This window comes from Thunnus thynnus, chromosome 21, assembly GCF_963924715.1.
Source record: "Thunnus thynnus chromosome 21, fThuThy2.1, whole genome shotgun sequence".
NCBI classification, from domain to species: domain Eukaryota; kingdom Metazoa; phylum Chordata; class Actinopteri; order Scombriformes; family Scombridae; genus Thunnus; species Thunnus thynnus.
Genome location: NC_089537.1, coordinates 24,667,025 through 24,810,959, shown reverse-complemented (window position 1 = coordinate 24,810,959; position 143,935 = coordinate 24,667,025). Strand labels below are relative to the sequence as shown.

Genomic DNA, 143,935 nt, shown 5'->3' with positions numbered 1-143,935 from the left:
TCCTGGGACAGAGTTTACTACAGATTCTTGGCAGTATCCAAACAGTGCTTGATCGGATTCTAACAGAGGCTTTTCCTTGCCAATTTTTATCATAAGGCTTGCTGCCGTGGAAAGGTTCACTCATTGTTGCAAAGCTGATTTTTGCCAGTACTGTCCCACCTCAGAGGTGCTCCAATTGACGACTTATAATAATATAATTATACTTATATAATTTTAACTTTCCTGTGTATGTAAAGGAAAAGGCTGTTTTCTAATAATAGGGGTTGTGACACAACCAACATTTCATTTTTAGTATTTGTTAATACAGTCAAAGTACACATTTTTAACATTTGTATGCAGTTGCACCACCTGTAAGATGCTAAGATGTTTAATTTCCATGGCCTCTGTGACCCATGCCTGTAGTGGGGGCAATTCCCACACAGTCAGCCGGTTTTGTTCTTGTAAGACTGGACCACCCATGTGAAATGAGAGTGACAGCATTGTCTCTGCACAGCTGGATTCCTTCAATATTCTTCTTCCTGAGACATATCAAGGCATTTCATATAGAAGGACATGATTACACCCAATATGCAAACTTCAGTTTCACCAACTAAAAGGATGACTTTTATAAAGATGAATATCTGTCAGAATAATTTATGTCACAATTACATGGTTATCATTTGCCCTACTGATTGGTTGCAGAATGTCAAGAAGGCTTATTATTAGTATGCACCGGTCAGAGACAGACGCCAAGACGAAGAAGGAAACACAAATGAAAGAAAGTTGGTGTGCTGCAGACTGTGATGGACAGTGAGTAATTACTGTCATCCTGAAGTCATTTTAGTTTCTGTCTCATTCATACATTACCTGAATGAACCTGCTCTAACCAGCTTGAGTGAGGCTGTGAGAGTTCAGATAAGGCCCACATCCTTTCTTTGGCATCAGCAACCAATGACACTGGTATGTTGCGACCTAGTAAGTTAGTTAGTTAGTGTTAGTACATTTCTAATTGAGGACTGATAATAAATGTGCGAGGGACTCCGGGGTAACATCTAGGAAACTAAAGGCCTCTCTTGCAGTGGCTGCAGTAAATGTCAATAGTGTGCATGGCAGAGTTGCAAGGAAAAACCCATTACTCTCCAAAAAGAACATTGCTGCCGTCTACAGTTCGCTAAAGACCACATGGATAAGCCAGAAGGTGATTGGAACAATGTTCTGAGGATGGATGAGACCAAAATCTGACTTTTTGGCTTGAATGAGAAGCATTATGTTTGGTAATGAGCAAACACTGCATTCCAACGTAAGAAACATGGAAACATGAAACTATCCGTGAAACCTGGTGGTGGTAGTATCATGGTTTGGGCTGCTTTGCTGCCTCTGAACCAGGACAGCTTGCAATCATTGATGGAGTTATGAGTTCTGAGTTGTACCAGCAAATTCTACAGGAAAATGTCAAGGTATCCGTCTGTGAACTGAAGCTCAACAGAAAGAAGGTCATTGCAGTAAGACAACAACCCTAAACACACAAGTCATTCTACCAAAGAATGGTTATAGCAGAAGAAAGATAATGTTTTGGAATGACTGAGTCACAGTCCTGACCTTGATCCTATAGAAATGCTTCGGAAGGACCTGAAGCATGTGGTTCATGCAAAGAAGCCCACCAACATCCCTGAGTTGAGACTGTTCTGTAAGGACGAATGGGCTAAAATTCCACCAAGCTGATGTGCAGGGCTGATAAACAGTTACTGAAAACGTTTGGCTGAAATTATTGCTGCAAAAGGGGGTCACACCAGTTACTGAAAGCAAGGGTTCAAATACTTTTGCCTCACACAAATAGGTAGGATTGGATAATGAACTCTCCTAGTTTTTTCTCAGAGTCTAGACTTTTTTCTGTATATATTTTTGTGATACATATAATATCAACAGTCCCGCATGAGGGTTAGACATGATTTGTACGCTGTGCCAGAGACCTCAGTGTTCTCATTTATTTTGCTGTATAATAGAAAGCAATGAAAGTTGATGACTCAATGGACCTTCTTCTCCCTTATTAGCAGTCTCATTACTCATGTGTCCTCTTTGCTGTTTCACATTGTGCTGCTGCCACAATTCACCTTCCCTATTGGATCATTAAGGCTTCATCATATGACCACCCTTCCTCTCCCTCTGCTCTCCCTCTCCCTCTGTCATTCAGTCATTCCTGTCTTTCCTCTCTCCTCTACCCACCTGTGTGCCCAGTCTCCACTGAGGTGACTGGGCAAGGCAGCAGCCTGCCCTTCCATGAGCGTTAATGGGACCAGCATCACCATCTGTCCCATCAGGACCCGTTTGTGCCTCCTGGACACCATCTGTTGCCAACACATCCTTCACCATCACAGAGACAGGGAGGATGGAGGGGAGGACGGAGATATGAGAGGAAATGTGGGAAATGAAGAGAGGGAAGGAGACATAAAAAAAGGAGAGTGAAAATCTGGATAAAGCAGCTCAAAACTGTAGACATTTCTCATTCTGTGGAGGACTATGTGATCCTTCCATTTAACTAGCTACAACAGACACTACATATATTACAACATACTATTCTTCTTAATCGTTTATGTTCATACGACCTAACCGGACTAAATAATTCACTCAACTCCCACATCACACTGTAGGTCTGATTACAGCACATATATTACTCATATTCTATTCTTCCAAGAGGCCTCCAGCATCCCAAAATGTGGAATTCCCAATCTAAAAAGTCAGCAAATTCAGTACACAGATAATTGCTCATTTCCAGTTTTGGCAGCAGAGATATTATCATTGCTTGTAAATGTATGTAAAACAACCCACCTGCAAAGCAGAACAGCACATTTTTATTTCCATTTTATTTATTGTTACACAGTGTTGTAAGTGGATCACTGTGTAATTCTTGCATAGTTTTGGTTTCTTAAGACAAGATGGACTGCAGTAGGTACACTCAGTGTTACTCTTCATCATTAAAATAACCCACAGATGAAGATGTTTGTTGCAATACCATCAGTATGTGTACCCATCGACTTAAAGGAACAGTTACATTTTCACACAACCTACAAGGACCCATAGATTGAAGTTACCTCATCTATAAACCAAACTGAACCTGTTCACATGAGACCAAATAAATCCTACCGATGTAAACACATCAGATGCAGACAATTTGTAAATTTTACATATTTACGATTTCTCCTGTAAAATGCAGCACATTATATAATCTAAACAGATATATTAGATATTAGAAAGCACAACTTTGTTAGAATCAACTAATTTTAGAATCAATTTCTCATGGGGCTTTTACAGGTGCATGTTCATTACAAAGACAGGGAAGGTTTTTTCCACAGCTGAGCAGCAGACTATTTGCAAAATGCAGACAGTGTCACAGTAAGCAGTAGACTGTGTGCTTCATCACTAGAGCCAAAACAAAAAATATTTGCTTGTGTTTGATTATTCTTCAAATGTTTACATCCACACTTCAAAACTTGTCAGTTTATGTTCAAAAATGAACATTTTTTCCTACAGACAGCAATCTACTGAATCTTAACCGCACTGAAACACATCTCTATTCAAAGCCCACTGAAAGCTTTCCTGCTGCATTTCTATGACTCGTTCCCGTAGATACACTGTAGTATGTTATAAATAATATAAATACCAACAGTGTGTCAAAGCACAGAGAACCAAATATTTCTCTGATATCATCTTCAAACATAAATAAATAAATAAATACAAGTACTCAACCCTGCAGTTACAAACTGTCATGAAGCAACACCTGATACCTGTGAATATTTCCTTAGATCCGTCAGTTCCTAATAATTACTGACTAATCTCAAAGCTCTCATTTTTATGCACAATTCTTGAAATAGCAGTTTTCTCTCAATTCATCTCCTTCTTTGATAAATTCAGCATACTGGACAAATTTCAGTCAGGTTTTAGGAGGCTTCATAGCACAGAGGCCGCTCTGCTGAGGGTGACAAATGATTTGTTCTTGTCTTTAGATTTGGGAAATTAAACTATTTTAATTCTTTTAGATCTCTCAAGTATTTTCAGTTGTTAGCCCTAAACTGTGTCATAGATGGTCACTAACAATTAGATCTCCCCCCTCCACTGATATCTTTAAAACCCATCTAATGCTGTTTGTGTTGCGATTTTATCAAGGTATTCTGTGCTTTTATTTATTTACTTATATCCTCTTATTTATCTCTGTGTTTTTGTTTGATCGTGATCAACAATCAAATGATCCCATAATTTAATTTCTCTGTAAAGCACTTTGGTCAAAGTTTGTTGTTTTTAAATGTACTCTTGACTATAAAGCTACAAATCTTACTGTATTCACACAATATACACATTTCTTACACTATGAAAAGTGATTTAACTTCATAGACTGACATAAAAAGATCATCATGTATTGCCTGTTGTGAGTGTTTTTATCTCAGTGTGTTCCAACTGACACTGGTTGTTGTGTTAGTGTGTGAAGAAGAAGAGGAAGGACTTTATTGATCCCCATGGGGAAACTGATCCTCTGCATTAGACCCATCCTATACACACACACTAGGAGCAGTGGGCAGCCGCAGTGCGGGGGGGGAATCAACTCCAGTTCTTTTGCCAGTGCCTTGGTCAGGAGCACAAACCTTAACATACATGTCTTTGATGGTGGGAGGAAACCAGAGCACCCAGTGGAGGCCAACGCAAACCACACAGAAAGGACTTTGGACGGACAGGGTTCAAACTCAGGACCTTCTTGCTGTGAGGCAATAGTGCTAACCACTGAGCCACTGTGCTGCCTTCTGCTGGAAGGATTTGCATTTGTGTGTAAAATGAACTGCTGTGCCCTGAAGTGTGTATTGAACCCATAGACTGTAAAAAAAATATGGACGTAGCCTCTGTGACGTCACCCATTGGTTTCTGAAGAGTGGTTTTGAAGCTCAAAGTGGGTGGCTCCAGCCGTGGCCACCTTGGCAGTGCCTGACTCCACATGTGTTTACATTCTTTCATTCACATAGAGCAGGTCTGCAGTGGAGATGGAGTGAAGATTAATGAGCCTTTCTTGATGTTGTCTTCACTATCAGCTTCACTGGAATTGGAAACTTGTAAGAGAAAACACTAAACAACCAAAGGTGAGCGATCACAGTTCTTACTGTTTCCAAATCCTCTGTAGCCGTGACATATAGTTACAATTTTGAGGAGGAATATGTCAGCTATGGTGTAGCTACAGCAGCTATGTGCATAGGTTCTATTTCTACACTGTAACCCCTTAATGCACAACTATAAATCTGCCTTTAAACACCCTGAGAGTGGTCATTGTAGACACTTGAAAAGGGGGTAGTGTCACATGGCAACTAAGCAGTTGAACCCAACTGAAACACAGACAGGCCAGAGACAGGGCTGGAATGAGACGGTAATTTCAGAACAGCAGGGTTAGTTAGCCAGGTGAGGCCCAGGGAATAGTTCACAGCAGAGGCAGGCAGAGATCCCAAAGGTGAAGTATGGAGCTTGGTGGGTCCAGGTTAGGACAATGCAGCAGACGAGATGGCGCGAGGTCCAGGAGACAGGAAGAGAGCCACTGGAGAAGTGACAATTTGAGACACAGAATTAGATGTGGAAGGAGTGTCAGGGGAGACAGCAGGAGTAGATGTAATAGGTATTTTGTTAGCCTCAGATGATTATCTGATTCCAACCTGGCAACTTTCAGCTCTGTCAGCCCCTGTTAAGGTTGAAGAAAGGGCAAAAAAAGAACCTGATCACATTTTTCCTTGTTTATGTTTAAACCCAGAGAAGACCACCCAAACCTACAGCTTTAATTATGAATCATCATAGCACCTACACAAAGGCACTATTTGCTGTAACATATAAATATCTCATGTAGTACTGTTGCAGAGACTGTACAATTACAGACCAACACAATGGTCATGCTGCAAGATCATTCTGTAAACCTACCACCTAATAAGCAACATATCCAGTGTCATGACCTGGCTCAAAGGAAGGACAAAATGTGGAGACCACACGTGACTCTTTAAAGTACAATACATTTATTTAAGAAAGATGTATGTAGTTGTAGTTAGCTCATCAGTAATGTGTGTAGTGTATCAACCCATATGTCAGCCATCACTTCTGGTGAGCCACTCCCCATATCCCAGCAACCAAACCAAACAGGAAATTTGGTCCTTGAGTCCTAGGGACCATCACAACAGGCAATCATCAAACTAAAGTTCCCATGCAGAGCTCCATTAAAGCTTCAGAAGACACCACAGTGCAGGTTGTAAGCACTATCAAAGCTATAAAGATCGGATTAAGACGTAAGCTCACAAATTACTGGTGGAGTGAGGCAAAAACACTTTTCATACACACATAGGGGAAAATGCAGTCAGAAAATCAACTCTCTACAGTATTTTTAAAAGGGCCACAGAAGCCAGTAATTAAGGTAACTTATGCACACAACCTAATACCAGAAATAACAAAATGTGAGGTAGAGCGTTACATCAGGAAGTCCAGATTAAAAATAATGCTTTAATGCTGTAGATTACAGCCCAAAAATTACAGTGTGATTATTTTGTACAAATAGGGTACCAACCGAAAACCCACTGTGTACCTACTGGTCGATACGAGGAAAGAAGAACAGGAAATAAACAGGTGACAAATCTGTGTTTAGGATGGACCTAGAAATAAATTACACTGTAAATACTTTTTAAATTATCAGGTATATACCAAATAATACAGGGAAAATATAATACATATTTTCTGCACCTTTTTTGAGGCAAAAGGTTTTTTGATGAGGGGCATAGAACTCTGGGGTTCCTTATGGGACCTTTATAGGAGAGGATTTTTGAGAGCGTATAACTATGAGTTCACAAAATTAAATTCTCCATTTGTCTTTGCAGTCATATTTGGCAATTTGGCAAGTCCACTTCCTATCTGTCTGAATGCCATTGGACAGACCCCAAGAAGGTCAGTGTATTTAGAGGTCAAAAACTTGGCGGCAAGTCAGGGTGCTGCTTTCACTTGCATGTTGTGGAGGAGAGCAAATCTGTGATATCATCAGTGTTGGACAGTATAACTATTACTTTATAACATATTAATGTGTTTTACTTTTTTCAGTAACAGTAGTGTAAGGAATTACAACATTAAATTCGGTAATTACATTACAGTTACTAATTGTCTAACAGGTAATAACTGGACTTGTTTGCCGTCTTAAATGGAGGGTTGATATCAGTCTGGTCTTTGTGCGTTCAGTGTGGTTAGCCACCACCAAAAAAAGAGAACTCCAGGTAACTCAAAAGTTGTGTCTTCATAGCTGGCTTGCTAACGTTAGTCGCTGTTGAGTTGGAAGCTATGAGAACAAAGCAGCTTCACTAAGAGGACGGGACTTCATGCAGTCACTGTGGCTAACATTAAGCTAGCTGTTGATGGTCAGTAAATACCTCTTAACTGTTGGCTGGCTGCTTGTTAAACCACAACATGTCTTTTTCTTTTTCTTCATGTGTTAAAAACACAATATGCATCATGTGGTGGAGACTATATAGTTTAAAGGGGACATTTTATGCTTTGTGTGGTTTGCTGTTATTTATAAGTTCCAAAACTTGAGGTTGACATATGTAGAAATGGGCTTCAACCTGCTCTGGACGCTCCGTTTACAACTATTTCTTCTACCTTGCTGCAATACAGGAAAAACTACATGCCGCTGTCCGATCGGTAGCCTTGGTTGCTAAGGATGTTGCAAAGGTTTTTCCATGTGTTGTTTGTATCGTCCACTCATATTTCAGATCGGATTCCGACTCAAACATGTACAGATATATTTGAGAAGTTGACATTTCAAGTAAAGAACAAGAAAAAATAGTAAAATCCTACTTCTATTGTTTGTTTACGTAGCCACCAGAAGTCAGCCGAGATGTGGGTATAATATTGGGATAACCAATAAGAAGAGAGTGGGCTGATCGGGACGGGGCCTTAAAGAGACAGGTATAACAGCATGTCTCTGCAAAAATCCGCATTGTCAGTATTATTTGTGACACCACCACAAAATGACAAAACTGCAAACAGCTGGGAAAATGACTTTATTGGCTGTTCTGTATAGTTGTGGTAATGTAGCCAATAGCTTATATTTTTTCAGAATGAATGTTCAAGCAGATACAAAGTTTGTATACTTTGATTTTTTTAACACAACTTTTATAACTTTCAGGGCCAAACAATTAATATCTTGAACATGAACCAAACTGTTTTACTAAGATAAACAATATAAAAACAACTTCAGGATCTAAGTAAAAGAATAAAAAGTCCCAGTGTTTTATCAAATGTATGTCAAAGGTGGAAGAAATAAAAGACAGAGCTCAGACAAACACATTCAATACATTACTGAATGAGTACAGTTTTGCATTTTGCCAAAGAATTTGAACATGAACCAGACATTTTTCCATGAGGTAAGTCTGTGCTTGTTGAATTAATATCTCTGTTTTATCTCAATGTATTCAATATCTTTGCCTACACTGACATTTTACCAAAATAAACATGTAAAAATAACTACAGGATCTAAGTTAAAAAAAAAACAAATTACCAGTGTTTTATCAAAAACATGTCAAAGATGGAAGAAACAAAGACAGAGCTCAGACAAACACATTGAAGTACATTGCTCTATGCAAGATTTTGCATACATTCGAGTCAAGTCAATTTTATTTATATAGCACCAAATCACAACAGAAGTTATCTCAGGGCACTTTACATATACAGCCAGTCTATGTGGTTTGTCCAAGTAGTGTTGCCGTACGTAGCTATACAAGATGGTGGACCCACTCAACCAATTATATTTAGGGATACAATGGTGACTGGGTCCGCCCACTTACTGCCAAAAAGAAAAAACACTCACGAGTGAGCAGGTGAAAGTTTTGTGAGCAGGAGAGCAGTGATAGTAGCGCTCAGGGATAACAGTCAAACGTTCCTTCAGATTCTGCATGGCTCAGTGCATGGTTTCCTCCTTGCAGGCTAAAATATTGCTCACGTGAGCAGAGATATTCTGTATGCGAGTGCTGTGAAAGTGCTCACAAAAATAATATGTGTGGATCTCATTTGCGCTCATGGATTTTGGCAGAGATACGCCGTCATAGACAGGAGCTAAAACAGCCTGTATCAGACAGAGGCTGAACTGAGGGGCTGTGTAAAGGGCCAGTATAAGATAAATCAGGAGTTTCTTTAAAACTTTAAGTCATGCAAAGATATTCCAGTAGAGCCCAGATTAAAAATATTGACCTGGAAACGTGCAGAATATGTCCCCCTTTAAAGGTACTTTTGCTAATGGCTGAGTAGGAAACTATAGTTATGAGTAATGTAACTAATTACTTTTGCTTTTGAGTAATTAGTAAAGTAATGCAATTACTTTTTCAATGATTAATATATAAGTAAGTAAGTAAGTAAACTTAATTTATAAAGCGCCTTTCAAAACCAGAGTTACAAGGTGCTTTACAATGCAAATAAAAACGAGAGAAAAATAAAATAGAATAAAAATAATAGTGAATAAAAAGTGTAACAACACATAATATCAATGTAAAAACAATAAAAGCATAATAACTACACAGAAGTCAGATACAACACTAAAAACAGTGAAAGCAATACAGAGAGTAATCAGATATTAAGCAATAAAGTGCTTATGAAACAGGTGAGTTTTTAAGAGCTTCTTAAAACTGTTGACTGACTCTGCATTTTCTATTACTAGAGGAAGACAGTTCCAGAGGGTGGGGGCCACAACCGTGAAAGCACGGTCACCCTTGGTCTTAAACCTAGATTTTGGCACAGCCAGAAGGCACTGATCAGTAGACTTCATGTAATGTGTAAGTCGTTACATTTTTCAAGCAGCTTGTCCAACACTGGTCTCCAATGAAAACAATGGCCTTCATCTGTTCAATGGAAAAGTCTGTTAAATCCTCTCAACCAACAAATCAAGAAACAAAGATTTACCTGTTGCAAAGCAGGGTTAATTAAGCGTTACATGTTTTCGTTGAAAAGACCTCTGGCCATTTCTGCAGTAGGCTTAATTAAACTGAATTAATTTAAAACTAATTGGCTGAGGCAAAATCACCTTCTGATCCAAGTAATCCAAAAATATGGCATGGAAAAACACTCTTCTGCCACTAAATTAAGTTAGAAGACTGTTGCTCACAAAAAAAGGAAAGATAAATTTTGTAAGGCACTGCAAGCTAAAGGCAGTTCATAAAGCATAGCTCAAACTGCAGTCTGTTAGGAGTGTGCCAGCAAAAGCAAATGAACTGCTTCACTAAGTTAGTGTTGACCCATAAAGTAGATGTACAGGTGTACAGGCCATTGATAGAGGAGGCATGTGGCACATGTTAGAGGTAACTTTTCTGATGTGCTGTAGATACTCTACTTCCATGATGGGATCTCTAAACACAAAGCACCACCTATGGCTTTCAGAAGGAATGAAACTGAAGTGTACTCATACAGCTAAGGGTTAAGTCCTGGATGTCATTGCCAGTACATTAACACTAACAGCTAATATGATGGCTTTTCAGCTACTTTAAAGAGTAAAATTTTAAAAACTAAAAATGTTTAACCTGAAAAAGCACCTCTGTGTTGCCTTATCCTTCCATATATTACATAAATGTGGCAGATATTTGCTGCTTGGCTACTTTCCATGCTTAAAAGAAATCATTATGAGAAGATGGCAAAAATGTGCTGCCTGGCTTTAGTTTAGTTTAGTTGGCACAATGATATAAGGAAGATATAAAATGGACATAAATTTCAGAAAATGGTATTTGCTGAGAAATCCTAAAGGCCTGGTGAGAATGTAGAGTCAACAGGGGAGGAAGTATGAGAGTTTTTGTCAGTGTGGTTACAGTCAAATGAAAAACATCCAGGCAGAGAACAATCACTAAAGTTATCTTAATGAAATGACTGATGTGGTCCTGGTTGAAAACATAGAACCACAAAGTCTCTGCTGCCTGCTGTGACAAAAACTTAGACAATGACCGACAACTGCTGGGTGACTTTATTGCATCTTGTTTGCCGGAAACAGGGTTCATGAGAATGATGAGTTCAACCATACAGATAATGGGCTCTAGGTCACATACAACCAGCAAGAAGTCAAACTAAAACAGTGAGTGGCTAAAATTCTCTGTAGAGCTACAAAGTGGGTCATAATTCAGTTGGTTATGATAGATGAGTCCTTTAATATTACAAAAAAACATTTGTCTCAATGTTACCATAAAGAATATTGATTAATGTAGCTTTAACATTGTCTATAGGTGGACTCTGGATCTGGACCAAATAACAGTTTAATCCGGAACGAAATTTAATTGCAACTTGACCCAGACTGGTTCTGAGTGATCCATAACTATCACATCACCTCAGCTGTCATCATTGAGCCGCCCACTGGTTGCCATAGTTAGTAAGGGTTTTTTTGGAATGTAGGCACTCTTGATAAAGTAAAATGGCTTGTTCAAACTAGCTGATATAAAAAAGAGCAGTGAAAAACCTGCATTTATGGATGAGTGGACTGAGAAATTCGCATTAATTTTGCTTGGGGGAAGTACGAGTCCGTCGTCCTTGATTTGCAATGAAACAGTGGCCATAATGAAGAGTGGGACTGCAAAACACGCAGGTAAGAACCAGAAAACTGAACCAGTTGAAGCTGTGATATCAAGACTTTAGCAGAATAATTGTAAAATCAAGCATTTTCAACAATAAATGCAATGAAGAACTCACACAGCAGCAGACTCATTAATGAACACTTTCACAGTGTCTCCGCTGGGCTGTCGCACCTTTTTATGCTCAACTTTAAGGACTTGGTTACACAACAAAGGTGTAACATCTCCCATTAACACAGAAATGCTGCTCATGTACAGAGTTCTGGAGTTTTTGTACTGAACTTTGATGCAGTGGAAATTTATTAAGTGGCCCTCTGAGTACCCCTGTTCTAAGCTCTCAAAGCCCATGTCCTCCCCTTTTACTTTTGACAGTATCCCTTCCAAAGAAAACTTTCAAAAAATACTTTCATCTGCACTCATGATTAGTACTTTGAGGGCCAAATCCACAAAAGGATTGCAAGGCTTTTGTGGCTGCTAAACCTATGCAAATGAGACAAAAAGACAGCGTGTAATTCACAAAGCATTCAAAGGGTGAAATGCAATCCAAGTGCTGCCAAGCAAATAGCGTTGTGGTGTGCCCATTGCATTTGCATGCATGTAAATTAGGTAATATTCATACATTCGGTGCAAAATTGGCCCCTTCTATGCTAATAAGCCTTGTTGCCAAAACAAGCACCCCATAACACCTGTTGTTTGTACACCTTATGTAAAAGTACAGATTAAACAAACGAGACACTGTATGACATGTTAATTAGTGGACCATGACTGGCGTCTTAAAATCGGATTTTATATGAGCACAGAAAAACTTTCCACATTCAGCAGATGAACGTGAAAACAGACGTCATTCTGCACAGTGAAGCTCAAACATCCAACTGTAGGAACAAGAAGACAAACATATTTTTGAGAGGAGGGGACTTTAAGTAAACTCTCTTGTACTAATGTACTAGTGCATACTTAACCTAATATCTTGTGGACAACTATTACAGTAATATATATTCAATATACTACAAAAAGCTGTTATATTTTAAATATATATTTTAAATATGTAAATTACCTATGTAAATTACCATATGTATATATTAAGTAAAAATAAGTGGATTTAAATACAATTATTTATAGCTTAATGGCATTTAGGTACAGAAATCATAGCATACATTTGAAAGCAATCAAAATATATTTTTACATATATGTATTTATGGTGTGATTTGAGTAGTTTGAAGCTTTATTTACAGTATGTACAAAGCAAGAAAAACAAAATGAATTTGAAAGAAATTACAACTTCATGGTGTCTCAGTTTATCATGTATATCATAAGTTATTTTAAATGTGTATCATGCAATAAATATAAACAATGGGGGACCAAAACAACATATTTGAAGTAAAGAAATCATAGCATATTTTGAGTAAACTGAAAATATGTTGTTGGTATTAGTAGTACTGTATATATCAATACATACTGTATGAATATGTAAATTGTGCTATATCTGTAGTGTATTTACAAATTAAAGGAAAAACTGGTCCAGGTCTGAATGCTTGAGGGGATCTGGTGGTTCTGTTATGCTGTGGGGGGGCATTTTGCTGGTATGGTTTGGGTTCACGTGTCCCCTTAGAGTGAAGGGTCACTGCTAATCAATACAAAGTTGTTCTGAGTGATCACCTTTATCCTATGATGAAACATTTCTATCTTGATGGGACTGGTCTCTTCCAGGATGACAATGCCCCAATTCACAGGACACGAGGGATCACTGAATGGTTTGATGAGTATGAAAATGATGTGAATTATATGTTATGGCCTTCACAGTCACCAGATCTCAACGTAATTGAACACCTATGGGAGATTTTAGGACACTTTATGTTGTTTTTTCCTTTAATTTGTCACCCATCATTTACATGCACTTTGTTGTCTTGCCAAATAAAAGGGTTTAATACTTTCATCAACAAGAAATTACGTTCAAAATTGCATTATTTTGCTATTTAACCCGCGCAACATTAGTTTAGAGCATGTGATTGAATGTGATGCAGTGTCAGTGTTTGTGTGTCTCCACATGTGGCTACAAAATTCAACCTTCTTTTGACAGAATTTGATCACAACAAGTGATAAATTCTTTCCTGCCTTCACTATAAACAGCGCTGTGACCTTTTGTATTTACAAGGCCCTTGCCTTTAGGTGGCCATCTATTAATATGAACTGATTAGTCACTGCCGGATGTAAATAATGGAAGCCAGAAATAAACATCACTGTTTGTTCTTGCAAACAGCCGTTCACAGGTTATTGCAGTAAAGGAAATTATTGTCTGGTGAGTAATAAAACAAAACTCCTGGCAACAAAACATCCTTTCAGACACGTCAGGGGGAAGTCCCCAAGGCTACATATGTATGTTTTTCTCCAGCCTGTTGTTACTATATATAAACCTCATTAATTTAATTGTTCATGTCATGTGGATAGTACTGTGGCATGCTTTCCTTCCTAAAACTAAATTCCCATGTGTTTGAATATGGACATAAGTCTGTGTACTATATTTACCCCACTGATTGATAAAAACTGTATATCTCCACTTTTGTGGTTTTAAAAAAAGCCCTTTTAAGACATGGACAGACATGTAACTTGCTAGCTGGCAAGCTTATATGAGGCTTCAGCAGTCCGAGTTAGTCATATCAAGTGGATATCTGACACATTTACAGTCTTTTTAGCATCAAATTCCCTCTTTGTGTTTCCTCGGACAGTGTTTCTCTGTTGAGCTGTGGTGGAAGTATAGTAACAAAAAGAGGAACTTTGACACTAAAAGGACTGTAACATTGAAAGATATCTACTTGATTTGACTCATTTGGATGCTGAAGCTTCATATTAGCTTCAGATAAACTTTTAAATACATTTTTGCACAGAAGGAGGACTGTGGATTTTGTCCTCATCACTTCCATTGTAAGGTCATTATGAAGGGATCTTCTAATGGTCAGTATGAACAGGAGGAATGATTACAGCAAGAAAAACATGTTTCACTTTTCATTTGGGCCTCTGATTGTTGTTTTAAGACAGATTTGAAAAATTGTGAACCCTTGAGGACTTTATTCAGACGTGACAGGACATGTTAGGCTGTTATGACTCATAGCAGCTATGTGTCACAGAGACACATAGCTGTGATGTACAATGTTTTGCATTCCACATTCTTCTGATAAACTTTCATTGAAAGCTCGGATGAGATAAAATAAGGCTGAAATCCCAAAGGGTCAAGTGGGTAAGACACGATCTGACTATCTCGCTGCAGGAAGGGTGGAGGGCCTTCCTCTTATCAGCCTCCCACAAGACTTGTCTCTGTTGCAAGCAAAACAAAACCTTGCTGCTGGATATTCTCATTAACAACAAGGATCCTTTCACCTCTTGTTTAATTGCTCTCAGATTTAAATGGAACACACTGTACTGCCACTTTCTGGGCCAGATAGACAAAGATTTTTCCACTTTCAGATAACAGCATGTTTAATAGCAGCTCAACTCCCACCGCTGGGGTCTTTTCATGTGCACAGCTGTCTCCCACAGACTGGCCACCAGTAGCTCTGTGATTGTAATAATTAGCTGAGGTTTGAAATAAAGAGAAGAACTGCTCATTGAGAAAGATGTCACAAACTCCCTGTTAATCACAGGGAAGCTGTTACTTTAAACTCTGACAGAGGCACTGTAATAACTAAAGAAAAATGTAATGAAAATGAGTTAGAATAAAGAATGCGGTGTCTACTGTCATGGTAACAGCTGCTCCATCCACTGTCGTGTTCTTCTTTTCTGTCTCTAGCTCATCTGATTAATATGTGTGCTGTCTGTGTCATCCATGCTAACCTCTCCTGTCATTCCAGACCTCCGCACCTGTCCGTCAGCCATCACTATTTAATTTCTCACTTTATCTCATCAGCTGACCCAGTTACCTGCCCACCCAGCTGCTCCTCACTCCCAATTAGAATCAGTGTACTGTACAGAGAACAAATATTATTCACTTTAGCTTGAGTATTGATTTAGTTCAACCTGTTCTCATAGCATCCCCCTTGCCTTTTCATTTCTTTTTTTTTTTCTTCCCATTACCGCTGCTCTCTCATTATGGTTCTCTTACAGACCAGCTTCCTTGTGGAATAATTTGTCTTTTAATATTTGTGTTACTCCAGATGTAAAATTCATCTTGTGCAGGGTCATGTGAGGCTCCAGTCTATTGCAGCACACATTGGTTGAGAGGCAGAGTACAGCCTGGAAACCGGGACCCACTTACTGTGAGGAGACAGAGCTTTCATGTCAGTCAAATGTAACATACATCGACTGCGTCATGTAGCATTGCATGATTTGAAGTGATACCTGTAGTCAAGGTAATGTACAGTAACAGGGATGTGCTGTTTGTCTGGGGAGTTGAGGTGCAACAACACTGGGAAGTCAGACAGTGGTGTATCCTGATGTGATGACACATTTCAACCCGGGATAGAGACCATACTCCTGACAAAAATGACAGAATCGTTTTAGTAAGTGCCCCAAAATGACATATGTTCACGTTCAGGTGACAGCGCCTCCTAGCAACTGTGTTAATTATCACGGAAGCAAAGGAAAATTGGGTGATATTTGTTAAGGTTCTGTGTCCTTAGCTGCCATTCTCCACCAGTCCTCCAGAGGCCCTCGGACTTTTCTCCCTTTTTGTTTGGACTGGACTGGGAGGGAGGAAGCTGTTTTGAGTTGTATCTTTAAAGAAGTCTGGCGTGATATCATTTAAGTTGCCTTTTTTAGATACACTGTCTTCATTGTGTTTTTGGTTTTTTGGTTTTTTGGTTTTCTGTTTGTCGGGTGTTTTTCCTTCTGTGTTCATATACTCCTCCTCAGCCTGCTTTTCCCTTCACACTTGCCCTGCATTCAGTCTCATTAGCCTCGTCCTGCTCTCTGTGTCTTCCCCAGCTAATCAGCTCCCAGCCTGCCCTTGTGTCTTGCCACCTGTTCCTTGTAGTTTCATTAGTTCAATTTGTATTTAAGCCCTGGTTTTCAGTTCAGTTTTTTAGGATCATTTGTTCAGTTTGTTCTGTATTCTGTTTCTGGTTCAATCTGACCTGCCAGCTTTGTTTTTGCCTGCACAAGCCTTTAATAAATAAGGTTCCTCATCCTCACTCAGCCTGCATTTGGGTCCACCTGCTCTGTTCCACCTAACAGATATTACCATAGAGCAACAATGGGAAGTCAGGGTGGATGGATTGTACATTTTGAGTTCCAGTTTTTTCATTTTTCATTTTACAATGATTCTATATATCTAAATTTGTAATTTGTAACGTGTTAACATATATGCACATTCACTGTACACTGTCATTTGTAACATAGTAACAGTATTCTGCCATCTGTGAGTGAGAAAGTTCAATCTTGACTGTTTGACAATAAAATCTTAACTCAAGGTACATTTACTGGTTTTTTTCAAGAGCTTTCAGTTATGTATATCAGGTTCTTCATCAGTAGATAAAGCTCAGTTTCTCAGGTATCATTATGTAACTTTACTATGGAAATTCAGCCACATGATTACAGGCGGTGAGGGATGGTTGGTGGAAAGTTCCAGTAAAAGCTAGTCTGGACCTTGAGTTAATATTTTTGTCAGATTTTTTAAAATTGTTTTGTCTTTTCTCTTCTGTTTTTGTTTATTTTGATGTTACATGTTTTCACATTTTTTTAACCGTTTGACTTGAAATTTTAGAGTACAATATATAAATCCATCTCATTCATACATCTAGTTTCATGTTGAAATCTGATACATATTTACACATTTTTATGTATTTATAACACATTTACTTATTCTTCTACACCTCTTTTCATATTTTGTTTTCATATTGTTACTGAAACCTACATAGTTGAGTTCCTTTAATGTGCACACTTCCTCACCACTTAAACACATCCAAACACATACAGAACTCACACAGCGTGACAGCAAAGCAGATTTGGATGAAACAACAAACCAGTGTGCGATGAGTGACTTCAAAGTAACTGATAACTTATTAAAATTTCATTGATGCACACTGTAGCTCAGCACACTGCAGTGGCATGCGGATATCTTAACTTGAGCGTTGCTCTTGAGGCCCGAGCCGCCAAAAACAAACTTTTTACATCAAAGACAGATATTAAATATTTTAGTATCATGTTGGTTTTTGGAAAGTTTCAAGGACCTCCTCTCATATAAAAAGCATGAAAGATATGTTTTGTATTAATCTTGGGCTCCATGGTGTGAAATAGATGATTTCAACATAATCAATGGAAAAAGAGCATAAACGATAAATGAACTGATACGATGATTCTTCCTGCTATTCCTGTCACTTTCTGCTGTGTGTGATGAATGGAAGAAAGTTTATTTTTTATTATTTATAAGTCATCTCAGACAAGAACAGGCTAGTCTGTCAATAAGTTCATGTTCTCTGGTGTCCCTGCTGTGAGTCTTGTACAGGTTTTAATAACATTTGACACATGATATATAAGAAATCTAGTTATTCATATCATGGTATGTTTTAACATTATCCAGGTTTCTGATGGTCTGTGCTGCAGTGTTTTTGTCTCTGTCATTTCTGCATGGAGATGCAGGTGTTGTCAGAGTCATGTTTTCACTTATGGATGTCCTTACCACATTTTATGATCCAGTATTTATTTTAATTCTATAGTCAATGCGAAAATACAACCTACATCACAACTTTTATTATATTCAGGATTGTTTTCATTCTCATCATGAACAAAAACACTGAGGCTTTCAAGCAGCAGCAGTGTGTTAGGGGTGTGGTTCATCTGCAGAATGTAGTTGAAATAGACACAAAACAAACATGTGAAACTCAAAGCAGCTCTGCTCATGTTGCTCACTTATTGCTGCTGCTTATCAGATCATTAACTGAGACTATTGGCTGCAGCTTATGTATTTTGTGGCTTATTTTGTGGCAGTCAGTGTTTTGGAGCAAAATTTATTTGACAGCTGTCATTTCCAGAGTAACTAAGTACATTTACCCAAGTATTGTACTTAAGTACAATTTTGAGATACTTGTACCTTACTTGAGTATTTCTATTTGATGCTACGTTATACTTTATACCACTCCATTACATTTCAGAGGGAAATGTTGTACTTTCTACCCCACTACATTTATTTGAGCTTTAGTTATTTTTCAGATGAAGGTTTGACACAATGGATAATATATCAAGCTTTTAAAATACAACACATTAAACGTTAAAGATGAAACCAGTGGTTTCCAACCTTTTTGGCTTTTGAAGTCTTACAAAAAGCAGTGTGTAGTCGGGGTCACATTTCACATGTCTATGAGTTGTTAACAGCTCCACCAAATAGTGATTTTTCCCTCTAAACTTCTCACATGCTTTCATTTCAATAAATGTTCAAATGATGCAATATTTCAGCAAAAATCAAAGATTAGAGAAAAAGTCCAAAAACTGAAAACAGATTTGTGTGTCAGAACTTTGTTTTTTCTTCTTTCCTCTCCCATTAATCATCTCATGACCCCTCAGATTTATCTGGTGACCCTTTGGAGGGGCCCAACCCCTAGGTTGGGAACCACAGGACTAAACTAGCTAACTGTATATAAAGTAGTGTAAACTAGCTCCACCTCCAGCAGCTACAACAGTAACATGCTGCTCTAACACTGATGCTTCACTATTAATAATCTAATGATGTCATATATAATAATATATCAGTCAGAGGGACCAAACCAACTACATCAAGCTCATAATACTTATGTACTTTTACCTAAGTGGGATTTTTCATGCAGGACTTTTACTTGTAATGGAGTATTTTTACATTGCTGTATTGGTACTTTTACTTAAGTAAAGGATTTGAGTACTTCTTCCACCATTGGACTGACCCTGATCTTTATGCTGTGAATCAGCTCAGAACATTCTTGCTTTCATTTTCATTTCAGGGTACGACGGTGTATTAGGGCCATTGTAGATTTAAAAAAGAAAAATTACAGAGACGAGGGAGGGGGAGGTAATATTCAGAGAAAAAACTCAGAATTTCCAAAATTAAAGTCGTAAGTTCATGAGAAAAAGTCTTGGATATTCGCTGAGGTTATAAAGTCATAAATTTGTGAGAAAAAACTCAGAAATTCTCAGAGATTAAAGTCACAGATTTACAATAAAAAACTTAATAATAGTGTTTTTTGTTTGTTTGTTTGTTTGTTTGTTTTTTGTCAAGGAACCGCATCGCTTCACTTTGCGAGGTTGGATCAACCTCATTACACCACAAACTCCGCTGCTTGCCGTGTATTATGCCTGCAGCGGATGAGCTAATCAAATTATACTTTTCAATCGGATTTAGCAATAAGGAAATACTCGTGATTTTAGCCCAGGATCATCATATTATCATAAGCATCCTGACTTTGAAGAGACTTTGCTGTGAATTGGGCCTATTCAGAAGAAAACAACATACTGATTTGGATGAGGTGATAGCTATTGCTCATCAGGAACTACAATGTAATGGACAGATGCAAGAATATTGCTGGTTACATCTAGAGGCAATTCAAATGGGACTTGTGGTACAGCAGGACACAATACGACAGATCATCAAATTAATCAAGTTGTGGAGTTTTGAAGAATGCAGCATCTTAGGCAGCACAACACTATAGGGCCTACTGCTCTTTGGGACATGGACTCCTATGATAAACTGAGGCCATATGGTATAGGGATTAATGGATGCATCAATGGTTTCAGTTGTTTTTTTGTATGGATGGAAGCTTACACAACAAAAAACGACCCTGAGGTTGTAGCTGACTATTATATTCAATGCATCAGGTGCTTGGGTGGGTGTCCAGAGAGGATTTGTGCAGACATTGGCACTGAAAACAGACATGTCACCAACATGCAAGTGTTTCTGAGTAGAAACCACACCAACACTTTTGCCAAAGACAACAGTTTTATTCATGGATGCAGTGCAGGCAATCAACACATTGAATCCTAGTTGGGAATACAAAGCATTCAGTTGTGGATGAACATGTTCAAAGCCCTCTAAGAGAATGGCCATTTCTCTGGAAACTTTTTGGATAAAAGCCTAATCCAGTTCTGCTTCCTCAACCTTGTTCAGTTAACACATAATACACACTCACACACACACACACACACACACACACACACACACACACACACACACACACACACACATACACACAACCCCTAAACCACAGTTTCATATATGGTACCTTCTTTGCTTACAGTACCTTAATCCCGGATAGGTCCACACTAAATATTAGTCTGACCAGCCCTAGCCTACGGGCAAAGTCAAGCGCAATGTTTAAGTACCCTATGGTCTGATCTATAAGTGAGTGGAGATAATGCAATACCCAATATAGGCTATACACCCCCTCAAGAGTAATAGTGGTTGTCCTGTAATGTATATTCTTGCAGAAAGAAGATCAGACCCAGGCCAGGCCAAGATGTGTATGGAGGTTGTCCAGTCCTCATGTACACAATTGGCTGTGTGCAAGGACGAGTGCACATCCAAGTCAGCTCCTTTGTGATGAGACTGTTTTTGAGCTCTGTGTACTACTAATGCAGGAGAATGGATGGGATATTCCTACAGATGCATTTGATGCTGCAGAACTATACACCTCACTTAGAACAGTGATGTAAAATATCTAAAGACAGGCTTTAGTCATCCCCATTTATCAGCTACTCTGTTGCGTTCATATTATTACATAGTATTACTGGTGGCTTAATGTATAATAATGTATACAGGCATATCAGTGCAGTTAAAGCCTATTCAACAGTTCCTTTTCACTGAACTGTGCTGAATCCTGATATATTCACTGAGACAAAGTAACAATGGTTATGAAATCATTGGAATGTTCTGAATGTATATTAGAGACGCTATAAGAGATGTGAAAGCAAATCGTGGATATAATAGTCAGTGTTGGGGAGTAGTTAACTATGTGTAGTTCTATTAGTTTAACTACATTTTGCAGTAGCTTTTTCAGTAGTCAACAACTGCATCCCCTCCTTAAAAGACACCCATGCTTGAGTGAGGTTTTGCCTACCCTAGTCACTAAATCAAACACACCCACACTTCACTCAGTGTCAGTTCAGATGTTGCTCCATGTAACTATGAGATTCCAGACTCAGATTGTGATAATTGTCCATAATGTAGGTTAGATGTAGTTGAACTACTTATTTAAAGTAGTTTTAGTTTGACAAAATAATTTTTTGAAGGTAGTACAATGCAATGCTAGGTAGTTTTAGTGTGATTTGCCAAGGTTTGGACATATTGGCCATAAAGATGTCTGCCATCAGCCCACTACAATGGAGCTCAATTGGCCTTCTTTTGTGATGCTCAAAGCACCAAAAAATTACATTTGGAAAACTCAACAGCAATGTCTCTTTCCAGAAATCATGATGCAGTTACTCAAGATAATCCACAGACCTTGTTGTGAACAGTTTCATTAAGAACTATTATGGTGGGTGTACTTCAGTAGAAAATAATGCAACAAACTGGCAAATCACAAACAAAACTATCTGGATGGATAGATAGCTCTCCAGGTAAGAGGAAAATATGGTTTGGAGGGGGTGAACTGCTCCTTTAAACAATGCATGAAACCATTAAGATTGATATATAAAAGTATATTTAAAAAATAAATTAAATAAAAGACTGTTTTAGGAAGAGAAAAACTTTTAATTGCTTCAAAGTACATAGGGACCCTAAATGTTTCAAATGGTACGTCCTTAGAGATAACAGCTCTGTCAATTATTTTCAGTAAAAACAACTTTTTTTGAGTGTCAAGGTTATCATTTGGTTTGTCTAAAAGAAAAATGTATGTTATGTGTTTTGTGCAACAAATGATAAAATAAATTTAAAAAATCAAATTAAATGTAAATAAATAGAATTATCTTTGCATAAAACAATCAAGTTTGGGAATGCCACGTCTGCCCTCCTCTCTCCTCATTTAATTATCATTTTACATTTTAAATTTGCTTTTTCAATTTCCTTTTTCTTTTTAAGTTTGATTATGGCCTGATTATTCCTAGAAGTGTAGTAAAATAATAATCTTTTTAATTTTCTGTCTTTTAATTTTCTATTTGGACTTTTAATTTTAATTCTGAACAAAAATATCTTCCATAGTGTTAAACTAGTAGCCGACCTCCGGGCAAAGTCAAATGTATGTCCAAAAAACTGTTGAGCACGAGCTACACAATGTCCATAATCCAGATATTGCTGTCAAACACTGCATTGAAATCAGACCATAAGTCTGGTAAGTTCTCATAGCAGTCAGCTACTTCCAGAACCCCACCACAGGAAGTGACGTGATCACAGCAGAACTGAGATTCTGTTTTCAAACATCAAATTCACAAGAGGGACTATTGGGCACACATGGAAAACCGTAGGAACTTGCTAAGTTTTTCTTCATCCAACTCCCTGAAGTACCTTTTAAGGTGGTTCTCTACCTTCCTTTGCTTTGGCGTCATCATCACAGGGAACTGAAGGAATTCCTGTACTTTCTTAGGTGTTGGTTTGAGGTTGCCATACATCTTGACAAGCTCATCATGGTTAAGGGTGATTTGGCTGCATCACCTTCCTCCAGCAATTTACCACATACACTTTGCATAAGCTGTTTGTGTGCAATCTCCATCAGGAGCTCTCTGAGTGTCTCAGCTGCAACTCTCATTCAACATTCATAGTTGCCATGGACCTCCAGTAGCTCATCAGTATCAACAGAGGAAAAATCGAGAGCCTTCTGGGGGATGACATAATCTTGGCAATTCACAAACTGCTTGACGGTTTAAAGTACGTCACTGCACACTGCTCAACACAAGATCTCCTCCACAAGAGGGAGAGCCAGCTTGATTGGTGGGTATTGACATGTTTGATAACCTTTAAGAGGAATTCTGCCAATGGCCTTCCAAGTGTCACTGCTGAAGTAATGCCTGATGAAAGGGACTTTCATTGTTGTTCCTAATGTACAACGATCATAAAATTCTTGCCAGAAAGAACTATACACTTCTCTCACAACACCTGAGCCAGTGCCATTTTCCTCTGTATTATCAAGAAGTAGTCGTTTTATAATCAAGGGCTGTGTCAGCACTGCTGGATCCAAGAATCTATTGATCATTTCATTCAGGCAGTTGCTATGGTGTATGGATTCTATCTTCGGAGGTCTTGACATGGATAGTGGCTGTTGTGAGGGTGCATCACTGGATGCATGTGACATGGTGGGTGGCTATTGAAGGGGTGCTTCACTGGACACATGTGACATGGAGGTTGGCTGTTGTGGGTGTGCATCACTGGACACACGGGTAGATATTGTCGCATTACCTCAACATCACATGGCTCTGTGTCATTATCGTGACTTGCATGTTCACTGCCGCCTAGACCAAATTTAACTTCATACTCAGATGCAGAAGATGTAAGGTCAGTGTTTGGAATATTGTGTAGCATTATATCTTCTACAGTATAGTAGCAATCAATGATGTGAGCACCTGTGATACCATGGGAGTCAATGACTGATATTGACAGGTTGTCCAGTGAGCCACGTTCCATGCCATTGTTTAAGGAGTCATCATCTTCATCTAGCAGGAAATTAACCAACATCATCTTCACTCTCTTGCACTATATCATCAGAATCCAGCTGCGGATTATCTCGATCATGATCGTCATCATCATCATTTATCTCTTCTACATCATCAGTGTCTTCTGCTTCCGTATCATCTGTGGCACTATCATTTTGTAACTTCTCCTTGGGGCAAGTAGCAATATAGAAGCCTAACCTGGCCATACAGAGACGGAGTGTCATAGATAAAACCAGTAGTTACATCCTCAAGGACTGGGTTGTGTTTGTAATCCCACACTTCGAAGTGGAAGTGTGTTAGATGGCCTTTGGTTGACATTCCTTTTGGGAGGAAGAAATTCTTTCCTTCTTCAAGGACAGTATCCATGCCGCATTCTACTCCAACATCTACTGTCATTGTGACCCTCTTTATTTTGCTCTCATTTGCTTTACTTGTTCATTCCCACTGTGCAGCCACCCTATTTTAATTTTGCAATGACTTGCTCTCCCTCTCTTCTTTGCAGGGGTTGGAGATTCATTGTTTGGCACTTGATCTTTAGTTTTATTAGTATCAGCTTCCTTTCCCATCTGGAGCTTTGCCCGGAACTTTAGGAAAAGGCCCATCTTTTGTTTCTGAAGTGGTGTTTGATTTTTGTAGAGGTTCATCAATGCCAGTCGATCCCCTTATGAGGAAATGTATTTGGCCAGATCCCCATCTTCCGTAAGAGGGATGACATCTTTGTCAATCTGTTGAATGAGTGCAACAAGTTTAATCCTTTTTTGTCTTCCTTTAAAGGTGGAAGGGGGAGGGGGGGGGTGCGTATCAAGAATGTACAATCACAGTGCATTCTTGATACGCACTTCCCTATACTGCTAATGTTTTATTGTTACTCTAAATGAACACTGATATTTCACAAACAATCTTTAAACTAGGGCTTTACGTATGGTCTACTGTTAGCTTATGGTACAGTATTTATTATAACCCCAAACAACAGTGCCCAAATATTTCCCATACTTTAATACTGTTTTCTTACCATAACTACTGGTTGGTGGCATAAATAAGCTAGACAAAGATAAGCTAGCCATGGTGACAAGGAGAAAAAAATATGACTTCAAAAGCTGTCAGTCATTAAATTTGCTTTAATGGGTTACTGGTAATGTTCATACTGGTTTAATTACCTTTTTCTGCTGAGCAAGAGGTTTGTGTGAAAGGAATTAAAAGGCCTGACCCAAGTAGGTTATAAGCGAAATCCTATAGACCAGTTGTGTTTCAGTTAAACTGTAACCTAAAAATCATAAAAGCTATCACACCAACAATATACTCAGGCTTTGATTTTATTTTATTTCCCTCACTTTTACCGTTTTCTTTTGGCTACTTTGGCTTGCAATTGTGCAACTTAGCCTAAATGGATGATAATGATCAAAGTGGAAAAGAAACATAGGAAAACATGCACACACATACAATTCCCAGCCAGCGTCAGCCAGGAAAAAAAATATTTTGGATATTTGTTGAACGTAGCCTAATAGGGCAAGTTTTCTGATGGCTTGTGAATGGGATAAACGGGAAATAGGGTTTACCAGAATTATATAATCTCAAATCTGTATATTCTTGCACCTGAGTGTTTGAGCATCTATACAACTTTTCTCTCTGTTTTGTGCATTTGTTGAAAGTTCTTGGTAAGACACTGATGCTAATATCTTCTTCATATTTTTGGCAATTGATCAGGCTATCACAGGCCTAGTGTTTCTGATTTCATAAGCCTACCAAATAAATATCATAGGCCACAAATGCCCTAAAGAAATCAACTTCGACTTTCAGTTGTGGCCTAACCTAATTAAATTCATGGGAAATTATCACATCAACAATACATTCACACTGGATTTTTCTGCTTAGGACAGGGAGATCAGAGAGAGACATACAGAGACACACAGAGAGATTTTCAGCACTACAGACAGCATCAGATTGCGCTCACATGAGAGAGAAACCAAGCAGGCCGCCTGTGAACTAGCAATAAAAGGATTATTGTGCAGTGGACTATCGTGAAGGTGGTGCTGAAAATGAGCAATCTGCTTGCTGTGGTATAAAGGCTATGATTAGCCTACCCACTTCTTTGAAGCCTAATAAGATGTTTAGCCTACTCAACAAATCAATTTATATTGGACATCAGAAGCTGGAAATAAATAAAATTGGATATTATTACCATAAATCATGGCTAAACTCATCAAAGCAGTTTCAGTCCTCTGGCCTGGTGGGGAATTGGTCTCAATTGGACAAGCTAGCTTGGATAAGCACCAGTTGACTATAGGCCTAATGGTCTCATTAAGTTACTGATAAAGATATTTCTAACCTTTATTACTATAAGCAAGCCTACTAATGGACTATATTACTTAGCAAAGCATGATGACTGACTAGAAGTGGCAAGTGGTAATGGGGCAAGTGTTTTATGCCAAGTAAATCCCAGTCAAAGGATTATTTTAGCACCCCATGTCTACCAGAGAGGAAAAGATAGTTAATAGCATATGCTGAAACCTGTTACATTAATGATGCAATTACATGGTGGAAGGGGACAGTGATTTCACTACCCCACCCCTCCCCTAATGTTGAACATGGCCTCCCCCTGCTTCATTATAATCTTACAACAACAATTCACTTTACCCTTGGACCTACCAACTTCATTAATTTCACTAAAGGTAAACTTACCTGATGCAGCCATGTTCCATACTGTTTTACCTCCTCACTAACATGTGCATGTGGCATTCCCATTTACCAGCGATATCTGTGGTGTGATGAGGTTGATCCAACCTTGCAAAGTGAAGTGATGTGTTTCCTTGACAAAAAAAAAATCTGAGTTTATTTTTCTTCTTATTTTTATTTTTTAAATCAAATCCTTTGCATTTGATTGGACTGCTAAAAAAGTGGGCAAGGCTTAGAGTTTAGCGTGATATGGAGCTGCAGAGAGAAACAGAGCTACAGAGGACTGTTGGCTCCACACACACCTCCCTCACCCGTTGTTAGTTCAGGAGGAGGATGAGGGAGAGATGAATGAACTAGACCTCAGCAGCCACACTGTTTAGAAATGAAAACCTTTTTGCCCACTGATATCCAAACACACATCTCCTCCTATCTCTCTCCATATTGCTCTGTTAGCTACTACAACCCACAAATGGTGAAGTGTGGTTTTGTATGACCAACGTGGATAGCTACTCACCCAAAGTCACATTTGTTTGGATGAACTTTTGTAAACGCCCTTGAGTGCAGGATGAGTCGTCCAACATCTGAAATCAATTTACAGGAAGAGAAGAGACAGGGATTCTGATGTAAAATACTCTGATACAGAATATTTGACATATATTTGGCATATAACAAGAGATACATGAACAATTAACACAGGGACACAGGATTAAAACTGGGAAAATGTATTTTTCATGTCATGGGGCCTTTAATCAAACTTCTATGTTAGGTTTATCAAACTTAAAATGACAAGTCCTGTCAGCTGGTATATTTTTGTTCACTCTGAAAGTTTAAACCTCAGAAATTAGTTAAAGAACACAAGTTAACAGAACTCTCTCTCCTTGTAATAAATCACAGCTAAAGATTGTAAGTTTTCAGCATTTGTTACATTAAATGTTGATCATTTGTATTTCTACGTCTGAACAATTTGAAATCCTAATTTATGTCGAATGATATAAATTAGCATTTATACAGTGTATCATTTTATATTATCGTGACTTGAGACACACCTGTGCACATACATACACAGTGGTATTCTAGTAATGAGTCTTATCCTGTTTTTTTGTTTTTTAACCTTCATTTATTCAGGGGAATTTCACTGAGAGCAATCACATGATCACATTCACACTGTTACACATTCACACCTTGAAGCTGCCCAGTACAATCACAGTCTGATCTGCTGCCACTGAGCAGCTCCACTGGAGCAGTTGGGTAGCACTTGCTCAAGGGCACCTCAGTGGTGGTAATGAGGGAGGGGCAAGCGCTACTTCCTCACGTTCCCCATTCAGATTTATCCTGCCGGTCCAGAGGATTGAGCTGGCAACCCTACGATCACAAGCTTGCTTCTCTAACCTTTGGGCCAACACTGCCCAAAAGACTGATCATATTCAGGTTATGATGTTCGCATGGAACATAAGTAACCCAGTTATTCATACAACCGTGTGAGTGAGTCACAAAATAAGCAGCAGCCAGCAATTTCAGTTAATGATATGACAGCAAGCATCAGCATCAGGTGTTCAGTGCAGTGTGATCTGTGGCTTCATTTAACCAAGTGTCAGAATACTAATTAACTTACACATGTCAAACTCACTTAAGCATTCATAAGACATAAAGCCACATGTGAATATATATGAATATTCATGCCCTGCTATGTCATTCACTGAAGAGCGTGTGTTGGAATCACAGCAGCTCTCTTTAGTTTGCATATTTCCCCCTTCCCTTCTCACTGTCAAATACCTTTTACATTACAGCGATGGCCTCTCATTTGAAACCATGCATAATGTAAATGGATATATCTTCCACTGTAGGCAGACAGATTACCCCCACTGCAGTCTCATCTGCTAGAAGAGGTGTCAGGCATAATATGCCACTTTTAGCTTTAGAGGAAAATGACATCTGGATAATATCCTTCCTCTGTCCCCTCTGCCCTCCATCCACAGACTCTTAATATTCATCTTTAAAATCAGCGCACAGACTCCTCAGTGTGTCGTTTTACGCATTTTTTTTTTCACAGCCCACGGGGCTTCAAAGATTTTTAAAGCTCCCACCTTCCAGCGAGGTTATTAGTCATGAGGAGAAGTATGGAAGATGATTCCATATATCAGTTGCTCTTCAAAGCAAGTAACTGCAGAGCCAGCATACAATGAACATGATCTGATAGGCAAGGGCCTTGCCAGGAAATTAATGCTGTGCCATAAAAAGGTGTTAAACGCTCGGCCTGAGGGCTACTTTGGTACAGGACCCCTTGCTGCTTGGTAGAATGTTACACAACAGTATTAGTTTGTATTAAACACTGCAGGGACTAATGCATATGATTAGATCTGTGGTTAAAGAAACAAGACCTGTAAACAGCTATAAAGCAATAAAGGGCAGCGATAGGGCAAAAGCTGTGGGGCTCGCAGCTAATTTCATGGCAATCTTAGATTCTGATATTTCTTGTGCACTGGTGGGAACACAGACGTCACGGCAGCGCTAAAGAAAAGGTCAACAATTCATCCTCTGGAGACCATGAATCTGCAAATTTTGTGGAAATTCAAACATTAGTTTTCCAAATCAATGATTTCCAAAGTGGGTGCTGCAGGACAGCCCACGAGTGCTGCAAGTCTTTTATTTCCATTTCTATTGTACATTTTTAATAATGAATTGCCATGTAAAAATATGCAAGAGCAACATTACAGACAAGTCACGCTCTCTTTGACTTCTCCCTGCAGCAGTGGACTCTACAACAGCAGGCTCACATGTCTAAAGGCAATCTGGCTGTAGGTGTAGAGAACCAATCCTCTGGACTGACTGACTCCTGAGACTATGACCTGAAGGCCAGGGTCACGTGACTGACGGGTGTAGCTGTGTTAATCTTTTGATAAGAATTAGTGTCAAAAGTTATGTTGGTTGTCTTTTTACTACACAAGCTGTGCTCTGGCTCTAGATATCAAATATCAAATCTCGGATAAGAGATGCACACATTAAAGGGTCTTGTGAAAAATTCAGTGGTATGATGTAAATGTGAATAGAATTGGAATACGAATAATATAACTGTAGCAAAGAACTTTAATACAGACTGTCTGGCATGTAGCTTACATAAGGAATCTTTAAATCTGCTTTTCAAACTCTGATTGAAAATCTGATTGGCTAGAAGTTTGCATCAATATTCAGGAAGGGTATAATGTCATATATTGATAGGAGGAGGGCCCCTATACTCTTTATAATCATTGTTTTTAGATTTGAAAATGCTTGCATTGATTTAAATCACAGTGATAAGGTAATGGAGGTGAAAGAGTGAACAAATATGGCAGGTGGATTAAGAAGTGTTTTACAGATTTTTCAAGAAAGGCGAGAGGCAAGCTGAAAAGTGATACTGATGACTTTGGCTGTCACGTGAACCTCAGCAGGCAGGTCCTTGCGTTCCCTCTATTCTCCCCAATAAACTGACACATAAATCCACTCTTGCGCACATTTTAACAGCTCTCTGTGGTGCAGCCTGCATCTCTAGGGTCATTTAGTTGTTGGTGTAGCTGATGTAGTTGTGCAATTTTCTCATTCTGACAGAAAAATGTCCAAAAGCAGATTTATGACAAAACAAATTTTATTCCAGCCACTGGAATGACGTTTAATGCCATAATATGTCAGGTATCCAAAACATCACTGCTAAATCAGTCCCATTTTGGTGTCAGTGCTGCATAATTGACAGGTCAATTTTTTTCAGAGCTTCCATTTCACACTGACAATCATTCATTCATTCCTTTGTGGAGGTAAGAATGTGACCACAATCACAGAGGTTCCCCACAGCACACAGACCAGTTAGCATACTGTATATTTACACACACATGTACGTAGCTATGACTGAAAACAACAACTTAAGGAAGGCATTAATTAAATTAACATACAAGTCAGAACATTACCACACAAAGTTAATGCTATCTAAGGGGATGAATTTTTGAAGGACATACATGGGATGTCATATCCAAACAGTACATACATACAGTATCATTAGATATCATATATTATGTGCTGTAGACACATGAGGTGATATACTAATGATGAATATAATTAAAGCATGATATGGCCCAATCATGTACAATACATGCTTCTAGTGTTGTGGTGGTGATATCAGTGAGTGAAAACCTACCTGCAGGTATCTAAAGCAGGGCTGTCAAGTATAAATCCAGCTTACAGTAAGTCATACACACACAGACTGAGTGTGTGTGTGCGTGACTGAGCAGAGTGATGTGTATAATACAATGAGAACAGAAAAATAATAAAAGAACAGAACGATTTTTCAATGAGAATTGCGCCATATATTTAACTTTACCTTTGCGATTTTAAAAATGTGAATAATACTGTATGATGTGAGTAAATATTAGCATTCAAGATAAAGTCACATTACTCATATCACTCCTGAGTGTTAAGGTCCCACAACTGTTCGATTTCCTGCTCAGCAGAAGAATACTCTCAGTTACAGTGGTGAGGAGGATATGTCATTTGTTTCTCGCAGCGGTGGGGTTGAGACGGCGTCAGAGGCTTTTGTAGGGTCAGGTCTGAGTCTAAAATAAAAGCAGAGGAGTGGTATTACTGGCACAGCTCCATCCACACCACCAGATATCAGGGTGGAGTCTGAGAAGGATCCCTGGACAGAGCACAGTCCGTTCCCTTTAGTTAGACGCTGCATGATAGCCACGCTGTGTGTGTGTGTGTGTGTGTGTGTGTGTGTGTGTGTGTGTGTGTGTGTGTGTGTGTGTGGGTGTGTCACTGGGATCTAATATTGGCTGTATTTAAGGTTTCATCTTAGGACAAAAACATCAAATTGCACTTGATATTTTAAGCCTTTAATGCATAGTGGTCACTACAGTGGACAGCTATTCAAAAGCCGTTTTCTTAGATATGCATGGGTTTTGATGGTATAGTTGCACATCAGCCACCACAGTGGACTATAGTGTGTCATCCCAAGTTTAAAAAAAATGAAGTTCAAATATTTTTTTTCATGCCTAAAGGGGAATAAAAACACTTGGGAAAAAATCCTGACTGAGGTTATCATAATTCATGCATGAAAGGGTTAATGTAATAAGTAACGCTTATCTAACCATAAACACACATAAATACATATGACATGATGTTGTGAGATACCAACTCATGCCTTTATAATACAGACTGCAGTAAAGGGAAGGCAGTTTCTGAGAGGACAGAGGGGACAAACTATTTATAAGGTCAGAATGATCTATTCATCTGACTGTAAAACAATTTCATAATTTATTCCCATAATGCATTTTCACTACTTTTAATCACATGGATTGAACAGCCTGGAGGCACTGATAATATGACCCATTGAGACCAAGATCTGTATTCCACAAAAGTTGCATCTATTTTTTCTGTTGAAACATTCCTTTATTTTGAGATAAAGTGGCTTTTTCTGGATTCGATTCGAAGTGGAAGTCTGCTCCATCAACAGAATACAATCCAACTGAATCAAAAATCAAACAAAATTCTATTTATCCCAGCAATATGTAACACAAAGAGTTTACTTTTAGTTCAATATTTCAATTATTCAACACAATCTCAGTTATTTGTCTGTTTTTTAAAGGAAAATTTCTTAATGTCTCCCTCCACTCAAAAATATGTTTTTCTTCTTGTTCCTACAGTTGAATGTTTTATTCACCGTGCAGAATGATGTATGTGCAGAGTTTGTTTTTACATTCATCTGCTGAAAGTGGAAAGTTTCTCTGTGCTCATTGAAAATCTGATTTTTAGGGGTGGGCCTATGAGAGTGATTTGTGACATCACAAGTAGTTTGGAAGTCAGTCCTGGTCCAATATTCAACTTTAACAAGTGTAATGTGGAGACGTGAAGCCTCCAGTGCACAAACACTGAGAATGGACTTCACAGTGAAGGAGGAGACATCTTGTGTCCAGTAGTTAAATTTCTGAAAAGAAATATATTTGCATATTCATACAGTATATAACAAAACTGAGTACACCCCTGTGCAATATCACTAAAATGTTAAATGATTCAACATTGTATCATCTTACTATAATTGTAGTATTTTTAGGGTGTAGTGTAGGGTATTTGATCTTATTTGTAATTAAAAACAGGTTAGACTAAATTGACAATACGGGCCTCAATGTGCAACCTCAATTCAACAAAAGAGATTACACCCATGACTTCCAATTAAGACTAATTGCCTGAACAACTTATAAAAGAACCTTTGATCACAACTTTCTCAATTTTGGCCTGGGTTGTGTCTCATGCAACATGGCTCCATATGGTTAGGAACTGTCTGAACAAGTAAGAAACCAGATTTCATAAAGATGGGAGAGGGTAGAAGATCATCAGTAGGCTACTGAACAGAAGACAAAACACAGTTGTAGCAGTGGTTAGGAGGTAGAGGATGACCCGTACTACCAATAACTGAAGGTGCAGTGGCTGTCCTCGAAAATGACAGCGCACACAATTCACTATTGACTCGGCTCAGACAGTGCGAAGGGCATTCCATGAAGTCAATGGCAAAAAACTGAAAGATTAAACTTTGCCAAAGGACATGAAAACTAGCCTGATGAATACTGATGGCACATTCTTTGTTCAGATGAAACCAGAATAAATTAGTATGGGTCAGATGGGGTCTAGCATGTTTTGGCATGGACCTGGCCAGGACTACCACAGTGACTGCATAGTGCTGACTGTGAAACATGGAGGTGGAAGTGTGCTGATACAGGGCTGCATGAGTGCAAAAGGTGTAGGGGAGATGACATTTATAGATGGCACTATGAATGTTTATATACCCAAATACTGAATGAAAAGATGACTCCCAGTCTCAAGAAGGTTGACAGGAGAGGAATTTTCCAACATGACAATGATCCCAAACACGCTGCAAAAATCACACGTATTTTTAATGAAGAAAAAAAGTGAAAACTATGACCTAGTCCTAGTCCTAGTCCCTAGACCTGAATCCAACAGAACACCTTTGGAGTATTTCAAAGAAGAAGATAGAGCAACACGACCCCTCCAACAAAGAGCAGCTGAAAGGAATAATCTATGAAGAATGACAGAACATCTCTCCACAGATTTGTTCTAGACTGGTATCATCCCTGCCCAGGAGAATCCAATCTGGTAACTGAATGGTTTGATGAGTATGAAAATGATGTGAATCATATGTTATGGCCTTCACAGTCACCAGATCTCAACCCAATTGATCACCTATGGGAGATTTTGGACTGACGTGTTAGACAGCGCTCTTCACCACCTCTTCATCTGGGGTTGACTCAGAACAACTTTGTATTGATTTGCAGTGACTCTTCCCCCTAAGGCGACAACCATGCCAGCAAAATGCCCCCCACAGCATAACAGAGCCACCAGATCCCCTCACTGTAGGGGTCAAGCATTCAGACCTGTACCGGTTTTTCCTTTAATTTATCACCCATCAATATATATATATATATATATATATATATATATATATATATATATATATATATATATATATATATATATATAGGACAAACATTTAATTGCTTGTAGATGCATTCATGAATCAACATCAAATCCCTTGCCTTTGATTTTGAACTTCTTCAGCTTTTATCATCTCTCCATCATTTCAGTGTATGTATTATTTTTTCATTGGACATGCCTATGTTTCCAGCCTGAGAACGTAGTGAATCATACATGATGTCATGTTGAAGACTGATGGTAGCACAAGAAAGGCAGCTCCAGGCTTGGTCCTGTACAGGAACTGATCTAAGGACCTTAAATACACATGGAAAAGGCAAGGCACTTGATTAAATGTGTAGTGACATCTCATGAAAGTAGATCTGTTGAGGAGTCAGTTGTCTCAGTCAGCTGTATATGATATATATAGAGAGTGACAATCTAAGTAAGGAGCTAGCATAAAAAATGTAGGCCACCATCTTATTTTAGGGTATTAGCATGCAAAATATTTCTTTTAATATATTTCTGGGACAATTTTCACCATTATTGGTCAGCAACCGTTGAGAGATGAAAGGAAACAAGGGGAGAGAGAGATGGGGAATGACATGCAAGATGCGACAAAGGTCAGCTGCCAGAATCGAACCACAGGCTACTGGGGCATGCCAAGCTAAATGTTTCTATTTAGCACTGAACACAATGCACAGCTGGGGCTGATGGGAATGTCAGTCGTTATGGGTATTTGGTTATAAGCCAAAGTATTGGACAAGTGAAAATGTTGACCTGATGATGGTGCTTGAGGAAAGTCAGAGGATCCTCAAAGCTATTACAATTCATCCTGAGAGAAATATGAATGTCTGTACCAAATTTCATAGAAATCCGTCCGATAGTTGTTGAGATATTTCACTCAAAACCACAAATTTCAACGTCATAATTATGTCACGAGATCAACAAAGTAATTAAGATTCATCCTTTGGTGACTCTGAATGTCTGGACCAAATTTTGCACCAATCCATTCAGTAGATGTTTAGATATCACTGAGTAAGCGCAAACTTTTACTTGCTGGTGGCACAGGAGGGGAAGTTGTGTGTCTCTGGAAACCATGGATGTCTTTACCAAATTTCATGGAAATCTAATAGTTGTTGAGATATTTCAGCGTGTACCAAAGTGGTGGACAACCCAAGTGACCGACATTACCATCACTAAAGCCATACTACTGCATGAATTCATACCAGATGTGAGACTATTACATAGTATAATGGTGCACACAGCGGACTATCGCTCCTGAACCTTATTGTAAAATATTTTTTCCTTCCCCATAGAGCCTCCATACTTTATAGTGTTACCAATTCTGGGGCTAAAAATCTAACATGTCCCTGAGGGAAGGCCATGACGTCATTAAAATCAAAAGGGTTATCCTCTGAGAAGCATGAATGAGCTCAGCAAAGGTCATGGTGGACCTATTATATTATAAGGCATATTGTGTGCAGGACATTTTGCCCTCTGGGTGACATTAAAATCCAAAATGAAAAGGGTTCATCCTCTGTGAGGAATAGAACAATGGTTTGTGTTCATCTCTTGTGTACATTATTTTACAAAAATATTGGAATCCTCTGGGGATCAGCTTCTGGGGAATATCCACAGCACATTTCATGGCAATCAGTGCAGGATTTACAGCAAAGACATTTATCTTATAGTGAATCAAAGTATTGGACAGACGGATGAATGGAGCTTTTCTTGTAGCCAGCAACCAGTGGCCTATAGAGAAACTGCAGCTGAAGGCACCAACATTCACTTCAGCATTCAGCTTTGGTGGTTGCTGCTTGCCTCCTCTCTGCATGTCCTCCCTGTTCTCCTTAAGCCCTGTATCATTACTCGTTTAACTAGTCTTCATCCTCTGTGACACACCAGCTCCATATGTCACATAAGAGAACACTTGCAGAGCAGGGAGCAGGATTACACTTGAAATGGAAACTCTACAGAGCTTTAGTCATCTGTGCTCTCTCCTGTCCTCCTCAATGATGAAGAGACCTTTGACCTTCCCACTCCAGACAGAACCAAGGAGTGGGTGAAGATTTATTTACTTAGGGCATACTTACCTCCCCCACTGAATCCCCAAATATTGATTTTGTTCTGAAAAAAAAAACAACTACCCTTTTCTTCTTTGCTTGTGCCTATATTTTTGCAACATCATTCTGCACTCAAAGGAACATCCTCACTGACCTTTGCACCGCTTACTATTGGTTGCTTGTAATTTTGTGATTAAAAATCTTTTTTATACTGCTCCACACAGTGCAAGTCATTCTGGATGAATGCGTCTGCTAAATGCCAAAATTGTAAATGCAAATGACACAGGTACAAGCACAGAAATATGAACAGCATTTGATTACTGCTAAGAGCAGGCGGTGTCTTTGTGTGTGTGTGTGTGTATGTGTGTGTGTGTGAGAGTGCACGTCAGGAGGATGGGGTGTCAGAGGTCCTTCTCCATTTAATAACATCTGTTCACGTGAATATAATATTTGGGATTTTAAATAGGATCCTACATATTTGGACAATATACATCACATGATCCATCTATCTACAGTTGATGTTGTTCCATTCATTTGATTAGTTTCGTATAATTTTTGTTCTCCATCTTTTAGGGACAACTACAATAAATATGCATGAGAGTGTACCAGCCTGTGTGTGTGTGTGTGTGTGTGTGTGTGAGTATGTGTGTGTGTGTGTGTGTGTGTGCGTGTGTGCGTGTGCGTGTGAGGCTGTGCAGGGCTCAGTTGGACATCAAATAATAGGCCATCATCAATCTCTGTCACACTCTCCAGGGACTAGGGAGGGTGTGTGTGAGTGAGTGTGTGCGATGGGATTGGTGGTGGAGGGGGGGCAGAGGCCAGGTCAAGTATGTGTGTGTGTGTGTGTGTGTGTGTGTGTGTGTGTGAGTGTGTGTGTGTGTGTGTGTGTGTGTGTGTGTGTGTGTGTGTGTGTGTCCTCTCAAGAGATGGAGTAATTGTGAATGAGACAAAGGGTTATAGGCTTTAGAACAATGTAAGAGGGGCATGTTTGTGTGTGTGTGTGTGTGTGTGTGTGTGTGTGTGTGTAAGTTGCTGTGATTGTGTGGGGCATCTGTCTTTTTGTGTGTATGTGTGTGTGTGTGTGTGTGTGTGTGTTTGTGTGTGAAAGACTAACATATGGGCGATGCACACAGTTCTAGCCACAGCATGTCATTGAGGATATCTTATCTCGGGAGTAGGAAAAATGTCATCTCTATTTGCTGATGTTATTATTATGATATGTTGCCTCAGTCAGAGCCACTGTGACATATTCTTTCTCTTTGACAAAATCACGAGTGTCACCTTCCTCTCTGTCTGAGCTAATTTTTCCTCAAAGATGTACTTTTCTGTGGAGAAATTCTATTTAAAGTTAGTCTGTATAACAGCTGTATGAGGAAATCATACCAAGTGCATTTAGCCTTTGGCTATGCTGAAGTTTTCCTACATTAAGGGTGAAATGCAGTAAATCTCTATGATGTAAATTTATAGCAGACAAATAGCAAAAAATATGAAAATTTTCTGTAAAGGTTGTTTTTTATTATTAGTTTTGGTATAAAGGTGGTTATTAAAAGGTCATTCTAGAACGTGTTATTCATAAAAAAACTGATTATGGAAATTGGGAAAGTAAGATAAATTAATACTTTGTCATTATAGTGAATAGCAACAGTGTTTGTTTACAGCAGTGGTAGAGTGGCTCTAGTGGGGCGGGGTGTGGCAGGTATCTCCGCCAATCAGCTTCGCTCTTCCTCCGAACTCGCACTGGCTAGGCGGGACTTGCAGCTCTGTCAGCCAATCAGCGCCTACCTTCCTCAGCGCAGGGAGAAGTTAGCAGTCGGCTGCCAGTCTGGTCCGTAGCCACGATGGATGCAATACCATGCTTTCTGCTCGTCCTCCTGTTCGGGACAAGGATACAAGAAAACACCGGTAAGTTCCCTTTAATAGGCAACGTGGAGTTGTGGTTTGTGTTTCTTGCGTGTTTCTCGAAAGTTACACTTATGGGTCCGGCTGGTTCCGTTAGAAAAGCTCTTTGTTCAAGAAGCCCGAAGAAGCAGAGTGTGTGTAACTAAGATGGCGCAGGGTCGGCGGCCAGCCTGCTGTTGCCTGTCTGAGGAATGTTTATTGTCTGAGGGGAAAAAAGAAGCAGGGAGGTAAAAGTCACATTAGGATCAAAGCTGGCCTCTCCTCGGCCAGGTTTTGGCAACAGTTTTTGGATTTCTGCTTCGCCAACAAAGAGCACAAAGAGTCCGTCCGGAGGATCAGTCCTCAGTTTTTCGCAAATACAAAGTTGGCAGCATCACTGTGAGTGGATGTTTGCTTTTTGTCAAGCCCTGGTTGTTCATTGACTCTGTGGTTGGAGCATGTCCCCTCGCAGGTTTTTTTTGGAGCACATAGTTGAACTTTATGTTGCCTCAGGGCTGAGTGTCTTCTTCCAGTTTTCAGTTATCTCTCGGTGCAACATTGTCTCGCCTTAGCCTATGTTTTTAACTTGGTAACTATTCTCTCATTCCAGGTGATATGACAGTCTCGTTCTTGCTTGGTGTTTTTGGTAGATGTTTGTACATAAATTCCTGACTTCTTATCGAGCTTTTTTGTCCCTCCTGGTAGCAACATTTAGTTTCTGTCCTCTCTGCCTTCTTGTCTAATTGGGTAATAAACTGTTTTAAGTGTTGCAGGGAAGTTTAACTTGCTATTGTCTGACAGATAACGTTAACGTGACATATCTACTTTGCATACTCACGTTAGCTGCTGGTGTTAAACCACAACAGTTTCGACATTTTTTCGTTTTCCTGTCTAGCTGTTCTTAAGTAACGGTTTGAGAAATGACAGTGTTTCTTGTGGTAGGTGGTGACATTGGTCTTACTAGTTTAGATAAGCAGCACAGATGGATTTTTGCCCCGCAGACACCACGGTTTAACAGCTTGCTGTCAAATGATGAGAAACAATCTCTTCAGTAGGCTACTTCAGTTCATCCTTCCAGTTTAACAGTATACAGCGTATCCGGGGACGCCAAACTCCGTTCAAAAATGTACCAATTTAATGATGTTTTGCACTGTTGAAGGCTTTAACGATTCGTTGAGCTCGGCGCACAAATTCCTCAGCAGCACATCATTTCATAAATACACTCGATGTTTGAATTTTGCTGGTATAATTTCAGCGGATGAAGGCTGCGGTTGAAATGTTGAAGGAAGACCGACTTGCAGTCTTTCATTCATGCCGAATGGACTGGAGTCTCACAAAGACGTGTCCTCAAATGGTGTGTAATGGGCTGTTTATGGTTCCCGATAAGCACTATCGAATTAACCTGCCAGATTTGTGAATTGGATTCGGCATTTACAGCCCCTCATTAGAGAATGACACTGATACACAGCCACCGCTGCTGTTACCGTGTGTTACACACTGCCTCTCATTATGCTGTGATTTCTATTTCAATTTTGCAACGGAAGTGTGGTCCTTTTTTTTCTTTGTTTCGGTAGCCAGCATGTGATAGCAAAAGGAGAAGGCCTTTCTAATAGGAACACACAGCAGATAGTGTGTTGTTTCCTATTGAGTGGCACACTCACGCGTTTCCTTTGTGTGACATTCCTTTGTGTGGAGAGTGAGAGAGAGAGAGAGAGAGAGAGCCTCATCATGAGTGGAGGAGCATGCTTTTCAAATAGCATACATAAAGATCTCATCAGAAACTCCCAATGCCAAAAGCACGGTCATGTCCTCATATACCCCATTGCTGCCTCAGATGCAGGCTGCTTATTAAATTGATATGTTGGCTCAGGGACACACAGGAGGGAAGGGAATTCCACTTTCTTTGTCCGGCAATAGGATTGTCATGGCGTGGGTCCACGGCCGGAGAAGCTGCATCATTTACATCAGAAAAGAATCGAATATTTTTGATGCAGATAATCTGATGAGCAGATTAGGGCAAAAAAAAAAAAAGATTAGTCCTCCAATGCACATTTCAGTGCGAGTGACATGAATTTCCAGGTTGTTTATTACATTTGATATACATCCACAAAAGTGCAGATGCGAATGTAATAATAGAGCACCTTTACAGACACCTTCATGTGGCACGTTGCTGTTTAGTGTCCAGCACCACACCCCTGCGGTTCACAGAAGCATACAGGATTGCACTCACTCGCACACAAAAACATCCACACACATCTGAACGCTGGCAGCGGGCTAAATTAGGTGGTGTCACTATCGCTCTCCTCATTCTACCAGCCTCAGTCATCCTCCCGCCTAATAGGCTCTGTCCTCGTGCTCTGTCACTCGCTTCTCCCTCTCCCTCCCTCAGCGCTCCCGCCCTTCAGTTTCATTTGTCTGCTCCAAGCCTTGTGCTTCTCCCCCAGCCCCCTTTAGGCATAGTAAGTAAATGGGCTGCGTTTAGCTGGAGAGGTTGGTATAGAGTGTTGTGTCAGCACTCTGAGTCAAATGCAAGGCACTGTCAAGGGAGATTCCAAATCAATCCTGTCTGTCTCTGACATCTGAGGATGTAGCAGATCAGCTTTGGATGTTATCTCAGCTCTTCTTGCTCCATGGTTGCTACTGGTCATGAAATTCCTGAAATATCTTGGGATTTATACCACAGTGTGTCTTACTTTCATACAATGTACTAATAATGCAAAGAATACTCTGTGTACTAAGGAGGATGTTACAATGTTTTGGCAGTTTGAATGCAAGAAATGAACAGGAAATGACACAAGGTGTGTGCTGACAGACATTAGGCAAACTGCGTCATTACAATACTTTTTCTCATTTTCGAATGTGATTGCTTCACTGAAATCAAATACAATATTTTTCAAGGATTTTAGTCACACGTAGTACAGTTTTATTTGCTTGATTTGAGCAATATCACTGTGGCTGTCTTACCTGTTTTCACTATGTTTCAGCTGTGGGCAGCTTCTTTTTATTCACCAAGTGTGTTCACATGGTCACTAGTATTCCAGTGACTGCTTGTTTTTGGAGTATCTCTGTTATGTGGGTTTGGTGTAAATACCATATCCTGGTTTCAAAAACCTGGATATGGTACCCCATTTTTTGAGAAACATGGACATGCTAGCAAGGATGCTCCCACAGAATCCAGGATACTGTGGCATGTAAAACACGTCATCCAAATTTCTGAGCTGTCTTTTCTGTGTGTTGAGGTGTGTTGTCAACTCCAGTTAGTTAATCAGTAAAACCAAAAATATACTGGTAAATTCTGCAATGATGATTAACACGCTGAAATAAAGGCCCAGTAAAAATTTGGGGATGTGGACCATAAACTGTGTTCTCACTTTTGTTTTCTAATAGCAGCCGGTCAGACAGCCAGAGTCTAAACTGCGTTCATCCTCAACTGTTGAGGTAATTCAGTCGGTACAGAAATGTTCAGGAATTAAAGATACTGTTATGATCAGACAATGAAAAACCAGCTGTCTCATGTTCCCTGTAAACATTATACATCAATGAGTACACACAATGTACTCACTGTGTGTTGTGTGTGTGTGTGGAACCACACACCAGCCTTTTCCCACCTTACAGTCTACTGGCTGTATGAGAATAACAAAGTGAGGGGGAGGTGGAGTGCTCCGCTGTGTTATTAACGTCATGTCTCCAGCAGTGGAGAGCAGCCTCTCTGCTGCTCCGTTAGTTCAGGGGAAAGACATCACTGTTTAAGATGCTGAGCGGGTGCCGGGTTGTTGAGGTGAAACAGACTGAGCACCGAGTTATTTTCTTTACGTCAGAGTTGGTTTCGGTTGTTTAATGCTGCAGTGTGTGTTGGTCAGCTGGTCTAGTTTGTTACTACTGATTGCTGCTCTGCTCCGTTAACGTTAGTCTCTTAGTGACGATATAGAAAGTATTCACAATATACTTCATGGTAATTATTTGGTCATTAAATTAATAATTTGAAGATGAATTACAAGGTAACTGTAGCGTGTGGATGCTGTGAACTGTCCGGGTGTTGCACTGCCCTCACAGTTGACTTCTGCCTTTTTGGTTCTGTCAACATCACATGCAGGAATTTTCAACAAAGGCTATAGCCAGTAATACAAAGGCAGCTTGTCTTTGAGTTAGATAGGCAGGGAAAAAACCCTGAAGATTGACAGCGATTTAAGACTTGATATTTGCAAAACAGCCTAATGATCATCATGCACAAATGTGACCGCCTGAAATTTTAACTGACACACTCGCACACAACATGATCACATATGTGACCATTTCGGTCACAGTCTGGAGCCTTGTACTGATTTATTTATTTATTTATTTATTGACTGGGACAGTGTGCAGTTTGAAACATTAAAGATGCACTGCACCAGAGTTAGCTTGAAGCTAATTTGCATCTGTAGTCCCTGAGAAAAAAAACATACAACAGCACAACAACAAACAGTAAAAAGCAAAAAAAAAAACCCAAAAAACACATCATACAAAATACAAAGCTACACACAGCACAGCACATACACCCACAATGTCAATTAGAAATAATGTAAACGAAACTCAGCTGTGTGACTCAGTGGTCTTTAGTACATGTTTCAGTCTGGTCTTGAATGTATTGATAGAACTACAGTTCTTCATATCATCAGGTAGGGCTTTCCACTGAGTTGTGGCTTTCACAGAGAAAGCTGACAGCCCAAATGCAGTGTGATGAAATGGTATGGTACAATCTTGTATAGAGGATATTCTGCAGGATCTAATAGAACTTACTCCAAACAGGGTTAGAATTAGTCTGAAGTAAGCAACTTATGGAATATTATTTCATTCAAAAAGGTATACTTGAAAACAGGGTTTAGTATCTGTAACCTTAGTTTTGTAAACTTTTACATTTCTGTTTGTAACTGTGATGCAAGCTTGCATATACATACTTCAAGGCTGAACATTTCAGTGTCTGCAGCCTGCAAACTCTGTTTTGCAATTCTGTGCATTCAGTTACTGGCCTGCAAGCCTGTATTCATGACCTGTGAGACAAAAACACTCACACGGGAGTGTGTGTGCATACACAAAGACATTTGACATGTTTACTGCATGTTTCATGTGTTGCAGTTCTGTACATTGAACTTTGTATGAAGGAGGGGATGGGACCTTCAACTTTTGACCAGTCAGCTTTGTTGGAGCCGAGCAGAATCCAATTGGTCAGGCTGTTCAGGCAGTTGGTGATTTGTTCATTTTCAACCGGGGGAATGGCCCAATGGGAGCACCCCCCTGCTCCCACACGACCAACCAACATACACACCCATTGTACACCTCCCAGAGGACATTGTTGCAGTATGCTTTAACTATAATTATGACATTTCTAATTCTACAATTCCATTTAATCCAGTTATCTGGAGAGGGGGTGGGCAGGTTAACGAGGGGGATGCATTTTGGTCATTTTGCTAACAAGGGGGATAGCATCCTTCATCAAATCACCTACTGATCATAAGACAGTCAACAGTTATCCAGCTGCTAGCTAGAAGATCCCACTGGGCCACACGCAACAGGTAAAACCACCTATTCAAAATCTACTGTATTAGCCTAGTGGTATTCAGATAAACCCCAGAACGAATGACATCTATGAATAAAGATTATATTGGCAATGTAATGTTAGCATGGTGTTAGCATTTGCTTACTAGCTGAGAGTGCGGCAACAAACGCATTAAAGATCACTCATTACAGAAATAAAAGAGCATTAATAGTGAAACGTAGTGCCCACACAATCCCAGCTGAGTGTTTTTGGTTTTCTCACAGGTCATGACTGCAGGCTTGCAGGCCTGTAACTGAATGCACAAGCTTGCACTTAAGTTTGCAGGCTGCAGACACCCAAATGTTCAGCCTGCAAGTATGTATGTGCAAGCCTGCATCACAGACTTTAAACTTTCAAACATAAATGTTCAAGTTTACAAAACTAAGGTTACAGACACAAAGCCCTGTTTTCAAGTACACCTTTTGGAATGATATATTATTTCATAGCAGCCGGGGTCACGGCTTGGAAACTGGAATGAATGCAGTGGAATTGAATTGAAAATTGAATGCTCCAGGGATATTACTGAACACTGAGATTGCAATAAATTGTTGCATATTCTGTAATAAAAGTGGTCTGTAGCAAAGTGTAGTTGAGTGTTCACCCCTTAAGAAAATCTGCAACAAACCAGGAAGTATTTTTCATTAAGGCAGAATTCATGAGATTTTTCATCATAACCACAACAGCAGCTCTGCTTCCCTTTTTTGTAGGGTTCAATAGATCCATGATGGTGTTTTTATCTTGATACTGATACTGTAAAAATTCCACTGAGAATGCAAAGAGTTTAGTGCATACTTTCATCTCTACCATGTTCCCCCCCCCCCCCCTCCCTCCCCAGCTGCTGGGGGCCGTTTTTTGTGTCTGTTGTGTGTTTCTATGAAATGCTTGTGTAGCATTGTTTTTCTGGGTGCTGTGTGCTGCCGCTGTCAGTACTAGCAGTGGAGGAATGCCAGGCATGCGGGTGACCCTGGACGCCCGTTGTCCCGGCCCAAGGAACCACAACTAATTTGAGAGGTTGTAGCGGTGCCAGCGGCCATCTGATTCAAAGGCACCAATGCGTTAATGAATGGCCCCCCACCCTGCTCTCCTTCATGGGGAGGCCGGGGGATCACAAGCTCTACTGCTGATTGTATGTTTGTGAGAGGCGAGAGTTATGCTTGTTCATGTAGGAATCAGAATGACTTGCAGATCCAAGTATTAGTAGTTAATCTCTGTAGATTGGTTGTTCTTTTTACTTTACTTACAAATGTCTACATTTACTTTCAGAAGTCCTGGCTATTTTAAAAGCAGAGATGAGCTGTATTTCTTTCCACAAAGAAACTAGTATATACCATCTTTGCTGTGTGTATTAAATGCTCCATTACCCCAAAGTAAAAGAGCGCCCCCCCTCCCCTCCCCTTTCTCCTCCTCAGTGAGGTGATGTATTGTTTTATTTGTGTCAGAATGAGGTGTTTTGAATGAAACACAGAGATGAGGCAGCAGCAAGAAATGTCTTTGGAGTGTTTCTTCTCTATTTGGCTTTGCATCACAGAACAGAGCCTGCATCTGAAACATGAGGACCCCCAGCCAAACATCCTCCACCAAGCTGGACCACACTATATTACCATTAAGCAGTTATGATTCAAAATTCAGCAATTTGCAGGTTCAAACCTTTTTGAAGGAACAGAAGGAAGCAGCTCCATCAGCCAAAATTAAAGCAGCAAAGAGCGGGTTTCAGGTTTGACAAAGCAGAGCACTTCAGCTAGTTTCATTCTGTTGAAAGGAATGAGACCAAGCACATACTTGTTTCATGATTACAGTGCATGCAGCCTTTCAATAACCGTGCCCTCAAAGTTCTGTCATTTGTCCCTCCCTCATCGGATGTGAATGAAACTCGGTGTGTATGATCAGGAGATATGGGCAGGATGTCTCTAGTGAGTTTAATCAGGGTTGCAAAGGCATCTTGAGTTATGAGAAAATATGTGTTAGGCTACGCCCACTTGCACCAATCGGTATGACACTTCATATTTTGGTTAATACTTGCCCCCAGAGCATGCACACCAATTTTGGTGAAATTCTGTCCACCAGGTTGTCGGATACATGTTTGTGGCATTTGTGGTGCCCCCTGTGGGTCAGACTCAAAATGTTTTGGTAGACTTATTCCCAATCACAGACTGAAGTTATGTACCAACATTTATGATGACTGGACAAATGGTTAATGAGTTATGGTTAATTTCCTGCTAAGGCCCACCCTTTGTGAAGATATTTTGGTTGATGGTGGCCATATTTTTTGGCCGATCTTGCTCATTTATAGTATAATTGTGTATCTCAGTCCCCCAAGGCTGTACCCCAAATTTGGTTTTGATAAAACCAAAATTCAAAAAGTATATCTAACATTACTGTTTTTCAGTTTATGCAAATTGGCAAAAAATCCATCATGGCAGACTTTTCTGGTGTAGTAGGCTGTTTTGTAGAACACACTGAGGTAGACTTGTGTGTGAAATTTCAAGTCAGTCTGACTCACAGTGTGAGGGGCGTGGTCTTTCCAAAATTGCATTTTTCAGCCTTAGTTACAGCGCCAACTCATATTTCTTGGGAAGCATTTGCTTATCATTTCCAGTTATTGGGCCAAGTTTCATGGTTTTATCTCATTCCAGTTCATGGCAATTTGAGCTGTGGCAGAATAAAAAAAAAATAAAAAAAACCCGGCAAGAAGTCAATATCACAATAGAGTTCTATGAGTGTGTCTGGTTAGTTACATCTTGTTGTTTTTCATTTACGTTAAGCTAATGTTGTGAGTTAAGCCAGCCAACATGGTAACGTTTCATCTGTTCGTAGATAGTAACGTAGCTTGTAGGCTATCAAAGACAAACAGAAATCCAGCTAATCCACTTAATTCTAGGGCTGTGTGATATGACCAAAATCTCCTATCCAGATAACTACATATCCCAATATAACACATTTTCTGTAAATTCATAACATAAATAAACATAGTCTCTATTGCGTTTTTCTATCATTTATGGTCGCTGTCTCGCTGCTTTTCTCCTCTTCTCTGCTCTCTCTCAGCGCAGGTGGGGCTGAGCCCTGTGTGTGTGTGTGTGTGTGTGTGTGTGTGTGTGTGTGTGTGTGTGTGTGTGCGTGCGTGCGTGCGTGCGTGCAGTGCAGCAGATTAGAGACAGACAGCGGTGGAGAGTCGGAACGTTGACAACAGTTAGATTCCTTACGTTACTGTAAGTGCAATGAAAGCTTCGCGAGTAAAAAGCCAAAAGAGTAATTGATTAATGTAACCTGCACAAAAGACGGACAAATGATGAAATGTGATTTGACGTGATTTGCGACACAACGAAATAAACAACAGACCATAATATTAAACAACAGACATTTTTCTATCGTCACATGACATATATCGTCATATCACACAGCCCTACTTAATACAGCGTATAAACACAGAAGTAGTGGGATATGCCAGTGTGTCGTTGCTGTGGAAATGCTCATTTGTGTCTGTGAACATTGCTCTGATGTTAACGGACCAGTTTTAGAAGGTTTTACGATCAGACATCCTGGGATTCTTTAGAAAGTTGCGACCAGTCTCATGCCAACCATTGATCTAAACTGGCCTTAAGAAGCTGCCTTGTGTCCCTCCACATCTCTTGACAGCAAGTCCTGAACCGCGAGCAGCATCACGCCACCAAACTATCGTTGTCAGAGCTGGACTTGAACATTACTCAGTTGACGTCACTCAGCACATCCTGCAGTGAGTCTCTGATAGGACAGTCTAGCGCCTGGCCTCTTCCTGTATTATTTTTGTTTATGTACCAGTGTGAGGAAGACGTCAGTGATCTGACAGTTTTAGTGTGATGTGTTTTTCCCACATCAGTTCAGTGTCTGCGGTTTTAACATCTTTGGTGGCAGACAGGAAGTTGCTGTGTGTGTTTCTGCAAAAGCTCCGATGTACCAGTCTCTACATAGTCTCTGATAGGACCTCTCTCATCAAAAGCTTCACACTTTCATCGACAAAAGACTTTTCTATCTTGCCATAGGCAGCAATGTTAGTTTTTAGGTGTAATTTTAGCTAAACTTGGCTGGAAAATCCCCAGTTCAGTTGTTCCAGTCCTCTGAGCTTAAATGCATTAGTTATTTCATAATTGGTTAATCTATCCATCCAGTCATCCGTTCTTTTTCTGCTGCACTGCCCTCGCAGCTGAGTTCTGCCTTTTTCGTTCCATCAACATCAAGATATTAACTAACATTTAGAAAATCAATTTTTGACATTTGTGAATTGATTCAGAATCTCAGATAGGAAGAGATAAGAATCAAGGTTCTTATGGCAATCGATACACTTACAATACACCAGCCTCAAAGATAAGGTAGAGTTTAGGCCTCACATGGATCGCTGAGCAGTTCTTTTGTTTTCACCAGGCTATCACACTGAATGTAATTGTGTTCTCTGTTTTCCTCCTTCCTCTTGTTTTTTCCCTCCAATCACCTGTTCCATGTCGAATCAGCAGTGGAGGCAGTTGTGAGAAAGAGCTCACTGAGTGGTTTTACAGTCTAGAAACACAGTTATGTGTGGTTTCCCTTTATTTTTCATCTGTTTTCTTCGACAAGAGGGAAACCACAAGCTGACAGTGGCTGGTAGAGCAAAGCAAAACAAAGCTCTGCAACCTTTAATCAGCCCTGTTCTCACTTTGTATTCTGAACATCTAACAAGAAACTTTCTACAATGCATCTGATTATAAATCCAGACTACAGGAGCTGCAGTGTTGGGTCAGTCTGCCTTTATCTACGCTGGGTCATGATGTGTATTTGTGGAGGTCTTTCCATCCTGTCTTGATGCTGATTGGTCCTTCCAGTCTTTAGACAAGCAGTCAGATTTTCAGACTGATCAGAGAGGTTTGTTTTCTGTTGGCTGTTGATATGAATGGAGGTAATAAAACGGTTGCCTGGAGCAAACAGATCTTATCTCACAAGATCAGTGTTGTTGGACAGGATTTTAATACAGGTATGTATGTGTTGGAGACAGAGGAATTTATTAAGTGAGACAGATGGAGGCAATTATCCAGGTAAACTTTGGTCATTTTCACGAGGAAAACCAAATAAGCAGAGTGATCTAGTGCACAGGTGGTCTTATCTGTCAAAGCTGAGACTGAACACAACACATGAATGGATCTGTGGACACAACTTGTTAATCAAGTTGTTGTTTGGTCACATTTGAAGGTCTTTACGATGGTGCTAGCTGAAGGTCCATACATCCCCCCCCTCACAGTTCCCACAAAATTCTTATTTCATAACTGCATTTACTCCATGTGTTTGTGTTTTTGTGTCCCAGCACATCGACTGAAGGTGTAAAACACTGTAGGGAAGTCAAATTGAACAACAGACACATTATGAAACTGTTCACATGGGAGTTGTTTGTATGTAGAGCTGGAAGTGTAGCAGAGCAGCTTGTAATAAGCAGGCGTGTTGAAGACGTAGGACGGGGGGCCAGGCACCGGAGCAGCCAATCAGACAGTCAGCCGGTTCAGTCTGAGCTGTGAGTCAGCTGCTTCTAACAGCACTCCCCTCCCTGGCCTCCATTAACTTCCACTGGTGCTCTCCACCCCCGCCTCTTCCACTATCCCTGCTTCAGTCTCTGTGTATGTGTGTATGTGTGTGTGTGTGTGTTCGTTCTGGTAATCATCACATTGTGGGGACAACAGTCTGTTTATACAGTCACATCATAGAGACCTCTTGCTGAGTGGGGACAAAAAATCAGGTCTATAAGGGAAACTCTTTATAAATGAGACCAGGAGGGATTCTGAAGGTGCCTGTGTGGTTTTTAGCATTGGCCCATTACACATGTTTACCAGTCAGTGTCTGTGTGTGTGTGTGTGTGTGTGTGTGTGTGTGTGGGGAGGGGGGCGCTCGGTTGCGCCCCCTTAGTTTCTGGCTGGTAATGCCCTGACTGTTCCCCACACACACACATTACAAATATGGTTGGGTATCACCCACTTCCTGGTCCTTATCATGAAGGATTTCAGCAGCAACAAGCCATTTTCAGTGTTAAAGGTGGTGATTTATATTGTGGATGAGGGAAAAGATTATTTGTAGGAGATGCTAGCTGGGAGCTAAGAACTTGCGCAGAGGAGCTAAAGTGAAACACAAGATAAGCACATTTGTATGACAAACCAGTATAACTTGTGTTCAACCTTCAAATTAGGTTAATTAGCACTAATCAGTTTGCAGGATAGCTAGTCAAATTAACTACAGAGACTAAGCGCAGGCCTATCAAAATAAAAATGTTTCACTCTGTGTTTCCAACTAGCTAGTGTTAGTCACACTGTCATTCAGTTCAGTGTGAAGGAGATTATGCAGAGGACAAAAGACACTGTTAGAACGGTTGTCTAATTGATCTCTCTCAGAGGAGGTGTGGTGAAATTGATTCTGTTAATAATAGTGTAGCTTTTTTTGAATGTATGATTTTTATTTTGCTATGATGACTTCAGGATCAACATTTGTAGTAAGTTAAGTTCAGGTGAAATTCATTTATAGAGTACATATAAAAACACAGATTTTGACCAAAGTGCTTCACAGAGAAATGTAAAATATGACTAAATTATTCAGACAAACAAAAAAAAGTAACTTTAAATGAGAAAATGATTCAACTTTTTTTTGGGTATCACAGATAGATGTCCAATTTGAAAAAGCGGTACTCAAATCTTAACACTAAAATAGGAAACACTATTTTTGTGTGTGACTGCGGCTTCCGTTGGGAGGCTTTTAATTTGAAACCATGCAGGAAGTCAAGTGTACATTTAACATGAATGTAGTGAACTTTACCTTTTTACATCCCAAGTCTTTGTCAAAGTACAGCTGATGGAAAATGATGAAAACATAGTGCAGCGGGCAGCGAGGTGCTTAAAAGTGTTCAGTAAGTGTCTGATGTTTCTGTGAAATACACCAAATGAAATCCATCAGACTTGTATGTGTTATGAAGAAATGAATTCATGGAACCATATGGATTTGTCATAAGGATGCTAGCCAAACACAGTACGTCTACTGTGGATGAAAGTGAATAAACTAGTGTCAGCTAACTAAAGCAGGGAGTACATTTTTCTGTCACAATGACAAATTTAGTTTTAGTTTCATGTGCTTGTGATTTCAGTTCAGTGTTTTAACATCTTTGGTGGCAGACAGGAAGTTGCTGTCTGTATCTCTGTAAAAGTCAGACCTGTGGTTTTTGCTGCGTCTCCATCACTGTTTGCACTAGGTGACATTTCCTAGTGAGGGAGCCAGTGCGTTTACGTGCACTGAAGTATCCTGGTCACTGAAACAATGTTTTTCTTAATTGGGTCAGAGGATTGAGAGAAATCTGACTAACACAGCTCTCTTAGAAAGAGAAAGTGTTCTGACAGGGAAAGACTGGGTGACAGCTGTACAAGATGAATGGAAGGGTGCACAGGCTATCTGCAGGTCTGAAAGTCTTACATTTCATTCACAAAGGTCTTAAATATTTTCTCTAGCCTGCCATAGTCGATAATGTTAGTTATTGTGTGTGATTGTAGTTAAACCTGTCTGGAAAATCCCCAGTGCAGTTTCCAGACCTCTGAGCTTCAATGGATTAGTTATTTTTTAATTGGTTAATCTATCCATCCATTCATCTGTTCTTTTTCTGCTGCTTATCCACATCCAGGTCATGATTAATGAGTAATTAGTCATAATTAGTTATATAATTAGTTGTATTATTGGGAGTAATTGTAACATTCTACCAGGAAGTAATGGCAAAAATATGAAATTCATTCAAATAGACACTTATTTCACACTGCACTTGGTAAATAATTCTACATCTTATTATCCCTAATAGTTTTTATTAACATCTTTCATACTTCGACCATGAAACAGATATTAAATTGTAGTCCCTGTTGTATTAAAAATGTTTTTTAAAAGTCTTAAATTAACTGGAAGTCTGCAGAAACCTTGGTTGCATCCTTGCACCCAAAAGGATTAAATTCAAAGTCTTAAAAAGCTGATACAGAAGAAAAAGAGTCTGAATAACTTCCCAAGTCTTCCGCAGTCAAACAGTACGTACAAAAATTCAGACACATGCACAGTGTATACAGCAAGATCTCCCACTAGAGCCTGTGTTCTCATGGTGCTCAGTCCAAATCCTCTAGATAAAAAACAAAATCTCAAAGCTGCAGTGTAGTATCTCACCAATACACCAGGGGTGTGAATCTTTGGGAGTATTATGATTCACTTCAATTCTGATTCTTTGGAGATTCAGAATTGTAGGAGATAAAACCTGAGATTCTTATGTGAATCTTTTTTTTTTTTTTTTTTGGTGACCCACCCCTACAATACACTTACAATACACCAGCCTCAAAGATAAGGTAGAGTTCAGGCCTCACATGGATCGCTGAGCAGTTCTTTTGTTTTCACCAGGCTATCACACTGAATGTAATTGTGTTCTCTGTTTTCCTCCTTCCTCTTGTTTTTTCCCTCCAATCACCTGTTCCATGTCGAATCAGCAGTGGAGGCAGTTGTGAGAAAGAGCTCTCTGAGTGGTTTTACAGTCTAGAAACACAGTTATGTGTGGTTCCCCTTTATTTTTCATCTGTTTTCTTCGACAAGAGGGAAACCACAAGCTGACAGTGGCTGGTAGAGCAAAGCAAAACAAAGCTCTGCAACCTTTAATCAGCCCTGTTCTCACTTTGTATTCTGAACATCTAACAAGAAACTTTCTACAATGCATCTGATTATAAATCCAGACTACAGGAGCTGCAGTGTTGGGTCAGTCTGCCTTTATCTACGCTGGGTCATGATGTGTATTTGTGGAGGTCTTTCCATCCTGTCTTGATGCTGATTGGTCCTTCCAGTCTTTAGACAAGCAGTCAGATTTTCAGACTGATCAGAGAGGTTTGTTTTCTGTTGGCTGTTGATATGAATGGAGGTAATAAAACGGTTGCCTGGAGCAAACAGATCTTATCTCACAAGATCTGTGTTGTTGGACAGGATTTTAATACAGGTATGTATGTGTTGGAGACAGAGGAATTTATTAAGTGAGACAGATGGAGGCAATTATCCAGGTAAACTTTGGTCATTTTCACGAGGAAAACCAAATAAGCAGAGTGATCTAGTGCACAGGTGGTCTTATCTGTCAAAGCTGAGACTGAACACAACACATGAATGGATCTGTGGACACAACTTGTTAATCAAGTTGTTGTTTGGTCACATTTGAAGGTCTTTACGATGGTGCTAGCTGAAGGTCCGTACACCCCCCCCCTCACAGTTCCCACAAAATTCTTATTTCATAACTGCATTTACTCCATGTGTTTGTGTTTTTGTGTCCCAGCACATCGACTGAAGGTGTAACACACTGTAGGGAAGTCAAATTGAACAACAGACACATTATGAAACTGTTCACATGGGAGTTGTTTGTATGTAGAGCTGGAAGTGTAGCAGAGCAGCTTGTAATAAGCAGGCGTGTTGAAGACGTAGGACGGGGGGCCAGGCACCGGAGCAGCCAATCAGACAGTCAGCCGGTTCAGTCTGAGCTGTGAGTCAGCTGCTTCTAACAGCACTCCCCTCCCTGGCCTCCATTAACTTCCACTGGTGCTCTCCACCCCCGCCTCTTCCACTATCCCTGCTTCAGTCTCTGTGTGTGTGTGTGTGTATGTGTGTGACATAGTCATTGATATGAGACTGCCTTGCTGTTGAACTGTCCAGCTCAGACAGTTCAACAGTGTTTACAAGGACGGAGGAGTACTGGTGTGTTAAAGTTCAGGTGCAGTTGAATTTGTGAGGACTGGTGTAAATATATTCATTATCTTAATCAAGCAGAATGTTCTCAGTATGGTTAGTGTTTCCACCAGGGTTGAAATAGAATCTGATCAAAATAAATCAGATCAAAATATTGTTGAGATCACAGTGTGCTTTTAAAACCACACAACAGAAAAGGGTGAAAATTAAATTAAAAGTCATTTAGGGTCGTCGTCTTTCACCAGGCCTCAGTAAGCATAAACTGAAAAGGGAAGTCACACATTTGACGTCAGTGTAACCCACAAAATGTAACACCACATGACTGCTTGACAAACAGGCTGAATGTAAGAAGGAGAAGCAGGCAGGGAAGAATAAATGATTAATAACTAATTTTAAATCAAATGTGTTATTGAAAGTTGTGTTAATTACATTCCAAGAGTTTTGTCTGATTGAAATCATAACAGAACACAGTCCACCACATTCAGTATGAATTCTTTCAGTGTACCTGTAATTTGACATATGTTTGCCCTGTTATATATTGATATTGGGAGAAAATAACATGACTGAGCACACTAAGGTCTGGTAGAAAGAAAGTGCATCTTGATCGTATGAAAGCCCGGCACATGCCACACTAATCTGTCTCCATCCGTGTGGACCGTACAGAGGTATAAATGGAGCCTCTCTCTTTGTGGTACCATAACGATAAGTCGGAATATCTTTTTTCTGCCGAAGTGGATCAGGCATGCATGGAAGCAGAGCCTCATTGCAACAACAAGAGCCTGCCTTGCTCTGTCTGGCTGGCAGGCTTATTAGATGAGAAACGCTGCTTAGTAAAGTCATCTCTGTTAGCGGTGAAGAGGCAAAGGACATTTGGAAGATGATGATTATTTTGTTGGACTCCTTGATCAAGGGCTCTACCTTGAACTCTGTTTGTCAAAAACGACTGTGTGTGTTTATATGTGTGTGGGCTTGCAGTGTGTCTGGGTTGGAGCAGCTGCCAGGGTGCTAGCTGTCTAACCTTTAGATCAAACTGCTGCATATTTATAAGAGCAGCGGCTCAGACAGATGTACTGCCTGCCTCCCCTCCCATTCTCAATCTGTATAGCCATCTATACCTTCCTCTTTGTCTGGTTGGAACAAAAAGCTGCCTCTGCCTTATTTCATCTCTACGGATAAAACAGGCAGGTTGCATGGGACTAGTATTGTTTTCTGAAGGAATGGTTGCAGAAGCCGCAGCTGTTGGCAAATACTACTTATGTTCAAATGTTCAGCAAGTATAACAGAAAAACAACTACGACCAAGTGTGCTACGACCAGTTTCACCATTTTCACCAAACAATTTAGTATCATATACCTATATGGGTCAGAGAATTAGTGCACATTGAAGGACATACTATTATCAGATTCATCATCAGAGTGGCTCTGGTGATCATGTGCATGTCCTGCTTGTCTAGTTAATGCAGAATGGACTAAAAGTGTGGCATGTTGATTTTAGGCTTGCAACTGATGATTTTCATTATTGATTAATCTCTTATTTTCTTAATTAATTGATTCATTATTTTTGTCTATAAAATGTCAAATAATAGTAAAAATATCCGTCACACTTTCCTAAAGCACAAGGTGATGTCATCAAATTGTTTTCTTCACCAGTAGCACCGAATCCTGACAGTTGACAAGCTGGAGATAGGGAATGTTTGGCATTTTTACTTAAAAAATTGCTTCAACAATTCATGAATAGTCACTGATTATTTTTCAGTCTATCAGCTAATGGATTCTTTGACTAATGGTTGCAGCTGTAGTAGCTTTTCAGGCACTCTCTTCGCTCGGTTTCCTGTTGTGTTGCCCAGTGTCAAGGGCAGTGTCTTGTATCTGTTCTTCTGACCCTGTTATAGCGTGAACCGCAGTCTGGTTTACACCACATCGCCAAGCTTTGGCTCCAGCTTCGACCTGCAAGGACAAACAATTCAGCAAAGCAGATAACAGCCTTTCTGGTCTGCTCTGTGTTAGTGCAAGGGGGGAGGTTCATCTGGGTCCGGGGCAGTGGGCCCCTTTGTCCAACACACACACACACACACACACACACACACACACACAAAGAACACATCTGGTAGGGACAAAGGGCTGACCATAATGGAGCTGGCTGGGTGGATGGGGGGTGGGGTGGATAGGGCGGGTGGGGCCATGACCTATGGAAATGACTCTGGGAGCTGAAAGGTCCCACTGAAAAATGGGGAATCAACTCACACACACACACTCAGAATGATCTAAGGAACAGAGTGGGGGCAGGGCAACATGTGGCCACTAACACTTAGGCCTGTGTGTGTGTGTGTGTGTGTGTGTGTGTGTGTGTGTGTGTGTGTGTGTGTGTGTGTGTGTGTGTGTGTGTGTGTGTGTGTGTGTGTGTGTGTGTTGGTATTTTTTCATTCCTTCTTTCTTCTCTATCAATGTTTGACTTTAAGCATTAACAACATTGTGTTAAACATATCTGAGGTGTCTGTCTGTCTGCGTAGACTCATAGAATGGTAGGTAAGTGCATACATTTAAGATTTTAAAAGCCTACATTTGTTTAAATACAATTAAAAGAAAATAATTATATGTGTACTTAGCAGCCATGCCACCTTGTCAAAAAGACATGAATTGCACATGGCTGTGTTGGTTACCACTGTAGGCTCCTTTTGACAATTGCTGTGTTCAGAATGACAATAACAGTCAGAAACACAATTTCCTCATTAATGTCAATGACACAGCTGCATTAATAATGCAGGGTTGTCACCACAAAGAACAAAAAAAAAAGCAGAATAATCTAGTCAAGTTAAAAATGGTAAAACCTCTGCTGCACCTCTAACACCAACTCACTACATTGGCTGTTTAAATATGAATCTACCACGTAGAATACCTTGTAGTTTTTACAGTATTGTTTGTTGTTAATCTAACAATCGCTGAGACGGAGGAGAAAATGATTGGCGTCATAAGCGGTCAAATGTAGGGTCAGTCCACATCATGCTGGCTAGAAGTGCTGCTGGTTTAAAGATAATCAGGTGAACGTGTGTGTTTCTGTCCTGCACAAATGCTGTTTCCAGGCTTCTGGTAATGTGTCGCACTTAGTTATTGGGACGTCAATATAACTGATTTTAAAAGTAATTTGTCTGCCGGTGTTGCAAATATTTCTGTGATCTTATCAAAGGAAGAGTAGAATGGTAGAAACAAAACTGAAAAAAAAACAGTGAAATTTTTATTATTATTAATAATAATAATAGTGGCGCAATGCCATTCAGGAGAGCCAATCTTTTTGCAGAGATTGTGGTTGCCATAGAGATGAAAGAAATTAATTCAGTGCACGTCTGGGGTGAGGAGAGAGGTGTGATATGTTCATGTGACTGCAGATTCAACAAGGTGTTGCTTGTAGAGCAGATAATAGAATTCTTTAGGTGAATGAGATTGTTGATGGCAGAGGGCAGAGTATTCATGGCAGATGAGGCCCTGCACTCTCACCTCACTTTTATTAAAGACATCATTATGTTTTTGTCATTAGGACCTTTTTTATCAAAGATACTTATCAAATGATTGACATAGGACACAGACTATCAGTGCCTGGTGTCCCACTGCAGTCCTTCGACTATGCACTAACTACTAAACGATGAGGAAATATGTCTCACAGATGTTTTATTGATGTTTCTGTGTCTCTTTCTCATGTGTCCTGATTGTGAAAAAGCTGTCAGTTTGTGACATTAGTCTTTATTGGCAAAGACCTACTTAGCAGCAGCTTCATCTTCAGGCGAGATGTACTGCTTTTTAAAAGGTTTAGCCAGGTTCAGAGGCACCCTGGCTGTGGATGAAGTGAGGGTGTGATGTGAGGTGGGTGACAGTTCAGTTGGGACCGATGTTTAATTCAGGATGGGCATTTGAAATGTCTGACGGCACAGCCCAGGGAAAGCAAAGCACTGAACATTTTGATTCTCATTCGGAGTGCCTCATATCAAACTTGGGGTTTTATTTTTGTGGAGCTTGAAAACAAGACTTTGTTCCAAACTGGCACAGATGCCTCACCTTCCTCAGGGGTTTGTGTTTTTCTAAGTAGCTACTTGAAAACGTACCTTATTTGCTTTATTGAAAGGATATTACCCTCACACAGAGAGGTTTGAGACTAGTAACACTGTAAAGTGGACTCATAGTGAAATGATGCTAACTCCCTTCATCTCATCACAGTTTACTCTCTGTCCATGCCCCCTGACACTCAGTAGAAAGCTTAAACGAATCAATGCCTTCAAAGAGAGAAGACCTGTATTTGTAGGACATGGTTTGTTTTGACTGGTATCATGTGGGCCAAGTAGGTGAATCAAGAATGCACTGTGTCTGAATTGTGGCCCATTTGTCAGACACTTGAAAAAAGTAGACTTTTAAAGCTCTTTGTTTTGGAACAACCCAACCCGGACCTGCATTATACTGAATTAGCCGGTGTGCTATTGGAGGAGCAGAAAAGGTGGAGCTGTATTGTGAGAACACAGTGCTGATGGTGCACAGCGTTACCAGGCAGCGTTGGTGCATACTGGCTGCTAAATAGACAGTTGACTGTGAACTTCACTGCTTGTAGGGCTGGGTATGGCACCGACCGAATTGCTTCAATACTATCGAGTATCAAACAATGCCTTGTCATTTAGTACCAAATTTTGATGCGTAGCAGGAGTGAAGCTGTTGAGAACATCCAGCTGTAGCTTCTTAACATAAACACCAATGGAGGAGGCAGCAGCAGTAACAGGAGGTTGGACCAAAACAAATGTAATGAAATATCCAAGATGATGATATTGTCCATCCTTTGACATCAAAACAGTGGTGGTTATGGCTGAGAACATTGTCTTGTGATGCTCAGCTAACGTTAGCTGTGTTTTTATTTTCATTGTTACTGTCACAATGTCACATAGAGACTTCTTTGCTATGTTAGTGGCCGTTCACCAGCCACCCAACCACCGCTGTTTTGATGTCAAACGGCAATATCATCATCTTTGATATTTTAATACACCTTCATATTGCCGTAACTGCAGATTACGTGTTTTGCCTCAACTTGCTATGTTGTGAGCTGTTAACCCGGCTAGCATTAACAGACTATACAAAACAACTGCCAGGGGGCACACACTTGACCTTGTCATCAGTGACTCCGCCCCCATCAGTAAGCTATGGGTGTATGATCTGGGTGTGTCCAACCACAAGGTAGTCTCAATGGATTTGACATTCCTGTCACCCCCTACTACACCTGAGCTTCAAATGCCTTTTCAGAGCAGGAAAAGCATTGACCCGGCCATCATGATGGCCTCCAGCACATCACCTGCCCAGCTTCTGCATCAGTGGATGAACTAGTGGCACTCTACAATACATCTCCGAGCAGTGTCTTTGATCTTCATGCTCCTGTCAAGCTGCATGAGGTCAATTTTTCACACTCCCTAATTCACTCAAGAACTACGTAAAATAAAAACAGCTGGACATGTCCCGGACGACACTTCAGATGCTCTGGGCTCGCTGTCCATAAACATCAAAGGACTTACTCAAAGTCCCTTAAAGATGCTTGATCACAGTTCTACTCCAACCTAATTAATAACAATCCTGGCAACCCTAAGCATCTTTCTTTCCACCATAAATCATCTGTCTGGGAGCTGGCCATCTCTACTCCATTTTACTGGTGTCAGTCAGAGCCACATTGAGGAAAAGCTCAGTAAGATGAAACCCTGTACTCGTCCCCCGGACCCTGTTCCCACAGATCATACATCCCCATTCTCAGCCCCCTTCAAACTGGTAGTGCTCTATCTGCCAGAAGGTCTTGCCAGCTACAGACCTATCTTCATCCTCCCTTTCCTGTCCAAGGTGTTGGAGAAGGTGGTTGCTTCAGAGCTTCAGAAGCAACCACCATAAACACAACAACCTGTTTGAAAAATTTCAGCCAGGTTTCCTTCAGCACACAACACTTAAACAGCTCAGCTCAGGGTTGTGAATGACGTGCTGATGACAGCTGATGGCATCAGAATCCACTGTTACTAAAGAGGCTGTATTAAGACCATTTCTATGTCTTCTTGATGCCACGTCTACCCTTAGGACTGACAAATATCCAGATCACTCCTGAAACATCAAAACTAGAAACTACCTCCCACACCTAGCACTCTACTCCAGACACGCATACTGTATGTATGCTGGCAGCAGGGTAATAGCCTCTCAGAGTGCAATCCCAGCATCCACCAGACTAGCCGTGGAGCCCACACATTCACTGGGAGTGAGCAGACTTCATTCTGTTTCATTCACAGCCATTTCAGAAGATAATTCACTACAAACAAGTTTTCTTCACACAGAGGAAAGAAAACATCAACCATTTTAGTAGTAAATAGCTGAATCCTGCAGGGAAGAGAACAGTATTTCTCTCTGCAGGGTATTTTTCAACAACAGCAGCCTGAAAATCCCGCATCAAGTGCAGTTAAACTTTTTCACAATATTATTTGTTGTTATATTTGCTGGAGGCATTTATGTATTACTGAAACTGCCCCACGGGACACAGGCTGAGGGACACAAAGGCTCCCTAATACAAAGAACTTTTATTATCGTTTCTCAATAGAAAGTCAAATGGCTCAGCGCGAATCAGGGAACACAATTCCTTTTTCTCTATAAGCTCAAGTTTCTGTTATTACTACAAGGCTAGGCTGATGGAATTAATCTCAGTACGGATAGAATGGCTGTAACAATGCACCACATATAACACCAGTGCAAGCATAGAGGACATAAGTGCATAAAGAAGAAGAGTACACAGCTCCACATACCATACAATACAATTAGACCAACTTGAGTGTATTAATCAGCTACACAGCTTTGGGGAAGACGCTCCTTTTATTTACCTGTATCTACAGCCAGAGAGGAGACGTGGAAACAGATGGTGAGCTGGGTGGAGAGGGTCATCCATGATCTTGATTGCTGGTGAGATGCTGTGTGTGTGTGTGTGTGTGTGTGTGTGTATAGAGTTTGCAGCCCATGATCTTTGATGCTCTGGCGATAATTCTGTCCGTTTTCTTTATTGTGTGCTTAGATGTGTATCCGTACCAGACAGTAATCGATAATGACAGGACGCTCTGGGTTATGGCTGTGTAAAATTGAAGCGGTAGACCTTGCCTGACTCTGTTTTTTCTGAGTCGTCTCAGGAAGTAGAGTCTCTGTCGGGCTTTTTTTTTTTTTTTTCCATTCGATGGTTAGCGTTGAAGTCCCATTTCAGGTTGTTGCTGATGTGTGTGTGTGTGTGTGTGCCAAGAAACTTGAAGGGAGTCAGTTATTGTAATTGGCCGTCGATGTGGATAGGCGCTTTTATTGATTGTTTTGTTTTGAAGTCGATGGTCATTTCTGTAGTCTTTTTTTTCCTGTTCAGATCCAGGTCATTTTCCCTGCACCAGTTGACTGACTTCTCCAGCCTTTAGGCGTCTTCATCGTCTCTTGAGATCAGTCCTACCGTCGCCGTGGCGTCCACGTATTTCAGAATCCTGACGGAGTGTGATATCGATCTGAAATCACTGGTGAGGGAGGGGGGAAAAGAGCAACGGGGGACAGAAAGCGTCCCCGTGCTCTTCAAGGTGTCAAGCACCGAGCTGCGTCTGTTTTCCTCTACTGTGACACACAGCGCAGGACAAAACGTCGGGTCATTATCGAGCGGGTATCTTGTACTCTGATCCTTCATTTCAAAAAAGAATTTCAAGTCTCAAAGAGCTACAGAGCTTGCTTGCAGCTTGTTCACCATTATTCTTAAGTAATCATCGCCAGCATATTGATGATTAGAAATAGGCCTATATCAAACTTGTGTAAAGGTTTGGCTGAATGGAACAGGGAGGACTGGCCCTCCGTTTTCTTCTGCAGCACTTCATCCTCTCCTCTGTGCTGCATAAAGCCTGAGCACTGAATGCCAGATAATTCAATTACTGCCTTGGACGTTTCAAGGCTGTGTGAGTGTGTGTGTGCATTCACCAAGTATGTGTAACTTTATGTTTTTTGCGTAGGGGTTATAGAATTGAATTGCTATTGATTTGTGCAATGTGAAGCCATTGTTTGTTGCCGCTCTTTCCTTCCTGCCCTCCTGCCCTCAGCTGTGAGTCGATGTATTAGATTAAACTTTATCCTCTCTTTTCATTTGAAGCGTCTCCGGGGGCTTTCTCAATGCTGCGCTGTAGCCACTTAAAGCCCGGCCAAGGCAATCCATCTTTCTTTCCTTCACTTTTTCTCTTCTCCTCCTCAACAACATTACAATAATGGCTTATTCAGCCCTAATCTGATTGTCCAGGATGGCATCAGGTTCATTGAGAGGAATTACACATGTCCAGTGACTGCACATGACATGCCTCCATGGTGTATGTATGTGGATACGTTCAGAATGGTGAAATGAATTGAGACAGGTTGCAGCTCATACCTGACGTTAGACTGTGTCTGAACTGGATGCGGATCGGCCGTCAGAAATGTCAGGGTACAGGTTCCACATTATTGGAAAGTTCATTATTGTTTGACTTGCTGTGGTATGGCTTCCTAACTAAAATAGAAGTTATTTTATTGTTTGGCATATTTTTCCTTTTCCACTTGGGTAACTGCAGATGCCATGGCAGTGTACTAAAATGTTCCCAGCTCTCTCAAAGTAGTATGCCAATTAGTCTTGTGGTTCTGCCCTCACTGTGCCTGTACTATCTCTACTCCTCTCTCCACCTACTTATGTGATAACTGAATAAAACCACTGTCAGCCTTTCTGTTTCTATTTAGAATATTTAGAATAACACTTTGCTTTTCCATCAGTCAGACTACTGTGTAGTTGTTGGTGAAGAACATGGCAGTCAGCAGGGCAGAGGTATTTTAAGCATGTTTTTGGGCTTTATTTTAGCACTGCCTTGATGATTCCCTCCCCATCCCACAGGTAATAAATACACCATAATTAAAAAATAATCAAGGTTCAAATGATTTGATACTCCAGTGTGGAAAGATACAGAATATCAGTTTAGAGCTACGTGTGTTTACAGCAGAGAGCAGGACGGAGGACAGAAGTCTCACTCCGCTGTTAGAAAAATGAAAACCCAACATTAAACACTAAAATACAAAGTCAACGTGTTGACCTCTTCAATCTGAGTGAGAACAAAGAAAGAAGCAGCACATTCATAAACTGTCATGTTACAAAGTTACTCAGTAATTTTATTAACATATTTTCTTAGTTTGACAGTTTGCAATCTTGGCTGGGATTAAAGGGTTAACTTTAAGTTTGCACTGAATCACAGAGCAGTTATGTTGCAGTGCTCTCTGAAGCTTTCAAGCATGTTGCTCTGATGTCACAGCCAGTAATGTCCATCAGCTGGGAAATGAATTACCTACCGTGACATCAGTGATGGGAGCTTGACAGCACACTGTTACGAAATGACTATTCAGCCCTTAATACCACGAACCAATTATATAGGCTATGTTCTCCCCCTTCAGGATCTGGACATGTTTTATTTGTTGAGTTGATTACTCAGTTGAGTGTAATTTCCAGTGTTTCCCCTCAAATTGTACAGGCCTGCTGGGCCTCCAGACCAATGACAACCCCCACCAGGCCAAAGACATGTTTTTTTACAGATGTTCTGATACCATTTTTTCTACCACCTTTACCAGCTGTATACTACTAACCCTGTATGGATGGGATATGATTGCTATCTTTCGTGTTATGCGTCTCCCAAAAGTTCATAAGGTTGCTGGTGTTGAAACTGGCAACACTAGTACCGCTTCTCAAAACTAAAGCCTTGCATACTATACATGTTGCCTTTTCACTGGTGGGACTTTCCACTGCAAATATTGCCAAATTGCTGACATTTTGTCAAAGGCTAACGTTTTATTTACTGGAGATCAAGTCTTCTTTGTCACACTAAAACAGTTGTTGCTACACAGCTGGCTGTGTAGGCTGCTGTTTTGGAGCAACAAAGAAGAACTGATTTCTGGAAAAACTGCTGTTTTATCAGGGTGTGAAACTACTTTAATGTTTATTAATAAATTGCATGGTATCAGGTTGGTACATAGACTTGCGTACTGGCTGATAACTGATTTTAGAAGTATCTGAGGCATTTCCAATACTGGTATCACCACAACTCTATTTTTTCCTAAAGCCAAAAATTACGCCAAATATCCTGAAAAAGGTTAAGAAGCGTGTGCTCAATTGTGAAAAATGAGTAATCTGTGAGGTGAAAGCAGCTTTCTTTCTGACAGGCATGGTGGAGTCTGGTTTGGGCTACTTCTGTGTCAGACACATACACTCCTCACACAGGACGGGTTGTTTTTACTGATTCTATTGATTATTCCAGCAGTTAAACCCTGCTGTCACTGCTCCAAATGAAGAAAATCCCTCCAGACGACACCAAGTTCCCCAAACAAGCCAAACGCACTCCGACAAACAAACCTCCAAACTAGCTGTCTGGAGGGAAACTGACAACAAATACGGGAAATAACAAAACCAGATCTCCGTCTGGAAGCAGGTTAAATAACAGGCAGGAGCCCCGGTTAGAACTGATATCATAGAGTGAGCAGGAGCTGAGAAAAGAATCTCCGCGTGTCACCAACTCTTGGTGTGTTATTTACCTCATTTATGTGCACTCATTTAGTTTCAGCTCCGTGTGAGAGTCTGAATGTCTGAAATTGAGGCCAAAATATCTATGTTTTTTTTTTTTTTTTTTTAAAGGAACCCAACGTGAACCTCAGATCTGGATCAGTGCTCCAGTGTTTTGTCACCTGCTAGAGAGTTGAGGTTCCTCCTGACCACAGCCAGCCTGGAGGCTTTTATTTGCTATCACAGATTGTATTTCTTACATGTGTGGGACTTGCACAGAGATCACATATCTTTTCCATAATTACATCATTTCCTGTATTTCTTCATTTGGGGAGACAAGCAAACAAACTACTTGTGCAAGTTAAATGTCCTCAGAGTGGAGTTTGGGACAGTCTTTGGTTTGAAGCACACGAGTGGTCTGCTGCAGTGATTTCTGGAGTTGATGACGCTGGTGAAAAGTATAATATAGTAGAAAAGTAGAATCTGTTTTTTTATAGAAATAGCTGAGAGGTAAGAGTTGAGAACAGTGCAGTTCTACTCATTACCTAACTAGGCCTAAATCCTGTAAAGCATGGCCAGACTCCTCCCATCACTCCTACCTGACAGTCAGACTTGCTTACACTGTCCTATTTTGATACCTGACACACCTCTTGGTGTGGGAGACTTTTAGTAAACATGAAACCTGCCAAACTCTGCTTCTAAGAGCTGCTCACAAGACGGATCATGTAGGCTGTCGGCTTATGGATGGCTGGCCAGTAGTTTTTCAGAGAAAGGCTTGGAGTGTTTGCTTTTCTCCTGAGTGCACTAGTTTTAAGCAGCGCTTATAACGCCTGTGTGCACTAGGCTCTCAGTGTAGCTGGGAACTGTGTTTTTGCCTGAACATTATGGGCTATTGCATGCAGATTGATGGCAGAAAAATACAGTTTAAGTTTACACCACATTTCACACAAATGCTGGTTCACGTTAAAGGTCTGGAGATGTAAAGAGTTGTTTTGTGTAGAGAAGAAGAATAGTAGCACAGGAGGGAGCAGAGGCACCAGGAAGGCAACAAGCAGCATTGTTGTTAAAGTGTAGATGTGTAGAAGTATTTTCAGATATTCCTTACACAGGTTGGCTGTATGAAAGTCAGTCACTGTATCCCTCTTCATGCTTGTCTCTGGTGCACATTTACATCAGTGTTAACATTCATTGACTGAATGACTCATTAACCGACTGGCTTTTCTGCATTGTTAAAACATTATAAGTGATTTCCCTTTGTCCTATAAATCAAGATAAGCTGAGAGCCTGCTCTGTTTTTAAATTATATATCTGGCTTTACCAGTGGTCTCCAACCTGTTTTACAATGAGAGCCACTTGAAAAATGCAATCTGTAGACAGCTGCTGTGTTTTCCCTTGATTTTTATTAAAGACATGTTCTCACACTGCATATTCAGCTAGCAAGCACACATGCCATAGATTTGAATCAGTAACACACATCGCAATACCTTCCATATGACTGTAAGGGTAGTATAAATAAGGAATAGTTTCAAGTGTACATAGGGCTGTCGCAATATTGCTATACCCGTGCTATTGATTAGCCAACTGCAAGGGATGGCGAGCAACCGCCACAACCTCTATGTTCACGTTTCTCTGACAGGGGTTGGTGCTCGGTAGGTAAAACACATCTGTATGAATATTTTGTCTCAGTTTTATGTTTAAACTCTCTCGGGTCACCGCGTCATTTAACCTGCGAGGTGAAGTTCTCCACCAATCATACAATCTAAAGGCGTGTCCAGCCAGACTCCATTCATAAATCCCAGGTTTAAAGGGACTCGTTGTTTCCTGCCACAACACGATTTAAAGTGCTAATACCGCATATGACTGTATACTGCACTGTTGAGCCACCCTAAATCACTGCGACGGCCCTGTGTGTACACTTTACAAACTGTGTAGATCACACTCACTCCAGGAAGAACATTTTCAAAATCCAATGGCATTCCAGCCAAATTCCACCCTTGGGTGTGTGGGACTCAGTCAGCTCCGCTCCACATGTGAAACACTCTGGCAATAGGAAATAGAAGCTTTCCAGACAAGGATATCCTTACATTATTTTTTCAAGTGTGTCTTGGCATGCTTGGTGATATTGAGCACCAATGGCTATGAAGGAAGTCAGGGGGCAAGGGGAAGGAAATTCCTTTCACTTTATTTTCTTTCTTTTAATTCTTTCGCTTTTCTTTCGCCGTCCGTCTCTGCTGCTGCGCTGCATACACACGGAGGATGCAGCTCCGCCCACGCTGAGAAAGGGAAAGGTATCGTTATCGGGATATGAAATGACCTAATATTTGGTCCTATTGCCGAGCTCTGGATGGAAATATACTACGGCCATTCACATGCTCAATTAGGCTATGTCTCATAACTTGTTGCAGCAATTTTTTGGGTTGATACCATTTGTTATACAGATTTGGTGCAAAATTGAACCATTTTCAACCACTCAAGAATTGATTAAAATGGTGAAAAATCCATCTGAAATACCACATTAAGACACCGAGACCTTGAGGAACACCACTGAAAAATTCATGCTGTGATTTGGTAAAAACTTTTGACATTTGGAGATTTCTGTAAGAACTGCATTTTTCAGCGATCGGGTGGTGATATAGCTCAGAAATCCCCTACTGTCAATAAATCTAGGAAAGCCATAGATCCTCTGAACGCCCTCGGTCTCTAGTTTGTGGTTGTAAAGTTTCATGAGGCTGTGATTATCCTAGAGGTCACAATAGGTCATTTCATACAGTGAGGTCAAGTTTCACTAGAGTGAATGGTTACTACGGGGACTAACATCATCACACATGCAGTTGGATTCATTGAATCCACAACAGTCTCAGCTTTCTAGTCATAACCAGTTTATGCAATTCCAAGACTGTTCAAGGACCCCAGTATGCAGAAATGTTCATATACACCATTTTTGGAATAGGTGAAAATAACACATTTATACTGCTTGTAAAAAGCTGCATGGTTTTTGGGGAGACTCGTGGGTACCTATTGAACCTGTTTTCATTCACATATCTTCAGGTGTTCTTCTCTCTCCAAAATTCCATCTAACTCTGGAGCGCTGCTTAGCTCCCTGCCCATATCATCACTCTAGTTTGAAAAGTGAGGCTGCTACAGCCTCTGACAGACAGTAATGTCAGCTGGACGCAGGTGTCCTTGGGGTGTTTAAGAGGTTAACATGGTCTGTTAGTAGGCTGATGTTTGCAGCAGCAAGTTGATCTCAGGTCAGGGTTTTTTCCCTCTACTGACTCTCTGTCATAACATATTCCATTTGAAATTCTCTTTTACAAGTGTGTGTGTGTGTGTGTGTGTAACCCTCTGACAACAGTATGGGTTGGTTTCATCTCAAAGCCATCTCTGCCTTATTGCTGCGCTGTCTCCACCTGACACTGCCCACAATACAACAGACAGTTGTAACTAACACACTGTCACTAGATTTGAGCACAGCAATCACAGGTATTTGGTCAATAACTGTGCAGTAGCTGATACTCCAGCTACACATAGAACTAACTGACACATTGTTGGTTTTAGTCTTTTTAAGGGACTTACAAGTAAAATATAGAACAACACCAGCCTTATCCTTAAAGAAAATGTACAGCCCCTTGTTACAGCAACATTATTATTACAGAGCAACATTATCATTCATGTGGAGTCGTGTTTGTGTCCACCTGGTGAATCTAAGTCCAATATTCACTCTCTTTTAGCTGTTTTTCTACCAACTCCTGAGGGAAATATGTGTCTCTTTAGCTGCTAAATGCTCCACTATGTTCACCAGCTAGTCTACAGCTAACTGTGTCTGTCTGCCGTTTGATGCTGAGCAGATAGTGTACAGTGTTTTTTTTTTTTTTTAAAACAGCTGCCTGCAGCCAAAAACACTATGAAAGTGAACCAAAACAGTAAAACTGCAGCTAAACAATGAGCTGAAACTCACTATAAAGCTCCGTAAAGCCGCCGAGAGCCGCAGAGTCACTGATAATTCTCTGTAGGTTCATCACTACCAGCCAGATGTCTCACATTACACATTGTCATCTGACACATTTTTATTCTTAAAAAAAAATGTCACTTTGCAATCTTACAAGGTGAAACCTGTAACATTTCTTCATCACTTTCAACACGACACGAGTCTGGAGTGAATGCTGTTAAAGTGCTGTGAAGGCTGCAGCAGCACGAGGCAAAACACGCAGAGAGGAATCATCTCAACCCTCATCTCTTATGCACAAAGCCATGACTGGGGAAAAAAAAGCCGCAAATGAGACGATTTGAAGCTGTTCAGAACCTTTGCATATCAGATCACTAAAACTATTTATGTATTAATTCTATATTAAATATGTACTATGTATAAATGATGTAAAAGACACCTAGGTTCTGAGACGGTTGAAGACAGACTGATGATTACGGCGCTTTTGATTAACTGAGGATTTATCTGTGGTTCTGTTCCCAGTTTGAAATAATTGCAGGAGTACATGACGAAGCCTAACATGAAGGATCTAAAGCAGCGGTTGTGAGCTCTGGGAAAAGCAAGTAAAAATAGATAAAGTAGGATCTGGTGGAGTGTAGAACCAGCGTCGACACACTATAATACAAATAGTGAATGTACAGTCACTGCCTACCATTGCAGAAACACTCGCAGTAACAGTAGTGGTAGTACTCCAGCTGCAACAATTATTCCATTGCACCAGATTAGGGACAGAAATGTTCCCAGAGTAGCAGGAGAATCAGACAGAATCAAAGTCCTGGGGGGGGGGGTCACAGGTCCAATCACAGTCACCAGACCTCCTATCATATAGACAGACACCTTTTAAACTGCAAAAGGGAGACACTTAAAAATCAATTTCTCCTCTTAAGTATTCCTGTTTGTAGATCGAACCCTGTGGAGGAAAAAAAACCCAATGAATTATTGATGCAAACTTTGATCCGTCAGACTAATTTTGTTCACCCCAGCCTGTTCAAATGTCTCAGCCTCTGGCTCTATCAAACATCTCTGTGCCTTATATGAAGTAGATAGGAACCACACCAAGACATGATTATCATTAAAACCTCTCTTTATGTCGCCCTGATAAAACTAATGAAAAGTGAGCGAGGGAAGCCGGAGGGAGAGCCCTGTTTAGAATTGTTTGGTTTCACTTCATTGTCTCCAAAAGTGACATGAGTTTGGTTGTGTTGTTAGTTTGGTTTCCTGCCGCAATATCCATTTAAAACAAAGCCAAATAGACTGTCACTAATGCAGCTTTGCACACCTGCTCTTATTCATGGAATTGTTTGTATTTTAATGTATGTTTGATGTTGTTTGTGAGCCCCTTACCTAAGACAAATTTCTATCATTATGTAATGGACAATTAAGTTTTTGGAGTCTTGAACTACTCTTCAACAACTTGCAAAATAGTCTTAAAAAAAGAAAAAGAATCATTAGAATATTCAGCAGCCAGCAGTCGTTTCTCTGTTCTCTGTTTAAGAGCGGCTGAGATTGGCACTAAAATGACAGTAACATGTCCACCTTAAAGGTCAGTCCACCTTAAGTGAGCCTGGTCAGGTTAGGCTAACCCCCTTCACTTTCCCAGCAGTCAGGGAAGCAACAGATGAAATGTTTCTCAGTCTTGAGAAGCTGCAGCGTTTATTTAATGACACTCTGGAGCCTGCACCGTACATTTACTACCAGATGTTATTTTTTTCCTGCGCTCCGCTCACATTAACCGTCACTTCTCTGCGGCTCGCTCAACCACGCAGTCGCTACGCACATGCATTATGCACCGCCCTATTCCTCAACGGAGCTACGCTACTCCTATAACAATACCTTGTCCTTTTGAAGGATGAGTAGAGGAAGGGTGACTCAAAACAATCCCACAGTAACTAGAGTGTATCATGCTCGCACAGAGCGCTCATAATTTTGCAGTGGCGGTGCGCCCGCCGCTACAGAATGAATATAAGGGAAACACTGCCTTTACAAGTCCTTCCTATCAGCAGTCTGCTGAAAATACAACCTCCCGTCTCCTCTACTATGGTGCTTACTCAAAGCCTCATTCACCGCAGAAGGTGATTTGCATGAACTCAGGAGCCGCTTCCTCAGCCTCCAGAATAATGTCTTTACCCCGACAGTGTCGGAACACACGCTGTAGAAATCCCACACCAGGCTCGAATGCAAACATATCCACAGTCAGGCAGATTACACTTAATTCATTTCATGCTTGCATCCTGAAATATTGACCTGTACTGTCTGCAGCTTGTAGATTCCTTTTATTTGCTCTTGACACTCGTCTCAGCATTTTCCCTTCTATTGTTGTAAGAAGGCGAGAGGGGGGAGGAGGTCAGAAGGGGGGGAGGAGGTGAAAAGAAAGAGTGGGATGTGGCAGGAGGGGGATGTAATTAAGGAGGGAGCACTAAGCGAGGAAGAGAGAGAGAGGGAGGGAGGGAGGGGTGGACGGAGGGATAAACGCGGTTCAGCCTCTAACTGGTGACGGGAGGCTTTGTAATGCATTGTACGTCTGTTGCCTGGCTACTACACAGCCAGAAAATGGTGTTTCATGGATGCATTGGTGGGGAATAACAGGAGGCAGAGCCAGATCGGTCGTAGGGTCTGAACTTCCAGATGTCACTGCCGCTCATTTGCATTTACTCGCATCGCAAACTCAAACAATCTGTAATTGAATAATGTCCATACTGAAGCTAATATTTTGACTGATTTATCGGTCTAGTTTTTACATTTATTTCATTAATCGTTCAGAAATAGTGAAAAACCTTCATCACAATTTCCCACTAGACTGACTGAGCAGCATTTGAATAATCTATAACTTAAAATACTGCCTTCACCCAAGCACATCAATAAATCAGAGCTTTTTACACAGGCAGAGTCTAAACCGAACCACTGTGACACATCATGATTTCTACTGAAAGACGTTGAGTGAAATGTAAAGATATTGAATATTGGCACTAAAGTATGGACAGTAAAAATATCAGCATAAGCCCTGTAAACTGGTGTGTTGAGAACCAGTGGACTTGTTCCTCTGTCTGCTCGGCTGATATATTTTTAGCTGGATGTAATATTTGGTGCACCTGTAGAGAAATTAATGTAGCTTCAGGATTTCTAAACAAGGTGAAGAGAGAGCCATTAATCTGAATTATTTGACATTCTCTGGATTAGACTTCAAGAATGAACAACTGGCCTACTTTCCCACTCTTCCCACTCCCACTCTTCCTCACTTGTCTATTTCACAGGCTATTGCGCTTTAAGCATGAAGGGGAGAGAGTAGCTGGCGAAAAGGCTCAGGCTGGCTTGTTGTAAGCTTTAGGGCTTCACTATACTGCGGATTGAAAATCAGATCCGACATGTTCTCAAAGGCGGCGCTGGATGCCAACGCCACACACACACCACTGCTAGCGGAGCTCTTACCTGCTGCACCAGAAGTCAACAAGTTGTGGTGAAGGAGATGATGCCGGAAACAGACAGTAAAAACCAAACTGGCTTCAAAGGCTCTGGGTTGCACGTACACTCAAGACTTGTTGCCGTATGACACACAGCACAGACCACAGCTTGGCATGTGACCGACGTGCATGCAGAGACCGTGCAGTTTAGAGGGGGGGGGGGGAGTGTAACCCAGGTTATCATCTGTAGCTACATTTTACACATGTCCCCTAAACACCTCACATGCAGACTATCAGCAGACACTACAATTTACAGATGTTCCATAAACGCCTCACACGCAGTCTATCGGTAGACACTACAATTTACAGATGTTCCATAAACGCCTCACACGCAGTCTATCAGTAGACACTAGCTAGGCAGCTGCACACAGAGAAGCCTTTAGTCCCCACTCAGTTACTGTAGAATGTGACTCAGACAGATTGTATCTACCTGGGTGGGTCTTAATCTACCTGGGCAGGCCACCCAAGTAGAGCCTATGTATGTATGACAACAATCCTCCAAGATGCCCAGAGCTGAAGCTTCCTCTCTCTCTTCTCATTGTCAGTACCAAGCTGCTCTTTCCTGTTGGTTTACACTCAACCTCAGGAAGGTTGTGTGTATGTGTAATGTATAACGTAGCGCAGTATTTAACAGTGATGATTCTTTTGACGTGCTAAGCGCACCTGCAAGAACAGTAGCATTTGTTCTGTTGATGAGTATTGGCTATACAATCTAAAGCCTGATCTATTCCCAGCTCTTCTGTTCCCGGGGCGCACCAACTGATAACCTTGCCCCACTGTGTGTTGTTAAAATATAACATTTGTCTGTTTTAATTAGCTTCAATGGCGTTTATCGTCCTCCGGTGCATTACACCTGTGATGGGATGTCATCAGATAAAAGCTGCATCTAGGTTTCAGTATTGCTGTTTAGCTTTTCCTGCCACTACACATCCACACCTGATCCAAACCTTTAAATGGTGATTTAGTTCTGCACTTCCATAAAGTTGAGACAGGATAAGCAGCAGTGGCAGAGATATTCTGACTTTAGTCCGTAGTATGCGGGGCGTTAACAACTCTTGGGACATTCCATAGTGCAACTCAGTAGCATCCTTCTTGTCTCTCAAATATCTACTTAAGCTTTGCAGGTGCTAATCATCTTCAAGCAGCAGATTTACTGTATATGAGTTTTTGTTCTTTTGTCCTGGTTTTTCTCATTCATGTTTTTACACTCTCAAGTCTGTAGTTCATAATGTATTTTGTCAAGTTGTTTTGCAGATGTTTTTTGTGTTTTATAAGGATATTAAATACACACACTTGTCATGGATGTGGTCAGGCTAAAATATACAGACATGAGATTTAAGAAGAGGAGAGGATTCAGAATAGGACTAATGACGAAGCAACAATTCAGATACCATGCTTGCATAGATACCACACTATTTACATGCACACACACACACACACACTGAATAGTGCTCTGCCTTCACACTTGTTGAAACTCTCAGACTTGTGCTGCGTAACTACAGCCAGGCTGTGCTGATCTGTCCAAACACCTCCACCTCCCAGAGGAAGAGACACACACTCTCCCACACCATATTAAAATAGGGCAGAGCAGCCTTGAGAGCAGCGAGGAGGGCAATTGGCCCATGTTGTGTGTGTGTGTGTGTGTTTAGTCTGGCTGTCTGCCTGGCGTCATTCTAAGCAGCATCTTAGATTAGTCCACCACATTCTGTCTGACCACATTGTTAGAGCCTGGCCTTGTGTCTCTCTGTCTTTTCATACTTCCTTCATTATATCATGTTAAGTGTCACCGGTCATAAATTTCTATTAAAACATCATTGTACTGAATCACCGAGGTCATGCCCAGTCTCAAAGTAACACTGCTTTGAATGAGTTAGTTGATGAAAATTTGCAGAAGTATTTTCTCACTTTTCATCCCTGCAGATGCTTTTGCTTTAATTTGTCCAGATTTTAAAAGATTTCTGCTGCCTCCCCAGTAAAATGCATGTGAAGAGAATTGTTTAGGTTGCAGGTGTCACTTCAAAAACTCTGGTTTGAATGAATGAGAAGTAAGTGTGTTGTTCACTAGTTGGTATGGCGTGCTTTATAGTGTTGCTGTGGGTTGTTCCTATGAGAAGTGACAGGAATAGTAAGAACAAAGAGCACTAGAACCCTGCTGACTGTCTTACCTCTGCACAGGTGTGAGGGTGTGAACGCTGGATTGTGAGTTTTGGAGACTTAGAGGAAGTGTGGGACACAGCTCCTCCAAGTCTGATGTCAGGAAAGTGTTGTGAAGCTATTTGACTCTCTGACAAGCAGTTCTGATGAAGCATACCTGCATTATTAATTAATACGTTTAATTCATTTAAAGGCATGTTTCCTGATTTTTAACTACACTGTAGAATCACTGTAGTGACAAGCTAACGGGTAACTTCAGATTCGTTGTCATGGGAAGTGACATTACCACTAGAGGCAGGTGTAAAAGTGTTTGTTTTTGTTTTGTAATTTGGGTGAAATGACAAACAAGGAGCTGTGTTGTTTGGGGGATGGTTGCTGCAGGTACCAGCAAGAAAATGAAATGAAACGCATCCACAGGGCTTTCCACCTCTACTTAAGATTAGCCCGCAGAAAAACACAGCATCACTAAGTCAAACATGACTAATCATCAAGAACATTCTGCATCTCAACACATATTGAAGTGTTTTTTTTTTATCTCGCGTGTTGTAGATTATTTATCAGTAAACTCTTTTGTTCCAAGGTTCATTCTCTTAGCCTGTTGTGTTGCTGTGAGGATGTCTAAAAGCGTGTTTGTTTCTTCTTAGCGCCTGCTTCAGTGTTGTGCAGTGTTATCTACAGATGCTTCATTTGTTGAAACACTCTAATTGGCCCTTCACACACAGCAACACTCACTGACACTCAGTCCTGCTCTCACCGCTGAGAGGAAGAGAGAGCAGTCTTAAAGAGAAAAAACTAAAAGCAGGCGGCTGTGCCCTGGGGGGAGCGTGCTATTATATGGATTATTGTCAAGCTGTTTCATAAAGAATGCAGTTGTTTGGGGACTGTGGCTGGGCAGTGAGATTTGGAATCTCTGCAGGTGACTGCTTTTTAATAAAAATCTTTCTCAAACTCTGCTGGCCGGGCCAGGCCAGCTGCACTTGTACTAACTTTATGATGAAAGACAAACAAAAGAAGTGAGGAAGGAGGAATAATTGCTTTTGAGATTGTTGCTCTTGCTTTGATAACAGAAGTAATGGGTGTGTTTGTTTGTGTTCGTCTTCTTCCCATCTGCTGCTGACTCCTGTTTTGTTTTTGGTTTTTTTTGGTTTTTTTGACTCAAAAACCAACAATCAGTGTCTGCATGTGTAGACCTGTCAGTCTGGTTAGCTCATGTCTGCCTGACATTAATCCATACAGGACTTCTGTCTTACTGAGAGAGAGATGATGAGACTAAACTGTGTCACAGTTTGCACTGATATTGTGATCACTTTCATAATCTTGTATGTAATGAAGCATGTGAAAACTGATATACAGTGTCTTCTGTGGCTCTGGAGGAGCTTTGTCAAGTCTGTAATATATCCCTGATGATGTCATAGTGATGTCATCAAGCATCTGTCAACATGTGCTGGGAGACTACTACTTTATATCAGAAAGTCTTCCCCTTAAAGATAGAGTCAGCAATTCTAATACAGTACATTTTTTGTTAAATTCAATGAATATCTCCTGGACAGAGACGCTGAGCGCAGGTGGAGTGAGAGGTGGAGAGTGTGGATGGACTGTTGTGCTCACATTAGACAGTTTTTTTTTTCAACTCGTGATAAGGTGTGAGAGGGACAGAAGTGATTCTACAGCTGGCGAATCGCTGTGGATTCCGCCATATTTCTCTTTTGGTCGTTGCCTTGGCAATGGGCATCCATGAAGTTTGGAGGCGGAGCTTCTGAAGGAGCATAATGGACGGGGTGTATTTGTTTGGGCGTTTAATTCAAACGTCAACAGTCTTTTTCCAGAATGACTGACTCTACCTTTAATGTGTTTTTTAGGAGCAAGAGTATATCTTAGAGGAACTGCTGCTAATATGTCAGGCCTTAAAGATGATGATAAAATGATCCTCCAAACATATTTTCATTGAAAAATCCAGAATCTGTAAATATGTCAATATTGTTCATTTTAAAAGTTGAAATGTTTGACACTTCATTGTAAAGTCCTTTCTCAGTGTTTGTGCACTGGAGGCTTCAAGTTTCTACATCACATTTGTGTAATTTGCATACTGGAACACGATTGGTTCCAAACTAGTTGTGATGTCACAAATCATGCTCATAGGTACAGATGACAGGTGAGCACAGAGTAACTTTCTGCACATATATCATTCTGCACAGAGAAGAGAACAACATCCAACTGAAGGAAGAAGAACAACACATTTTGGAGTGTTGGGGGATTTTATTCTGAAGAGTGGAGCCAGAATTTAACAAAGGTCTATTCAGTTTTTTGATGTTTGTATAGGTAGCCCAGACAAGGTGGCTCACTTTGATTAAAACACTGTAGGAAACAGTAGTAGTAGTAGAGCTCAGGAACAGTAAGGCCATGTTCAGACAGACAAACAAACACAGTGAGGAAAAAGAGGAAAAAGAAGCTTTCCTCCTTTTCATTTCAATGAGACCACAGCGTTGGCACAGCGGGGGGTCCTGATGCAGACTGAGGGCTCGGACATCCAGCGAAAAAAAAAAAAAAAAAAACATTGAATCTGCAGCTCGGTGCGGAGTCATCTGGCAAGGTGCAACAAATTAACACACAAGATGTAATTACAAAATCAATTCAACCTTCTAAACTCCTCCAGCATAACCGGTGTAGGTCAGAAGTGTTGCTTCCTGGGTGTATGATGAGTATCAGCAGGACACTAGTGTTCCACTGACTGCACCGCTTCCCATAGGCAGACGCTCTTTACACACACACACTGTAACATGTGGAACATTTCAGTTGGTGTCTAGACAGCTGAGACACACCTAACAGTACAGTACAGTGTGTGTGTGTGTGTGTGTGTGTGTCGGTGGGACAGACAGGACTTATCTGTTCTGAAGGTGAGTCAGAGGAGACAGTGTCAGCTGGCTTTTATATAGCTGTCTGCTGTCTTCCACAGCTTGATCCGTCTCCTTTGCCTTCCTCCTGAGACGCCACCACAACATGCAGAGCACACACACAAACACACACACACACAAACACACACACACACACACACAGTTGCTGTTGTTTTGCTGTTGTAATTTTTTCGCCTCCCTGTCTTTGCCTTCCTGGAATTCTCCTTCAGGCAATTCCATGAATTTCAGGAGTGGGAAGTCTGCAGTTACATCAAAACTTGGATAACGTTATAACATTTTCAGACTGTTAGTGTATTTCTACCAGACACTTTTACTAGCAATTACTTAATTATTTATGGATTTACACCATAGGGCAGATTTCCACTGGTGTACCTTTCATACGGTTAATACCATCTGCCTGCGTGTGTGGATGTCAGACACTCTCAGCGCCTTTACACCACAGGCTGTGCGCCCGCCCTGTTAATTATTCAAAGGTCTTGTCTTAGAAGGTGTGTTATGTTTCTTTAACCTGGCCAGCCATGCATGATGTGTTTCTGAGCTGCATAGAGCTCTCTGTCTGTCCTGCGCTGGGGGCAAGGACACTGTGGAGACACAGAGAGAGAGAGAGAGAGAGTGACCTGGTTTATTCATAGCACTCCATAACACTACTGCTAATGATTCGAAGCCTCAGGGATTGCTAAGCAGACTTCTCTTACATTAAACACATTCCTGACTCTGCTAGTGTCTGGCCCGCTCGGTTCCCAGTGTTTAAATGTGCTTAAAGGTGCTCTGACCTGTGGCTCGAGCAGCCATGATAACAACAACACATGCTTCAAATTGTCTGTGATTTCTGAAGAAGACTGGGCTGAGTTCATCTGAGTTGAAACTTAAAAGATATTCCAGGTAAAGTAGGGAAAAAAACAAGCTCTGTATTGTTGCTAGTGAGTAAATGAATATGAGGCTCTGATTTTTTGTGTGTGTGTTGCGACAGGCTTTTTATGGAAAGGATGACTAAAGGGCCTGACTTCCACTTCATAATGGAGTCTGCAGGACTGCAAACCAAAACACTATCAGATTCTTGGCTTTTTTTTCTGGAGTCAGCCATGTGCTCTCCAGCTGTACTACATCTGTGTGTGTGTGTGTGTGTGTGTGTGTGACAGAGACAGAGTCGGGGACAGACGGAGTGCAAGCAACAGAGCAAACATTTGGATGAAAATGAGTCAGTAAGAGCGTGTGTAACGTATGACTGGAGTGATGTAACGTCTCACATTCCATCAGTGACAGTTCTTCTCAAATACACACACGCACACACACACACACACACACACACACAGCTGATGGAGCAGTATACGGTGGGGTTAAGAAACCTCTGATGGGAAAAGTAACATAAAAAGTGCACATCACTTTGGTTATTTGTGTGTAGAAACGTTCAAAAAGAGCAGCAGTTTTAGTGCTCTTTCTCTCATGATGGGTTGAAGATTAAAATAGAACTTGGTTTCTGACAGCACAGTGGAAAGACTGATGTTTTGCAAGGCACGTGTCATATGAAAGAGCAAAAAGAAAAAAAAAAATCATAATGATACTGGAAATGAAAAAGTAGTTTTGAGTCATTTCTAGGGTTTTTCAGGGTTTGTTGCCATAGAAAGCCACTTATATTTGCAAAGTCAGGACAGAGAAGAGAGGACTGTGCAGCATATAGTCATGTAAAGCGTGTGAGTCTGCTGTTTTGCTATGGAGTATCATCTTAAACTAGCTTTATTGTTGCCATGTGTGACTTTGGTTTAATTGCAGACCTGAAAACTAACGTGACTCCAGCAGATTTAAACTTAATAGATTTCTGGTCAAGTCTTGTTCCTCTCTAAAGAAGGACAAAAGCACAGGAAATAAATGTTTTAAACCTTGGATTATGTCTGAATCTACTTTGACATTTACATTGAGAAAACAAGTCAAGCCTCAATTGTAACTCTTTATCCCTTTCCTCCTTTCTCCCTCCAGCCCTTCAGTGTTACTGTGAGCGCTGCAGTGCCAACTCCAGCTGCACGACAGATGGCGTCTGTTTCGTCGCCATTCGCAAGACGGGCTCCCGACTGACCACCGAGCAGCGCCAGTGCATACACGAAAACGAACTGATCCCACGAGACCGACCCTTCATCTGCGCCCCGTCCGTCAAACACGACACAGGCATCTACCCGATGTGCTGTACCACCAACTACTGCAACAAAGACCCCGACCTCTCCGTCTTCCCCAGTAAAAACACACACACACACACACACATGTTCATATACTTACGATGTCCTTACATTGTGTGCATTTTCCTGAAAGGCTTGGATTAACAGGTGGCATAAGAATAAAAACAGCAGCTAATGCATCTAGATACAGAAACAGTAGAGATGAGTTTGTATTGATATGATACACTGGCATATTGATGTGTGTTTTCTAGACTGCATTTCCCATCATTAACGGCAGGTATCAGGTTCAATTTACCTCATGAGGCAGCTGGATTCACGAGATTACACAAGAATCCATCTCGTCAGGCTTCAAGTTATGCGCTAGTGGCCGAACCAGCAGTAGTCTGGACCAATCAGCATCCGATGATGAGCCCATGATAGACAGATGGTTCATCCAATCACCTGTCCAGTATTTTTTGAGCATGTTTGCCTTTTTCCAATTAGTTTCCAAGGACGACTTCTCAGATGGTTCTGTTGTAACGAACCATCTGGAGCGTCATGTTGGGGTTTAACAGCATTGTATTGAGTTCAAATCCATTATTGAATCCACTTATTATATCCAAATCCTTTCAAATGATTTATTATAGTTATTAGGTTTACCTTTCAACATTTGCAAGTAACTACAACTCAAATCTAATCATCTGTTGTTGGATGAAACGCAACAGTTTTTAGTGGCAACTGTAACTACACTGCTGGTCATACATGGTACATGTAGAGAACACTGTGTGACAGCAGCTGCACAGAACACATTAACCACAGAGCACACTAGCTTTTTATTTGAGCTGTTATGGATTTAACATTAATTACAGTTACAGCTGACTGATGAGTCTGTCAGTTTAAGCAGAGACAGCCTGATGCTTATATGTTTTCTGTTGCTCTTTGTTAATAAAAGAGTGAGGAGGACTATTTTACCAACTTGGAACTGGTTCCAAAATGAAACTGGAACACATCCCTAATTTAATTTCTCTCCACAGAATTCTGGAGTATCTAATATGTTTTGTGTATCAAATACTAACCCCCGTATGCTGTATATAAGGTTCTCTGAAGAGTTCATTGAGTAAGGCAGCTGTCAGTTTGAAGTTACAGCAGTTACAATGGATTTTGAAGTTGACCCTGACTCATGACTGTGCTGGCTGGGTGCCGGTCAGCCCGACTCCTGAGATGACGGGCTGAACGTCCGTCGTCATCCAGGGGGGAGAACATGATCTGATGAACTGATCCCTGCAGTTCTTTGGTGATTTACTGCTGGCTCTAATGTCTCCACAACATTTTGATATATGATATCATTCCTTTTGGAAGATAAATGTCGGGTCTCACAGATGAAATCTAACAGTTGTAGTTGAGTTGATTTTGTGACAGTACAGTCAGGTAGGTGTGTTGAAGCTGCTGCAGCAGAGAGAGGCAGAGGTTAGTTGAAAAACCAAAAAATATTGAATGAATGAACTAAAATAAAGTAATTGTTTATTAAAACACTGTTTATTTCATTAACATCAGTTTTTACAGCAGGGTGTCTTAAATTAAATGTTATAAATATGGGGCCTTAGAGAATGTGTTGATGTATAATCTGGTTCAGCTGAGCAGGGAGTCCCTGGAGGTGCTGCTGGACCTGGATTGGCTGTCACAATAATAAAATTAAAAGTTCTGGCACCATTTCTACTAGCTGTGTCCTGATTTTCAAGTGCAGCTGTCAAGGTTGCTAGGCGACAGGAGCGGCACTTCATGATGCAAGGGTAAGGGCGGGCGCAGCTAGTGACGCAGCTGGAAATCCTCCTTAGACCAGACTCGTCTCATTTAACAACGCTTGGCTCCGGCCTTCACGGTCTACAGAGGACGAGCTTTAGTAGACCGCGTCCTTCCAAGGATGTCGCCCCTGATAGAGACACAGCTTCTGTCTCTCTACTGTAGGCTTCAAAACCATGACGGACAGAGAAACGCCATGACACCATTTGACTCTGGAATATTATAAAGAAATGCATTCCAGTCATTTTAAGAGTCTAACTTGTGCCCAAAGGTTACACATCTACATTTTGCACCAAGTTACCTCCGTTTATAGAACTGTGAGTTCACTAGCTGAGTGGGTAATGGAGTTGGAGCAAACAACAATCAGTGCTTCAGAGAAATACTTGTGTAATAGAAGCAGGTTTTAGTTTTACAGTGGAGCGACGCACTCAGCATGAGGGGTAATGATAAAAAGGCTCTGCTCTGGGAGAGAATATGCTGCTTGTTTGTTAGTAAAGTGTGCAGGGTCACCAGAGTGCATGCAGCCTCTCCTCACTGGTTTATCCAGCCTCAGGTGATCCGTTTGTTTACCATAAAAATTCTCTCTTTTATGTTTTTGAAAACATGTTTGATTGTCATCCTTCCATATTAAAGAGGAGATGAGCCAGGGAGAAGGACAGGTGTTTCACTTCAATCAAGAGGTGTGTTTAGACTCTGCATCACTACTGAGTCTCTCTTCTTTGCTGTTTTTACAAAAAAAAAGTGTGTTCTTACAATAAGACTGCAGTCCCACTAGACCTGCAATTCTATTTCCCAATTTCCATTTCCCCACACAGAAAATAACTCTTTTCTTTTCTTTTCTTTTTTTTTTTTCACTGAGATTTGAACAAAGAGCTATGTGTACAAAAACAGTCAGTCTGCAAAAACCAGAGGGCTCAAATTTGATTTGTTGCCATAACTTTAGAAGATACAGCAACACTTAATGGAAACAAAGTCGAGCAGTGTCATCTGAGCCACTGCCTCACTTCAGTCAAAAATCGAAGGCCAAACATAAATCTGATGGAAACAAATACAGATGAGAGGTCTCGCTGTTCTTACAAGGCAGTTGATTGTTCTTTCACTTGTTAATGTCACTGTCAGTTCATATTCAGATGCACTTACATAACAAAGTCAAAATACAGACAGAAGCTGCACAAGGTATGCACAAAGCTAGTTCTGACTGACAATCTCTACTTCAGTTTTATTTCTATAGCACCAAATCATAACAGAAGTTATCTCAGGCCACTCTTCACATAGAGCAGGTCTAGACTAGTACTAGAGACCCAACATTCCCCCCATGAGCAAGCAAGCTCAACTGATGAAATATAGTGTAACTGTGTGATTGGCCAGCACAGCACAGTTAAATCCTTCAACTTTTGATTGATTTCTATATTCATGGGTGGTATTTTTTAATAGTTGGTATTTCCATTCTGTAATGACCTCTCCATACAGTGTTTTTATTGGTGTTGGCGAGGTACACTATTCCCAAGTTGTATTCAGATTGACTAACTACTAGGGGTGGATTTAAAAAAATCAATTTTGTGATTCACATCGATCTTCATTTAATCTTTCCAATTAGATCCGTAAAATCTGAGATCGATCTTTTAATATATGCCTTTTCCTGTGAATTTTACATCGGAAATGAATCCAGACATCTGCCCTCAGGCTTGGAGCAGCTCCCACCATATATACCTTGTGGCCAGATCTTGCTTTACATGAGATTTGGTTGCCTTCCACTGAAGGCAAGCCTGTTGCACAAAAGCTTTGTGAGACAATCACAGCAAAGTGTATGTTTTCCTGAGGTATTAGTGATGTTTACAACACAGCAGGCATGTTTGTAGCCTCCTTATTTCCACTGGCTGCCTGTTGATTATACACTGCACTAAAGAAAGCACTCATCTAGTCACTCACTCACTCACTGACTGGAGAGTTGTGCTGTATTGTGTTGACTGCTGTAGTGTGTTCATGTTAAATAAAAAGTACATTAATATAATTGCTTTGCTAATTCTTACTGTAAACATTGATATTTTTAATAATACAGCAGGTTAAAGGGTTCCTTGTACAGTTTACAGCATGAGTTCTCTGACAATCTCTTTCATATCCAAGCAAAACTGGTATTGTGACTAAAATATCCCAAAACAAATCGATATTGAATCGGGACCTTGTGAATTGGAATGGAATTGATTCAGGAAATCTGAATCAATAAGGAATTCACAGTAAACAAGGCAGCATGGTATCTAGCACAGTTTGATCTCATTAACATCATCATCACCATGTCCTGTTAACTCTCTTTATACCATGTCAAAGCTTTATGATGCAAACAGAACCTCCTACTGCTGCTGCTTAAAAGTCTTCAACTGGCCAAACACGGTGAGGCTTTTATCATGAAGGAGCCAGAGATTAGCACTCATCACAACAGTCATCCAAAATGCATCTACAAAACAACACAAAGGTTATTTTCAGACTTTTTTTTTCCCTGTCAGATCAGAAAGCTTGCAGGGAGTAATGGAACAGTCAGGAGCTGCCACAGTGAGCTGTTAGATGAAGAGCTGCAGGCTCCTCAGCAAGCCTAGCAGCTTTACTGTGTCCTACTGTTGTGTGGAAAACTACCTGCGCTGTGCATGCATTGATCACAGCATGATGGAAAATGGTGGATTATTGACTGACTTCTTTATTAAAACAACCCAGGTTTGTTCTGCTGATCTGGAAACACATACACCAGCTGCTCTTCTCTTGTATTTCTGACTGATGGCCCTTTTCAACCAGTTTCAACTGTTGAAGGATAGGAGCTAATCTCAGGAACTAAACTAGGAACTTAAAGTCTCCTGTCTGGGCAAATTACACCCATGACGTATTAAAAAAAAAAAAACAACAGTGGTGTTTGAAACACAATTGTCACATACAGGAAAGCAACAGAGTCATCCTGACACTGTGGCTGCTTCTATTTGTGTACAAAGGGAGTACACAAACTTTTTGTTTGTTTTTTGTTTGTTAGTTTGTTTTGGCAGTGTTGATGAGAGAGGGGGAGAGGCAGTAGAGAGAACAGAGCCAGTGAACGAGAGAAATAAAACTTTATTTTCTGACTGTCTCATGCTGTTACATTCTAAAGCAGAAATAAATAAGCATGAAACACTCAGCAGATCATTTAATATGAAGACACACAGCAGTAAACACTAAGAACAACAGGATGGATGTGTATTGTTGGGGAAAAATGCTGCTGCTTTTTTGGGTCCAATTTGCATACTGTTGTTCAGATGCGGTGGAAACACAAACAGGAGTACACAAAGGAGATCTTAAATTCCTAAATTAGATTAGATGAGATTAATTCATCTAGTTCAATAGTTCCTGGAACTGTTTGGTTGAAAAGGGACTTAAGTAGCTACTCGAGGAGAGTTTGCTGTGGTAACAAATTGCACTTTGACCATGAGTGTTGCCAAGGATTGAAGGAGCTTTATTTGTCACATGCACAGAGATACAAAGTAAAAGATGCAGCAGAATGAAGGAGATGCTCACTTACTGTGCAAGAATATCCAATAAAATCAGTAAATAGATAGAATAGAATAAAGTCAATTACTAGTGCAGGATGAAACTAATATATATACTCATCTTACCAGTTTCCAGAATCTACCAGTATTTACAGTTAAAGTTAGCTGGTGTGCAAGTAAGTGACTGTGTGTGTGTGTGTTGAGGATCGGGATGGCCTGAGGATAGAAACAGTTTTGGCCGTGTGACTGCAGAGGCGTCTGTTCGACCTCAGCAGTCTAAACAGTCCATCGTTGTGGTGTGAAGTGTCTCTGATATTTTGGGCTCTCAGCCTCACCCTCCTGATGTAGGTGTCCTGCAGGGTGAGAAGAGGTGTTCCAGTGGTGCGTTCAGCTGAACGTACCACTCTCTGCATGGCGCCACGGTCGCCGGAAGAGCACTTCCCGTACCAGGTGGTGATGCTGCTGCCTGTCTGGACACTCTCCACAGCTGAGGAGTAGAAGGTCTTCAGAATGGAGGATGAGACCTTGAATTTCCACAGCTGTTGGAGGAAGTGGAGTCTGGATTTTTTTGAGTGTGTGCTGGGTGTGAAGGGTCCAAGTTAGATATGTGAATCTGGAGACCCTCATCACAGGTTTTGTGTTGATCTTTAGCAGGGTTTATCTACTGAGCTGCTGTCTCCTGAAGTCCACCACCATTTCCTTCATCTTGGTGACATTCAGGATTGTTGGATTATTATTATTATTATTATTTTACAATACTTCTTACAGACGTTCTACTTTGAAAAGAAATTCTTAATCATCATGTTTAGTTATCCAGGTAAGACTGTGTTGGTTTTTCTGGGGCTTTTTTCAAGCCAGAAAAGAACATGACCACTCAATACAAGAAGCTTATTTATAAAGCACAGGATGCAATATGAACAATAAATAGCAAAACCCTTTTCCCTTCCTGTCCTTCTCAATCAGACTACACTCAACCACCGTCTCAAGAGTACACATGCAGTCTTCTTTGTATGTCTCTGCCATCCGCTCTCCACTCCCATTACAATAGCTTCCTCTTACATTTTTACCCTCCATAGTCTTTTCTGCTGGTGTTTTTCACACTGTTATGATGGTGTTGGTTCTTCAGAAAGGTTCAACCAACAGCAGCACCTCTGTGGCAAAAGCCTTTCAAGTGTTGTTCTGTTCCCGCCACATTTCAGCTTTTAGAAAACCAGATTAGCCAAACAAGTTAACAAGAGCCCATGAAGAGGCTCCTGTTGACTATGTATGTGCTGGCAGGTTGAGGCATGGGCAAGGCTGCTAATACAGTGAATGCAGTGGATTTTAGTAGACAATAGAATGTTGTACTTTTTCCTCTGCTCCAAAGAAGCTGCTCAGACGATTATAAATTTCCATCTCTCTCTCGTAGGTGCGATTTATTTTGACATACATCACTGTTGCATTCACTGTCATTTGTTTTAAATGGCTGTGCCTGTCTTCAGTACGGATCTCTGGATTTTTAGCTTTTGTTTTTGATAATAGTTAGATAATGATAGGGACTGTGTAGAGAAAATTACAGTGATGTAGGCGTATGTACTGTCTGCCTCTCCTGATACTGCCTGCTCTCACCAGCCAAACTGTGAGCAATTTCATTACATAATTGTGGTGGCAGTTTTACATGCTGCTACTGTACTTAAGTACAGTTTTGACTTGTACTTTACTTTTCCATTTTATTTTACTTCTACATCATTACATTTCAGAGGCACATATTGTACTTTTTTGAGCCACATTTATCACTTTTCAGATCTGTATTTTACATGTTAACCAGATGATTTATTTAATATTTTCATATATATTTTTGTATATTTATAAGGTTAAATAAACCACAAAATACTGTGAATAAGACAATTTTGAATTACAGAGAAGGTTCTTCGTTCACCTTGAATTGTTCAGCGAAAGAGGGAGAAAAAAGACTCTGAAAAGCCACATTAATCTTCAGACCAATCTCCCTAAATGTTCAGCATTCATTCCCACTAGGATATGTGGGTGAGATGTAGAAGGGATTACTACCACAGCATAAACCCCAAGAAGAATGAACTCTAGGCCAGGGCCTTGTTAAAAGTCCTGACTAACTGTATTTGATGCCTAAGTTATTGGTTTTGCATTTATTCATTAGTATTATTCTTATTTCAGCTAAATAAAATGTTTTTTTACACCTAATTTTTGCTTTTAGTGTTGTTTTAGTAAACGGTAATACCTATTGTATTTTCTGAATGATTTTGTTGAACTTTATTAACCGTGCTTTATGCTTCACAAGAGAAGAGTACGTGTTTAAACCAGTTACAGCCTGTTTTGAGTCAAGGTCACAGTATTGCTTTGTGTGTGTTGCATTATAGCCTGCCCTATGTGTGTATATGAGTTCACTTACAGCACTTTCCGGGACTTTCCAGTAAGTCCCAGTCCATATATGAGTTATCACTGACCTCATACAGATGTTAATCAGCTCATGTTGCATGGGTATGTAAAGAAGAAGAAAAATGGTTCTCTCTCTGCTTGGGGAAGGATGCTTAGACTTAGATCATTTTTGTTTGTTATACTGATACTGAAACCCTGTAGTGGTTTTTGTGGTTTTCCTCATCAAGGACTTGTACTTTTCTGGAGTGTGACTCCATCTTAATAGATGAGTGGTTTTTCCCCTCTCATTTTTAGTTAAATAGTCCTTTGGTCTAGAAGTAAATGTTTTTCCTTTGAGGTTATAGTTCACCTACCCCTGCACCCGTGTATCGTATCTGGACCTGGGAACTATATACAGGCTTAAGTATCCCATTGATACATCTCCCAGTGACACTGATTTACACCACTTTGCTCCACTTAGGATGTACTAAGGTCTGAGGACATAGGTGACTGGAGGCGTGTAGATTAAATACATTCAGGAGGGGACTGAGAGTAAGTAGGCCTATGGGAGAATAAAAAGAGCAGTGGACTTTGCACCTGTGTTGGCTGAATGGAGCAGCACTTACTGACTAATGCAGAAAACCTACAGCAGAGTCACCTTAAACCTGTGATTTATGAATCGAGTCCAGCTGGACCGGGTCAGGGGAGCCTCCCAACATCCAATACACACACACTGAAGTAGAAGGACCTAGCCTTATGAAAAAAGGAAAAATGTGAACAACACAGTTGTGGCGGTTGCTTGCCGTCCACCTCGGTTGGCTTGTCTATAGCACGGCATTGCAATATTGCAGTTATTGCGACAGCCCTAAACAGGACCCTGTCCCAGCATGCGTTGGGTTAAGGTTAAGAAACAAACAAACAAATACACACACAAGGACAGTTGTACCTCTGGATGGTTCAAGTTTGCCAGCTGTCTTTTATCACTTCAGTAGATGGATAAAGACATTGTAGTTGCCTCTTTTGGCCATGTGGCACTGTGTGTGTGTGCGTGTGTGTGTGTGTGTGTGTGTGTGGTGTGTTAGCTACAGGCCAAATCTCCCATCAGGCTAGCAGATGGAATGTGCCCCCGCATCACTTGGCCTGTTAGCTTCCTGGGTCGTGGCTAGCACTTAAGGCCTGCCACTTGCCAGCCATCAGTATGCTCCAAGTGAACCTTTCCAACAGTTCGCAGCCTCACTTGATCTCTCACATGTTCATAACTTTTTGCTGACATATTGACATCAGAACCATTAGAAACACAGCTCATATATTAACCTCAAACATTGATGTGTGATTTTCTTTTTTCTAATGGACTCTGTGTCTGCCTCCTTCCTGTCCAGCAGTCTCGACAGTCCAGCCCCCTCCTCTGGGTCCTGTGGCCCTCGCAGCGGTGATTGCCGGCCCGGTGTGTGTGCTCTGCCTGCTGCTGGTTTTGGCGTTCTACGTTTGCCACAGCCACAGGGGTCTAGGAGCCGGTGGGGCTGGGGCCCACCATCACCACCACCACCGGGTGCCCAACGAAGAGGACCCCTCCATGGACCACCCCTTCATCACTGTTGGAACAACGCTGAAGGACCTCATCTATGACATGACCACCTCGGGCTCTGGATCAGGTACAATGCTGCACCTCCACACTAATGACTTTCAGATAGGGTCTGGGTACTGAAGTCTAAAACAATATGACGAGGGTTACATTTCTTTCCTGTTTCACTTATGCACATTTGTTTGCTATGACAAACTCCTACAGTGGCAGAAACAGAAGGTGGGGGAACATGTTTGCAAGTATAAGAAATGTTTTGGAACATGCTCAGACTCTACTCTACTCTAAGCTATTAACTCATACAGTACATGTTCTACTGGTACTGTAACCTTTTACTTATTTAACAGTGAGTTTCAGTGTGGAGAGGAGCATGAGAACATGTCAAATATAACTCCAATCAAAATCCTTAAAGAAATATTAGTTGGTAATACTGTTCCTTTAATTAAAGCAGAGTTTGAGTCGTGGCATAAAACATATTTAATGTTTATATCATGAATCAGGACTTTTTTGTGTGTACCATGGTTCATTCATGACACGTCCTGTTTCCCTTTGTTTGCTAACAGTTAAAGGTCAAACTATAATTGTACTGCTCAGTGCAGCACAGCAGATTGGATAAAGGAAAACTCAGTTTCAAGTCTGCAAAAGTGCAAAAATCTCTGCATGTCAAAACACAGCATTTGTGAATCTGAGTAGTCCTGTTCAGTGTTGCCAACTTAGCAGCTTTCTCGCTAGATCTAGCTACTTTTAGCAACAAATCTAGTTTTTTTGGGGGGTGCCAGACCTTAACTCTTCTTTTTGAAAGGAGTTGCCAATATTTCTCAGTGAATGCGCGCTAATACAGCTGTGATTATTGGATGGACTGTGTTCATTGGGTGGGACAGAGCAGCAGCACATTCAGTGGACCAATCATCAGCCAGACAGTACCTGTCTTACCTGATGATGAAGCAATCCTGTCCGACAGAGTGTGAAGTATGAAGCTTAGCATCAGTGTAACAATCAATGTATTGCTGTGCTTTTCAACTGCAGCTGCAACTTGTTGGTTCGTCATGCTGCTGCCACATTTTCATTTAGGTCTAAATATCCCCAAGTTCCTCTCAGATTAGTCTCTTTTTTTGAAAATGATTTTATGCATGTCTGTGTTGTGAAGGTTTTCCATCGATCTATCATGTATTTAGTTCAGAAAGTTCGACCCGTTTGACCTCTACCTGTTCTACACAGCTGTATTAGTTTGTATATTTAAATGTACATGAGTTTGTGTGGAGATGGCAGCAGTGAGAACCCCGAAGCTACAAACATCTGAAAGTAAAAGTCTGGCTGGTTCAGTGTGCGCAGCTATCCTTATTAGGGCATTGCATTGACTTCTATCACTGTGGACAGCCTAACCCAACCCATAACCTTAACCATAACAAGTTCATGCTTAACCCTAACCTTAACCTAACCTCAGTTCACACCTCACTCCTAACCTCAGTCAGGACCTCAGAAATGACATTTAGCCTCATTAGGGCCGGGCTTTGGTCCCTATGAGGACTTCTGGTCCCGACAAGGTCGGTGTTAATGCCAGAAAAGGTCCCAATGAGGTAACAAAAACGTGCACACACACACACACACACACTGAGAGAGAGAAAATCTCCGCACTGGTAAAAGCTGTTCTTTATGCTAGCCATAAATTAGCACCTCTCTGTGGAGACTGACACCTCCAGCACACTGCCAGGGAAGCACTTGGATTCAATCTTTTGCGGAATATGTAATTGTGTTTGTGACTGATACGATGTGTTTGTATGTGTTGGCATAACTGTGTGGGCTGTTTTAATTTGCTGAATCAGAATATGTGTGTATGGTGCCTGTTGAAATCGGAGGAGGATTTTCATTCCACTTCCGTTTTCTGTTTCCTCATCAGCAGTTTGCCAAAGCAACAGAGCTGAAAAAAGCTTTTCCATATGCAGTCCAACTTTCTTACTGTTGTTGCTGCATTTCAAGTTGTTGCTTTATTGGAAATATTTCTGGCCAAATGAGTTTGCAAGAGGAGCAAACTCTATTTCATTAAAGCCACTTCACCAAATCAACTGTTAATAAGCAGACTTGACTCTAATATTGGCAAACTGCTGTACTTGTGTACTGAGGGATCTCAATATGTTACTGCTGGAGTTATCCAGCAGAATTCCACTAAACTAGTAAATCTCACCTATTCACTGTTGTTTCCCTGGGAAGAGAGGTGCATCTTCTCACGGGAACATCTGTGGATGAATTCAATTGATTGAGAGTGGGCGTGAAGTGTTAGGGCCACTGTTGAAAAAGCTATAATATTGTTGAGTGTCAAATCATGTGTAGGGCTGGGCAATATATGACATTTGATTGATTGATTTTTCATGATGTGTAAAATGTCTAAATCATGAAAACTGAGTTATCACAACACGCACAAAAAGTTTATTTTCAGTCAAAAAGTAACTTAGATGACAGCTGGCTACATTAGCATTAGCCCTTTTGAGTAATGACAGTCCCATAAACGATGACATCACACCACATGTTCGCCTGCTGCTGGTTATGGGACTATGGTGACTCCAGGTGGTGTGCTGCCTCTGGCTAACTCGTAGTGAATGTAACGGTCACATCTATGAGAAAAACAGACTGAAAATGACTCTGCACACTGATCTGTGCTCTCAGTCTGTATTAGTTGACGGGGTATCATCTCCGCTTACCAGAGTCGAAGCGCTGGGAGTCAACTGAACAGTTTCCACGTTCTACATTGTACAGTTTCTCTCTGCCTGTCAGGCAGCTAATGCTGCAAACATCAGGAATCAGAAACACAAACAGCAGCGTGTAAGTTAGTGAGCTCATCTTTCTGCTCTGTCTGTGCTCTAACTGATTATTGAACTCCATATCTTTGCATTAGTTGAAGCATCTGGTTCTGACATTCAACTGTAATAATATGATGATTCAATTCTGCATTTTGCAGGCAAAAAAGGACTTAAAATTGTGAATTGATGCTTCGATTAATGCTTGAAAACAATTTTTTTTTTCATATTACCCAACTCAAATTATGAAATACATTCTGGTGCCTGAAAAAGGTCATTTCAGCTAAGGCTATATGAGGCTTCAGCAGTCTGAGTTAGACAAATCAATTAGGGATCTTCCAGTGACAGACATTTAGTATTAAATCCCTCCTCTGTGCTTCCACAGACAGCGTTCTCTCTGTGATGTACTGCAGAGGTATCACAAAGTGACACCAAATAACACAAAGTGGGAATTTGTTTTGTTGTTAGCTGTCACTTATGAAGATACACTAAGTCTAACTCAGACTGCTGAAGCCTCATATTCACTTCAGCTGACCTTTACAACATCTTTCTGCACACAACGAGGACTATGGACTTTTGTCATCACTTCCATTGACACTGCTTTTAGAAGGTATTTCTTCACAGCCAGTATGAACAGGAGGAACAATCACAGCAACCAGTAACCTTTTCATTGTACATATGGGCTTGTCAATATTGTATAAGATAGACTTGAAAAATTGTGGTCCTGTCCTTGAAGGCTATGACTATTCAGTGTATACAAGTTTATTAACTGAGGGTTTTTTTGTATCTGGCACTGAGAGTTCTGCCTCCACTACATCTCATTTGTTTGTGGTGCTCAGGTGGCTGCTTTCTTGTAACTAATGTTTTTCATGGACTTTCCACTTTCTTCCATTTGATTTTATTCTCCTTAACAAATGATACGTTCTGCATCATGATGTAGCTGTTAGCAACTCCATTTTCTAAACATTCCTGTCTGCTTTTTCTCCAGGCCTGCCACTGCTGGTCCAGAGGACCATCGCCAGGACCATCATCCTGCAGGAGAGCATTGGTAAGGGGCGTTTCGGGGAGGTGTGGCGGGGTAAATGGCGTGGTGAAGAGGTGGCCGTGAAGATCTTCTCCTCCCGCGAGGAGCGCTCCTGGTTCCGGGAGGCTGAGATCTACCAGACTGTGATGCTGAGACATGAGAACATTCTGGGCTTCATCGCTGCTGACAACAAAGGTGAGTAACCAGAAGAGCTCTTAGAGGCTAGATTGAGATAAGACCACACACAGACACTCACTCTCTTGTGCAAAAGGCAGTGGGTGAAAGGCAAGCAGCTCTGGTGTGGGGCAGCTATAAGAAGACTCGCTAACCTTGGGCACAAAAGAAAAGTTAGGGCCCAACATCACCTTTCCAAAGTCAGGGGAAAACTGCAAGCAGGATGCCTGATCAGACAACGCAATATTCACTGGATACAGTGATACAGGATACTGGATAGTTTTGAGAGAGCTTCAACTCCGCACACCAGAGGGCTCGAAAGGTAACCCTGAGAGTGCCTCCATAACAGTTGGCAAGTCCCATGAAGGAACTAAGGTTTACACGCAGGCTGCAGTCAGCGGGCTCCCTTCATAAACCTCCTTATTAGAGGATGCTGTCCAACTGATGCATTCCCAAAACCCACATGGCAGGCTGAAATCGCAGGCAAATAAACTTTAATGGTGGAAGAAGCTTAACCATTGTCCAGTAAATCCTGCAGGAAGCAGAATACATCTGGAACAGAAATCTGAAACCCAATGATGGCTCTAGCCTAACACCATCTCTCAAACACGCACCACTAACCATCCTCGCACTTTGAATAGCCGATTGATTCAAATGTACCCTCTCTCGTTTGGGGTGTGGGTGAAAAATCTTTCTGTGCACCTGCGACACCAAGTCGTTGCATAACGGCGGCGGCCATGGCTAACTGTGAAGGAGCAGCACTAGCTCCGCCATTCACAGTCTGCTGGGCCGATATGGGATATTCGGCCATAGATAAACCAGTGCATCTGCTCCTAGCGGTGCGTCTATGTTTCTTAATGAAAAGAACAGAGGACACTGCGCATTTTTGTGCAATGTGAAGAGATCCACGGACACTCAGCCTAATCTCTCCCACACCAGGCAACTCCCACTCCCTTAGATTTTATTGCACTGACAGTAACGTAACGAGTGTAGTTGTCCTGGTTCACTGTCTTTCCTGTGTGTGTGGAACACACACCAATGGCTCAGTCCTGCCCGCAGTGAACCATAGAGAGCAGAGGAGAGTAGGGCGACCATAAATGACAGCAAAACACAGCAGAGACTCTCAAACTGAGCTGAAATCAAAGGAGTGCGCATAAATTTGGTAAATAACATATATAAACATAGTCTCTACTGCGTTTTGCTGTCATTTATGGGCCACCGTCTCGCTGCTTCTTTCCTCTTCACTGCTCTTTCTCAACTCGGGTGGGGCTGAGTCCTCCGTGTGTGCAGCACAGCAGAGGAGAGACAGACGACGGTGGAGAGTTGGAACGACAAAAACTAAACTCATTGAGTTACTGTAAGTGCAATAAAAGCTTCCCCAGTAAAAAGCCACTAAGAGTAATTTATCAATATAATCCACGTAAAAGATGGACAGACTCCAAATGACGAAAAAAATTGCCGTAAAGAGCGTGATTTGCATCACAACAAAATAAACGATAGAGCATTATATTGTCACTGTTTTCCTCATAACTACTGCTCCCAAGGGGACGTCGGTGGTGAACACCACCGGGTCTCTCCAGTGACTGGAAAAGACATTCTGAGGACACGCCCACCATTTGACTGAGATGATGTCATACGTCCAGACATAGGGAGGACACCCAGGTGTCCACTGGATCTTGTGACAGAAAAGCCCCAAAAGAATTTATTTGGAGGCCCAAATACTCTATATTCTGAGTTGGAAACAGATGCTCTTGGCGTGATTGACACTGAAGCTCAAGCTGGAAAGGCTGTCTCTCTCCACTTCCTCCCTCCTGGGACCACAGAGGAGAAAATCGTCCAATTATGCCAACACTCTGAGACCTGTGGCTCGCATACGATTCAGAGCTGCCTCTGCACACTTACTGAAGACCCTCAGGGTGAGCAACAGCCTTGAATGGCAGAGTCTGATATTTGTAGGCTACGCAGATGCAGATCTATTAATATGATCCAGTCTCCAGGTCGAATCATGCGGAACAGAAAATTGTGTATGAGCGCTCTGAATATGTATTTGCAGATGTGGGAATTGAGGAAACGTAAGTCCAGCACTAGATGGAATGGACCGCCCTTTTTTGTAATGAGGAGATACCGGGAGTAGAAGCCCAGATTCCTTTCCTCCTCCAGCATTGCCCCTCAGCTTAAGAGAGAAGAAATTTCACTCTCCAGAGCCTTTGCGGCTCCAGAGAATGCCATGCGGGACGCCACAGGTGTTTATAAAGGGGGGACAGGCTGGTCTAACTCAAGATGATTGGTCTGTCTCCTGACAAACATGGTGGTATTGGAGCTTCCATGACTGGTCACACCAGAAGGCGCTTCCCATAGTGAGATACCGAGCGAGGTTTGAAAGAGAAGCACTCTGCTAAGGGTGACATTAGTGCCGGCGAGTGTTCAGTGTGAATAGACAGGCTGCTCGACGGTGTGGAAGAGTAGCAGTTCACACTGGAGACCAAGCAGACATTAACACACTGCTAAACAGCTCCAGCAACACACACACACCTACTGACGTGTGTGAGAGAGACGGCCCACAGAATGGATTTTGTGTCTTTTATTACAGTTTGACTGATAGGAGGTTGTACAGGCTGCTGCTAATACATGGGATGTCGGGCAAGTCATGTAGATACAGAGTTCATTTCAATTTATGCGATTTGTAGACAACAGATTGAGATTTTACAGTTAAAGAGTTTCAAAGCAAGTTGCAAATGCAACCTCCCTCCTAACACAGCAGAATAAAATGGCTGGTCTGATTTGTATTCATTTATAAACTTATTTTTTATTATTGTATCCTGGTGGAGACTAGAGCCAGACTGTTGTTATCAGCTGATTCAGTTTATCACAGTCCTATCAGTATCAGCATACACGCAGCCAAGAGAATGCAGTACAGGAATAGTTTGAGGTCATTTTGGGTGAATATTTAAGCAATTGAACTCTGATATGATCAAAGCAAACTCTCTGCTTTGTTTGTGGTGTGAAAGCAAAGCAGACCAACCATTTTTGTGACTGTGAAAGTACATGTGTGAATTTATCCATCTGCTGATCATGGGAATTATATAGAAAGAAATTTCCAAAGTGATCTACTTAATCATGCAAGATCAATAGTAGTAGCTATGGTAACACATATGCTTCCCCTCATCAGTCAGAGTCAAAACAGAGGTGTGTTGAATGTGTGTCCTAGTCCAAGTAGTTCATCAGTTCCTCAATGTAAAGCTGAATGTAATATTACTGTGCAAGACGCCACTATGTACTGTTTCTACCATCTCAACATTATTCATGACAGATGAGGTCCAGCTGCATTATCCACTCATAATACTTGTAATCATTTATTTCTTCATGAGCTCTTTGTGATACCAGAGAAGATAAATCAACACATCAGGTTCTGTAAAGTGCTCCAGGTCCTTCTGTGCAGGATGACATCAGCGACTGTTCAATAAATGAGTTGTTCATATGATGTCATGGTTGGAACTCTTGGTTCATTTGTAACACACAAGGTGAATAGGAAAGAAGCCAGAGCTAAAAGGCAACAATAGAATTTTGGCTAGCAGGGCCAACAGCAGGGCCAACAGCAGAGCCAGCCCTATAAACAGTCCCTAACTGACTGACTGAGTGATAAAGTGATAAAGCCACTGGTCAGCAGAATGCCACCACTTCCTGTATCTGTTTCAAATTAAAAGCCAACTGAACCAAACTACAGGTTGAAAACTGCTATTTTCAGAAAACTTTGTTTATATATATATTTTTTAAAAAAAAGTAGAATATTGAGTGATATGTAGTTTGTAACTTTCAAATTTCCAGTGTCACTCTGGAGTCTGGAAAAGCAGAAAATAGACATAACGACCTGCTGCTCCTCCTGTCTGTCTGTAGATAACGGGACATGGACTCAGCTGTGGCTGGTGTCAGACTACCATGAACACGGCTCCCTGTTTGACTACCTGAACCGCTACACCGTCACTGTGGAGGGCATGATCAAACTGTCCCTGTCCACAGCCAGCGGCCTCGCCCACCTCCACATGGAGATAGTGGGCACGCAAGGTGAGACACGCACACACACACACACACACACACACACACACACACACTCAAATTTGTCACATTCTGTATGCTTTTCTGTTTTCTGTGTTTCGTAAATGTGCAAAAACATAATTCATTCTCAAAATTCATAGTTTTATACTGTAGTTTCTTTTAGATTTAGTTGCAAAATCCAAATAATAAACCCTGCAAATCAAAATCTTTTTTTGAACTAACAGATTCTTCTATCTCCATAAACTTTAACTGAAGAATAAAAAATGTCCAGATAAGAATTTCCCCAAGAAGAAATAAAATCTGAACTTTGTTGGACCAACAAACATCTTATTTTCTGAAGCAAACATGGTGAACGCTGCGGTTCAGTTGCATCTCACAACTTGCAGCAGCATGAAACTACAAAGCCGATAGAAAGACACAGATAGAGATGAACAGATTCTCTTCACCACTCAAGTCAGAAACCCGTCAGCTCGAGTGAAATTTTGAGCTTCTCCTGATCTTGTATGTACAGAAAAGAGCATCGGAAGAAAATCTAAGAAACTGGAGCTCACCATTTACTACTCATGGACCAAAGACACAAACCATTCCAGCAGTCCAAGACCCCTTTTAAGTTTTATAACTCCATCCTTCAGAGAAAAAGTGCAGAGACGCATGTAACACAACAAAGACCACACACACATCATGTGGTGACCAGACGTATCAGGATCTGTCAGATTCATCATTGATGATAGTCATTTATCAGAGCAGCATGCTGTAACAACGGCTTCTGAGTTTTTACATGTTGGGAAACATACAGTAATGTTTCAGTAGGATGTGGGAACTCAAGCAGTCAAACACCAGACTGAACTTAGTCTGATAATCACCAGGATTTTACCCATCCACATCATGAAATCCTTTTTAAATTACATTTTGATCAGCGGGACTCATGTCAGTACAACAGGCCAGTTTGCTAAGTGCAAAGTTTAAATGAAGTCGTATTAAGTCTATATTTTGAATAGGGTCGAAGCAAACTATGTAACCTCACTTAATCTAAATGCATCTTGGGTGCTCCCCTTTCACTTCAACTCCCACTCCCATCACCACTGACACAAATTATAAATATATGGTGGTGTACATTTTCAAAAGATGTAGATGTTCATTACACTGTATTATGATATCAAAATATCTTTTTCTTTTTCTATGTTCAATATTTTCAAATGAATGGGAAAGTGGTCTCAGGCTTTTGGCACATAAAGCTCAGTTCTTCTTATTTAGGTCCAGTGAGTGCAGGACTTCTGTTGAATGTATGACTCTCTCTTCTTCCAGGTAAGCCAGCTATTGCCCACAGAGACCTGAAGTCAAAGAACATTCTGGTGAAGAAGAACGGAACCTGCTGCATCGCCGACCTGGGTCTAGCTGTCCGCCACGACTCAGCCACCGACACCATCGACATCGCTCCCAACCACAGAGTGGGAACCAAAAGGTAAGTGCATGCTGTACAGAATGCACACAGTCTGTAGCTGTAGCAGTGAATTTATGGTCGGACATCCTCTGTCTCCATCTTGTTGTGTACCCGCTGAGGTTCTGTCAGGAGGCTCTTAGGGCTATCTTTCATTCTGACATAAGCATCCTTTTGGGATAAAACTCACTTCTGCTCTGCTGTGTAGGCAGGTGTGATGTTGTCACTGTGAGCAAATATAGTAGTGTTTCACAGCACATCTCTAAGCTGCAAAACATCTCACCTCAGTGAATTGGGGATGTAAATAAAGGAAGCCAGACTATTAGAGTGTCAACTGTTGCCGCTGTCTTTACAGGTGGCGTGACTATAAAGACTTGAGGAGGTGACTGGGTTTCAGCCGTCAGCTTTATCAGGATTTCATCTATGAAATCAGTCATCTTGTCACTTTTAGCTAACCGGTCAATCCAGAGGATGGAAACAGTCTCAGCTGGTGCTCAAACATCAGAGATGGCGTTCTATTTACACTGACAGAGCGGGTCACTCAAACAACAAATGTTACAGGGAAATAGTGCATGTGTTAGAGACTATTTTCAGTGGCGTATGAATCCACATTTGGTGCTCTAGTGAGTATTTCTGGCAGCAGGACGGCGTGTGTGAGATTGAGTCAAAATAAACTGCCGCGTGTGTGTTCATGATAATGAAGGAACATGTCATCAGTGGAACAGGGTGGCTCACTGACATGTTTTTAATAGTTTTTGGACAGGTTTTGATATGCACACAATACTTGTATGAAATTGTGATGCAGGGTGTAATAACTATCTGAAGAAACAAGAGTAGCTATGGCAGAGCAGTTGATACTGGTCAGCTATTTCTAAGGAGAAGGAGAGAAACTGCTCTTGTGTCTGCTAGTTTGGTATACAGGGTTCTGCAGCGCCTGCCAGAGGGGAGCAGTTGAAAAAGGTTGTGTCCCGGGTGTGGAGACTGTGTAATGATTTTTCCGGCCTATTTCCTGGTTCTTGAAGAGTACAAGTCCTCTAGGGTGGACAGGGGAGCACCAATGATTTCTGTTCTTATCTGTCTGTTCTTATCCTGTTTCGTGGCTGTTCTGAACTGGACCGTGATGGATGTGCACAGGACAGATGGAGAACTGGCTCAACAGCTCCTGTGGCAGACCATGCTTCCTCAGTTGCTGCAGAAAGTACATCCTCTGCTGGGCCTTTCTGAGGATGGAGTTGATGTTGGTCTCCTACTTCTGGTCTTGAGAAATAGTAGTTGGTAGTAGGTCTTCGTGGCTGACACAGGGCTGTTGGATATTGTGAGGGGGAGCAGTGCTGAGGGGTGTCCACTGTCATCTTATCTGTTGAAGCTCAGCGTGAAGATTGGAGCCAGTTAGTCAGCATCACAAATAACCAAATATTAAGTTTGTCTGAACATTTATGAGTCATGCAGTGGTGTAGTCATCAGAAAAGTGAAAGGAGCACTTTGAGTGGTTGAAAGTCTAGAAGGGCTCTACATAAGTGCAGTCCATTTACCATTTAGTTTACTTTCTCTCCCTCTGGACAGAGATGTTTGATTGTGGAATGTTGTCCAACTTTCTGCGTAGCAGTGTGGACTTAACAGCCACAATAATACAAGTTCTCCAAGGGCAGGCTTGACAATCCCATATATAAAGCCTGGTTGGATAAGGGTTCCAATTGGGAAAAGAAAGCTAGATACAAACTTTGTGTAAAATTGTTCGACATCTGCAACATGGGAGAGGCAGCAATTGTAAGCTATATGTAAGAGCAAAAGCACTCTTGTCTTGTCGCAGCATCCACTCCATCCAGAGACTGACCACAACAAGTAATGAACCTGCCAACACGGTTGCCAATGCTGCACATTGAACTTGATTTGCATTGAGTTGATTTGTATGAGCTACAATCTTCTGGCAATTATTTGGCAATACAATTGCACACATAGTCAGAATATAAGATACATGTTAGCAGTTGGATTTTAAAACCAGTTATTTACATAATAAACATCTTGCTATTCATACTCAGATGTCAAATATGGTCTGGAAATATGAGTCTGGAAAATTATGGAATTTTGAAATGGAAAACGTGTAGGTTTAGTTCTAGTATTTATTCATTTGTTTTATGGTAATGCTTTGACAGAGCCTGAAAAAGTTGCATTATGCGGTTAATTCTACAAGTCTGATTAAATCCAGATATGATACGGTTTACCATATTTTTGCCACAATTGGAGCATGAAAATTTGATACCCGCATGGCCCAAGAGGATACTTTATCAAAGTTGTAAATGTTGTAATAAAGACCTAAAAATAGCCAAAAATGTTTGACCTCACAGCTAAACTACTTCCTCCCTTTCTTCTCCAGACTACAGGTGGCTTCTCACTTTCCCTTTGTGTGTGTCTGTGTGCACGTCTCTTGTTCTGTTATGTAGACATGTCTAGCTGCAGGATTGAAAAGTGAGCAGTGCATCGAGGTCATAACCAGCACTTGTTCCAGCACTCCCTCCCTTTCTCTCTCTCTCTCTCTCTCTCTCAGTGAGACCACCATAGCTTCAGTCCCACTCTGCTTTTTCTCCCTCTTTTTTTTTTGTCTTGTTTATGTCTTTTTCCTGCTCCCTTTGTTGTTTGGTGGTTTGATGCTGCAGGTGTATTAGAGTGCCACTAAATGATTCAGTAAGCCTCGGGTCAGTGGAGACAGAAGCTCTGGCCTTGGCTGAAGTCCATGTTACATATTGATGATCTGATCCCACAAACTTTCACCAAAGTATCAGTCTGACCCAAAAGTTACACTTTGTCGGACATCGTGTAGTTCTGTGAGTTGTGTCAGCGCATGTTTCTTGCATTAACATTGCATTGTTTTATGAAGACATCGACTAAACTCAAGTCTTTCCTGCTTTTTGACAGTTTTATTGTTTTAACTGCCAACAAACAGCCTTTCCATGGTTGTAAAACAGTTTAATCTCAATTTCCTGTAAATTTCACAACTTCAATATTGTTATTTTAAGTAGCTTTTCCAGTTGAGGGGTCAGTACTTTTTTTGTGGGAATGTTTTGTAGATAAATATCATCTACTGCATTAGCATCTGTATATATTATGCACCTGTGTATGTATTATTAATTGGCTATGACATTTTTCCCTTTCTTAGAAAGATAACTGATATGTACTCTGCCTAAATGACAGAATAACATATATATTTTTGTCCATAGTCCCTGCTTAGAATTGAGTAGAAGGCCTCTGTCAAATAAAAATATCACTGTCTTCATTTATCAGGACATTTTTTACAGATTATCAGAACTAAGAAAACAGACTCAAGGTCTTTTGCTAAAGCCTGATTTTGCAATGAGTGTTTATCAGCTCAAAGCAAACATGAGCAGTTCCAACAGTTTTCACCAGCTGAAAGCAGAAGTCAGTAGTGTTTCATTTACAGTTTTTCCAAAAATATATCGAGCATCTAGTTCAGTGGAAGCTTCATCAATCAGGGAGGTCAGGATGTAGGGACTGTTGTCAGATGATGAAGATATAGGGCCAGATAGGGTTAGAAAATACAGTTGATGATGTTGATGACTGGGTTTAGTATTACTGGAGCTTTCAGTCATATTGCGTGCTCAATTTGCCCAGTTGTTATGAAACTGCAGATGTTCAAATCTGCATTGTGAGGGTCAAAGTTCAAAATCTTTTCACAAGCTTTCAAAAGTCAAACTTTGAACTTCAACAGTTGATGTTGTTCTCCAAAGAAATAGACTAATTTACTGGATCAATCTGTCCTCAGACCTTGTATCAGGTTGTTTTTTGAACCTTTTGTGGTGCAGTTCAAACTGTCTGTTTTGTGTTGGTTGGTTGGCCGGTGTGAGAGCTGTCCATTGATCTGATTTGTGACTGAGACCCAGCTCTTGAAGTAGTCTTGAACTGGTTCCAAGGGTTCAGTTTAGTGTGAAAGCAGATCAGACCAACCACAGAACTGTGTGATGGTAGATATGTGAACTATTATTAAATCCATCTGCTGATTGAAGCTTATCTATGTAATTAATCAAGATTATTTTAGTAACCATGGTAACACTTGACTCATGTCAGCATGTGAGTGTAGGGAATAAGACACAGGAACATTCATTATAATGTATTGACTAACAGTTGTATCTCAGTGAGACGGGCAGCAGGAAAGAAAAGCCACTTCTTCTTCTTCTTCTTCTTCTTCTTCTTCTTCTTCTTCTTCTTTTTCTTCTTCTTCTTCTTCTTCTTTTTCTTCTTCTTTTTCCCAGTAAGCAGAGAGACGGTTGATCTCACCATGCTTTCCATTAGTTTAAAAGCAATGATAGACTCAAGGTCTATATTTTACTAGATAATGCTGCTTTTATTCCAACTCAATCTTCATCAAAAGCCACTCTAACATTCAGCTTGGAATGGAGTGGACTCTGTGTATGTTTTTGTTTAATGTAGAGTTAAATAAAGACAGCTCACTTTTTCAATTCAATTAACTTGCTCCTTTTTTTGTTCCACACAAAATTACACTATCTCTAAATTCCTCTTGAGCATCTATAGCAAATACTGATGAAGGTCTTTTGCTTTCATCTTGATTTAGCCTCTAATTTCTCAGCAGCAGCAGTAGTCGGCAAACAGAGGCGATTTGTACACCATTCAGTTAAGACCTGAGCTCGTATGGTTAGTGTGGGAGTTATGTGTTTGCACTGTTGAATCTATCATTACACATCATCAGCTGCGTGTGTATGTGTGAACATGGGTAACCACATGTTTATGTCTTATTGCTTCATCTGATTCATGCATGAGCAGAGAACGTCTGATGTGGTTTGTTATCAGGGGTTTTTGTGGGGGGTTTTTTGCAGCAGCCTGTTAATGTTATCTTCACATGATTTTATCAAGGTATCCGCAGTGGATGAGAGTGTGTTACGGGTCTTAATCACAGGTTTCAGATTCATCACTCACATTTGATGAAGGCTTTCATGATGTATGAAGCAGCATAATGCTAAAAATGACCTGCTCATTTCTAGAAAGAAAACAGAACTTCATCTTCATCAATCTCACACACATGCATTTTCCCAAGCAGTACATACAAATAGGTGCATGCTGAATACACTTTAAAGGTGCTCTGTAGTAAAAATATTGAAATGACGGTGCTCCAGTAGCCAATGGTTAAGGAGCACACTGCTTACCAGTAGCATCCGTGGTTTGATTGCAGCTGAGGACCTTTTGTTGCACATCACACCTCTCTCTCTCTATGAGATTCAATTTGTATGTTAATAAAGGGTTAGCTGGCTTGGTATGTAGCAAATAAGCTAACAAACAAGCTAATAGGTTCGCTCACAATAAATACCAGTAACTTGGACAGCTTAAGACATCGTAATTGAATTGCCAATAGATTATCCTTTGTCATAGTAAGTGATGAAAACCAACCATGTAAATGAATTTAATTTCAACTTTTAGGGAGTGCTGCTGCCCACATGGTACCTTGAGTTCAGTAGTCAGTTCCCAGAGTTCCTTGCAGGATATGACTCACAGTTTATCAGACCAACAGAAGAAGCAGCAGAGCCACAAAACTTTAAACATAAAGCATAAACAACATAGAAACATTTGCTACTTTGAATTGTTGAGTATGACATTGTAGATCAGTGTACAGTCATACAGCTCTCAGCTTCCTGCCTCTTATGATTCATGTTACTAAAAGTAAACTTTTGATCAGCTGCTGCTCTTAAACATAAATTAAACATTAAATCAAGCAGTGACAGATCTGAGAGGTTTCATGAATATGTATTTCATTAATTGTGGGTGATGAGGAAACTTAGGAGGAGGAAACATCAGATAGGTGGCATTGCAGCCAGGGGATTTTTTCTTTCTTTCTTTGATGTTGCCAAAAAAAGGACCCAAATCAATAACCTACACCTTTCTCCATCAAACTGCTGCTGTTATGACTGTGATTATTGCTGGCTGGGTGATTGCAGTCTTATATGACAAGAGGAAGAGGAGGAGGATGTCGGTAGATCTAAATCTGTGTTTGGTTAGACCTGTTTTTAGATTTAAACATCACTCCTTTCACACCATGCACCACCTCACTAGTGCACTAACCATGATGTAAAAGTACAGACTTTAACAACACCAACATGTTGCTTTGTATTTCCAAAGCGTAATTTTAAAGTCAGGAAAAGCTCAATGATCATTTCCTTCTTAACAAAGCTTTTGTTGCTTTTGTGCTTTTGTTTGAACAATGGAAATATGACAACGTGATTTTCTGTGTACTCACAACATCAGTCTTCCACGCTAGAAAAATGATTTCCTAACCATGAAATGCTGTCATTATCTCTCCGCTCAGGTATATGGCTCCAGAGGTGCTGGACGACTCCATAAACATGAAACATTTTGAGTCTTTCAAGCGAGCTGACATCTACGCCATGGGGCTGGTCTTCTGGGAGATAGCTAGCCGCTGCTCTATGGGAGGTGAGGATCAAACGAGAGGAGACGGAGGGTAGCGAATCATCGGGTGAATGAAGCGGGAGGTTGAGAGATTAATGGAGGGAGTGATGAATGAATGGAGCAACAGTTAATTATGGAAATATATGTGCATGGATGGAGGGGAAGAAGCAGACAGACAGATACATTTAGCATCTGGATGTAATTGAACTCCATATTTTTCTGTCAGGTATTCATGAGGACTACCAGCTGCCCTACTACGACCTGGTTCAGTCAGATCCATCAGTAGAGGAGATGAGGAAGGTGGTTTGTGAGCAGAAGCTTCGACCCAACATTCCCAACCGCTGGCAGAGCTGTGAGGTAGGACGCCGCGTCTGACTCTAGATGTCGGATGCTTTTACTCATTCTTTCCCCATAATGGAATCAAAGATGATGTTTTCACCGTCTGTGTATACGTATATGTCAGACATCTCTGACTGGTTTTCAGTAAAACTGTGCGTCGTCTGCCACCTCATTATTCCACTTTGTCTGCAGTAGCTACTGACCAACTAGATGTCTGAAAATAATATGAAATGACATGATTAGCTACATTGTTTCACCAGAGTGAAAGTAAAACCACAAAAACACACATTTCCATCATTCATTTAAAATGTAGATGTGGAAATGTTGTTGTTGTAGGCAGCCAGGGTTCTGTCTACTTCAGCCCAGCTCAGCCACTTGGTATCCAGCAGTAAGTCTGAACCTCGAGGCCCTGGAGTCTCACTCAATAACAATGTTCAGTCATATGATACACACACACACACACACACACACACACACACACACACACACACACACACACACACACACACACACAGGCACTCTCATTCCCACACTCCCCAGAGAGGAAGCAACCACTCAGCTTGTGGGATAAGAGAGCATGTGTGTTGTATCAACTGCAGCCTCAAGTTTCAGTTTCAACCAGATCGTATGCACACACACACACACACACATGCACACACACACATCCACACATGCACACACAACTTGTGTTTTTGGTTTGTTTATGTTTTTTCTGTGTTAGGAATCATTATAGTTGAGTTTGGGCTGACTGGGGTAAGTTTATCCCCCAGCGCTGTGTGGACAGGGACATGACGTTTGGAGAGTGTCTGCAGGTCTTTTATTTTTTTGTTGTTTTAAAATGTAAACTCTTGAAACCATCATACTATTGTTTTGCTGGCATAGCAGTAACTGTACAATGTGTTTGCATTTAATTAGTGCTTTCTAGAAGCCATTTTTCAGGGCTTGAAGCACACACACAGCATACACAGAGAGCCTATAATTGGTAGCTCCATTGTTCTCAGTGAAGATGAGATATGATACCTGCCACTAGTGGCAAAACCACCACCTGAGGTAAAACTAACAGTTGCATATTGCAAATCCAGATCCTGCAGATCCTCCCTTAAATGCATATGCAATGAAGAGAGAGATGCTTGTCACAGGCACTCACACACAATCTCCAGGCTGCTGTTTATAGATACAGCACATGTGTCACATCTGCACCTGAAAAACAGGCACCCTAAGAGTGTTAGCAGTAGGCTAATAGCTATGTTCTGTCTTTGAGGTGCCTATGAATACTGAACCCATTCCTTCATATTAATCTCATTAGGTTATCACATTCAATACATTTGTCCACTTAAAGGACCAGTGTGTAAGATTTAGGGGGCTCTATTGGCAGAAATAGAATAGAATATTCATAAGCATGTTTTCATTGGTGTATAATCACCTGAAAATAAGAATTGTTACAATGAGTCCTTTATATCTACACAGGGAGCAGGTCTAACATGGAGCCTCCCATGTTGCCACCATGTTTCTACAGTAGCCCAGAATGGACAATCCAAACACTAGCTCTAGAGAGGACCTTTCACATTTTTTAGTAGTTTCACAGCCACCGTCAGTTCTCCTACACACTTGGAAGGGGAGGGGGAGGGGGAGGGGGAGGGAGGTGTATTCAGTTGGTTGCGATCTGCAACCTCACTGCTAGATGCCACTTAATCCTACACACCAGTCCTTTATCATACATATTATTTATGCAGTTATGATGCTTCATTAGTTATGATGCTGCAACGATTAGTCAATTAATCGAGTAGTTGCCAAGTATTCAATTAATCACCAACTCTTTTGGTAATTATTAATTGTTTTGAGTCATATTTTTAAGAAAAAAAAAATCCAAATTCCGATTCCAGCCTCTGAAATGTGAATATTTTCTAGTTTCTTTAGTCTTTTATGACAGTAAACTGAATATCTTTGAGTAGTGGACTGTTGGTCAGGACAGTAGAAGACACTCAAGGACGTAACTTTGGGCTGTGGGAAACCGTGATTGAGATTTTTCACCATTTTCTGACATTTTATAGACCAAACAACTAACTGATGAATTGAGAAAGTAATGGCCAGATGAATCGATAATAACAATGATCATTAGTTGCAGTCCTGCAGTCAGGACATGGACAGTTCAATCTCAATCAGCTGCCTGAATGAATGACTGTTTTGTTTAGAGATATGTGGATATGCTTACACCATCAATAGATATTAAGATGTTATTGTTTCATTGTAAGTTCTGTTAATTGGTGCACATAAATCACTGATTTGAGAACACAAATCAATAATTAATATGCTCACACATTTATTTTTTTCCCCACATGACAGCTGCCAGACTTTGCACAAATATCTCTTGAATTCCTGTGACTGTTGTGCCCTGTAGTGCTGGATATTTGCAGGATAGTAGATGGAGTTTAGTTTGAGTCAGACTAGACCACATTGTCTCCACCACTCAGCTGTTCAAACTAGACTTCTTTATAAACGCAGACTCTCTTATAAGCAGCCAAGTCTGCTGCCCACACACACTTCATAAAGTCAGATAAAAATGGTAGAAGAGATCAAGATGCTCAGACTCACATTCTGTTGTGTAGTTTGACCTCAGGTATTTGCAGCTTTGCCACATACTGTACTTGTCTGGCAGCATCCAGACATCTGTCATATTTATGACCTGGAAGGAAGAGTCTGTCCTTTTTTGGAGGTAAAATTCTTCCATTTAAAACACAGGGCTTATTTGTACCATAACAATCACTTATCCACACTTCTGCCCTAAAGAAGGTCTAGAGAAATTTCCCTCAGAATGTGGGCTAATAAGACCTTTCTGAGCCAAAGGCAGCATATTGATTTGGAAACTGCACATGTGGTTTGTTTTTCTGCCCAGCTTAGCAAAATCACTATCTCGTGTTTAAATGTTTGAATAATGGAGGCTTAATCTCACTGGCATCTGAAAAGAGAACTGACGTTCAGGTTTAGCTTTTCTTTCACTAACTTTCAGATTTTCAATCTGTTCTTTTTTCTGTGGTGAAAATGTCCATGAAGGATAAACATCCAACACTTTGCTTAGAAATGATATAAAAAGATGTTCCTTATCACGACAGATTATGTCATAATCATCTGATTCAGACAAGGTTTAACTGTGTCCAGTCAGTGGATGTGTACATCCATGGTTAAGTGAAGATATTAGAGACTCATCATCAGGTAAATCTCTGTATGTCAGTACTATCTCCTTTCTTCATACAGCACAGTTGGGCTCTGCTTTCACAGTTTGGACTGGCAGTAAACACAACAATGTCTATATGTCCTCACACACCTTATACATAACAAACATAACAAAAAGAGTCACACATCTCACTCATTCTCACACAACAGTGAGTCATGATAAATCACAGACCGCAACAATAATACCCACTCAGACAAACATGTTTAGCAAGTTAAAACTTGACAGTACTTGTAGATGCAAACAGAGGATGTGTTGGTAAATTCAATCTATTAGTAGTAAAAATGGATGATGGAGAGTGCTGAACATCACCAAATTGAAGAGACACTGAATTTCATTTTCATGTTCATTCATCTTTATTGTTATTGTAGCAAAATGCATGTTGCTAAGAAAACAAGTGTGACCTTATAGAAAATAAAAATGTCTTCAAGGGGCCATATTATGTGCTTCCTTATTGTCAACATTGTTGTCGGATGTTGAGGTTAAAAGTGGCTGACATGTCAAATAACGAGGTAAACGTATGTATCAGTGATCCCTGTGAGCAAAAAGCAGCAGCTTCAGACTGCTCTGAATGCTCGGTTTCCAACGGTTTTTTCTACTTTCAGCCCAAACTGACCTCAGTTTGTGATGGATTTCTTTATATGGTCATCTGCTACGTGCACAGCACACGAGTTAACTGCTCCGCTCCGGGAGTAGCCATGACTCCATTACACAGCACAGCAAAGTAAAATAAGTAGTTTACCTGTTGGAGGTGTGCTGGTTGTCTGCAGTTCTTCATAAAACATCTCACTGTGGTTGTTTTTGCTTGTACTAGTCCTCCCTGTGTTATTTCTAACTGATCTGCTGAACAAATAGTTCCATATGTTGTTGTTTCGACCGGTTTTTAGTGTCGCTAACGAAGCTCCGCTAAGTCAGCGAGGAACACATTTTTACTTCCTGTAAATTCTTCACAATAAAAGTCTCCCATTAGTTAGTCATTTAAAAGCTTTTAATTTAAAGCAGTAAAGCAGGAAATGTTTGGTTTGCATTGACGGTAAAGTTACACGACTCTGATATGTAAAGCTGGTCAGTCAGAAAGAGTGGGCTCATCGGGAGGAGGCTCATCAGGGCCTAAAACAGAGTGTCAGAGAAACTGTGTATATTGAGGGGCTGCATAAAGGGCCAGTATAAGATAAATAAAGAGTTATTTGATCTTTGGATCATGCAGAGCTACTCTAGTGGAGTCTAAAAATAAAAATTCAGAGCTGAAATGAGCATAATAGGTCCTCTTGAACGAGTTACCAGACTTCAGCAGGGATTTACAATAAATATAATCAGTGCCTGCCATGTTAAATAATATGCTTCCAAGAATAGCATGTACTATATAATGTTGCAGTCTTGGTAAACTGTGTAACAATCTGCCATAACTCTCACAGCCAACTTGTACCAGGTACACTGTAAAGCAGAGTTTGATCTGATTGGGCCGTTAGTATTTTTTAATGAATTTAGTCACAGACAAAAAGGCACAAACCAATGTTATAACTTCTGCTAAGTGCTGGATATAATACATATGTCATTAAACAGCATCCATCATATGAGGTACTGTAGATTGTCTTTTATAGGATTTTTTTTTTCTTCATATACACAGCAGTTATAATAACTAACACATATAAGAATATATATAGATAACCATATACAATACATACTTACATACATAAATACACATAGAATTTAAAAAAAGGTGCGTGCTGTAAAAGTAGAAACTAATGTGTTACACATACTGGAAACACAAGCATAACAACCATCTGATATGCTGTATGTGAGTCACATACACACAGTATATACACATAGTTACAGTGGAAAAACAAAATATGTTATATTTAGTTATTCTAAAATAATCATATGTAGTCATATGAATGTTGAAATCATGAAGGTCATACTGTTGCACTTTCAAACCCTTTACAAACCCGCATTACAGGACTCAAGCACAGACACAAGCCTCTCAGATTAAGTTGCACCAAAACCCAACTGACACTGCATCTGACAGGTATACATGCTCACATAATGCCTGCACTACAGAAACGATTTGAACAAAAATGGTCAGAATTAGAGAACCATGTAAGAGGGTTGCTTACTGTTCCTGAGTAATAGTAGGTTGCACTCATTCTGTTATTATCTCTCCTCATACTGTCCAGCTTCTTGTACAAATCAACACTAACCACTGAAATGTTGGTGTATGAGGCTCTGTGGGATCTGAAGTAGGTCTATTTGAGAATCCTTGACATCAAATTTCAGACCCTCCAGAGTCAGAATCACTCATTAGAGTCAAGTCTTGTACAGTTGTTCTTCTGTGTTGCTGTTCAAAGTGTTTGGTTTAAGAGTGGCATTCCCAAGAGGGATTTTTTTTTTTTCAGTTGTCTCACCATTTTACCATTCAGCCTGTAAGTCAGATTGGCAGATAGAAGGTGTGTGCGTGCGTGCATGTGTATGTGGCAGATTGCTTGTCTGTAGTAGTGTGAAGTTGGCACTAATCCACCCAATGAATGGAGGACTGGAATGTGTTGGCTGTCTTAATGAGCGCTGTAGGAAGTTCCACAGATCGAGCACCAGCATCTTACCAGACAGACGCTCGGAGAGACTGAGACACACACAGACATGTTGACTCATACATACCAGATGCTTCTTACAATCCGGCCAAGGGAGACATGAAGGAATCAGTGTAAACTCTGGAGGCGCTAACCCTATTTCAAACTTTGCACTGTCTAGCCGGACGTCACCACTTTAGAGAGGCAGGGGGAGAGACTTTCTAGATTCAGCCCTAGTTCCCAGAAAATACAAGATAAAAGGAAGCAGTGATTACATGAGAAAAAGCTTTTAAAAGTAAGAAAACACAGGAGTGGTTCACCAAGTTAAAACTACAAATACATAGGAAGAGACTGGAAATTACAATGAAAAAGTAAAAGAAGAGACCAATTATAAAATTCAGTCAAATGCTTTAGAGAGAAAAAAAAGAATGTTATGATGAGATCAAAAAACTGACTTTTTTTATATAGAGGATTATTTTGTATTCAGTTGAGCTGTGAGCAACCACAGCCATTCAAGCTGATGCAAATGTTTTTCTATAGGATTGCAAAGTCAAAGGTATTGTTTGGAAAATGGCTCTCTGCATTCTCCATTCCTCTCATGCTGCAATATTTGAAACAGATCTGCTGCATAGTGCAGAATATGCCTGTATCTTTTTGTGTAGGTACATTTTTAATACAGAATAACCTCGCTTATATTTATATAAGATTGATGTTAACGCAATGATAAGTACATTGCATTTTCTATATCCGCCTCACAAAAGCCTCCTACTGTTTTTCTGTAGGAAAGCTTTAATGAGAAGGAAATTTCAGAACTGGACTGCTACCAAGCAGGACAACACAGGTCCACATGGTTACTAACACACACATGTTGGAATAACTGATCAACTGTCTGATCAGGTGTAAGACCAACTTTTATTGTGATTTAACTGAAACTGATCCAGGCAGATTTCAGCAGGACATTTATGTAGAATAGCTAAATTAGAGAAATCAGCAGGCTTTACAGATGCATAAAGATCAGTATTATTGGTGTAAAGATGCTAAAAGACAATCCGATAGGTAATGTGCCTTATAAGAAGCATTTGGATTTAAAATATAACAGGACCAAGAATAGAACCCTGAGGAACCCCACAGATTCTCCATCAGTCACTGGTCTTAATCAACAACGCTATCTCATCTTTATTGCACATAATAAGAATAGAAACAGTCTGGAATTTAGCATAGCTCAACCCAAGAACAGAAATTGAAAATGCTAGACTCAACGCTCTCAACAACTCCACAGCTGTCATAATTGTACGCTGGACAGAAAAAAAAGTGTATTTCCCAAGATGCCCCACTGTTCCAACTTTATGTTGTAATGAAGTCATATTAAGCCTGGTCTTCTCTTTCCTCTCTGCAGGCGTTGAGGGTGATGGCGAAGATAATGAGGGAGTGCTGGTATGCCAACGGTGCCGCCCGGCTCACTGCGCTCCGAATCAAGAAAACCCTGTCTCAGCTCAGCCAACAGGAGGGAATCAAGATGTAGACACAACTACCAAACACACACACCCACACACACCTCTGACTGACATCCATATCGTTAGCATTACAACATTATTATCTTCATTATTATTCATCGATTGTTCCTCCCCTTTGGTTTGGAAGGGAAGTGAAGACTTTTTATTCCCCTTGTGTTCTTTTTTCTTATCCCAATTTCATTTGTTGACAAACTGATGAGTCCTGCATCTAAAACTGAAAAGCAGTGTGTGTACAGTATGTGTGTGTGTCACACTGGGCTCACAAACACACATGAATGGGTGGATAAAAGGATAGATGGATGGATGGATCTGATGAGGGCTGGCTGTGCCTGAAGGGAATATCAGAGGCATTAAAGGAAGCCTTCACTCATTATCCTCCATCTTCCTGTACTCATTACATGAAGTCTCTGAAAGACCCATCGATGCAACCAGTGTCCATCTCAAGTCCCGCCTCCACCGCTCATCGCACACCCAACCAATAAGAGCTCAGACCTCATCAGGTAAACTAAAGACCAGACAGGCAGCTGGGAATCACCTAGGAGACCTCTGAGCTGCCTCACATCTTCATTATCATGCCCTCATTTGTATATTAGCATTTCATCCTTCACTTCAGTTAAGCTACTCTTCAGCAGGGCTGCAAGTCCTTCATTTCCATTTTTTGAATAATCTTTAATCAAGGAATATTCACATTTCCTCTGATTTAAAAACACAAAAAATGTGTAAAAAAAAAAAATAATAATCTAAATGTTACTTTTTGATGGATCTAGACAATATGTGCTGTCACATTAGGGCCATACAGAGACTTTTACAAATGTAACAAACATACTGTACATTCTTTAATGAATGGAACTATGTGCACTGCTCCCACAACACTCATGTTATTAAGCTAATTGTTACAGGAGCTTGGCTTTACACTGATTGGCACAGCTGGCCCTTTCTAATTGCAGGGGTTCATGAAAGCAAAAGAAATTCTCTGAATATTATCATAAGAATGTAAAGTAAAGAAAGGTGTGAGGAAAACCTGATCATTACTGACTACTTAATGTTGAAATTCAAATACCACTGAAACATTTTACTTTGAAAGGCATTTACCTGGATGCATTTGAATATTTTGAATTCAGTCACTCATTTTTGGATCAAAACATTCAAGTCAAGTCCTAAAATTAAGTTGCTCAAAGTGAGTTTTTGTTCAGATGAGCGACACTTAAAATATTTATCTGAATTTTTTAACTTGAATCAAGTCTTTAAAATTGAAAAACTTGGAATAAAGAGTGAAATTAACCAGACAAATTCAGACAGAAGGTCATATATAATTGTTATTATATGCTTTAAATTCAGTCTTCTTTCAATTTCAGCACTCAGTAGTGGTTAAACTTTACATTTAGGAATTATGTTGTGTATAAAATTGAAATTATGGCCTGTTTTGGCTTCCATATAAAGCAAGTGAATACAGCAGTTTAACATTGACTGCTGTAGAATGTATTTAATGGCAGCGAATGGAACAATTAACCTGTTTCTCTTTTGATTTTAACTCTAAGAAATCACATTCAGTGTGTTTATACAATATTCAGAACATAAGAATTTTTTTCTTTGCTGTTCTGCTGCTAGAAAAGGCAGCATCAGTTCCTCTTAATCACCGAGCTAACAGTGATTCAACCATGATCAGTATCATTTCAGAGAGTAAAGATTATTCAAGAAATGTAACCATTTTTCAATGTGAATTCATCACAGTTGGGTGCAGCCCTGCTCTTGAGTCATGTGACAGTAGCACTGGGGACTGAAGCAAGGACCTGGGGGTTATGGGACGGTCTGTAAGCTACCCTGTGGGGTCCAGACAAACGTTGGCTTCATCTGTTCTTCATCTAGTCGAGTTGTGAGCAGAATCTCTCATCTCTGCAACAATTTTGCACCTGTTTTTTTTTTTTTTTGTTTTTTTTGTTTTTTTTTTAAACTGTTGTTATTTCCCCGTCTCCCCTCGGTATTATCAGGGAGTCGGACAGGTCAGTTTAATTTATTATGGTTTTTTTTCTTTCTGGTGGCAGGGGATCTTTTTTGCAAAACTAAACTGGACATGATGACCTCATTCATTTTTGGTGAACATGCTGCAACATATGCAATATACAGTAGATAAATGTGTCTATTTTCTATACTCTGCTCTGCTAAACCACAAACAGCAAGAACAACAACACCAACAACAATCAGCTGCCACCATGCCTTCCAAGCCAGCTGTTACCGGAAAGTGCCAGTGCTTTAAAAACCCAACTCCTCTCATGTCGGCTGCTGTGGAGCGTTTGTTTCTCGCATGTATGCAGCTCTGTGCGCGTGTGCGTGTGTGTGTGTGTGTGTGTGTGTGTGTCAGAGGAGGCCTGCAGGAGCCCTGCCGAGCATATAACAGCTTTTACTATGCACACCCAAGAAGTAGGGACGGAAAGCAAGAAGGGACACACCGCACGGCACAGCACCCACAATCCAGCCGACTCTGGTGCCATTTCGTCAAACCCCACCACCTGAACACCTGACCACCTCAGCAACAACTCATCGTACAGCTTGTCCTCCCAGTGGACTGAGTCTGGAAACTGAGCTTCAGCACCTCAAACTGTCTTTAGTTGGAAAAACGTTGCCACAAAAGCTCATGGTGGCTTTCAAAAAGAGACACAAAGACTTGTAAGCATTACTGATGTTGCCCTATAAATGTAAAAGTTTGGATTTCTGATTTTTGTTATTTCACGTTTTGCGCAGCAGTGCAAATCAACCTTTCAAGCATTTTCTTCTCTGTAGGATAATCAACAAAAAAACAGTGAGGTACATTCATTTAAATATAGCAAACGGATATTTACTAAGCCATAGGTTTTCCAGGTTGTGTATTATTTTTTCTTCTTTTTTTTTTGTTTTTTTTTTTGTTTTTTTTGTGGCGAGGTCTTTTTCTACTAGAATGTACATTTATGAAAAACAAAAGATGACGAAAAAATGCGTAAAATGGACAATTTTGTCATTTCAGCTTAGCAAGCCTTAAGGGACCAACGCATAAGAGCCAGGATCTGCTCTTATTTTCTTTTTTCCTTTTTTTTTTTTTAAGAAAAAATATAAATATATACACATATATATATAAATATATATATAAGTGATGATATATATAAGTGATGATGATGATCTATCTAAAGGACAAAAAAAAATATACTGTATGTAGCACCTGATTTACCAGTTTGTTTCAGTCAAGTGTTTGTCCTGTTGCCAATATTGCCATACATCTAAACCCATCTGAACTTATTTTACAGATTTGCTCGTGTCTAAGTTCCATCAAAAGCACTTGTAATACACACAGGTCAGAAACAAATTTCTAAGTAGTTACAGTTCAAATACACATAGAGTTAAACAGTCAACATTTGATCCATCCAGTAAATATCTCCCAGACAAAGATATCCCAGAGTCTCTTGATTGTTCAGCAATAAGTGCACTTCTGAACCACCGCAGGGTTTAACTGTGTGGCAATTTGGATGTCGGTGAGTCCGTCTGTCTCCATCGTTTTTTTGTTATGGATACATAATGTATTGATGTGCTGCTACTTAGTTGTCCACCTTGCTTTCTGAGTCGAGGTGAGAGCTGCCGTTGGATGTAAATATCCTCAGATTGCCTAAATCTGATCATTCTGTGCCATGTTGCTCTGACGCAAATCAATGCCCTTCGACATTTGGTAGACGGTCCTTAGATTTGCTGATGTATGTGAAGAGTTGTTATCAGCCAGCATCCATGGAAGTGCAGGGTTCCACCCTCCCACTGCAGCAGCTGCCGGAGTCTTGATTTAGAACGGAAAGGTGAAGCCTCCATGGACCATGGTTGAAAACCACTGTGCCAATCCATCACTGGGCATCCGAGGAGCTTGTTCTCAAGTCCACTTGATGCCCACACAAGATAAACCCATCTACTGTAAGCCCAAGTGTAGAGACGAGGGATAGGAGAACAAAGCAGTGATGTGTTTAGTTCTCCACAAACCCCCTGCTAAAGCCCTTATAGCAACTGATGATGTAATAATGTCAATATGCAAACTGGATTTCTAAATGCACCAATATGAAGCCTGTTATGTTTTTACATAATTCACAGATAATGGAATGCACCTCCTCTGACAAACTAGTCGCTTTATAAATCCTGCTCATTTTTTGCTTCAAGTGATTGAATTTTAAAGTAAGCAGCAGCAACAAAGACATCAAATGCCTCAAAAATTGAAAGCAAACAAAAAATAATAATTTGAGCTTGACATTGGAAACAGAAAGTGACACAACAATCTCAGCTCAAGGTCCGCTTACTTGCTCCTTCTGAGTTTTCAACCTTATCACACAGTCTTCATCAGGAGATAAAGTTATCTCTGTTTAATCAGCCAGAAAGACCATAAGCAGACCTTTAGTTTGAAAGAAACAAGTGTTAAGACATTCTTAGCTTTTAATGAAAGCTTTTAGACCTTGAGAATTACTTGTCTCTTTATTTATTGATGCTGTTGCATTTTTAAAGAACATGACAAAAGCTGCATTTAGTTGGCTAAAGTATAATAGAAACATTTCACCAGCAATATCTCATAGCTTTTTAAAATATACAAAAAAACCACCAAGGTGAGATCCATTTTCATGAAATTACATACTCAGTTGCTACAGAGCTTGTTCAGCAATTCCCTCATCGTCCTTTAAGAAAATTGAGTTAACTAACTTAACTCTCAAGTTTGTCAAAAATACAGACAGTTTGATGTGATGTTCCCACCCGTGTAGTTCCACTGTTCAGAGTTGTCCTCGTGAATGAAGTATCTTAAATATGTAGAAACGGTCGACAGTGGCAGAAGTGACATATTAAGCCTTGTAAATATCTCGTTGACTAAACAAAAAGCAGATGAAAGCTATCCTGATATTTGAAGAAAGTAAAGTGGATATTGCTGCTATATGAAATTCAAAAAGGATGACAAACTATGCTGAATTAAATGTTAAATGTGTACAAAAGTGGTCAAGCTAGGAGGGCCAACTGGGGCTTGCCAGGGAAGACCAGGGCCAAGGATTTCTCTTTCTAAGCCATGTGGGTTTTGGGGGAGGGGGGGGTTGGGGCAGGATGGGGGATTGATGGTGGTGGTGGTGGTGCAGGAAACTCTAAATTTCAAAATATCAAAGTATCCCTTTAAGTAAGCCCTGGCTAGCCCTGCTGGGCCTTTGGGTGGGATTGAGACTGTAAAGTATGTGTATTCCATTAGCAATGTCATTCTCTGGGACAATAGCAACAACAAAAGCTCAACTCAACAGCACCTCTGGTATGCCTCTACTAGGACAACCTTCTTTCTGTCTTAAAGTCACCAGCAGCCTTGTACTTTTCTTTTCAAAACCCAAGATGACTTAACTGTAAAAAGACATTTTTTTTGCACCCAGCTATTCCTCTCTTGAGGTCTTTATACAGCAACCTTTCTGTCCTTGATTCTATCTTGCCTTTTTCTCTTGTCATTCCATGTTCTCTAATCGACTTACAGATATCTCCTAGCTACAAGGGCCACGCTTCACTGCAGCCGGTTCCCAGGCTTCACAGCTCCATACCGGGAGTAACAACTCACATTCATCCCTACCTTCTTTTTATTCCTCTAAACTCAGATCGTAAGGCTGGGGGCATGCTTGAAATGAACCAGTTTGTACGAAGCGTCATTCAAAAACAAACCTGGAACACCTTCAGGGCAGTCTCTCCTCGAAGGTGTTCTTGGTGTTGCACAACAAAAAGTGAGGGAAGTCCTCTGACGGCCGTTTGGAACAGCCATAAACCATCTGACTTGACATAGTCGGGCGACAATTCAGATGAACTAGTTTGTTTCAAGCAGAGCCATTAGTGTCAAGGAGACTGTACAGTAGTGTTTATAAAGGGGCCGTCCCTGCCTTTGTCTGGAGAGCTTCGAAATCGAACCTGTAAGTCATGTTTTTCCTTCTTTACTTTATGGGCTATTTGGTTCTGGTAAACTTTATTCCTTGAACCATTTCAAAATCAGACTTAAAAGAAAAACCCGCTGTACCTCGCCTTTGAGAATCTTACCTTGCCTCCTCTCTCTCCTTAGCTCAGACTAAAGGGGGGAGGAGGTCACTGTACACTGTTGATATGCAGCCACCTTGCAATGTCAAACCTCAGTTCACCGGTCAACACAGTTAAAGGTGGAGGATGGGTGCAGCAACGTGACTAAGCCGTTTTGTGACTCAAACCTAATGAAAGAGAGGCATTCTGGTCAAATATGTAGCTTTTTCACGCTATACTTTTGAAGCTAAGAGAGGTACAAAAACGAGCTGTGCTTTTATTTTTCCGCTCTATGTGCATTGATAGAGGGCCAAAGCAGGGAGAGGACATATAAACTATGCCAGCAGCTCTACCGCTTCAAACCACGCACTGAGAAATTCCCACAGCTGTGAATGTATCGGCCCTCTCAAGAGTCTCCAAACCAATCCGAGCACAACCCGCGTAACTCAGCCCAAAGGTCACAGCAGCAGCTTTGTAAGCATGCAAATATCCGCTGCATGGGTTCATTTCTATCTGTCTCTTGTTATGCAAATTCCAGACCAATCGTGTCTGCCCACTCAGTCCCACTGGATCACACAGGTTGAATTGACCTATCTATGCTAGCATGATCCACACACTGTGATGAGGGCCGCGTTCAGAACTGAAACGGTTAGGGTTAATTGTCAAGCCCTCCTTTTCACGGTTGCCCTCCATTGACTCAGAGATCTATGTTGCTCTCTGCCGAAGCATCCGCAGTGGTAAAAAGTCTAGGAAAGCCTTGAGGTCGAACTGGTTTGGGTCACTAAAGGGCTCAGGGTTTGCGCGGCTAAAACATTTTTTCCTCTCTGGTTGGATGCTGCAGTGAGGCCTTTGTGGCAACAAGGGTAGCAGAAAGCTTTATCATGTTTTATTTGGTGCCTAAGTTTGACAAGACTTCTTTTACTTTTCACCTCGAATGACAAGACTGCATGTGATTGTGTGTCGGCGTTGATGTCTGCATTACCTGCTTTATAGATGTCATCCAAAAGCTGAAAAGTATCTTAAAAAAAAAGCATAATTAACATATTAAAAAGGTCACTTAATCAAAAAGAAAATACCTCCTTTTAAAGACCAATGTGTTTTACCTCACTGTATATATATTCTCGATTTGTTTACTCCAAGTTTGCAATTTATCTTTCTCTTTTGTTTCTATGAAATGCTTAAAAAAAAAAGTTTAAGAGAATTTTTTTTTTTTTCTTTTCAATGGTACTTTTTTGTCAGATGACATTGTAATGTGTTTGTGTTGTGCCCAAGCAGTATACTATTCCTCTTTTACCATGCTCTGTATATGACCTGTTGGTTGTGTTCTGCGTGAGCTGTACAGTCAAAGCGCTTTACAAATGTCCAAGCCCCCTTCTGAGCTCTGGTACAAATGCCTTGTTCAATATGTTCTTTTGTTTAATGAAAAAAAAGAGTCAAAGTGGAGGTGGAGGAGGCTGGAAGTGAGGGGAGGGACTGTAAAGCGAAAACCCCTCAACAACTGTTGAACCCTCCTCACCTCATGACCCTCTTGGATTTCTAAACATATTATAATCTTGACTTTTTTATATAGTGTGTACAGATGAATGAGAGATCAGCATAGGAACTAGAGGATTGACACTTATGTTAACTTCTAACATAGCTGGAGTAGAAAATGGTGTGAATAAAGAAACAAAGTTTCACTACAAGATTTGTGTGTTTTTATTTGTTAAACCTCCCCAATCTCATGGTGGTTTACAGCTTATAAAAGTTTAATTGGTGTCTGTGTGATTGAAGTGCCAGCATCTGTTTGCAGTGTCTCAAGGAAACAGTTAACCATAAATTAACCATCACCATGGTCAATGCAAAGGCCCTCATGAATATTAATGTACTTGTTGTGAAAGTGAAAGTGTGAAAGGCTGTCGGCTGCAGCAGCTGTTAATGCAGTCGGTGCAACAGAGTGGTCAGACATGGAGGTAGATGCCAAGAAGCACATCACTGCACACTGTCAGGGTTTGGACTCCTGGAGATACTGAAGCTCACTGCTCGGTGTTTAAGCATCTCCTGTATAAAGACACATGCATGATTGATGAGACCACACACTCAATATCTATAATACAGTACAATAAACACTGTATTCATTTATATTTACTCCAAAATCCAGTATACAAGTGTTTCTCTAATTTCCACAGTCCATCTATGAGTTCAGCTGGTGAAGATGTTTCAGTGAGGTGACTGGAGAAGACGGTGGGTGTGTGTGTGTGTGTGTGTGTATGTGTGTGTGTGTGGCAGCCACTGCAGCGATTTTATACACAAAAATTATAAGAAAATTAAAATCATACCTGCTGATATATGCACAGTATTAGAAGATATTAAAAATCTATTAGCATTCTGTTCACAATTCTTTAAAGTTATTTAATGTCATCTTGGATTTCTACAACCAATGATGAGTTCATCAGTTAGTTAACGTGGTTGAGATGAAAAGGAATCAATATATTCATGCTCGGTATCAAGGAAAGGCAAGCCAGACTATCCAGAATCCTGCTCCTCCTGACATCATCCTGACATCACGCTGACATCATCCTGACATTATCTTGACATTATTCTGACATCATGTTGACATCATCCTGACGTTATTCTGACATTATCTTGACATTATTCTGACATTTCAGCAGCTGTGCTGCTTCACAACTGACCACGAGTGTGTGCTCTGGGGGGGTTGGAGAATGTGATGGCGAGAAACGCTCAATATTTCATTAATAGTTCAATAATAAATCACAGATGTAATTAAGATCTGAGTTGGCTTATATCTTTTAAAATTGAAAGATGCATATGGAATAGTAATGGCTCACTACAAGCAAAAAGTAAAACTACTGTTTGAATGTTTATTATAAAAATGGATCTATAACATCTGATATGAGGTGAAATTGAATGTGTGAGAGGAATCATTATACAATTTGGCTTTAATTCACCACCTCAACATCTGCGTTGCCAATTTCAAAATGTTTGCACACACGCATCAGAGTTTACGTACCGGTGCAAACATTCTCCATCAAGTTTGTAAAGTCCAACTTTTTCGTGGGATGTGACGTACGTGTCAAGCCCTGTTCTAAATGAGGCCCATGAACAAAAGCAGGCTATGAAGTAATTTTGGTGTAGTGACTATACAGCAAGAACAGCAGCTCACATGACACCACTGGCTCAAAAAGATCTTTAGGTGGAGAGATATGCACCTCAAAAAGCTGCTGAACAAGATGAGTAGTGACGTTGAGGCTAAAGTTGTCAAATACAGTTTCTTTACTCCCATGAAAATGTTTCATTCACATTTCCATCAAATATGAAACTTTCACACAAGCATTCTATTATATAAACATGTGAAAAGGATGACTATGAGTAACAGGTGTCCAGTTTTAAAGGTCATTTGCAACAACTCAAGTCAGCTGTGTGTTACTGAAACAATCAGTCACAGCTCACAACAACAGGAAAGTGAAGCAGGAACTTACTGGGAAGAGTTTTGTTCCATAGTGCTACTAGAAGAAGCCCAGTGAGTCATTATCAGACACAGAGGAGATATTCATTCTGTCCTAATGGTTTGTTAGCTCACAAACATTAACTAAACATCAAATATTATGGATTTAGGTTTTAAACAAGCCTCAGTTTTAGATTTGACATAATCACAAACAAAAGAACCAACAATCATAAAGTGTTTAAGTGAAGGTGTGTGTATTTAAAAATCCCCCTCAGACATGTGTGAACACATGAAAATACTCTACTTTGACTAATAATTTCCACAAAAAAGTTCAATTACCTCTGTTCAAATTCTTAAAATGACATCTCCTCCTCTCACTCATCATTGAAAATCCAGAATCTGTAAATAAGCAAATATTTATCATTTCAAGAGTTTTCCTGCTGAACACAAGATGTCTTCTTCTTCATCAGAAAGTTCATTCTCTGTTGCACTGGAGGCTTCAGGTTTCCACATCACACCTGTGTAAGTTGCATATCGGACCATGACTGGCTCCAATATTGTTGTGATATCACACATCATGCTCGAAAGGACACCCCTTCAACTCAGATTTCCGGTCAGTACAGAGAAACTTTCCCTCTTAATGCAAATATCAAACTGAAAAAAACACAATCTAGAGTAAAGAGAGACTTTAAAATATGACTTTTATTTTTCAGATCTGAATAAACACACTTATTTTTTCTGTTTTGAGAATTTGGCTGATACATTTGTAATTAGTTAAAGCAGCTCTCATTGACCTGTTTTGAGTGAAAAGTCTCTGATAAACCTACTGTACATGACCTGCCCAGCACCACACAGCAGATGGACACAGGTAGAGACTAGCTGCTGGACATAGTGGAGCATTTAGCAGCTGAAATGACAGATATTTTTCTCAGGAGCTAAAAGCACTTATTTTCATCAGACATAAACACATCTCCAAATTGAAAAGCTTGCAGTCACGCAGAGGAGGGAGATGTGATGTCTTTTAAATACAGGGATAATGGAGCACATTTTTTTAGTTTCTCCTTGAAGACGTTCATTGTGTTGCACTGACTGAATACATCCAGTAAGATACCTCAGGTTTATTTAGAACAGGTAAATGCTGCTTTATTTTTGCGTCTTGTTACCTACTGTAAAGCATACTGAGCAGCAGATGGGAGCACAGGGAGTGATCAATATAAATCCCCCATGGGAAATGTAGTGAACAGAGGCAGCAGGTGGAGGCTGAGGTGGGTGAATGAGCTCAGAGTAGTAGCAACAGGACATCAGCAGGCTAACAGGTATGTACAGAATGAGCCGGCCTGTTCATTAATGTAGGAGGATAAATATCACTAATGATGGTGATGACAGTCTCACAGTCTTTGCTTCATTTCACACAGAGAACATGCATATTATAATATAAAGATGATTGAGAACAGTTCAAATGCAATTTATTTCTATGTCAATGCACTGGTCTTATCGCTCCTGCATAAAGCTGACTGAGCAGCAGATGGGAGCACAGGGAGTGATCAATAAAACCCCCCAAACTGCACCAAGATCACAGAGCAGGACACTGATACGGCTGCAGAGGAACACCTGCCACACATTAATCAAAATTAAAAAGTCGGCACCTCTGGATCAGCACTCGCAGCTTTGCAAGTCTGTCTCTGTCTGTGTGTAGTCAGGCTGTACTCGCTGCCGTGTGACTGTAGTTGAGTGAGCAGACCTACAGAGACTAAAGAGATTCTGGACTGTTGCAGCTGCGTCCACTAAGCAGACTAGCTGTGGAGACTAGCCTTTCTTTCTGATAGCAACTTGGCAGATAGCTGAGTGAATGTAACATTAATATTACACCCACAGCACCTCATAATGTTACACTAGCTCACCTTTGTACAAATGCTTTGCTGCTACTTCTTGTCTAAATCTCAGTGGATTGTAGATGAATTTAGTCCATAAATCTTTTTCTTCCAAGAAGCGCTAACATCAGATAACATTACTGACAGACAGAACGTTATAGAATGAAGATGCTTCGTATTGACAGGAGTGCAACAGGTCAAACAGCTAAATCAACTTCTTAACAATTATCACTGGCTGCTGGAGGAAACTGTTTCACCAATCAGGAGCTACAGTGAGTGATTCCACAATTAGACTTTACATTAAAACAGTCATTAATTCATTTGTTCATTCATTTGTCTTTAAAACTATCATTTAGTTTTTATTGACAGACAAAAAATTTAAAACTACAGTGTTCATCGTAGTTTTAGTCCCGTTTTCATAGTAAAAAAACAGGTCATGAATAAAGACTTTCATCATTTGCTGCATTCCGTTTACCTCAGAAGTCAGAATGGGAATGACATCACATCTGAGTTGACCACGTTCCAGTACAACAAGTCTTAAAACCACTTCTAGCTAGGTTAGCCAGTGTTAGCCATTGCTAGCAACACCAGTTGATAACAATTACGCTGTGTTTTGCGCATACAAACACTGTAGCAACACATCCACAGATAGAAGTTGGACAGTACAGTGTGTGTGACTGATTTAATGAGACACAAATAAGACAGAAGTGCTAATAAACAGTATATTACTACAGCTTCCACTACTCATGACACACGGAGCAGCCATCTTGGATTTTGAGGTTGGGGTTGGTGAAGTTCTTCCAACTTTCCGAGTCGGAAATCCAATTTCAGGGGGCGTTAAAATGGAACACACAAATAGTTTTTTTTTTGACAAAATGAACACTGCTGCTGGAGATCAGATATAAAACCTGCAGCACCTTCATTTCACACTAGTGTTTTAAGACTGAATAACTCATTCACACAGACGACCTTCATCTCTGCTTTCACTGTCAGTGGAAATATCTTCACTGCCACTCAGACACGGCAGTAATGGCGGCAGCGCTTGAGAGTGAAGCACATGCTATAAATCAGCGGTCAATAGAAAAGCATTTTTTACTCCTGTGGTTTTATGTTGTTCTTTTTATAGTTTTATTTTATTTCCTCTATGTTTGGACACTCTATGAAATTCTTGTTGTATTTGATAGTTTTGTATTTTCTGCATACCTGTGAAGCAGCTTGTAACTCTTTGAAAGGTGTTATAGAAATTAAGTTTACGTACTTACAGGTTTGAATGAATGCAGTCTTCAGGACTTAGTGATAAATTAGGGAATAGATGGAATTCACCTCCTGACCACCAGCTTGCTGCACACTTCCTCTGTGTGACCAAAGACTCTTGTCATCTATTAACTGAACTGTTGATGCGTTTATCCGCTGAATGAAGCATTAAAACCAGAACTTAATCCCAATATTGGGATATTGATTCCCTTGACTCTGACTAACCAGAGGCCAATAGCTCATTTGTGAGTGGAACTGACTGCAGGTTGTTCTGATGTTGATTAAGCATGTGGTGCAGTATTGAGGCTCATTTTGATCCATCGGCTCCACTGATTTCAGTGACAGAGCTGATTAAGAGTAGCCAGTGGACGGCTGTGATTTACAATCTACTGAACAGGAAGTGATGCTGGAAATGGGCTTTTGTCTACTGGCTTTGAACCTCTGACTACACACACACACACACACACATACACATACATACACACACTTTCATCTTTGCTGAAGAGGCTGAAACTTTCTGGTTTTATCCATGTCTTCCTCTGTTGCTCTATTTTTACTCCTACTTTATTTTTACCTTTCCGTTGCTATTTCTGTATTTCTATTTCTGTCTTTTGTCATCAAAAATGTACTTCATCGTTTAATCAACCATCAAACGCACTAATCTTCACTTATTTCTCTTACAGTGAGAATGCTACCTGCTAGAGCACCAAACATGTATTAATCTGCCACTGAAAATAGTCCACAACAGATGCACTGTTTCCACCTGTTTGAGGAATGTTTGTTTAAAAACTACAGTGACCAGCTGTTTTACAAAATTACTAAACTTTTTTTTTAAATGAAGATATATTTTTGTGAGCATTTAAAGATTTATGACTTCAGTAGGAACCAGTGGGTTTGAGCTGAGAGCCACAGACAGAGTACAGATGTCAGAGAGTATTGAGAGACAGATTAATGCAACGGGCCTCATGCAAGAACATTTCCATATGTTTATCATAAACCTCTTTTACTTTTTTTCTCGGTTGGATTTACCAAATTCTCTTAACTGCACAAATGTTTCATAAATCGCTTGTTTCAACTTGATGAAAATGTTTAAAGTACATTCAGACCTGCAGTCACAGAGCTCAGATACACTCATTATGTTGGCCAGCATTAATCTACATGTGTGGTTGGGAAATTCTTATGCTGACTTATTGTTTGTAATGATGTTTATATTTTTATATTTTTCAAATTTGATGTGTTTATTTAGATACACAATGCAACAGATGTCAGGTATGCAGGGTGTCTAGCTGAAGCTAATTTGCAGCCCGACCTTAAAGGACAAGTTCATAATTTTTCAAGTCTGTCTTTAAACAACAGTCAGGTGTCCATATGAACAGTGAAAGATGTTTTCCTCACAGTAATCATTCCTCCTGTTCATACTGGCTTAAAACATCCCCTTCAAATGTGCTTTCAATGTAAGTGATGGAGGCCAAAATCCACAGTGTGTCTATACAGTCATTTAATGCAAAAATGCATTTAAACATGAGGCTTCAGCAGTCTGAGTTAGTCATATCAAGTGGATATCTGACACATTTACAGTCTTCTTATCATCAAATTCCCTCTTTGTGTTTCCTCAGACAGTGTTTCCCTGTTGAGCTGTGGTGGAAGTATAGTAACAAAAAGTGAGACTTTGGCACTAAAAAGACTGTAACATTCATATTCGCTTCAGATAAACTTTAAATACATTCTTGCACAGAAGGAGGACTGTGGATTTTGTCCTCCATCACCTACATTGTAAGTGCATTATGAAGGGATCTTCTAATGGTCAGTATGAACAGGAGGAATGATTACAGCAAGAAAAACATGTTTCACTGTTCATTTGGGCCTCTGACTGTTGTTTTAGGACAGACATGAAAAATTGTGAACCTGTCCTTTAAATTACAGACGCTGCACTCCCTACTTGAGAACTAGTGTCTGTTTTATTCTGATTCATAATATAGATGGTTTATTGTGATTGTTTTCAGAGTGTGATGTTTTAATTCGCCACAACTGAAAGTTATCTTTTACTCTGTGAACCAGAGCTTCACTGGCAGCCTCCACCCTGGGACTACAGATGGAAATGAGCTTTTAGCTCTATTGGGTGCAACAAATGTATTATGCATAGTCTATGTTAAAAACAAACAACATACTGTAAACCTACAGTATGTTACCAGTACATAGGTGCACCTAAAATTACCATGTAAGGTGAACTGTTCCACTCCATTTATGGGTGAGTTTCATGCATAAAAATATTACCTCAGAGTGAAAAGACGAATTTCAAGTTGCGCAATGAGAAATCAGCAGACAGTCTGTAGTCATATTACACAACTTGAAAAAGAAAATATGAATCCAGCTGCCAATGATAGCAGAGCAGCGCTGCACTGTGACAGCCAGAAAAAGAAAATGCTTTGACATGATGTTAGATGCTGAAGCAGAGCGGTGCATGGCATAGATGGGAGGCAGTCAAAGGCATGTGACAGCATTCTACAGTAGATGATGTTACACTGTCGGGTCTTATAAAGCAGGATGATTCTGGAGACTATTAAGACCCTGAAGCAGCTGTTGGAGTGACAGATTTGTCTTTTAACTGCTGAACTGAACTATGTCAGCTGCTGTTGTTGGACATCTCATTACATTGCCATGATGATGATGATACTGTATGGTGAACAGTATTAGCTTTGAATTTCTTTAACTAATTTATTTAGATTTTAGTTGATATTCATAAAGCATTTTCACACTTCGAAAACAGGTAGACAAGCTCTCTATGAGAGAGTGTGTGTGAGTGAGTGTGTGTGTGTGTTGGTTGAAGTTTACTCTGTGAATGCAATCAATACTCTCACCAAAGACCGATGGATAAGTCATTCTCACAGAACAATGATTCAGCATCTATAGGTACACAGTATATGTGTGGAATTTCATTTAGTTCAGAATTGTAATCAACTATTTTCGGTGTTCTTAGTTCCTTTGACAGAAAGTGTTTTTTTTTTAATCAGTTGTTCTTTTGTTTTTTTCTCTGTTCTTTCAGTGTGAATGCAAATGAAAAAGTAAAAAGACTTAACAGTTGAGAGAAGGAGTAAAAGAACAGAAAGTTTCCTTTTCAAGGTAAAGAACTTGTGAGCACAAGTTGCTATTGTGCGCACAACATATTATGATGTACGCACGAGTTATTATCTTGTTTGCACAAAGACTGTAGAGGCTCAGCGTGAACTATGCCAATCTCCCTTCAACTAAAGCAGTAAGATATTATGGAACATTGTGTATTATTGATGGAGAGAACAGCAGTAGCTGTGACCCTCCACATACAGCGTCTCTACAGCAGGCCAGTGATTAACACACAGTATACATGCTGTATCCTCCCCTTCTCTCTTCTCTCAGTGTTTCTGGTAGTGTGTCACTGCTGAGGCTCAGAGCAGGCAGTGGGAATGAAAGGTCAGTAGCAATGAGGAAATCGATGCAGTGAATCATTAAGCGAGCTGCTGCTGCCTGCACCTCCTCACACTGCAGTGCTGCGGTGCAACGCTCTGCCTAGGAGCCATTGAGCTGAGCACTGCAGCAGCAGCAGCAGCAGCAGCAGCACTTTGAGTGCAAACTAGAGCCTGAGGGGATTCTATATGGAGTTACATATATATTCTGTACAGGATGTGTGCTGTGCTGCAGAGGCTGGACAGATTTCCCAGGAGAGAGTGAAAACTGTGCCGCAGCAGGTTTCTCCGCATGCCTAACATGAGTGCAGTCAGCGTGTGTTACGACATATATCGCAGACACACACTTCTGTGTCCTGCTTAACCGTGCATACACATGTGTGTGTATGTTTAACGGAAACACATCAGTGTGTGATGTTGCACGCTCGTTTTCCATCATCCTTCTGTAATACCAGCCATTCCCACCTCTTCACACAGGGCAGTGGCTGCAGCAACACCCATAAATCATTCACAAATGGTCTGATTAGAGCTCTGACACCCTGAATCATCCTCCAGGAGCTCCACTGGCTTTCCGCTACACTTTGGTAATGATGATATTTCACCTGCATTGCATTGCAACACTAAACACGCCTCAGGGAGGGGATTGGGACTTTGCTAAGTTGCCTGTCTAGCAGGGAGTGGTTCTGTATTTTTTTTTTTCCTCGGTGTGTTTGTGTGGAGGCTAAGAATAGCTTGACAGGCTCTCTGCAGATCAACAGTGATGTATGGATGTTGGCCTGCTGCTGCTCCTGCTGCTACACACAGAGACAGTGCAGCGTCTGTCAGCAAGCTGAGCAGCTCAGCGATGTCTGATGTCTCCCTGCAACAGTTATGAAAAATAAATAAGGTGTTTGGTTGCTGTTAGTATAGCAAATACATTAGCAATCATGGGTTATTTCTTTAATAACGGATTTCTGTTCTGTTAGGTGCTTAGAAACAAATGTAATACAATGATTCTGCCTCATCTGCTGTGTATTTTCTATCATATTCTAATGCACTCTGTACAGTTTCTCATTTTTGGATGTATTTCTGCTACAGTTCCAGGTATCGGTATGATGAAAATAATTTCTTCACAGTATGAAAATAAATTAGCAGACTCATGCAACTTGCTTGAGTTGTGTAATATATCACAGTGAACAGAAAGTCTGCATCATTTCGACAGTGTTACATGATCATGGCAGGGTAGTTCAGTTTGAGTTACACAATAATGACGTAACTTTGAGGAAAAATAATACAGATTGGATGCTGACTGTAATGGATTTTACATTTTTTTGTGTCTAGACTCACTGATTAACTGGTTTACCTTGTGGAAATGGATGGATCCCAGTGGACACCACAAATGATAGAAAAAGTCTCTCAAATTTCTAAAACACATAGCATCCTTTCCAAAATGTTTACACCTTTGGTGTAAAATAGACCCGCATCACTGGTTGCACATCTACCTGTCATGACCTGTTTACTTGTTTTATTTAGGATATTTTTGCAGTCCTGAAGAAGTTAAATTATTCAGTAAATCATAAGAAAAAAATAAGCAAAGATCAGAGGAAAGTCATGAAAAATAACTTTGTGCAGCAGAAATATGTTTTTTTCTGCTTTCCTGTTATGTATCTCGTGGCCTCTCTGGTATTACTTGTGACGGTGTCCCACTGCTTAAAAGCATAACCAGCCCAAGGCACAAGTGGACTAAACAGCTCCAGGGCCCCATAATGAGCAAATAAAAAATGTGAAGTCTAACTTGTCTCATATTTTCCATCCCTATAAAGTTATGTTTTAACAAGCAACAGAAATTGATTTACTTTAGGCAACCTGAGTCTTGTTTTTCTTGTATCGGCCATCACGCCTGTCACTGCACTCATGAGGTTAATTTGTGAGACATGGAAACAGTCAGACGGGTGAAGAGATAAAAGCAGTCAGACGATCAGACAGGTTGGATACACACTGTGTCAGTGCTCTCGCTGACTGAGTGTTTGCTGGCTCACATGTCTGTTTACAAATCATATCAATTTTGGATCAGGCATGATCTCTGTAGTTATGCTGTGGTCGTGCATAAAAATGAAACTAGCAGCTCAAAGTGCACTTTGTTTGCCATCAGATTTCTGTTAGAACGCTGAAAGAGGACTTGTTGCTGGGGGCTGACAGGGAGTGATGATGAAAACACAGCACAAACTATGCCAAGTTAAATGTGCCAAAGCAATTACTGCAAAGTTGTATTATTATTAGCATTATTTAGCTTTTGTTTAGCTGAATGAAATTGTTTCCTCATGGCCCCATAGAAAATGTTCCGAGGCCCAGTAGCAGTCAGCAGCCCAGGGGTTTGGAACCTCTGCTGTAGGTGATCTGGATAGTTTTATGATCATGTGATATAATAATATAATAATATGATATGATATAAAATGGAACTCTTCTCATCTTTACACGCAGTACATCAATACAACTGTTTGAACATCATCATCATCATCACACTTCACCAGCAGAGAGTCTTTGGTTCTGCTCTGGGAGTGTTCTAACCAATCACCATCTTTACATTCACTGTATCTTTATATCATACAATCTATATGAAGACTTGTTGTGATCACTTGGTTTATTGTAGTCACAGACAGTCACCACTGGAGGGCGCTGCTGTCCATCATTTAGCACTCCACATCAGTATTGCTAGAGTGTGTTAGATTATACTAGTGTTTCTGCACATTTAAGCCCAAATCAAGTATACTTAAGTTCCTAGTTTGCACTGAACGCTACAGTGAAGATGAATGATATATAAGTGGAAGGGGCTCCCAGGGTGGAGGTTTCCTTTAAAATGAATTTGGACCTCCACCAGACTGCAAATTGTGCTGCAGGGTGTTATTGTAGTGTATTATTGGCTCTGCTCCATCAAAGTGTTCCAGCAAACCAGTGAGCCATCAAATACAACACCAGCAGCCAGTGTGCCAATTTGAAATGCAGCCATCATTAATGTTATTAATTACACCTGTGCCTTTCCGCATCAACATTCCTGCCATGAAAAGGGTTCGTTTCTCCCCTTCTCTTCCTCAGCTCTTGCCTCTATCCATCTTACACCCCCCCTCTTCCATTTGATTGGATTGGTCAGAATCGGATTAAAATTGATTGTTCTCCATTGATCCCTGAGGAGGAAATTGAGTTTCAATCCCCTCCTACTTTCTCTCCTTCATGTGTTTCCCTTCCCCCTACGCATTTTTTAAAAAGACAGCAGACACTGGCAGGAAGCTTCTGACTGTCATTAACTCAATGGAAAAATCCTTTTGTTGTTGTTGTTGTTTTTGTTTTAACTTAACTTTTAACTTAACTTGTACATTCAGCTTCAGCCAGATTCTGCCACTTTTATTCTAAAATTTTGGATCTCCTGAAAAAGATGTCAGCAAGAGGATTCAGCTCAATATGCCAGACTACACTTCACAAAAACATACAAAAAGAAAGTGGCAGAGTTCTGGAATAGAGTTCTATGGGCTGATGAAACAGAACTCAACCTCTATCAGAATGATGGAAAGTGATATGTGGAGGGAAAAAGGAGCATCTCATGAGCCAAAGCATAGTACATCATCTGTCAAACATGGCGCTGCTTCTGTTATGGCTGCCTGAAGTCTTCAGAGCCAGTCACTGACTACAAAAGATTTTCCACAAAATATTTCATATGATGATTTTATTTGACTTATGCTTGAACTCCTAAACTTTGCGCACTATGTGTTAAAATCCACAAAATCCACAGTGTGTCCACACAGTCATTTTGTACAAAAATGCATTCAAACATTTATCTAAAGCTTATATGAGGCTTCAGCAGGCTGAGTTAGTCATATCAAGTGGATATCTGCCACGTTTACAGTCTTTTTAGCATCAAATTCCCTCTGTGTGTTTCCTCAGACAGTGTTTCCCTGTTGAGTTGCAGTGGAAGTAAAGTAACAAAAAGAGGGACCTTGGCACTAAAAAGACTGAAGCTTCATGTTAGCCTCAGATAAACTTTTTAAATACATTTTTGCACAGATGGAGGACTGTAGATTTTGTCCCCCATCACTTAGGGGGACAGGAATATGAATGTTGTTATAAGACAGACTTGAAAAATTGTGAACCTTCCCCTCCTTTAATGCAGTTTGTGTGGAGAAAGTGCTCTTAGGGGGGCCTGGATAATGATGAATCAGCATTGGTACAGTTTACTGAATTACCATGATGTTCCATGACTCTGATTAAACCAAAAATACACATCAGACAAGCTCCCTATGAGAAGTCCATGTCTATTTGTGTGTGTGTGTGTGTGTGTGTGAGTGCGTTCTGGTGTATGAATGTGAATGACTGTGGTTATGTGGCAGCAGTCAGTGTTGTTTGTAATTAGATGAGCGATCCAGTCATACTGTCTGCTGAAAGTATAAACCGTTGATCCTGACACAACACACTTCCTGGAAATGTTTCCATAATTGGAGGTCTCCATCTCAGCCGCTTTGTCTTCAGTCCTCTTCTCAACACAATGATTTGCCAAAAGCTTTTATAGCTCTTGTGATTGTAGTCAGTGCAGGAACAGAACAGAATGCACTGTAATGACAATGTAACTTGTAAATCTCAACATGCAGCAATGAATGATGGAAATGGCAGAGATGAACATAAATAAGAGTGAAAAACAGAGCAAATGTGGTGTTAAAAGAAACAGAATTCTATGTTAGATACAGCAAAGGTATCAGTACAAGAAAAGAGAATATAACAAATAATGAAGGGACAGAATACACCATATGTATGTACAGTGAGCACCATGGCTTCCATTGAGGACACTGCAGTCATGTCTTTGGGGGGGAAAGGAAGGAAGTAAGATTTTACAATGAAAAATGTTTACATTCCATATGGGATATCTGCACAGATCTACTTCACTTCAAGTGAATTATACTGTCCAGTCAATTGAAATTAATTTGAAAATTTTGCCATCTTAAATACTGATGTGACCAGGCCTCAGAATATTTATGTGGTAATTAATATTCATTAGTTAGCTGAATAAATAAAATCCAGACATATGGAGTGTATAGGAATACTAATCATATAGGAATAAAACAAAACTGTCATTTCAAACAGAATGGGCTGTGTGGAGACTGACAAATTATTTAGTTCATCAAATGTCCGTATGTGATTTTAGACACAACTGTGTACTTTTGTGTGATCCAAACATACCACAAAGTGTGCAACAAAACACTCCAAGTATCCAGTAAAGTGTAATACATTAGATCTTACTGTGCTGTACTGTAGGGCTTTATAGGATCATTTATTAATCCCCATGCCTCAGTGATCACATGTGACTGTGATTTATGGCTTTTAAATTTCACTGTATAGTCTATACTTTTTAGAACATTAGCTCCTCCTTCTTACCGTCAACTTATTATCCTTTGTTCAGTAATGGAGAACAACACCATCCACAACAACATCTAGTAGGAGGAAATGAGTATCAGTGTTGTTGCATTTCCTACTGCTCACCAACAGAGGTCATAGAATGATTACAGTAGACTGTTAATCCTTTGTCTGACTGAGGACATGTTGGAAAATCATACTGCTACAATAAAACACACAAACATAGGTAGAAGGAGAGAGAAAAGGAAAGGAAATGAAAAGAGAGGAGAGGATTGAGAGGCATAGCTACACCTGTGTGTGTGTGAATGAAGGCAGAAGTACCGTGTTGTGGAATTAAATCATTCATTTAGTCTGTTTTATTTGATTGATCGGGATGCAGAAACAGTCTTAATTGAAAGAGGGGAGCTGGTGTTAAATGAGAAGATTAGAAGTCTTCCACTGTGTGCAATTGTAGTTAATATACTTTGCATTGAATTTCTCACAGGAACTATTACAATGTACACCTGATACACAGACTGTGTATCTTTAGGACAGAGCCTCTCATATCAGATATGTTCCAGCCACCTGTATGTAAAGGTCTCTGCTGTTTATTTACACTAATAGGATATTATATTGCATATGTTACAATAGTACATCATCTTCCTGTACTGTATGGAGATAATAAGGGAGATAACAGTGGTGAGAGTGAAAGCTAGGATGAGAAGAATCATTCTTATCAAAAGTGTTAAAAACTAAGTCAGGATGAAAAGACCAAAACCAACAACAAATTGATCCTACTAACAAGTATTGTATGTGTATCAGTGCCTGATATATCTTATTCCTCTGTGCTGTAGAGCTCCACATTGAAAACACATTCATGACTGTTGCACTGGGTGACATGTTCCTTCACTACCATGAACACACACACTCATCCTGCTGCCAGAAATACTCACTAGAACAACAAATGTGAAAGCAGTCTGCAACAAATGCACAAAGGAACTTTTCCAAAAATGAGACAATATCTTTTTGGAGGTGGTTTTAAAGATGTATGTCTTCTGCCACAGAAAATAAAAAAATATAGAATAAGACCAATCTTATCTGGCCTTTCAGGACCACTTGAGATCCCACTGTAAGAAGAGTCCTCAACACTGCTCTGTTCATCCCGCTATGAAGCTCTCAGACTATGTGAATGTCATCGTTATTAAATGTCCAGGCCTTGGGACTGACCGCTGGGCAGAGGTCATCATCTTACTGCTTAGCTTAGCAAGCGACCCACTTTTCTCTCTGATTAATTCCTGTGACTGTGTGAGTGTGTGTTTGTGTGCATGTGTGGCCTAAAGCGGCAGTGGTGGGATATAGCCTGGTTATCCCTGCGTAAGGCTAACAGGCTACAACAAATTCTTGCAAAATTCCTGCATCATGTCATCATGGTGACAGAGTAGTTGCCACGGTGATAATCTCACTCGTCTCATCTACAAACATTTCGATCAAAGTATCAGAGCTTGTAGACGAGGTGGTGCTTGCTGGTGAAATGGAGGGGTGGGGTGGGGTCATTGTGTAGATACACAACAAAAGCAATTCATTTAAATTGCATTTAAAGTATATACTGTATAAATGAATGCATACATAGACACTCATTTTCATGCATAATGTACTGTAAATGACAGATATGGTTCACTTCACTTTATTATTAATGAGGAAATGTTGCTTTTCGTGTATAAAGCTTATTCAGGAGTAAACAAGTCAATACTCATTAAATGCACTGAACCCTGTGAACACAGGGCTGTCAGAGCTGAAAGATAATAAGAATAAAGAACATATCTAATTGAATAGAAATAACAATATTACATTGAGTGTTAAACATAACCAACAATTACAATACAGTATTTCAAGAATATTCTGAAAATGAATCAAAAGGTTAGTTATGAGCAGTAAGCAACACTGGCTGACTTTTAAATCTCAGTGTGCTGTCTGTGTACTGTCTACCACTAAATTGCTGCTTCGGTATATTTGGTCTCAGTAGAAGACAACAACAGACTTCTGACTGTGTTTTTCATCCTTTCAAAGCAGCCGGTGGCTTCTGTTCCTATCTGTATAATAATGTGAAAATCCATTTGCATGAACATTTAACTTGTCTCAAAGTCAAAGATAACTTATGATGATCAGTAAATTCTCCAAAGGGAAAAAGTTCTTCAGTAAAGAATGTGTGGGTGTGTAAAGTATAACATGTACTTTGTTAAGTAAAGTTTCAGGCTTGGGTTCGGTCTTGGTCTGGTCATTTTCAAATGTCCTTTCATAAGAAGTTTCACTCTCTCTGACTGTGTGAGTTGCCTGCATCCATGCATGTCATGTGTTGCAAGTAGATTCATGATGCCCACTGGGAAGAGGAAGAGAGAGAGAGAGAAGTTAATGTGTTGCATTAAGCTGGCAAGATAATAATCTGTTTTGATTTAAATAATGTAAAAGCTTGCTTAAAGGGAGTTTCTTAAAATTCACAAAAAAATGGAGAAGGCCTTTGCATTGTGGAAACTTGTTATGACAACAAGTTAAACCCCACTGACTACAGATCTCACAGCCCAGTATCCCTACCTACCTATTGGTCAGTAGAAGCTACTTGCTATATGTTTTGTGCTGTTGGACCACTGCGCTATATTCTGTTGGCGTGATATTGCTGTTGTCATATCTTTTATTTGTGAGAAAGCCTTTCTTTTGGCACTTCATCATTAAGGAAGGAAAAATCTAACAGTACCAGTCATGGCGGTACCAGTCAGATTCAGTCAGGTCGGGTCTTAAATGTACAGTTACAGGTCAGGTTCAGGTCTTCAGTTCAAGCCTGTGCAGAACTCGTATGTGTAGTGTTCTGCATTACTGTCTATCACAGTGTGTTTTTTGATACTATACACATCAACTAAATAGGAAATTTTCAATCCTACATGTTGTGGCCTTATCTGTGAGGCCTCACACCCACAGAGTGCATCAATATGGACGATTGAGGAAACAGCCACTAAATCCTGTAACAGTCTAATAGTGGTTGCACACATCTGGGAGCATGGTATTAGCACATGTATTGAAATGATATAAACAATATGTTGTTTTCATTGTGTCTTTTCATTCTTGCTTGCACTCAAACGCAAACTCAATGATGAGTTACATCATGAAAAGCCAAATGTACTCTCCAAAATATTCCATGAGAACAGTAAATGTCAGCTGAAGATTTTGTAAGCCCTCTTAACTCAACATTGCCAAAGGTCATCAACAATAAACTGAGTGAAGACAGCGGCTGGATGTGTTCATCTTGTTGAAACAAGGCCCCTGAGACACAAATCAGATGGAAGGCCACTGAGCATAATCCTCCTGACAACATCCAGGCTCCCTGAGCTCGGGGTGGAGCTGAAGTGTCATTCTGGTTTGAGTGGAGTTTTGAGAGTTGGTAAGGAGGCAGACAGAGCAGAGCCTTGAGCACTAATAAATTTACATCCTCTGGATTACAGTTAAAGTAATAACTCATGCTGGTGTTGGTCTTTAAAATGCTGCACAAGTGTGTACATTTCCAGTAAAGGTTTCCAAGGGCTTAACATTTTGATTTATGGGACATCAATATCCAGAAATGCTGTAAGGTGGTGAACGATCTTGATCACATAGAAAACATTATCTTCAAACACTGAAGTAAATCTTTACCATAACCTTATCCAAAGTTGTTAATCCTAAACTGGTTTGTATTTTCAAAGTCCAGGAAGGAAGTCCAAACTGTAATAATAGGCTGTTGATGAAGAAGCATGGTGATGTCAAGGTGAGTTTATTTTTCTCTGGATGGAGCCCCTGCTCAATGAGTTTGGATTTCATTCTAATATTTTAATTCATTACTTTGTACCTCATTTGTGTGTCACTTTGGACAAAAGTGTGGAAAAATGGATGAATGTGAATGTAATTACTTGCATCACTGATGGAGATAATTTCCCACCAGTGACTATATCAAATGACATATGGAGTTCCACAAGGTTCTATTCTCGGACCTCTTTTGTTCAACATTCACCATACTAGCTCAGATTATGGAAAACAACAAAATATCTTAATATTTTCTATCTTAATTGAAAGGAAGGATGTGTGATGATATCGTTCGAAGGAAGAGCTGACGAAGTTCTTATTTTGTGGACGTTTATTAGACGATGGCCATCGGGTCCATTCCATGTACAAAGATGGTCTGGGCAACATACCACTGTCGGTGCATAGCTTATATGGGGTTACACATCTGTATCTTATCACATGAATAACATAGGTTTTCCATGGGCACTAGGTCAGTTGGGAGCCATCCATCATGTAATTGACAGCTACCTCACAACATATTATGTGTCACAACATACCACATCTGGAACAGTTCCAAACTTGACCATGGATCCATTGTTTGTATCTCTAAGGTCCCCCCGAAGGGCCATACCATATTACCTAAAGTGACATGCAGACTCTGGAATGTTTATGTCACATGTCCAACACCCAAAATCAGTAAAAAACATAGGGTCAGATAAAAATCATACTAACATTAATAATACCATAGAGTGACTATGGTCATACAATCACAAACAAGTAAACAAATCAATTTTCGGAAGTGACTTATACTAATGATTATCATATGTTATTATACTTTCTTGTGGGAAAATGATTGACGTTCTATGTTCACCTTGAATCCCCAGTGTTAAGACCATAAACCAAACCAGAAGTCTTGTGTGGTAATGGACTTAGACCTAAATTTACTCTACACTACCTGCCCAGCACCCAACAGCAGACACACATAGTCAGCAACTAGCTTGTGAACATAGCAGAGCATTTAGCAGCTAAAGAGCTAGGTGTTGGTGGAGACCAAACCAGAGCTAAAAGGAGAGTGAATATTGGATTAACATTCATCAGGTGAACACAACTCCAAATGAATGCTAATGTTGCTCAGTGTCTGCTGGATGTGCAAATAAGCAAATGTTGGCTAACACATGAACATAAAACTTTAAGGTCTGCTCCAATTTTAAACTCTTTGTTTAAATCCTATTTGTATGTGTTTTTTATATTATCAAATATTATGTATATATTTACTTTAAATATTTTGTCTTAAACACAATATAATAATAATTTATGTCTTATGTAATGCACTTTGTATGGCCTTGTTGAAAGGTGCTATACACATAAACTTGCCTTGCCTCCAAAAACTGCGCTTTTATTCAAATGTTACCTTTTGTGCAGGTTGTTAATGTTGCCAAGCAAGAAGTGCTAACACATCCCTTTCTCTTAGAAAGTGAATGCACGTGATTTCTTCATTGCATTTTGAGGGGAAACAGCTCTCAGACTCTCCAGAGCACCAGAGGAAATTAGATTTTCTCTTTCATCTGAGGAAGGTTAATAAAATGCTTGTGCTCATTTTTAGGATCGTCTCCAGCTCCAAGGCTCCTGATGAATAAACACATACATCCATAAACACAGAAAGGAAGGAGTATGCTCACACAGTGCAGCTTTATGTGTGTAAATGTTGGCCTGGTGTGTATGGCTGCTGTGTTTGTCGTGCTTGGCCAGACAGGCTGATTAATTAGCCTTCAATGAAGCGAGGTAATGCGCAATTTGAAGCTCTGCCACAATTTTGCATAAGCTTTAGTTTTTCAAATTACCAGCTCATCTGTCTGATCTGTCTGCTGGATCTGAAAACACAACAGCAGAATGAGCATTTCTCTCACCATTACAGCAGCAACAGCTCACTGATATGATATCCAGCAGAGAAATTAGAGAAATCTTTGCGATTACTAAGATAAAGCCTCATCTCGGTTCACACACTTAAAAGGAAAAAGCTGACCTTGCAGTTCTGGCTATCGCCCTGCAAGAGCAGCACATTGTTATGGAAATGAGAAGCAAATGTCTGTCATTGGCAGAGAAAGGGGCACAGATGAGAATGGATCTCCTTTCCCTCTGGGGCAAGAGAGGAACGGAGCAAATGATAATGTAATATCTTATAATGTCATAATTTGTCAGTAATGTCACAAATGTCACTCTAACTGAGTCAAATGAGTCAAAATACTGAAATCGTAAGGACATCTCTTTGCTTTTACAGTAGGAGGTGTGTTTAGCCTAGCTTAGCAGAAAGGCTGGAAGCAGCTTGCATATCTCATAACATCAACAAATCTGTCTTTTTGATATGTTATGCCTTGTTACTTACCTTGGTAGTCAGGTTGGTTTTTTCTTTTTTCTGAGTTTTACGGTGTTAAAACTTGGCAAACCCACTATGACAACAGGGCTTGATTAGATGTTGCATGCTGTGCCAACTGTACCCAGTGGTTGTTGTCCAAGAAATAGACCCAATGTTAACTGTCTGAAATCACTCTGTATTTACTGTACAATGCACTTCACCTTACTTGGCACAGTGGGCATCTGTGATGGCTGTATCCACATCCACATACTGAGGGTCTCAGGTTTCACATGCTCACCCACACCATTACCACAGTTACTGTCATTTGCACTCAACTTAAATTACATAAAACACAGTTTGTTTGGTTTAGAATTGGTTTATTAACGCCTCTGACATTACACATTTTTCTAAATGAAGTGTGCACATTTAGTTGACATTGTTTTGTCTTATTGCTAGTTTGTTTAATCACATTATATTAATTAGTTTCTCTTTGCCTTTGAGTGGCCTGACTGCTGAGTTCTCTTTCTGTTGTGGCAAAAGAAGTAGCTGAGGGTGGAGCCTGGTTATATGCAGAAGCCCAAGCCAAGGACCAGACCACAAGCTCTGCCAGCATGGGGGGGATCAGGGTTTTAGCTATGTCTATGTTGTCTTCCCCTGTGTGTATGTTTATTGGTTTCAGCCAGTATACTGTACATGTTTCCCTCATGTCTCATTCTGCTCTGGTCTTATTTTTCAGTAGATTTATGTTTTGTTGATCTCTTTTTAAGGGCCCTATAACTTAGATAATTCAGTTACTTACATTTATTTGTATTTGTTGCATCTTTTTTGGGAAAATAAAACCCCATTGGAAATGTGAACCTGTGTTTCCTTGTGCCTTGACTGCTTGGTCCATGACAGCATCTCAAAAGACAAAAATATTGTATAGTTTGACCTCGATATAAGGTGTCAAACAAAGCATGCCACTCAAAAAAGTCAGAATGTTGTCATAAATAACCACAGACTGTAAATGACCATATATTTTTTTAAAAACTCTAATATACTTTTTTTCCCAGGAGGTCCTACTTGTGATGATGTCTTGCTTCTATACTGCTTGACTGTATTTGTCACCACCATTTACTTATATTTCTTTTACACAATGTCACTCAACAAGCCACATTTACTTCTATTAATGTCATTGTCCAATGGCTGCTTTGCTTTCTGGCTACTTTGGGTGTGTGTGTTGTAGGATGGATTTCTTCCTGTACAATTGTTGGATTTCTTCACAACTTATACTATGCACTGTTCTCTTTTGATTATCAGCTCTCCTCACTAGAGTATAATATATGGTATTTAATTGGCTTATTTTGGAACAAAGAAGAGGAAGAGTCAAGAGTCCACAATCTAATTCAGCTGCCTGTCAGCAAAATGATCAAGAAAAGAAGGACTGCTTTTTAACTCTACCTTTAAAGCCTTTGCAAATGATCCAACTGAGTTCTCCAGGTGAACTATTTTTGTGTTATTAATAAAAAAGAACTCAGGAAATGACAGTCTTAGTTTACAGACCCAGTGAAAAGATAATTTCTGCTAACCCTCAGGCCGATCCTGCACTGTGCTGACCCTGTTACAGTACTGCAGGCCTGCCTCCAGTTTATCAGCTTCCTGGGAACTGGAGCAACCATCTGCTGTCCCTTCCATGTACAGTATAATCTTCCTCTTCCCCCTCTCTCCTCTACATCTGTCTCTTTCCAAAAGTTTACTAAAAAAAAAAAAAGGCAGTCCAGCATCTAGTGCTGCTCTGATGGACCTTGTAAGAGACTGCTGGGACTCCCACAGATACATGGTGTTATCACAGCATTTAAATGTTTGAATCCTGTCTCCAGAGGATTAGAACATCATTACGGCCCTTCATCATTTCATCAAAAATCTCTCACTGAGTACTGGATCAAGAGGGAGGAAATGCAATGCAGAGCAGAGTGATCAGGCAGTAGCACTGTGCTGCCATGAACAAGTATATAGTAAGATGTGGTAAACGCTGTAGGCTATAAATTCATCAAGTGAACCATGTTAATTGTTCAACCAGCAGATGTTTCAAGAAAGTGACGTGGTCTCTACAGGCTCCTTTGTCAAGCTCCTTGGGCTAAATGCAATAGGTTAGCCTACATTTCTCCTCTCTTTCTAGCATCTGTTGTGTTTTAATGAAATGCATGCAGATGTGAATCAGAGTGTGACCAACACAGGCACAAAGTTGCTGTTAGCACTCCATTTTCTACCAACAGTCAATACTGGTTTATTTTAATCATGACTACAAATGTTCTCTAACCTTAGTAAAGAATTTTTATAATCCCAACCTTGATCTGTATGTTTTTTGGCTTTTAGTTATTTGTGTTGGAAGGTCCTGACAAATGACGTCCTATCAACAAGGGCATCAGATGAGAAAACGCTTGCATTTGTTATTTTAGAGGGCAATAACATATAACAGATTTTGTTGTTTAATTTGGAGGGCTTGTTCGGGTTGTGAGGGCTCATGTATTACTAACCACTGGTATAACACTGTGAGTGCTCTTCATGCCCTCCAGAGAAATTTTCCAAATCATTTCAATGAACCCCCTGCCCTCCCTGACTGTTTGTCAAACACCACCATCATGCCAACATCTTCACTTTTACATAACAAGTACTTAAATGAGCAAATGAAATGACATGAAATTTACTGACAGCGTCCATGCTCCTAAGGGGATGACCCTCTTTCATTGAAATAACACCGAGACCCTATGGACAAACTTTATATTTTAGGTACTGGTAAGGCTCCTGGAATAGGAAGATTCCACACCTAATGATTGACATCTAATGCCAACATTTAGGGCTAATGCAGGAAGTAGTGTGCCCTTTATGTAGCGAAGCAGAAAGTAAGGATGTACGGGTCTGCATGGTGAATTGGGGTGGATGACTAATACAGGTGAAAGAAAAATGTAATGTAACAGTATGAATTCATATGATTTCTTTTGTTCCTTATTCTTTGAGAGAAGCAGAGTGCCTATATATATCTAGCGACAATTACTGTATATTACACAAATATAGATTCTCCTTTTTTCTTGTTTATACTTGATCAGTGAACACATAAACTGGAACAGCAAAATCATAAGAAAGTAATTCTTCCATGACAGAATCCATTTTCACATCGGAGTGTTGCACCTCATAGGTTGTCAAAAGTGTGTTTCGGCTTTTATACTTCCTGGGACACTCCTTCAATTAATTAATAATTAACTAACATTCACATTTTCATTAACCATAACTTTAATATTTCCATAATCTTAACCATACCATGCTCAAACTAAGCAAAGAATAAAATAAAAAATAAATACAGCTGCAAGCAGCAGAAGGAAGCAGCTCAATCAACCAAAACCAAGAGCAAATTTGCTATTTGCTGTTTGTTTGAGACCAAGCAAATAATTGTTTCATCATTACAATGCATGCAGCATTTTAATGATTGTGCACTCAAAGTTTTGAAAACTATTGTATGTTCAGAAGATATGGGCAGGATGTCTCTAGTGAGTTTAATCTGGATTGTAAATGAATCTTGAGTTATGAGCAAATATGTGTTAGGCCACGCCCACTTGCACCAATCAGTATGACACTTCAGATTTTGGTTAATACTTGCCCCCAGAGCATTCACACCAATTTGAAATTCTGTCCACTGGGTTTTCAGATACACGTTTGTGGCATTTGTGGTGCCTCCTGTGGGTCAGACTCAAAATGTTTTGGTTGACCTATTCCCAATCACAGACTGAAGTTATGTACCAACATTTATGATGACTGGACAAATGGTTAATGAGTTATGGCCAATATTCGCTGAGCCCCGCCCTTTGCAAAGCTATTTTTATTGATGGCGGCCATGTTTTTGGGCCCATCTTGCTCATTTAGGCTATAATAGAAATGCGTATCTCAGTCCCCCAAGGCTCTATACCAAATTTGGTCTTCATAAAGTCAAAATCCCCAAAATTTCTATTCATATTACTGTTTTTCAGTTTATGCAAATTAGCAAAAAATCCATCATGGTGGACTTTTATGGTCCGAGAGGCTTTTTTGTAGAACACACTGAGGTGGACTTAAATCAAATTTCAAGTCAATTTACGATGTGAGGAGCGTGGCCTTTCCAAAATTTGGGCCTTTTCTCATGGTTTTAGTTTCATGATTTTAGCTCATTCCAGCTCACAGCAATTTGAGCCATGTCAGAGAACAAATAATAATAATAATAATCATAATAATGATAATAATAATAAACCAGCACTAACATAGAAATAAAAACAAAAACATATAGATAAAATCTTCCTCAATGAACAATGAAGCAGGAATATAAAGCAGGGTTTACAGCAGTTTTGTCTGGTGATAGGGTCGTGTTCCCTTCATGCACACTTTTGTATTGTCAAGTAGAACAACTGTGTCAGCCTTACCACTTAGTGAGGCTTTAGTTTTCCTCCACAGACCAGTGTTTCAAAGGTCAGTACAGGAATACTTAGATTTTCTGACTAATATTAAAAAAGCTCAACATTTGTGATAGTAATTGTTCTTCATCACAATAAGATCTTAATGTAATAAGCATCTTTAACTTTGACCAGTAATAAATGAGAAGTCAATCTTACCAGGAAGATTACGAAGTTTTTTGTTGTTTTGTTCAGTATCACTCACATACAGAAAAACTACAAGGCTTTATCTGTCTCATCATAATGTAGATAAGTCCAACTTGTTCAGCAGAAACATTTAGAGTTCATTGATTTTCTTTGATGGAGAGTGGTGTGACAGAAACAAGAGACTTGATCAGAGATGGAAGCTTCAGTGGAAGGCAGCATCTCAGGTCAGGCTACTGCTGCTTCAGAGGTTCTGATGTACCTATATTGGAGAGATTAGTGCAACGCAACAGAGAGCTGCTCTGGAGATACTT

General features: G+C 40.3%; 1 protein-coding gene across 2 annotated transcripts; it reads left to right on the top strand.

Moving 5' to 3' along the window:
• The first annotated feature begins 37,981 nt into the window (after positions 1 to 37,981).
• Positions 37,982 to 119,183, top strand: tgfbr1b (transforming growth factor, beta receptor 1 b). Of its 2 annotated transcripts, none has more exons than XM_067577658.1 (9): positions 37,982 to 38,191; positions 78,497 to 78,748; positions 87,725 to 87,997; positions 91,705 to 91,935; positions 95,809 to 95,976; positions 97,273 to 97,429; positions 103,734 to 103,858; positions 104,061 to 104,191; positions 111,363 to 119,183. In XM_067577658.1, exons 1-9 carry the CDS (start codon positions 38,128 to 38,130, stop codon positions 111,486 to 111,488), a joined length of 1,527 nt encoding a protein of 508 aa, XP_067433759.1. In that variant the 5' UTR covers positions 37,982 to 38,127; the 3' UTR covers positions 111,489 to 119,183. The 2 variants fall into 2 exon arrangements, with proteins under 2 accessions (XP_067433759.1, XP_067433760.1); XM_067577659.1 differs by having other exon boundaries at positions 37,983 to 38,191; positions 87,728 to 87,997.
• The last annotated feature ends 24,752 nt before the right edge of the window (positions 119,184 to 143,935 follow it).

Coding starts and splice junctions, on each gene's coding strand:
- tgfbr1b (XM_067577658.1), top strand. CDS start 38,128: ATGGATGCAATACCATGCTTTCTGCTCGTCCTCCTGTTCGGGACAAGG. Junction 38,192..78,496: donor AAGGATACAAGAAAACACCG/GTAAGTTCCCTT, acceptor TTCTCCCTCCAG/CCCTTCAGTGTTACTGTGAG. Junction 103,859..104,060: donor TAGCCGCTGCTCTATGGGAG/GTGAGGATCAAA, acceptor TTTTTCTGTCAG/GTATTCATGAGGACTACCAG.